This window comes from Ceratotherium simum, chromosome 1 (assembly GCF_057802395.1).
Source record: "Ceratotherium simum simum isolate JZ-2026a chromosome 1, ASM5780239v1, whole genome shotgun sequence".
In the NCBI taxonomy this organism is placed as follows: Eukaryota; Metazoa; Chordata; class Mammalia; order Perissodactyla; family Rhinocerotidae; genus Ceratotherium; species Ceratotherium simum.
In genome coordinates this window covers 110,748,460-110,892,334 of record NC_141900.1, presented here as the reverse complement: position 1 = coordinate 110,892,334, position 143,875 = coordinate 110,748,460, and the positions used below count along the sequence as shown (strand labels likewise).

General features: G+C 48.0%; 1 protein-coding gene across 1 annotated transcript; it reads left to right on the top strand.

The window, feature by feature from the left end:
- Window positions 1-45,465: 45,465 nt before the first annotated feature.
- On the top strand, window positions 45,466-120,517 carry VIPR2 (vasoactive intestinal peptide receptor 2). The gene is made up of 13 exons (XM_087433883.1): window positions 45,466-45,552; window positions 47,909-48,008; window positions 66,246-66,353; window positions 69,186-69,283; window positions 95,663-95,760; window positions 105,276-105,417; window positions 111,367-111,517; window positions 112,211-112,271; window positions 113,729-113,798; window positions 114,282-114,373; window positions 117,637-117,766; window positions 117,836-117,877; window positions 119,364-120,517. The coding sequence occupies exons 1-13, from the start codon at window positions 45,493-45,495 to the stop codon at window positions 119,535-119,537; spliced, it is 1,326 nt and encodes a 441-aa protein (XP_087290009.1). The 5' UTR covers window positions 45,466-45,492; the 3' UTR covers window positions 119,538-120,517.
- Window positions 120,518-143,875: the final 23,358 nt, after the last annotated feature.

Here is a 143,875-nt window from a genome sequence, read left to right as displayed (position 1 = left end):
GGCAAGCGATACCCTCAGTCTCTCATCGGCAGTCAGCACCAACTGTGCATTCTGTAAAATCACAGTCACTTCTCTGTCACAGCTGACAAACCAGTCTAAGGTGCCACCCACTGCAGTGTGGACCTGCTGCACAGGAATAGTGGGCAGTGCCCACACACACACGAGCCCCATACACACACGAGCCCCACACCCCCAAGGCTGGCCTCTGCCTGGCCAACAAGGCACAGCCCAGATCATACCTTGGGGCATGGTGAGGGGCCATATCACTGTCAGGGTGCTGAAGGCTGACTCCCGACTTCCACACTCAGCTATGCACGGGCTACAACCACACCTGTGCTCCTGGAACTCATCTGGAAAGGGCTGGTGGGTCCTCAGCTCTAGCATTTAAAGGGGTTTTGGACAGCACTGACGGGGGAGGGGGGGTTGTGTGCATGTGTGTGCACACATGAGTGCGTGAGGTGTATGTGCGTACACATAAGAGTGTGCAGGGTGTGTGTGTGCACGTGTGTGTACAAGTTACGTGCATGCGTGTTTGAGATTGAGGAGGGACAGAGTAGGTGCTATGTGCTGCCCCCCATGGCTCCCTAATGGGGGACCCCTGAAAGGATCTATTTGAACAGTGGTTTTCACATATACACCCTTTTTTTAAGCAGCAATTTTTTCTTTTTGGTGAGGAAGAGTAGCCCTGAGCTGACATCAAATGCCAATCCTCTTCTTTTTGCTAAGGAAGATTGGCCCTGGGCTAACATCCATACCCACCTTCCTTCACTTTATATGTGGGACGCCTGCCACAGCATGGCTTGATAAGCGGTGCGTTGGTGTGTGCCCGGGATCCAAACCTGTGAACCCCGGGCCGCTGAAGCGGAGCACACGAAGTTAACCACTGCGCCACCTGACTGGCCCCTTAAGCAGCAATGTTCTTGTGTGAAATCACCCACAGAAGTGCACTTCGTAAAACAGACAAGCCGAGCCTCTCAGTTTACAATCATGGAGGGGAGGAGAGACCCACCCTCTTCACTGTGGCAGCCCGTGGCACCTTAACAAAACCCTCACCTCGCTCACTTTGAAAATCCCCCTATCAGAAGGTAAGGAAAGAACCGGAGATCCACACAGGGGGAGAGCACTGAGCTCCTTCCGTCGAGAGCCTACCTGTCTCCCTGCTCAGCGCCCTGTTCTCGGCTCGGGCCACTGACCCCAAGGTCACCATGCTCTGAGCAGAACCTGGAATACACAGCTGCCAGGGGTCCTGCCTTGAGCCTGCAGGTCCTCCTGGGGAGTGATGCTGAACTTTACCCAAGTGACAAATTCATTAGCACTTAGGCCCAGATGACTAATGACAAATGACTTAAAGTTTATGGGCATTTTTAGGGGCCCTAAAGCATTCAGTTCTGAAAGTGGGCGAAGGAGCTGCCCTCTGGCTATATTCAAGGCCAGTGCTCTATCTGCTCCTGGAGGACGGTGACAGCCACCCTCCCTCTCTGGGGCCTGGCTCCTTCTCTGGCATATAGATGACAAGCTCAAAAAAATTGATGAAGAAAGGAGGGGAAAAAAAGGAAGCAAGGAAGGATAGGAGGAAAGGAGAAAGGATGAGAGAAATTCCCCTTGTGCATCAGTGGTTCAGCATCCTCATCTGCAGGTGAAGAAAACATACCCCTGATAGCTTGACTTGTCCAAAAACACAGAAATGCACACAGTCCCGCCCAAATTTCTCACCTGTCCATTCACGTATCCGAGGCCTGAGATTCTACAACATGCCGTACGGGAATGCTATGACAGAACATAGCTGCCGTCCCCACACAGGCCAGTTGGGGGTACAATTAGGCAAACAGGTCATTTAAAGACATGACAGCTGCTCAGATAAGCTCATGGAGGAGCCACTAATCCCCCAGGGGCTTGGGGAAGCTTTTCCTGGGAAGGGTCCTGTGGGCTGAGTCTTAAGGACCAGAAGGAATTAGCCAGACAAATGAGTGAGGACGATTGGGGAAGATTCCTAAGGAGAGAGCACGTAGTTCCGTGTGGCTACATGTGACCCAAGGCAGGGCTGGGAGAGATGGGTGGGCTCCACAGCCTCAAGCCTCAGTTATATGCACTGTCTTCCAAGCAGCAAACAGACCACATCATACTTTATTATCTTAGTAAACACAACAGGGGACGCAGGGCATGGCTGCCTTGATCAAGAGAGTTTGTAAAAGAAATATAAGCACATTTGAGAAAATTTTGAAAATAAACAAAAGGGGAAAAATTCTTGCCTCTAATCTTACCACTGAGCGTGGCTAACATACCATTTGGATAAATTTCCTTATATTCTTTTTTATATGCATGTTTTGTGCAAAAAATGTAATTATAGTGTATGTACAATTTGGTAATTCACTTTGACAGTAACCTTTGCCCTGTAAGCATTTGTTAGTGTTACTACACAGTCATCACTTCTGCGTTTTCAGTCTGAGAGCCACCCGTGGCCTGGTATTCTTAGCCTCAGCCCCCCTCGCTCCTGGATGCAGGGTGGCGGCCGACACATGGATTTAGACTGGGAGGCGGGAGTGTCCTCAGTCTTCACCCAGCTGGCTGAACGCCCACGGCATGCCAGGCAAGTGATAAGAGAGATCCCTATGGCACCGGCATCTCCGCATGGAGATTTACAGATCAGGTTAAACCAACAACAAAAGCTAAACCAGGTGATGACGATGCATGTTATATGAGCACTGTGAGAAAATACCCAGAGGATGAGGCTGAGAGGCCCCGCCTGGGCCAGTGGCTTAAACTCTCTAAATCCAGTGGTTTCGTCAGTAAAAGGGAAATTATTTTTTCAGGCCCTATTTCATAGGAATTTTTCAAATAAGATGATAAAGGTTTTATAAATTTAAAGCCAAGGAGAAAAATTAATATTATGTGACATAGCTCATTTCTAAGATAATTGATAGTATCATGTTTAGACTAAAAATGTCAAATGAAATATTAGTGGAAACTTACATTTATTACAGAAGTGGTGAGAAGGACCAGGCTGGGTGACCTTTCCTACTGATTTATTACCTTATAAAAGTTTCCAGGAAATATATTTTGAAAATACCTTTTCCTGGTCCCTTTAAAGCACATCCCTGGGCAAGTGGCCAAAAGGCAAACACTTAAGCTGTTGGAGGATTTCAAACACATCCTAGCGAGGACGGAGGGAAGAACATACATCCTTACAGACCAGCCTTAGATCCCCAAGAGGAGACAAAGTTGTTTTGGAAAAATTGCTCCTCTGGAATTGGACCCAAGAAGGTGTCCTCGTCAGGGCTGGTCCTCAGCAAAACCGCAGAGCAGGCCACGTTCACACTCACCTCAGACTGTCACTCTTCTTGTGTTTTTCTGTTTTTCACTATTTTCCCACTTTTTGATGAACTTTCCTCTAAACCACTTCAATCACATGGTCATTTCCTGTTTATTTTCTTCTCATTGATACTTCGGTTTCTGACACTCTCATTATTGTTCATGCAAAGCCCGCTTTTTAAAATTAACTTATTTAAATAATTTAACAAACACCTACAAAAGCACTACCCAAAATAAAGAGCAGGACGCTAGAATATTACTACCTCTGCCTAAATAGCACACCCCCACACCTCTCTTCAGATGGCCAATATCCTGTGTCACCTGTCACTTTCTGTACATATATTCCCATCCTGTACGTAGGTTCCTAGAAATCATGTGGCTTCAGTTTAAGTAGTTTTTAATTCTTTGGGGATTTTCATTTAGCACTCAAAATTAAATGGCTGAAATTCATACATCTGGTTGCATGTAGCTGTGGTTCTTAATTTGGGGTGCTATAAAATAATTTATTGTTTGAATATAGGGCAGTTTATCTATTCTCCTGCTGGTTAGTCATTTGGGTTGTTTCCAGATTTTTCCTATCACATGAAGTGTTCTAATTCACGTCTTTTGGTGCACATGTGTAAGGATTTCTCTTGGGTCACAGGAAACGTGAATGTTCATGTTCACAGCATAATGACAAAGTGCTTTCCAAAGCAGCTGTTCCAACTTAACTCTCACCAGCAGCACGGATGGGATCCTGCCGTTCCCCCCGGGTGCCCTGCTCAAATGGAAGTCAAGTGACCTCTCAGTGTGATAGAGATTTGCGTTCTCCTGATCACTAAGGACACTGAGCCCTCTTCATATATCTGCTGGTTACATGTTTCATTTTCTGTGAAGTGTGTACTACTGTCTTTCAGACATTTAAAAATGTTATGAGTCCTTTTCTTATGATTTATAACAGTTCTTTGAATCACAGATACCAATCCTTTGTCAGTTATGTATTGCACATACCTGCTCCCACTTTTGTAACATGTTTTCAAGTTCTTTAGGGTAACTTGATTTTCTGTTATCAATAGCACTTGTGGGCTCATTTAAGAAGTATTTTGCTGTCAAGGCCTGAAAGACATTCACCTGTGTTTTCTACTGGTGTCTACCTGCTTTTCATTCTTTTTAATAAAATTGAGCAGTACCACACAGGCACAATTTCAGCTGGTTCTCAGGTTGTGCGAAACAGCAGTGATGGGCTAGCTTTACCAGGGCCACTTGCCTTTAAAGCTTTTCTCCTAAATGTGGAACGAAAGGTCTGGATCCCCGATCACGTGATTGAAGGTGCTAACATGTGAGTGGAAACGTGTTTTAGCGAGCACCGCCGCCCCCCAGTGTCCCTCTGTCTATGTGGGGAAAGGGACTGATTCCTCAGAAGGGGTATCTGAGGTGCAGGGCACTCTGGGCCCCTACGGTGTGTCTTGGGAACCTTTGGTGCAGACTTTATTTCCTTGCACTAGAAACTTTTCTCTTAGAATTACTAAACATGAATGATTTTTGGATCATCCTGCTCTCACGGCTCATGTTCCAAAAACAGCAAAATTCCTTCTTGCTGTGAAGAGCTTTTTAAAATATTATAAACAAGGCATTATCTTAACTCATCTTAAAAGCAAAATTGCTCTTCAGTGATATATACCCTAACTTTAACAGTAAGCATATTACAAATGCAGGCAACTTGTACTGCGACTTAAAAGAAATAATTTTGGTTTCAGTTGGTTAAAGCCTTCCATTCTAAAAACGACACACACATTGCTTTACTCATTTCAACCAGAAAAATAAATAAAGGAAAGGAGTCCAACTTAGTATCAGAATCTTCCAAACTTGATGTCTGGAAAGTGAAAACAGATGGATTGCACCTGGGTGAAGTATTCCTCAACTCGCAAACCAGGAAATTCCAGGCTGCGTGAAGACCCACAGGAGGTGAGCAGGAGGCCAGACACACCGTGCCTCCCACATCTCAGAAACACTCCTCTTAAGTATAACGCAAATGAGAAAAGTGCACGAAACATAGATGTACAGCCCAGTGAACTGTCACAAAGCAAACGCTTGTGTGACCACCACCCAGATGAAAAATAGGACATTGCCCGTATCCGGGAGGTGCCCACGCCCTCGTGCAACCAACACTTGCCCTGTTCCCCAAAGGGAACAGCTCCCTGATTCCAGCTCAGTGGTGTAGCTTTGCCTGGCTTTGAAGTTTACGGACTAGAACAGTGTGCGTTCTTTTGGGTCTGGCTGCTTTTTTGGCCCGTTTGGTGTCTCCTGTGATGATCAACTCAGATCTCCTTTCCGGATTCTTCCACCTAAAAGAAGTGCTGTCAGCCCACAACCGTCAGCTCCACTCAGGGACTGCTTGGCTGAAACTTACTGCTCTGCCCAACACCACACCCTTCTCCCAGGGCACCCCACATCCATTGGTGGATCCAGGTGGTGGTGAAAGGCCCAAAGTAAGGGCTACTCTGAAGGGTCATCCCAGCTTCAGGGTTTTCTGTAGATCAGCTGAGACCTCTGTTGAGACGACATCCCAGCTCAGATTCTTCCTTCACCCAAGCCTGCTTCCTTCCCTTTCACAGGTGCTGACCCCAGAGAACTCCAGACTACAATTCCAGCATAATCATTTCCCTCTCACTGTCTACCAGGAGCCCAGTATGAACAGTTCACACCAGCAGTGGTACAAGAGGACAGACACTGGGATGCAATTTTGGAGCAAATAACCGCCAGCAACATGTGCTTATTGCGAGGAGAAGCAGAGCATGCACCTGGCACAAGGCAGCTGTGTCATCGTGAAAACTTCAACCAGTGATCAGAGACAGGCATGCTGGCAGGTGTGATGTGACAGACATTTGAAAAATATGGAGAAAGGAATAACTAGGAGGACAGTGGAATCAGATAGCAGTTGCTAACTTCAACAAATGGTTTGAAAAAGACAACAAAAGGGAGTGATTAGGCAGCAAACCAGAGGGCTCCCAGTAGCACAAAAATGGCTCTCATCTCCTGCAGAAGGAAAGCAGGACCAGTCCCAGGACTCATTCGTGATAGTAGTGGGCTCCCAAGAAGGCTAACCCCTCAGCCTCACCAGGTTTGCTATTTCAGAGCTGGTGCTGCGGATAAGGGGGAGTTTATCAGTCTGGAAGCACTCGCATGGAATAAAGGAAAGACGCCAGGAGGTGGTGAAACACCTACGAAGCTGGCTCCCACGAGCGTGGAAAGAGTGAAACCCGTATGAAGTGAGGTGGAAGTGCCCGAATTGCCATGGAGAGCGGTGAAGGAAGGGATCAACAGGCTCAGAGACATGGGCATGCCGGGGGGGAGCACCAGAGGACTGTGCCCCATGGGAAGCCCCAGAGGACACACCACTTACCAAAGCAACCTGGAATGTGCTGGTGATGGGGGCAACAGTGGCTCTCCTCTGCAGGATAGGCTGACAGTAGCAGAGGCCATAACTGAACTGGGCTTTCTGACTGAAATGGGATTATAGGGCCCGAAAAACATAGACCAGGTGGCTACGCTTCACCTTCAGGAGCCAAGTGGAATTATCTTAATCTGTGACAAGGCTGGCAGCCAGGGGGAGCATGACTCAGAGATGGTTGTACAGAGGGTCAACAGAACAATGTCCCCAGGTGCAAAAGAGATGGGCAGTCAACAAAGGTACTAAGCAGCCTTGATTTGATCTGTACAATCAAATCAAGGATGTTCATGAAACTGAGTTTATGATCACCCCAATAAAAACTTATGAACTCTTCCTCAGTTTCCAGATTTAAGCCAGTTTGGGAACCTAAAAACCCGTTATTTGAAGTAGTCACCAGGCCCACAACAGAAAGGAACCTGATACACTATAGAAGTGTCACAGGGGCTGGCCCAGTGGTGCAGCAGTTAAGTGCGTGTGTTCTGTTTAGGCAGCCCAGGGTTTGCAGGTTTGGATCCCAGGCGTGCACGCACCAATGCACCACTTGTCAAGCCATGCTGTGGTGGTGTCCCACATAAAGTAGAGGTAGACGGGCATGGATGTTAGCCCAGGGCCAATCTTCCTCAGCAATAAAAGAGGAGGATTGGCATAGGATGTTAGCTTTGGGCTGATCTTCCTCACAAAAAAAAACAAAAAAGGAGTGTACACAGTACTGATTCCTTCAGTCCTTCCCCCAAAAGATCTATAGCCAATTTTTCAGGTAACTGTACAGTAAGGAAGGGGGGACACTCAAATATTTCAATAACTGTTGAACACAGCAGTGCAAATTGACATTGATACCCAAAGATCTAAAAGATCATCTTGGCCCTCTGTTAAAATGGGAGCACGTGGGGGCCAAGTGATAGAGTCCTGGCTTAGGTCCGGCCCTCGGTGGGCCCATTGGATATAGAGACGCACTTGTTGGTGGTTTCACCAGTCCCCAAATGTGTAACTAGAGTGGACATTCTTGGGAGGTGGCGTAACTTACATATTGGTTCTTTCTCTGCCCAACCCTGTTCCTTTCCCTTCCCTTCCACAGATGTTGATCCAAAGAGTGCTTTCTAATAAACCCCAGCGTGGTCACCTCCAGTTTTTACTTATGGATTAAATTTCTTTAAAACTCTAGAGCTACTCAGGTTTTCTATTTCTTCTTGGGTTGTATTTTCTCGGTTGTATATTCCCAGTAATACCTCCATTCTACCAAAATTAACATATGTTAACCTCACTTATTATTTCTAGTAGCTTCTTTTGTAAATTCCATGAAATTTTCTATTTAGACCATTGTGACTTCTGCAAATAGTGACAGTTTTATTTCTTTCCAAACTGTATGCCTTTTATTTATTTTATTGCTTTATTGTACTTACTAGTACTTCCAATACAGTGTTGAATTGGAGTGGTACAAGTGGGCATTCTTGTCTTTTTTTCAATATTAGGAGGAAAACATTCAGTCTTTCACTATTAGGTATGGTGGTCTTTTGTCCTTTATCAAGGTGAGAGAGTTTCCTTCTATTTCTAGTGTGCCAAGAATTTTTATCATGAATGGATGTTGATTTTCATCAAATGCACGATTGATATGTTAATGTAGTTTTTATTTTTGTCTGTAATGTGATGTGTTACATTGGTGGTGCATTACATTGTTTGGTTTTCTACTATTGAGCAAGCCTTATATTCCTGAGATAAGCCCAACTTGGTCATCACGTATTATCCCTTTTTAAATATGGGTTCGATTTACTGATATTTTGCTGAGGATTTTTGTGTTTCTATTCATGAGGGATGTTGGTCTATGGTTTCATTTTCTTGTATTGTCTTTTTCTGGTTTTGGCATCAAGATAATACAGGCCTCATAAAATGAGTTGGGAAGTTTTTTCTTCTCTTCTATTTTCAGGAAAAAATGTGTAGAGATGGTATTTTTTTTTCTTCAAATGTTTGCTGAAATTTACCAGTAAAACCATCTATGTCTGGAGTTTTCTTTGTTGAAAGTTGTTAACTTCAAATTTCTTTAGTGATATAGAGCTATTCAGATGATCTGTTTCTTCTTGAATGAGATTTGGTAGTTTGTATCTTTTAAGAAATTGGTCTCTTTAATCTAAATTGTCAAATTTAGGGACATAAAGTTGTCCACAGTACTACCTTATTTTCCTTTTAATGTCTTTAGGTTCTTTAGTGATATCCCTTTATTCGGTTCTGACATAATAATTTGTGTCATCTCTCATTATTTATGGAAGAGTCTCGCTAGAGATTTATCAATTTTAGTGAGCTTTTCAAAGTACAAGCTTTTGAGTTCATTGATTTTTCTCTACTGTTTGTCTGTTTTTAATATTATTGATTTCTGCTTTTATATTTACTTTTTCTTTCCTTTGTCTTCCTTCGTGTTTAATTTTTTCCTCTTTCTCTAGATGGAGTTCTTCCTTTTTCTCTAATGTAAACATTTAATTCTAGAAAATTTCCCTTTAACTATTGCTTTAGCTAGATCCCACAAGTTTTTATGTTTCCTTTTCGTTTTCATTTGTTTTCTAATTTCTCTTGATATTTCCTTATTGAGCCATACGTAAGCTAGATCTGTGCTATTTAATATACAAATATTGGGGGATTTTTCAACTATCTCTCCATTATTGATTTCTAGTTAAATAACTTTATAGTCAAATATCACGTATGGTGTGGATTTCAATTATTTTAAATTCATTAATGATTGTTTTATAACCCAGAACGTGGTCTATCTTAATGAATGTTCCATCTGCATTTAAGCATATGCACTTGAGATATATATGCTGCTGTTAGGTCAAGTTGTTTGATAGTGTTGATCAGAGATGTATATCCTTACTGATTTTTAGTATACTTGCTCAATTGATTACTGAGAGAGGAGTATTGAAATCTCCAAATATAATTGTGGATTATATCTAACTTCTGTCAATATTTGCTTCATGTATTTCCCAGCTATATTATTAGGTGCATAAACATTTAGAATTGTTATGTCTTCTTGATGAATTGAACTTTTTATAATTATGTAATGTCCTCTTTACGCCTTTTAGTTTTCTTGTTCTGAAGTCTCCTTTGTCTGTTAATAATATAGCCATTGTAGCTTTTTTAAAATTAGAGTTTGCATGGTATATCATGGGTGTCTTGTAGACAGCATATAGTTGGGTCTTATTTATTTATCCAAACTGACAGTCTTTGTCTTTTAATTGATGTGTTTAGACCACTTACATTTAGTATATGTATTGAGATATTTGACTTATGTCTACCATTTTATATTTTTCTTCTTTGTTCCTCTCTTCTTCCTTTCTTGTCTTCTTTAGGGTTATCTGAGTATTATTAGTATTCCATTTTAATTTATCTAATTTTTTGCTATATCTCTTTGTATTAATTTTTTAGTGGTTGCTCTAGGGATTATTAAATCCCTACACATTATTATATTAGAGTTAATATTGCACCACTTCAGGTAAAACAGAGAAGCATCACACCCTATAGGTCCTTTACCCTCCGCCTTATGTCATACTTTTCAAATGTATTACATCTACATTCATTGACATCCCAAAAATTGTTTAATGTTTTTTGCTTTCAACAATTGAGTATGTTTTAAAGACTTTAAGAGAAGAAAAATATTCATTATATTTACGTTTCTGTTGCTCTTCTTTCATCCTTGAAGTTTCATGTTTCTTTCTGTCACCATTTTTCTGCAGCCTAAAGAACTTCTTTTAGCATTTCTATAGTACAGGTCTGCTGGTTACAAAATCTTTGCTTCTCCTTCATCTTAGAATTTTTTTTATATTATCTTCATTCCTGAAGTATATTTTCACTGGATATAGAATTCTAGATTAGCAGTACTTTTCTTTTCAGCATTTTAAAGGTGTTGTTCCGCTGTCTTCAGTTCCACGGTTTCTGATGAGAAATCCACAGTCATTCGAATTGTTATTCCTCTAAATGTAATATGTCATTTTTCTCAGCTGCTTTCAATTTTTTTCTTTACCTTTGGTTTTTAGCAATTTAATTATGGTGTATCTGAGTGCAATTTATTTGTTTGTTTTCAGTTCATCTTGGTTGAAGTTCACTGAACTTCTTCAGTTGGTAAGTGTATGTCTTTCACCAAATTTGGCAAGTTTTCAGCCATAATATCCTCAAATGATTTTTTGTTCTCTCTGTTCTTCAGGCAGGATAAATTCTATCGCTCTTTCTTCAAATTCACTGTCTCTTTCCTTTGTTATCTCCTTTCTTCTCTTGAGGCTATCCAATAAGGATGTTTGTTACTATTATCATTATCATTTTATTATTACTGTTGTCATTTCAGATATTATATTTTTCAGTTCTAAAATATCCAATTGTTTTTTTCTAATAGTTTCTATTTCTCTGCTGAGAATTTCTATTTTCCATCATTTCAAAAGTGTTCATCTTTACCTCACAGACCATGTTTACAATAGCTGCTTTAAAGTATTTCTCATAATTCCAACATCTGAATCTTCTCAGGGTTGGCATCTGTTGATTAACAATTCCATTGAGAATAAAACATATTTTCTGGTTCCTGGTATGTTGAGTAATTTTGGATGGTATCCTTAGCATTTAGCCTATTATATTGTGAGAGTGTGGGTACTGTTAAAATCCTCTGGAGACCATTAATATCTTGTTTTATCAGGCAATCAACCTAGTTAGGTTCAGACTAAAAATTTGGTCTCACCTTATATAGGTGGTAATTACAATATCAGTTCAGTTTTCAAAGTTTTTGCTATGCTTATTTGGTTATGCATATGACAAGTTTTGATGTTTCGTATTTTCAATTTTTTAAGTTCCAAATGTTTCTAATTTCTCTTTTGATTTGTTTTGACCCATCAATTGTTGAAAATATATTTATTTTACCTGTTTTTATAGATATTTTGAGAAACATACAAAAGAAGAGAAAATAGTAGAGAGCCTCCATATAACTATCACTCATTTCAATAATCATCAACTTAGGGCCACTCTTGTTTTATCTGAACACCCACACATTCTACTGGATGATTTTGAAGCGTATTTTAGTCAGCAAATAATTTCATCCATAATTATTTCAGCATGTCTCGCTAAAAGATAAGAATTCTTTTGAAAATATAACCGCAGTTATATATCACACATTAGAAATTAAAATAATTCATTGAAACCAACAAATATTCAGTTAGTGCAGAAATATATTTTTGATTTCTAAACATAGAAGGATTTTCTAGTTATATTTTTCCTTCTTTTATTCCAACTTAATAGTACTATGATCAGAAAAATATTTTATCTGGTTTCAATCCTTCAAAATCTATTCAGCATGCTTTATGGCTCAATACATGCCAATTTTTGTTCCATGTGTACTTGAAAAAATTGCGTATTTTGATGTTTTGGGGAGTAGTTTTCCACATATGTTAATCAGGCCTAGTTTATTAAACCATATCCTGATATTTTTGTATTGCTTGTTTTATTGGGTACTGGGAGAGGTGCATGAAAATCTCCCATTATTATTGCAGGGTTTTTTTTAGTTTTGTGTACTTTTTTCTTTGTATATTTTGAAGCTTTATTATTTGGAGCATACATATTTAGAATTAATAGAGCTTCCACTGAATTGAACTTTTATTAAGAAGTATATCTCTTTATCTCAAGTAATACATTTTATCTTAAAGTCTACATTATATAGCAACATAGTCTTTCTTTTGGTTTATATTTGTATGGTATATTTTTTTCCATCCTTTTAGTTTCAACTTGTTTTATCTTTCTATTTTATATGTGTCTATTGGAAGCAACCTATAAGTTTTGGGTTTTAATCTTTGTCTTACAATTAAGTATTTATTCCATTTACATGTAATATAATTATTGATATATTTCAGTTGAAATCTGACAATTTATAGGCAGATTTGCTTTCTATTTGTCTCATATGTTCTACATCCTTCTTTTTCTCTATTCACATTCCATTCAATTGATTATTTTTTGTTCTTTCCTTTTTTCCTTTTAACTATTAGTTTGGCAGTTATATATTCTATTACTACTCTCTTTCTGGTTATACTTGAGACTACTACATGCATCTTTTACTTACAAAATTTAAATTAGTATTTTAGCTCTTCTTAAAAATTCAAGGAACTTAGGGGCCGGCCCCATGGCTTAGCGGTTAAGTGCGCGTGCTCCGCTGCTGGCGGCCCGGGTTCGGATCCCGGGCGTGCACCGATGCACCACTTCTCCGGCCATGCTGAGGCCATGTCCCACATACAGCAACTAGAAGGATGTGCAGCTATGACATGCAACTATCTACTGGGGCTTTGGGAGGAAAATAAATAAATAAATAAAATCTTTAAAAAAAAAAAAAAATTCAAGGAACTTAGAACACATTTTACTTCATTTACCACCTCACAAACCATATGTTGTTTATATCATGTATGTATGTGTGTGTGTATATACATATCTCTTCATTCAGATTTACCACACATATTCACTCTTTTAATTGGTCTTTATTCCTCCCTGAATTTCTGAGATTCCATCATCCAGTATCACTGTCTTTCACACTCCTTAAATATTTTTAAGCAGACTTTACCTATTTCCTTTTAGAGAACTAACCCTTCTTGTGACAAAATCTCTCAATTTTGCTTCTCATAAATGTTTTAATTTTTTTATTTTCTTATTATTGAAGAATATTTTCACTGGATATAAAGTTCTAACTTGGCATTTTAATTTCTTTTAGCATTTAGCAATAGCATTCTATTTTCTTCTGAACTCTTTTCTTCCTGATAGGTAAAGTATCTTCTAATTATTATTCCATTTAATAATTGTCTTTTCACTTTGGCTGCTTGAAAAATTTTCTCTTTATCATTAATATTGGCAAATTATACTATGATGTGTCTAAATGTGGTTTTGTTTGGGATTCATGGTGACTCTTGAATCTGAGGTTTAATGTCTGTTATCATATTTTGAAATTCCTCAGCAACATTCCTTCAGATATTGTTTCTGCTTCATTCTCTCGCCACTCCTTCTGCAATTACAATTATCACTATGCTAGACTTTTTTACAATTTCCTCTATGCCTCTTAATCTCTTTCTTCTATATTCCATCTTTTTGTTTCTATAACTTTATAAATTTCTAAATTTATAAAGTTATAGAAATTTATAAATTTATATAAAATTCTCTTCTCAACTATTTTCCAATTCCACTAATTGTCTCTTCAGCTCTGTCTCTATTAATCTCATCCATTAAGTTCTTAGTTTTAGTTATGGTACTTTTTGGTTCTAGAATTTCCATTGAGTTCTTATGTCTTACCTCCATTTCCCTGCCAAAATATCAGTCTTGTCTTTTATTGTCTTCATTTTATTAAGAATAGTTATTTTAAAGTCTTTTCTGATAATTCCATTGAACTTGTGGGTATTTTTATGTTGCCTATTATTTCTTTTATTTTTTCAATCACATTACTTGTCTCCTTGAGACAAGATTAATTTTTTAAATTTAGGTATGTATATTTTATATGAAAAAAATATATAGAATGTTTAAGGCCTCGGATGAAGTTATATTTCTTCAGAGAGAATTTTGATTACTTTTAATGGTTGGCTAGGCTAAGAGCATTAGAAATCCCAGACCACCTTAATCCATTCCTAAGGATCGAGAGGATTTGAACCTGGCTGCAGCCCTTGCGAGGACTGGTGTATTTCTGAATCTCTTTTGCCCTAGGTAAATCCCTGGTCTATTAGGTCCCTCTTCTTGGCAGACCCTAGATTCCAATTTTCATTCCTCTTTCCCTGAAAGTCTCTGTTGAGCTTCTCAGCCTCTCATTTGCCTTTGCCTTTTCAAGAATCAGTAAATGGGGATTTTCTATGGAAAAAGCATCACTGGATTTCCTTCTTTTCCCCAATCTTGGCCCTGTATCCTTGGTAGCTCTCTGAAGCCTTCAAGCAAATGTTTTTATCTTTGTCCAGCTTTTCTAGTTGTCATCATCAGTAGGCTTTTTCTGAATTACCTAGTCTACTGCTAACAGAAGTGGACTCTCCCCAAAGTAATTTTTAAATTTAACTCAGGGAACCTCTAAATGTATTAAATGGTGATTATGATATAAGATTCTGCATTAACCACACTGTGGTGGTGAAAAAATAAAATGGACCTTGCACTTTGTGACAGAGACAGCCAATATCCATTTGTCCCTTCACTTTCAGGAATAGAACATCTGGTTTTTTACTGAGCATATGGCCACCTAAAATACAGCCTAATTTTTCAAGCCCCTCTTATAGCTAGGTATGCTTGAGTAAGTGATTTCCAGGCAGTGTCCTTAAAGAGAAGGACTTTTCTTCATTTCTTCTGCCATACTGCTTTCTAGAACGGAGACACAATGGCTGGAGTTTCTCTCTCTCACCTTTGACGATGAGATGGCCTCGCAATGGAAGCCCTGCAAGACAATTCAACAAAATGGAAGAGCCTGGCTTCCTGCCACTATGGATCATCATGCCAAAATTCAGCTGATCACTTCTGGACTTCTGGAATATTATAGAGAAATAAAGTTCTATCTTGTTTAAGCCTCTATAGTTTTCTGTTACTTGTGGCTAAAATACCCCCAAAGAGCTTATCTACAGCATTAATTAAAAGGACACCTAATATAGGACAGCGCTTGGTGAGTGCCAAATGAGTGATATAAATCATACACACTCTACAAACTCACAGGAGACAATTCGAGTCTTGTAAGTTACTTGAAAGTTTAGTAAGAAAGGAAGAACTTGAGTTTCACTCTGAAAGATGGATAGGATTTACACATGCAAAAAGGAATTAATGCAGGAATAAAGAGATATATAAAAAGATTAAAGATATGTTTATGACCAGGTAGTTGACCAAATTGGCAGAACAAAAAACAGGATTCTAGTTGGGGACAGTGGGGAAATGTGACCAGAAGAGTTGGTTAGTATATGATTGGAGAGGCCCTTGAAACAAGCCAAAATGACTGGACTCTCTTTGTTGAAAACTTACAGACAAAGCATGGACCTGATAAATATTTAATTATTCTGAGAATTGAAGTCCTTCGAGGACTGAGCCAAACCATGAATTACAGCGAAGGTCACCTTGTTCTAGCATGCTCTGTATTAACAGGCTTGTCAAGAGTTTCAGAACCAAGATGAAGGACTTCCAGATCTTGGTAGGGAAAAACTGCTCAGAGGAATCTCTTAGAGCTGAAAACTGATAAGGCAAACTTAGTCAGTGGAGCCTATTGCTTTATGGGTAGTCAAAAACCAAATCAGAAATTTTGATGCCGAGGAAAATTACGATGGTTTAAACATTTTTTCTATCCCTCCAACAGGTTTTATCATTACTTTGTCAGATGGAAAAAGTATTTGCTACAAAACTCTGTTGTGTTTTCTTTTTTAAAAAGGGAATTTCTCAGGGAAAACCTGGCATGAGAGATGCAGGGAGAGAAAGCTCTGCTTCCAAACTTTGCTTTGAAGCATGATCTCCAATTACTGGAAATAACTCTGAAAAATGGGGGCAGAAGAAAGCCAACTCTCCATATAAAATATAGAATTTTCAAAAAGAGTTTCCATGGAAAAATTTCTTGCAGACACTTTAAGAAAATTAAGAATCCATTAGGAAGAAGTGGAAAGTTTGTCATCATAAAAATATGAAAAAGAAAGGCTAGTATGCATGAAAGGACCTATTTTGGAAATCATCACATCAACATAATGTTATCATTTCAGCTAATTAGCTTCTTCTTTTCCTCCTAAATGGCTGCATTACAATTATACACCTAGACCTGTGGGCATTTGTGTGCCGTAGTGTACGTCTGCATGAAGGAATGTAGCAGAGACAGTTATTTTCATGGAATTTTTGACAAATAAATAAAAATATGAAAATGTTCACTTAGGTTGTGAAGGGAATCTGATTTTGAACTTTATTATGAAAAGCACTGCATTTTGAGGCAAACATAAATACCAAAGTTCAGGTGAGAGGTACAAGCCAAGATGCAGATTTCAAAGTCACTGAGCTAGAAATGATCACTAAAATCACCAGGGTGCATGAAATTCATTCTCAGGCCAGCCAACCGGTTCTTAATGACCACCTTCCCCTATATCAGGCCCTGAGCTACCCTGGAGACCCAGAGACATGACACGGTACCTCCCCTCACAACTCCAATCAAATGGTTTAATTCGGGGAAAAATACTCATGTTGTAGTACGATAGTGCTATAATGAAATATGTATATGATTCAAAGAAGCACAGGAAGCAGAAGTGCATGAGGAATGAGTTTAGAACAAGAAGACAGGAGAGGAGAGAACACTGGAAACACTGACACTTTAGGAGATGTCAGTGGGAGAGGAGCCACAAGGTGATTAAGAACTGGTCCAAGATGAAGGGGGAGAATCAGGAGTGAAGGGCAAAAGAAGCTTCTCTAGACAGAATGTTTGTGTCTCCCCAGAGTTTGTATGTTGAACTCTAACCCCCAATGTGATGGTCTTGGAGGTGGGACCTTTAGGAGGTGATTAGGTCATCAGGACGGAGCCCTCATGAATGGGATTAGTGCCCTTATAAAAGGACCCCAGAGAGCTCCTGGATCCTTCTGCCAGGTGAGGACACAGCCAGAAGACAGCTGTCAGGAAGTGTGGCCTCTCCACACACGGAATCTGCCAGCGCCTTGATCTTGGACTTCCCAGCCTCCAGAATTGTGAGAAATAAACATTTGTGGTTTAAGCTGCCCACTCCCTGGTACCGTTGTTACAGCAACCTGAAGGAAATAGACAGAAATCAACAGAGGAGAGCCTCAGGCAGTGCTGGCCCCCATGCCAAACGCCACCAAGAAGCCAAATTGACCAAGACTGACTATTGGGATTGGGCAATTTAGAGGTCCCAGTGGACTGTGCTAGCATAGTTTTAATGGCTTGTTAACTTCAGTGGGCGAGGCTGTAAACTGTAGTGAGGAAGAGAAGACAGTGAGCTTTCATTCCTCTTTAGAAAGCTTTGCTAAGAAGCTAAGGAGAAAGAGCTTGAAAGTGACTTGGTGAGAGTACATTTGAGAATGTTTTACATTCATTTGATTTCTTCTTTCTTCTTCCTGGGATGTAAATGATTTGAGCACATTAGCAGCCTGAGGTAAAGGGCTAACACAGACAGAAATGTTCAAGTCTCAAGAGAGGAGAGTAAAATAGAAGAAAAGAATCTGACTGGCGAGGGAAGGTTGTGGAATAAGTCAAGATTCCCTGATGAACTCTAAGGACTCTCCATCCTCCACAGTCCTTTGAGAGACTCAGCCGCTGTAAATCCTATGAGCTTATAGCCCTTATGAGAATTGTAAAACTGTGAAAATGTGAAAAGAACTATAAAATAGCTGTTCTTTCAAATTTGATATCTGGTGACCTCTTTAATGGTTTCCATTGCTTGTGAGATAGAATAGCAGAGGTAATAAACAGTAATTCATGTCTAAATAAGTTATGCCTGGAAAAGTTCAAAAGAAAATGAGACCTTTATGAAAATCGTCCAATTTCAAAACCAAATCAATACTTGCTCAGTGTGTCCTCTTAGACCCTTTTTTAGGGGGTGGCAACTTGGATGCCCTCTGCCCGCAGGATGTCAGCTAACAAGGAGGATGTTGCTGGAAGATACGGGTGAAGGCAGCACTGAGACGAATATCAGAGTCTGACCTACAGCCTCAGCTAATCTCCTCCTGGACTTGGTTAGCTGAAAGCCCTTGTATTTCACTCAATTTTCCTAACACAAATCTGCCAGGAGTTCTGTTCTCATTTCACTTCAGACCATATGGTTTAAATATAGAGCTCTGTTTTTCTTCTACATTTCCATCTAAATTTAATTCTATTTTTATTCAAGTGAAGTCTTACTGGTGATCAGTGTATGTCTGTTCTAAAGGTGGAGTTCATTGCCAAGGAGGTTCCCTGGGTGGTCTCACCCTTCAAGTGAAGTCTTCAGCAGCTGTCAATGTGAGAGTATGGACATTCTATTGAGGGGCCTCTGGGCTTTCCAGGGCTATTTTTGAGTCAGATTTTATGGATTATTCCTTTCAAACAATTGGAGATCAAGAGGTCCTCAGTTAACAAAACAAAATATTATATTAGGACCACTTGTCTGTTGAATTTATGTTAACAATGTCTCTCTTTTCTTGTTCAACCATACAGTTTTCCTTTCAGTAAAAATGCCTTTCTTTTTTTTTTGCTATGCAACATTGTACCAATAGTCAACAATACTATGTCCTGCACTTGAAAATTTAAGAGTGTAGATCTCATGTTAAGTGTTCTTATCATGATAAAATAAAATTTTTAAAAATGTTATTTTTTTCAAGTCAACAGAAATTTGCCCCCTTCTCTGATGAGTGAAGAGTCATTTTTCTCTTGCTGCTTTCAGGATTTTTGTTTCTTTGGCTGCAACACTTGGGCTATGATGTGTCTAGATGTGGATCTCTTGGCTTTTACCCTGCTTTCATTTCTTTTAATTTCTTGGATGGGTAGATTAATATTTTTCATCATGTTGGAAGTTGTCAGTTATTATTTCTTTGAATATATTTTCATCTCCTTCCTCCTCTTCTCCTTCTGGTACTCCCATTGCACATATGTTGGTTCACCAAACAGAGCCCCAAGCTTCTCTGCAGCTCCCTTTATTTTTCTCATTTTTCCCTCCATTCTGCAGATGTTTAGTCTCTATTGATCTTTCGTCAAATGTGCTGATTCTCTCTTCTGCCAGCTCGGATCTGCTGTTGAGACTCTCTGATGAAGTTTCCATTTTGGGTATTGTAAATTCCATCTCCAGAATTTTTATCCCATTCTTTCAATAATTTCTCTCTTCCTTCACATTCTCTATTTAATGAGACATTGTCATCATGCTTTCTTTGAGTTCTTTAAGCATGGTTTCCTGCACTTCTTTGAACATCTTTATAGTGGCTGCATTGAAATCTCAGGGCAGGTAAGTTTTGACGGGACACCTGGAGAAAGGAGAAGGAAAGCACCAAGCACAGGCTGGGCTTCCCTCAGGGACAACATTTCTTGTGTTGAGGGCCCTCAGCAGCTAAGGGTGCATCAGGGTCCCAGAGAGCTCAGAGAGGAAAAAACAAGGAAGGAAGAGCTAGAAGTCGTAATGACCTACTTGAAAATTGTCCTCATGACTGCCTCTGGAATAAATCAAGATTCCCCTGCATTTTTGGATGAAAAATCTGCAAATGTTAAGAAACTAGAATTTCCTCTGTCTGGAAAATAAAATCGTAAATACTAGCAGTGCACGTCAGTCCACCCACAGGAAATTCAGGAGCATTTTCTTTGGCTTGGTAGGAGCTTCTGGCTTAGATGTGGGTTCCAGGAAGATATTGCTTTTCAGGGACTCCCAATTATTCAAGAAGAGGGAAAACACCAAGGCCCAGGCCCCTTGTTTTATCAACAAGGCCAGAGAGATAAAGTGATCTGCTGGCTCCCCCGGGTGTGAGGGGCCAGCCTGGTTCCGGTCCAGTCTCATTCACCTTCCTCTCCAGTCCCTCCATCTGTAAAATGGGGAGGTGGAGGAGTTGCATCCCCGGGAAGAACATGTGGCCGCAGGCTTGGAAGTTGAGATGTTTGCTGTTCAGCAGAGGCCGAGTCAGACACAGGTGGGCTGGTTAGTTAGAGAGGTTTACCAAGATCAAGGTGAACGTTTTAATGCTTAACACATCAGCAAGGTCAGCCCCTCCTGTCCCAAGCACTTTCCTCCATTAGGGTTAATTTTTGTTGTTGTTTTACTCACTCTTTTGGGTTAAACCCTTGGAAGCTGATATGAGAAGAAGGTTACCTGAGTGGCTTGCACATTAAAGCAGGACCACCCATTAACAGCTTAACATTTAACACTTTGTTGGACTGAAGCTTGCCCAGCAGAGGAACATTTGGGGAGAACAGAGAAAGGGTAATTTCTCTGGAGAGCGCAGTGAGAAAACACCCGGCGCCAGGAAGCCCTGGGCTGGCCAGTCCCCAGGGAAGACCTTGAGCAGGTGGTGAGAGAGCAGGTGGGAATAAGAGCCCTTTCAGGGAGATGGTACGGTGCCATTCACAGAAGAACTGTCACCGCCAGCGACAGTGAACATCTAGGGAGTGCTTACCCAGTGCCACAGCCATTCTAAATTATCAGTGTTTCATCTCGTGATCTGCACAATAGCCCGTGCCAATGACGTTATCATTATCTTCATTTTGCTGCCGAGGACCTCTTCTGTCTTCTAAAGTTTAAGAAACTTGTGCAAGGTGACAAGAGGGACCAGACAGCATTGGGATAAACCCAGTTTCTGCTCTCGGTCACTGTGTTCCACCACCAAAGCAAGGCAAACTCAATGATTTCCCTACTGCCAACTCCACAGATTATTGTCTCCCAGAAAAACCTTTAGAAATCACTCTCGGTGACATCCCCAGCTACAGCCAATGCCATAAGAAGGGCAAGGTGGAGGGGTGTATTTAGCATCATGCAAATACACCTCCACTACTAGAAAAATACACTTAAGTACCAGGCTTAGCATCGGATCCTCCACTTCCTTTTGTAGACGGAAGGTAGCTTTATATGGTCCCTCAAAGTTTATCCAGGATGTGACAATGTCAGTTTGGGAACAGGCAACAGGAAATCACCAGGGCCAAGAACCACTCCCGCACGGTTTCCAGCCACCAAACATCTTCTGGACATTGGCCTGAAAGCTGTCCATTTCAGAGTGGCTGCTTGACCATCTCAGTCTTTTGCCCTTGGCCCCTCTCTTGCCAGACTCACGCAAGGAGGGGCCTGGTCTACAGGTAGTGCATGTCTTGAGTCTGAACTGGGTCTTGGCTGTAAGAGCAAATAGAAAAAAATTTTTTACATTTCAAAATGTCTCTCTATACTGGAAATAAATAAAACTCGAGCTTGGCAGAAGGTCTCCACTGAGTCCTGACAGTTTCACCTCGTGTGAAGGAGCAGGGGCTCTGAGCGGGAAGAAGGCCCTAGAAGGGAGAGGGAGGCTGACAATCCCAGGTAAATGAGACCTTCAGGAAAGGATTTCATTTGGACCAAAATCTCTCACCTTCTTAACATCAGGAGTAGGGAGACATTGGCTGAAATACCTGAGAAATTATCTTCACTTCATTTAGATTTAAACAACAAATTGTGACCAAAGAAAAATGTTGAAGGAAAAAGGAGTCTATTTTGCTTTTCAAATGTAACTTAGAAACAATTCTGATGTTCTGAGCACAAGGTGCGTAGGAAACACTGTTGGTCCGCCACACGTCCTCAGCATCCACTCCCCAGGACATGCCTAGCTCGAGCAAACCCGAGTCTCTACTGCCCCAGGACGCCAAGGGCAGGTGGGAGCTGGAGGGTGAAGGCCTTGGCGCTTGCACCTGCAGGAAGGACAGCTCCAAGGCACATTCTGTGACACCTCACGGATGCCTGGTGGGATGGAGCTCCCGTTGTGCACAGCAATAATCTGCTAATTAATGACTCTTCTCTTCCTTGTCTCTCCTCCCCCCGGCCCTACCAGCACTTCGGGGTCACCTCCCAAATTAGCCCCTTGCTCAGAGTTAGCTGCACAGTTCCTTGTGATGTAGAAAGAAAGCTGTAATTTCCTACTGATGGAGCCAAGAAGGATGTTGTGAAGAAACAGTGCTTGCTGTTTTCTTCAAGGAGTGATTTTGATTGGCTTTCAGTTTTGTAGCATTTTCACTGTCCCTTGAAGCCATGGGAAATGTCTAAAATAGAAAAGAAAATCCATCAATTGGCTGAAAAGAATTCAAAAAGTTAAGTGTTAGAGTTCTCAGTCTTTCTCCAAATGGACTTTAGTGTACATCACGATCCCCTTTTGTGTGACGAGGCCATTTTCCTGTGACAACAAAGACTCACGCCTAAACCTACTGAAAAAAATGACGTACATAAAGTGAATTGAAGTATACAACTCAATGAACTTTACACACACACATCCCACGTAACCACCCCCAGGTCACACAGAACATTTCCCACACCCCAGAAGCGTCCCCCCTTGGCTCTCTCCAGTCCACACCCCCGCCTCCCCCAGGTAATCACTGTTCTGACTTCTCTCACCACGATCAATTTCGGTTCTCAAACTTCGTATAATTGGGCTCGTCCTTTGTGGACATTCATGTCTGATTCCTCCCTGTCACTATGTCTGTGGTGTTCACCACGTTGTGTCAGTGGTTGGTTTTCCCTTTATTTCCACAGAGCCCCCCAGCACAGGTTACCTATTCATCTGCTGTGGGTGGACAGTTGGGTTGTTTCTAATGTGGGGGTACTATTAACAAGACTGCTAAGAGTATCCTTGTACATGTGTCCTGGTGGACACTGGTTTATCTTGAGTTTGTGTCTAGGAGTGGATCCTCCGGCCTCAGCTGCCCGCCAATGCCAAGCGGGTCCGAGACTGGCCCTGTCCTTCCTGCATTCCCAACCCAGAGTCAGGTGCAAAATAAAACGGCTGTTTTAAGCCACTAAGTTTCACTATAGTTTGTTACACAGCAATAACCAACCAACATATGCATTGGTGGCGAGGGGCGGCGCCCACCTACAGGCTCTTCCAAGCGCAGAATGCAGCAGGGCGCAAACACACCAGATGGCTGACTTTGTGGAGCCTGTGTTCTGGAAAGTCAGTGAGATTCCTACGTTCTGTTGTCTGCGCTCCTCTCGTCTCGTCTTAAATGCCGTGAGAGGTGGGTGCAGCGTGGAAGCTGAGTGGGGCCTTGGCCACACAGCCCTGCGACTTCACTCAGCTCCCCCACATGCGACCCTCCTCCCCGCAGAGTGAGGGCAGAGCGTTGCCTTTCTTCACACACTTAGCGCCAAGCTCATGCAGCACTCAATAAATGATACTATGCAAACAATGGTTTTAAATACGGGCGCGTCGTTTCTTCTTAACAGCTTCTGTCTTGAAGTTTCACGATGGCTTCTTTGTGGCCTGCATCTGGGAACAGGGGCTGACCTGAAACCTTCAAGGAAGGCATCAGACCCCACGATCAGAGCTCACCTAGAGGCTCCGCACTTGTGACCTGCCCTGGGCCTGCACTGCACCAGCAGGACCCCTCTGGTGTGACACTCAACTGAGGAGAGGGTGTCATCAGCCACGCCCTCTTTGCAGCTGCGAGATGTTTGACATCACTGGGGACCTGTTTCAGCTACTTTGCTGCATAACAAATTACTTCAAAACTTAGTGGCTTCAAACAAGCATTTTATTTTGCTTATACACAGAATTTGGGGACCAGGAATTTGGCAAGGACTCGGCTGTGCAGCTCTCACTGGGGTCTTTCGTGTGGCTGAGGCTGCGATCATCCGAAGACCCAGGCTGGATGCCCTTGGTGGCTCAGCCCAGGCAGGGAAGTCATTTCTGGGTGCTCGGCTGGGCGGCCAGGCAGAACATCACATCTGGCCTCTCCGCGTGGAGCCCTCAGGATGGACTTCTCACGCTGGCTTCCCCCAGCGAGCATCCCAAGAGAACCAGGTGGAAGCCCGTGACGACCTGGCTTTCAATAAGTGAAAAATTCCAGTTGATTTTTAAGAACAAATTAACAGACTATTTAAAAATACAGCTAATAAAATGAATTTAAAAATCAAAATTATTTCACGAAAATTAACTTCAAAAATAAGATACAATTTCATTGGTTTTTTAAAATTTACTGTGAAATGATTTCTTTTGCACAAGCTGTCCAAGCTCACCCAGACCTGAGTTAGACAGGTCCCTGACTTGGGTTGTAACTTCCTGAGTGTTCAGAGGGTGGGAGGGAGCAGAAGCAACTGGATGGGGTGGGTTTTGTCTGAAGGGGTGACATGGGTCTCACTGAGGAGGGCAGAGCCTGAAGAGGCAGCAAAGAAGGAGTTCCCACATAGGGAACATCTCCAGATGCTACTGTAGGTGGGAGGAGATGTCTGTACAGGATTTGAGCAGAACGTTTAGGTTGGAAGGTAACAAAATGAGTGGTTTAGTGAAGTTAGGAGAAGGAGGGGAGAGGCCTGTTCTTGGCACTGAGAGATGTGGCTTTGGGGAAACATTTCAGAAAGAGCCATGCTGGCGTCTCTCCCTGCAACCCTCGTCCACCGTCACCACCCTGACCTCCCAAGCCCCCCAGCCATGGTCTCTGGCTGGCAACAGAGCACTTTAAGTTTCTATTTTCTTAGGAATTAAATTCTAAGAAGACTGCGCTAAAATTGCATTTCAAAAGAGCACTTCAGGGGGCTGGCCCAGTGGCATAGTGGTTGAGTTCATGTGCTCCGCTTTGGTGGCCCAGGGTTTGCAGGTTCAAATCCCAGGCGCAGACATACTCACTGCTCATCAAGCCATGCTGTGGCAGGCGTCCCGCATATAAAGTAAAGGAAGATGGGCGTGGATGTTAGCTCAGGGCTAATCTTCCTCAGCAAAAAGAGGAGGATTGGCAACAGATGTTAGCTCAGGGCTGATCTTCCTCAGCAAAAAGAGGAGGATTGGCAACAGATGTTAGCTCAGGGCTAATCTTCCTCACAAAAAAAAAAAAGAGCATTTCATAAACAGAACTGTAAGGAAATGGAAACATTGAAAGAAATATTTTCTTATTCAAAGGGAAGAGAATGTCAAGCAGCAAAATGGCATTAATACAGGTCACACTGACCTGTTTTTAACAGACTTCTTCAGTCTCCTTAATCTACCCTTAACTTACTGATTCCCCATCCTGAAATGAAGGGGTTTGCTACAAGCCAGTTCATCCTTTTGGGTTCCTATACACTTTGGTAATGAAATCAATGATTTTTTTAAAAATAGTCCTTTTCTTCCACTAAAGAAAAAAGTAGGAAAACGGCTCCCCAATATTTGTGGCAGTGGCTAGGCTGGGCCTCGTCTCCAAATGCATAAATGACATGCTTTTAAAGTACAATGATGGTCTCTGGCTAACGGAGCTTTTCTTCTTCAGTGAACAGGCAGGGCTTTAAATTTGGAGTCACGGAATCCTCTTCCCCCTGGGACTGATGAGAAGGCGGGGCCGGCAGAGAGGCACCCAGGCTTGGCACTTGCCAGGCAGCTCCCTCCACGGTTAGTCTGCTCCTCGTTTGACTGAATGGGTTGAATTCGCCTGCTGGCTGCAGGGTCAGCTGCTCTCCGGCCCCGGCTTCCCTCCGCCCGTGGGAGGGCAGAGACTCAGCTGGCCCGTCATTGCATTGCCAGTCCTGCCTTCTGAACCCCGGAAGAAGGAGGAGGGAGCATGAGGGGGACAAAGTTGTGGGCCCTAAACTTAGACGACTGGGTTCCTTCTCTGGCTCTACCACCCAGCACCTCAAGTCCTTCTTCTCTCCTCAGGTTCCTTCTCAGTAGAACAAGACCAGTAACACTTACTAGACAGGGTTTGCTGCGGTTGAGCAAAAGTGCCTGACTATACCAGCTGTCAGGTCTCTCCGGCCGGGGCCCGGCTGGGGCCGGGAGGGAGGCGGCCTGGTGGAGGCGGCCACGGCTGAGAAGGACACTCCTCTCTCTGGAGGGGCTGCCCTCACGTCCCGCACCACACAGCCCTAGAACTGAGGAACTGGACTCAAAGGCTGCCCCGATGACAGCCGGGAACCCACACCGCCACGCCCCTCGTCTTGCCAGTCACCGACGGTGATGGCCGGGAGGTGAAGCCTGGGGTGGTTGTGAGGCTCAGTGCATCCTCCCTACTTGGAGAGTCACGACTGGTGACACCAACACTGGCATGTGAGGATGAGCGGTGAGTGCCTGTCAGGAAGCTGTTTAGAAGCCGCCAGCCCACTGTGCCCTCAGCAGGCGTCGCGCCCCGCTGCTCCAAGCCACGTCTGCACGGTGGGGTGAGGTGTTCCCTCAGGCCCTGTGGCAGTGAAAACACTGGCTGCTGAGGAATTCCTAGGGGAAACTTGGGGCAGGTGATGACATCAGGAAGTCCACTAATCTCAGATAATCCAATTATGGCCACCTACACCTTTTTGAAAAACCGCCGGCCTCCTGTAGAAAAATCAGCACAGGGTAATTTAATCATCCTGTCTGCTTTGTGCTTTTTCAGCATTCTTTTCCGGTTTCCCCACATCCTATTTTCAATCCTCACTCAAACGTACTTTACAAACTGGAAGGAGAGTACGTACACGCTGTGTAAAGAAAACTAAGGCAGGATGTGACCTGTTTGAGGAGTGAAAACACTTTAAAGCAATCAGCGAAAGTGCTCTCAATTACAAGAAGGCACATTTTCCAGGAGATATGAGGGTTGATTTGTGGGTTTAAGTATCTTCATTTTCTGCAGCTACAATGTGTCCGGGTTGGTGTGATTAGCTGTTACATTGACTCACAGAGGCATCAGAGTTAAAGCTCAGTATTTATTTCAGTTATCACCTATCTATCCATCTAAACTCTATATAATCGGCTAGATGAGTTTGCCAGAACAGACTGATGCCAACGTGGTTTTCCTGTAATGACTGGACATGTGTCTCCCCTGCAGACTGTAAGCTCGTGAGGCCTGAACAAGTCCCTGGTTCTCGGTGATGTTTTCCTCAATTGTCTGGCTGGCACATGCTGGGTGCTAACTGAACACTTGCTAACTGGTAGACAATCGGTTGGACACTGAGGTTTTATCTGAAACCTGCTTGATCATCTGAAGGCGGGCTGGGTGTGGTGGAATGTTGCAAATTAACACGCAGCAAATACTGCCGTATTGAACTCTACCCTGGCACCACAGAGGATGAAAGAAATGTGGTCACGGCCCATCCTCGACGAGTTTACAACCCAGCTGAGCGGGCAGACACAAAACAAGCAGACAGCTACACAGATCACCATGTGATTAAATGTAAAATGAGCGGCACAGGCTCCAGCCACCGTCTCTGCACTGGGCGGTCAGTTAGACCAGGTCCCACCAGCATTCCCTTCATTGCGATATTGGAGCTTTGACCCAGCTACATCGGGCGGTGAGATGGGACAGTGACAGGAAGGGGGACACGGAGCCCCCGGGTTCTGGAAATGTCTAGTCCTGGTTCCACAGGTGTTCGCATTTGTAAAATGCGTCAGCTGAGCACGTACTCACTGTGTCCTTTGCTGTGTGTACCTTATGCCTCAATTCTAACAAGTAAAGAGGAAGAGGCATTTTAAAAGTGCAGCCATGTGCACACTGGGTTGAATCTGGAAACATGTGTGTTTCTGGCCCACAGAGTCTCACCCGGCTGGAAATATCACCCTGAGCTGCAGAGGACAGGTGGACAAGTAGACTCTTGAAAACGCACCACCAGGTGCCTCTTGCCTGAAAAGCTTGTGTTTGTTTCCTCCCATCCATCTATTTCTACAGGAAATTTCCCATCCGATATTTTTAAACTCAAAACTTGTCACTAAGGGACTGATTAAATATTTGAAAGGTGAGTTTTGCCTCCCGCTGTTTTATTCTTTGACCCTCTGCCAGTGAAAGCATTCAAGCCCTTGTCCTTATGGTTTGAGGCTGAAGAGCATTGTGTCGCCTGGAAGTGGAAAGTCCCAAAGTCTTATAAAAATCTCAGCATAAATATGGAGGATAAAATTGTCCATCTTCTCAATGAGACATGTTGTGTGAACGTGTGTGCGTGCGTGGCTTTTCCTAAGACTCTGCTAAGCCCCAAAGTGCCAGCCCTGACAGGCAGGGAGAGGCCTCTGGTTATCCACACAGATGTACTAACAAGTATATAAATATTTATTAAACTGAAATAAGTAGAAACCACAGGAATAAGTTAAACTGAAGAAAATGTATTTCTACAGGTATATATTGTTCCATTAAAAACTTCAAGGATAACTTTTATTTTTGTTTATAAAGTAATTGTTTAGAAACTTTAGCAAAAATATAGAGAATAGAAGAAAAACGTAAAAGACCCAGATTACAACTCCTGCATTTTAGTGTACAAAATTGGCTATCACAAAATCGGGCTCAGTTGAGCATGAAGATACAGCAAAATTCTGAAGTTGACAGATTTATCCTCAGAACTTCCCCCCAGATCTCCCCCGATGTTCCATGACTCGTTCCCCCTGGTTTTCTCTGCACAGCTCCTCAGTCTCCAACGTGAAGCTCCCCAAGCATCTGCATAAAAACCCTAACCGAAGCCTCGGCCAGAAGCCCAAGCACTGATGATGGACCTCCCAAGACCGAGGGAGACGGTCCTGTGGTCCTTCCCTGCCATGTCACCTGCCAGTTTATGGTTCTGAAATGGCCCATTTGACCGTCTTTCTGGCTAACGATACACAATCAACTAAGCCCAGTTAAGTTGTCAAATGGCTCAAATACCGGGTCTGGTCTGAGGGCCATCAGTATCCACCCCTCCAACACCCATCAGATGCACTTTGGACCCACAGACTCACGCAGACGTGAGTCACAGGCCGCCCGGAACAGGGCTTGCCCAGGGCCTCGAGTTGGCAGTGGGCTTAGAGTGGGGCATCTATCCCCAAACGGAAATGACCTAGTGAGGGACCCTCTAGACTGTGTGAGCTGGCTTCTTACCCCTCTGGAAATTAAGACAATCACTCCAGCCTTCTTTAACCGACACAACAAAACATCGACCTGGCAAGCCTGCAGTGACGTAGGTGGGTCCACGGTGCCCTGAGAGACAGGGCTTGGGCTGCACAGGCCCTAGACATAGCAGTTCAGAAGGTGCTGCAGCCACCTCTAAATTTTTTTGATAGTAATGCACAGACGTGATAAAACATCTCCATACATGTATTTTGATGCCAACACAACAGTGAAATACCAACGTTTTTTGTTTTTTGTTTTTTTTTGTGAGGAAGATCAGCCCTGAGCTAACATCCATGCTAATCCTCCTCTTTTTGCTGAGGAAGACCAGCCCTGAGCTAACATCTATTGCCAATCCTCCTCCTTTTTTTCCCCCAAAGCCCCAGTAGATAGTTGTATGTCATAGTTGCACATCCTTCTAGTTGCTGTATGTGGGACTCTGCCTCAGTATGGCCGGAGAAGCGGTGCATCAGTGCGTGCCTGGGATCCGAACCCGGGCCACCAGTAGCAGAGCACACGCATTTAACCGCTAAGCCACGGGGCCGGCCAATACCAATGTATTTTAAACAACTCTAATAAAGATTTTAAATGCCCCATGCACGCTCACACACTCACCAGCCCAGTGACCCGAGGACCTCGGCTAAGAACCATCTCACTTTCTGCCCTCGTGGGGCCCTGGAGTCCGGAGAGCAGTTTCCTTCCTCACGTTCCTACAACAGGGCTGCTCCGCCTCACGGGCCTGGGCTCACCTCTGAGCAGGTGGCTCCACAGAGATAAACACCGCACCTGCTGAAGCCACACCTGGACCACCAGACCCGGCTTTTGTGGAAAACACTCTCACTGATCAGCTCTCCAAACCTGCCATGCACACGTTTTCTCGTCGTTTGGCCGTGTCTCCATGAACACTGGAGAACGTCGTCTGCTTATGTGCAGTAACACCCCAGCGACACTGTTTTTCAGTTCCTCTGTCTTTTTTTTTAATTTAGTGTCTGCTCCTCTCATTTTTTATGGTTGTCAGTAAACTTGACTCAAAGTTTCTAAACTGCTTTGAACTTGGCTGCCAGAAAATCAGAACACGGAGCTTTACGTGCAGCAGTGACGGCGGAACCACAGAGGGTGAGAACTGGCCGGCCGTGCTGTGCAGGGGCCACCAGCTTCCCCACTCCTGGCGTCTTCCACACGACGACTCTCCTGCGAAAGTCATCTTTGGAGAAGTGAGTGGCCCCGTGCTTCTTTTTTCTTTCAGATGACGAACTAACGCCGGATCGCAGGTTGTCCGTCAAAATTACGCAGTGAGCATGAGACCCAGCCTCGATCACAGGCCGTTTTCCCTGCTTCCAGGTGTAGAAACAGTCCCGAGCTTTTGCCTTCTGAAGATGCATAATAAAAGAAATTATAGTAAAGGAAATTTTTCCCAGCTTTGACAGCATAGCAGGTAAAAGCCTCGTTTTCTTCTTCAAAGAATACAAAAAAATATGAAAATGCAGCAGAATCTAACTTTTAAATATCAGTTTAGTTTGCTTTCAGAGTGTGAGAGGTAGTCAGAATAGCCTATTAGCCTGTCTACTAGCTCCTTTTACAAGTGAGGAGACTCTCAGCCTGAGGGGTAAATGACAATGCCAGGGTCACAGGGTCACATGGCAGGGCTGCCATGAAACCTAGATTCCCAAGGCTCTTTTCCTTGGCTACCATGCGTTAAAAATAAGAGGAGATCGTGTCACTTAATAACTGAGCACCTATGTCAGAGAGGGGAGTTTAATTAGCCCCCCTAGTATTACGTTTCGGGAAAGCGTTCCTAGTAACTGTGGCAACACTGCGGATACTCTGTTCAGTGTGCCACGCTCATAACTCAATGCTCCCCTCTCACCTGTCTCCAAAGTGCATTGGGAATTACGAAAAAGCCCTAACGAGAGATTAGAGAACAGGAAAAAAGACTAAAGAACAGAGAATATACAGCAATTTTTAATGAAAGACCAGGACCACACCTTTTGGTATTTTTATTAATACCTCTGGTTTAGTGTCAAAGGAGTCAGAGACTGAGGGCAGTGAGGCCTGGCAAATCCCCCCTCCATGTGGGGCTTCAGGTGATCCCAGGAGGACACTCTTGATTATTTAAAGGGCCACTTTAATTAGTTATCCTTCCCTGTTCATTTTAGAAGCAAACTTCAAACTTAGTCCCATTCACCAATTTACTACTCAGATTCTCATTTCTGCTGAATACTCGGTTAAAAACAGGAGTTCTTTATTTTGTTTTCCTTTAAATTCCTTCATTTTCTTCTCTTCTACCTAAAAAACAGAAACAAGCCATTTTGAAGGGCAACACAGTCTTTCGGATCCTGACTTTTTCTCAAGATTCATAACTTTTTGCGTGCTGATTTCTCCCCTATCTGTGGTCAGGGCTACCTTTGTAAGCGGACAACGGGTGCAGCCCTTCTCAAAACATTTGACGACCCTGCCTTGCCCCCTGGGGCAGAAAACTCCAATCTCCTCAGTGTGGCAACGAAGTTCGCCTCCAGATCTGCCTCCCAGCCTCAGGCACCTCCACGGCCACCCTGACTGCCCAGGGCCACTCAGGTGGACTCGCCGGCCCCTCCCAGCCACAGCCCAGGTGACCTCTGCTGTCTGCACTCTCGGGACTCTTCCAGGCCCCTATCTCTGGACCTGTCACCCCCTCGGCACTCTCACTGAAGGAAGGACCTTGATCTTGCACAAAGTGGACATGTGACAATGACGACCCAGTGACCTTGAGGCCCAGCTGACCATGGCTGCAGCGAGAAGCACTTTCCATCTCGAATCCCTTCCTCCCACCAGGCTCACCCCAGGGCTGTCTCTGCCCAGGTTTCTCCTCTCAAAAAGCAAAGGTCTGGTTTACCAAATCACACCAAATGTGAGTGATTCAACGCCTTTAGCTTCTCCTGAAAACATCACCCGTTTGAGAGGGAGTCAGAGGAGACAGAATAGTCCAGGAAAACGCGAGCATCCAGGCGGAGGGGAGGTCCTGGAGAGGTGGCCCCGCGCCCCGTGAAGGCACGCTCACTGGCTTCCCACCTGTGATGGGCTTCCAGGAGGCGCGGGGAATGAGAGAGCTCATCGCAAGGCACTGCGTGCCATCCCCCCGCGTCTTTTCCCTGGGTAAAGAAAGAATGCCCTTCTTTTTCCCGTCAGCAACAGAGCGTGCGGCCTCACGCTTCCACTGCGTGGGGTAAGGAATATGTTTTCATGTACCGTCTCACTCAATCCTCCTACCACCTTAGGAAGTAGTCGCAGATCTTACTTTCTTTATTTCCATAAGAAAAGTGAGCTTCAGAGAAGTTCAGGGGCTTACCCAGATCCTGGTGACGGCCAGGGAGAAGGAGAACTCGGATTCCCTAACTCCAGGAGCAGTTCCTTCTCCAAGTTTCTCTGCGTGGCGCTTTTAGTCTGTCAGGAAACGACAGACGGTACCCCACTACCACCCTCAACTGGAAGACGCTGTTAGCATCCCATCCTCAGAGCCAGTGTTTTCTGTTGATCATACAACCTCTAACAGAAAGAAAAGAAGGTAATTGACTTTTCCCGCTCTGTATGCTTTAAATTTTAAAAAACTAAGATTTCTTTCTCAGAGCTCCTTTCTGACACCACCCTATAGTGTGGGACCGATTTTAGGAAATCACTGAAGTTGTGCCCGTGTCTGGAGTGGATGGTCATGAAAGAGGCACACCCTGTTAGGCCACACAGTCACCCCTCCTTGGAAAGTTCTGTGCCTCTCACCGCTCCTGGAGGGAAACCATGCCCAAAATGCTCGGCCAGAGCCCAGTCTGCCCGGTTAGAAGACGAAGTGTGCGTGAGAGGAAGCAACAGGCACGGTGAACACAGTGAAGCTGCTTATTTCTCCCCAAGTCACCACCTGGACTTAATCCACCGTGCCAGTCGGCAGCAAGTCTGTAACGGAGCCTGAGGTGGGCGGCTTCCGAGTCAGGAATCCACCCTTCTCAGGACAAGGTGGCCCACTGGCGAGGCAGGCGCTCTACTGGGGGGATGGAGGGCGGGCGCCACTGAGGTCTCCCAGACAGGCCAGCCCCCAGTCAGCACAACCAGGGTCATTCCACGCATTCACTCCCTTGTTCATTCAGCAAACAGTCAGTGCCTGCTGTATGCCTTGCACTGTGCTGAACCTCCAAACCTTTCAGTAGGGAAGGGAGACGTCAATCAAATCATCTCTCTAAATTAATATAATATAATAACAAATTAAGAATAGTCTACACAAAAGCGATGAACCCTCTTGGTGACGGAGAATTTGCAGAGCTCCGAGCCCTGTTGCAAGACAGCAAACTCAAGGCCCAGAAGAGAACAAGGCACCTGCTTCTTAAAAAACCAGCTGGAATCAGAAGTAAAACATCCTAGTGGTGACACTGGCTGTGTGTGGTCTGGACACAACCATACCATCCAGCCCCAACAGAAGAGACGGCGTGGGTAGTACAGCTCCTAAAAATCACAGATTTGGATTCAGCCATCAGTCCACGCTGAGTTCCACTGTCAACAACCAACCCCGAGCACAAAGCCAGAGCCCTGTTTAGACCGACCAGCTTCTCCTCTAGAGCTGGAGGCCTTGCCTCTATAGGTCCCGCCCTGCCTCGAGTGGGAGAGATGGCCCAGGGGGCTGCCCCCTCCCGTGTACCCACCTGCCACGTGCACGGTCCACACCCAGAGCTCAGACGCTCCCTCTGAGTTATTCTTGGCTGCCATTCTAGGGCCATCGCACGGAGCCTTCCCGTGCTGTTGGGGGACGTGTCCTGCCTGGCCCGGCACTAAACTCTGCTTAGAGAGGTCGAGAGTCTTTGTCTTTCCCACAACAAGGAAAAATAAGATGCTTGAGAGAGGGGTCAGGGCAGGCTTTCCTGAAGCAGGGAGACCTGAGCTAAGATGGAAAGAAGATGAAAGCGTTTACCCCAGGGGTTCAGTGGTACCCGGAGTATTTCAGGAAGAAGGAACATCAAGGCTCGCACATTACGCAGTGAGGGGAGTGGGATGAGAAGGGGTGCAGGAGTTAAGTAGGGGTCAGGTCACTGTGGCCTTAAAATGTAGGGTGACCATAGAAGATGTCCAAACCAGAACACTGCTGAGAACGTGAGGGGACCCTTGCAATCACAGCGCTGGGGCAGTGGGCAAAACCAGGCGACTGACTCAGGCACGTCGTGATGAGTGGCCACCTTGCTGAAAGGCACATCGAGGATTTGGGTCATTATCCTAAGAGCAACGGGCATAGAAGGATGTTGGGCGTGGAGAGCGTCATGATCCATATGCGTTTAGTGGGTGTTCAGCAAAGCCTGTGACTGCAAACATCCCCGCACCTTCCACCCCCGTCACTGCTAGGAGCCCATCACTGGGGGTTCCCTCCAGCTCTGTAGGAACCCCAAGCTGACCCCACTCACCACCTGCTCACAGCCCCCAAGCATGTGCATCTCCTGGTGCCTTTGCAGTGCCTCACTCAGCCCACACCATCACCAACCTGAAAGTGCATCATTATCTCACAGTGGTGTTGGGGAAATCTCCAGGCAACCAGATCTTATCTTTCCACACTGATGGTGAAGTTTGCTCTCAGGCTGTGTTTCTCAGCAGTTTTGTTGGCAAGTTTTGGCAAGGTAGCTCTTTGCAGTGAAGAACCATTTCATGCATCACAGGAGGCTTCCCACCTGGCCTCCCTGGCACTCAGTGTCCAGGAGCCGACAGTCAAAAGTCCCGCTCCCCGTTCCATACGCCCAGGGAGGGACAGCACCTCCAGAGACAGCCACTGGTCTGAGGCGTACTTTGCACCCTCCGATAGCTCATGACTGTGGTGGTCAGCGGGAAGCAGAGCCTGGTGCACAGCGTGGACCCTTGAGGTGGGGGATGAGGAAGTGAGTGTTCGGAGGAGGGAGGCATCTGGCCAGGTTTTACCTGTAAGGATATCACGCATCCTAAAGGCTTGCACTCAACATCCTGGGTAGAAACAGCATTAGATCCTTGCGGGCCACTTTGGTGCCTTAATACAGAAATGCGTGTGACTTGGGCGTCTAAAACACTAAATGCCATTTGTGAGGTTTTTGAAAGAAAAGCCAAAGAAGAGATGAGGCACTGGAGGATTCCAGCTTCATGTGGAAGAAACTGCTTTGTTTGAAGGGACCTGGGAGGGGTAGGAGCAGAAAAGGACGAGACAATGAGGTGTCACCCTTGAGCTCAGGCTCTGCCCTCGTGCTCACTGCTGGAGTCAAAGCAGCACTGGCGGCACCTTGGACAGGAGCCAGCAGCTGCTTTGGAGCAGTAACTGCACCATTTAGGGCTAATTTATATCAAGAGACGAGAAGAATGAAGCACAAGATTGCAGAGCGTGGGTTGCGGAAGCCAAATAGAGTTGAAGTTGTGTTGAAAGGTTCGCTCTGTTTTTACCCTTCTCTTTTGCGGGAAATAATGCACAGTCTGCACTAATCCCAAGGATTCTGGACCAAAAGGAGAGAGTGGAGCAGATGTAAAAGGCATCATGCAGTTGAGGTCACCATGCTCTCCAAGCTGTTAATCTTCAGCCTTTTGGTTTCAATTTATCCACTTTGTTAAATCAGCCTGCCATGTAAAATATTAAAGTTATAACTTCCAAGGCTTTCCTGTCTTTAAAAAAGTACAGAAAATCTCATCAGTGATTTATCAGTTAATCTGCTGATCAGTTAATCAGTTGATCTGTTCTCCCTGAACTTAACCAAATATTGAGTAAATGTTGGAGTCCATCTTATTTATACTCTGGAAAATACTTTGAAAAGTAATCCAGTACATTTACAAAAATATCATGCTACATTCCACCCCACTTCTGGCTTGTATTTTTTAAAAAACTGCTTTCAATATTCAATCTCAATTCCAATTTCTAATTCAGCATGTGAGGAGCTTGGCAGTCATCACTCCTGTCTTCACAACAAGAAAAAGCTGAACAAACAGAAAATCAAAAACTCGTGTTAGATTCATCAGAGAATTGAGGTCAGAGGGCAAACCACTGCCCCCAAAATTCGAGAGACAGACAGGCTGATGCAGAGAATCACAGCTTACAGGAGCAGAAACCTTTGTGGGACTAGTGCTGGTGTATGAAAACCTGAGCTGTAATTGAATAACTGACAGAGGTTTATTGTGGACAAATTTGAGAGTTAAAAACTAGGGGGACCCAGTCCTGGGGGGGCCTCACATTTATGTGACTTTTACCTCCAGGAGTGGACAAGGTTCTCATAGCGAATACCAGAGAAAAATTCCTTTGTGTTTCTAACAAGGGAAGGAGAAATCGAATCATTTTGAAATACTCCAGAACATTCTGTTCTTAACAAGGTCTGCCTCAGGGGAAACCAGTTAACCAGAGCCTAACATGCTGGGATTTTATCAGAGCCTACCCTACCTGGGGGCAGGGAAACTCCAGCCCCCTGTAGCCATCCAGTCCCACTTTCAGGGAAGAAAAAACTGAGAAGCACTAGTGAAGTTCATGGTTCAGAGGCAAAGGCTCACTGCTGGACTGAGAGCTGCTCCTAGGACTGTAAATGCTCCCCCTCCCCACACCTCACCACTGCCACAGCAGCAGGGCTCCTGTAGAACAAACGTGATAACTGAAGGAACAGCTCGTCTCAGGCCTTATTTAAGAAGAAGTCTCTAGGGAAACCCAAAGACAACACAGCAAGAAATAAACAAGGGCAGCAGAAGAAATGTTAGCCTCTGACACCCACAGCCTCAGCCACAGGAAACACAGCCTAACCCCAGCCAGATAAACATAAAAACCAATACTAAAGGCCTGTTTACCTCAGTTCTTTTTACCCAGTATATCATGTCCAACTTTCAACAAAAAAATACAAAGCATGCTAAAAGACAAAAACCACAGTTTGAAGAGGCTAACCAAGCATCAGAAACAGACTCAGACAGGACAGAGATGCTGGAATTATCAGACCTGGAAATTAAAACAAATATGATTAATACGCTAAGGAGAAACATGGGCAACACGCAAGAACATATGGGTAATATGAGCAGAGAGTGGAAATTCTAAGAAAGAAGCAAAAGGAAGTGCTAGGGGGTTAGACACCATTAACAGAAACGAACGCCTTGGATGGACTCATCAGTAGACTGGACACGGCTGAGGAAAGAATCAGTGAGCTCAAAGAAATGTCCATAGCAAATCCTCAAACTGAAATGCAATGAGAAAGAAGAATGAAAAAGATGGAACAGAATACCCAAGAACTGTGGTACAACTCCAGAAAGTGTAACGTATACATAATGGAAATACCAGAAGGAGAAGAAAGGAAAGAGAGAAATGAACAGAAGAAACATTTAAAGCAATAATGACTAAGAATTTTCCAAAATTAATGATGGGCACCAAAGACACAGGAAGCTCTGAGAACACCAAGCAGAATAAGTACCAAAAAAATTCACACCAAGACACATCACATTCACACTTCAGAAAATCAAAAACACAGAGAAAATCTTGAAAGCAGCCAGAAGGAAAAAACACCTTTGTATAGATGAGTAAAGATAAGAATTACACTCGACTTCGCTTCAGAAACCATGCAAGCAAGAAAAGAGTGGAGTGAAATATTTAAAGCGCTGAAAGAAAAAACCCATCAATCTAGAATTCCATATCCAGCAAAATTAACCTTCGAAACCAAAGGAAAAACAAAGCAGTGCTTAGAGGGAAATTTATAGCATTGAATGCATAAATTAGAAAAGAACAAAGATCTAAAATCAGTCATTTAAGCTTCCACTTTAGGAAGCTGGAAAAAGAGAGCAAATGAAATCCAAAGTAAACACAAGAAAATAAATATAAAAACTAGAGCAAAAATTAATGAAATGCAAAAACAAGAAATCAATAGAGACAAATCAATTAAACCAAAAGCTGATGTTTCACAAAAATCAATAAAATTGATAAACTTCTAGGCAAGTTAACTAAGAATAAAAGAGAGAAGACACAAATTACTAATACCAGAAATGACAGAGGGGCCATCACTACTGATCCCATGGACATTAAAAGGATAACAAAAGATTATTATGAACAACTCTATACCCACAAATTTGATAACTTAGATGAGATGAAGCAATTCCTTGAAAGACACAATCTACCAAAACTCACACAAAGAGAAATGGATAATCTGAATAGGCCCATATCTATTAAAGAAATGGAATCAATAACTAATAACCTTGCCAAACAGAAAGCACCAGGCCCAAATGGGTTCACTGGTGAATTCTACCTAACATTTAAGGAAAAAATTATACAAATTCTCTACAATCTTTTCCAGAAAATAGAAGTAGAGGGACTACTCCTAACTCACTCTATGAGGCCAGCATTGCCCCAATTCCAAAACTAGACAAAGACACAGTAAGTAAAGAAAACTACAGGCCAATATCTCTCATGAACATAGATGCAAAAATACTCAACAAAATATTAGAAAATCAAATCCAACAACATATAAAAAGAATTAAACACCACAAACAAGTGGGATTTATTCCAGGTATGCAAAGATGGTTCAACATTTGAAAATACATTAATATAATCTATCCCTTCAACAGGCTAAAAATCATATGATCATATAAAGCAGATGCAGAGAAAGCATTTGACAAAACCCAATACCCATTCATGATAAAAACTCTCAACAAAGTAGGAATTGAGGGGAACTTCTTCAATTTAATAAAGAACATATAGAAAAAAATTTTACAGCTAATATCATACTTAATGGTGGGAAACTAGATGCTTTCCCACTAAGATCAGGAAAAAGACAAAGATGTCCCCTCTCACCACTGCTTTTTAACATCATGCTAGAAGTCCTAGCTAATGCAATAAGACAAGAAACGGAAATAAAAGGTATATCGATTGCAAATAAAGAAATAAAACTGTCTTTGTTCACAAATGACATCATTGTCTATGTAGAAAATCAAAAAGAATCAACAACAACAAAAAATTTCCTGAAACCAGTAAGTGATTACAGCAAAGTTGTGGGATACAAGGTTAATATACAAAAGTCAATTGCTTTCTTACATACCAGTAATGAATAATTGTAATTTGAAATTAAAAATACAAAATACCATTTACCTTAGCACCCAAAAAATGGGAACACTTAGATACATATCAAACAAAATATGTACAAGATCTATATGAGGAATACTACAAAACTCTGATGAATGAAATAAAGGGAGAACTAAATAAATGGAGAGATATTCCATGCTCACAGATAGGAAGACTCAATATTGTCAAGATGTCAGTTCTTCCCCAATTAATCCATAGATACAATGCAATCCCAATCAAAAGCAATTATTTTGTGGATATGGACAAACAGGTTCTAACATTTATATGGAGAGGCAAAAGATCCAGAATAGCCAACACAATATTGAAGGAGAAGAACCACATCAGAGGACTAACACTACCTGACTTCAAGACTCACTGTAAAGCTACAGAAATCAGAACAGTGTGGTATTTGTGAAAGAATAGACAAATAGATCAGTGGAAGAGGACAGAGAGCCCAGAAATAGACGCACACAAATACTAGTCAACTAGTCTTTTAAAAAAGTAATTCATGAAGACAGATAGTCTTTTCAGCAAATGTTGCTGGAACAACTGTACATCCACATGCAAAAAAAGTGAATCTAGACACAGATCTTACACCTTTCACAAAAATTAACTCAAAATGGATCATAGATCTAAATGTAAAATGCAAAACTATAAATCTCCTAGAAGATAACATAGGAGAAAATCTAGGTGACCTTGGGTTTGCTGATGACTTTTTAGATACAAGAACAAAAGCAAAATCCAAGAAAGAAAAAATTGGTAAGTTAGACTTTATTAAAATTAAAAACTTCTGCTCTGTGGAAGGTACTATTAAGAAAATTAGAAGACAAGCTGGGAGAAAAATATTTGTAAACCACCTATCTGATAAAGGACTAGAATCCAAAATATACAAAAAATTTTTCAAACTCAACAATAAGAGGGCCAGCCCCGTGGCTTAGCGGTTAAGTGTGCATGCTCCGCTACTGGCGGCCCGGGTTCGGATCCCGGGCACACACCGACCCACTGCTTCTCCAGCCATACTGAGGCCAAGTCCCACATACAGCAATTAGAAGGATGTGCAACTATGACATACAACTATCTACTGAGGCTTTGGGGGGAAAAAAAAGGAGGATTGGCAATAGATGTTAGCTCAGAGCTGGTCTTCTCAGCAAAAAGAGGATTAGCATGGATGTTAGCTCAGGGCTGATCTTCCTCACACACACACACACACACACACACACACAATAAGAAAACAAACAATATAATTTGCAAAAATTGGCAAAAGTTCTGAACACACACTTAACCAAAGAAGATATGCAAATAGCAAACAAGCATATGAAAAAATGCTCCTCATCATATGTCATCAGGGAAATGCAAATTAAAACAATGAGATACCACTACACATCTACCAGAATGGCCAAAATCTGGAACACTGACAACACCAAATGCTGGTGGGGATGTGGAACAACAGGAACTCTCATTCACTGCTAGTGGGAACGCAAGATGGTGCAGCCACTTTGGAAGAGTTTGGCAGTTTCCTACAAAGCTAAACATACTCTTATAATACACTCCAGCAATTATGCCCCTAGGTATTTACCCAAATGAGTTGAAAACTTATGTCCACACAAAAACCTGCCCATGAATGTTTACAGCAGCTGTATTCATAATTGCCAAAACTTGAAAGCAACCAAAATGTCCTTCAATAAATGAATGAATAAATAAACTGTGGTCCATCCAGACAATGGAATATTATTCAGTGCTAAAAAGAAATGAGCTATCAAGCCTCAAAAAGACATGGCAGAACCTTAAATGCATATTGCTATGTGAAAGAATCCAATATGAAAAGGCTACATACTGTATGATTCCAACTATATGACATTCTGGAAAAGACAGAACAGTGGGGACAGTGCACTACGGATGTTAGTTAATAACACTGGCTCATCAGCTTTAACAAGGTGCCCCAGTAGTGCAAGATGTTAATAACGGGAAAATCGTGTGTGGAGGGTGAGGGGATGCACTCAGTTTCTCTGTGAACATGTAACTGCTCTAAAAACTGAGGTCCGTTTAGAAAACCACAGCGTTCCAGACGTGTCTTACACATCACCACCTGCTTGCCTTCCTCTGGGGAACCCCTGAGGAACAGGTCCCTCCAGGCGTCTCTGCAGCCTCTGGGCCAGGCTCAGCTGAGAGTCACGTTAACAGGAGGTCAGAGGCGACTCAGCCAGTCACATCAGCGTTTAAGCCTAAAGGCCAGCACGGCTACGATCAAGAGCCCCACATTTCAAAGTGAGGTGCTAGACCACCGACAGAGGATTTGCAGGAGAGTGACCCGCAGGGTCTGCAAGTGTCGGCCCAGAACGACCTCCAAGCCAAGTGAGAGGAGGAGGCGGCACGCAGGCAGGACTCAGAGCCTCGTACCCATGTGCGCCACAGCTCCCTTCTCATAGGGGCCAGAGGTGCTTCCCCCTCAGACCACGTGAAGCGGCCTCCAGACCCAACTCGGGAGCTTGGCCTGCATCCTCTGAGGGAGGCAGGAGAGGCTCTGACTCACACCTGGAGTGTCTGAAGGTGAGAGCGCAGCTGGCGGACTGCCCCGACTGCAGATCCTGGAGAGGAAGGCTGCTGACGGCAGCCTGCTTCCCCCACCGGCAAAGCAAGGGTGGGTTTTATTTTCCTTAGCCAGATGTCGATTCCCATGGACCATCTTGAAACTCTGTCTCCCAAGAGGACCATCTGGAGAGGGAAGGTGATCCCAGTAGAAGGGAAGCCTGTGGGAGCTGCAGGCATCCTGAGAAGCATCCTCTGCACGGAGGGGCCTACAGCTGAGGCGTCTCCAGCAATGCTGGGCCAGGGGAGGCCAGAGGAGCTCACAAGAGCAACCCTTGCTGTGCCAGCGGGCAGGGCTGCCTGACCCTGGAGCATGCAGGCTGCGGTGGTGAGGGGACAGGAAGTGCAGCAGAGAGAGAAGAGACTCCCCCCACTGCTGTGCACAGCTCCTAGCCCAGGTTCACGGCCTGACACAGGACTGGGCTGGGGGGAAGAGACGTTTTCAATGCAAGGAAGTTGAGAGGTTTGCTCCCCCCTGGCCCCGGGCTGTTTAATATCTGGAAAAGAGACCATGGCCAGGCTGGACAACCAGGGTCTGGCAGGGCTGCAGCCATAAGGCAGGTTTGCTCTCAAGAATCCATCTCACTGGGTAGGTCGGTTGTGGTTGAAAACAGGAGGGGTTGGAAACCAGCCAGGCAGACGTGCAGCCCAGACATCACTGACTCGTCCTGATGCCAGGGCCCGGGCTGTGTCCACATCCACCCGCAGCACAGAGCCGGCGGTAGGGCAGAGAGGGGCACATCCCCAAGGCTGCACGTCACATCTGTACACTTTAAAAAACGCTCGTGACGGCTTCCCACCGCTGATATTTGAGTCTATCTCCACATTGTCTTGAGAAGTAGGCCAAGCACATATTAGGAATTCACCTCCACAGGGAACGCGTTCTTGTGTGACGAGCACACATTGGGCACCACCTGTATGCCACAACGTACCCCGATTATGGGGACGCCAAGGGACCAGGATGCTGTGTGCCTGTGGGAGCTGGGAACAAGCATAGAAGACATGCTCTAAGTTTGCTTCTAGGAACCCATGAGGCACAAGGCCAGGGTCCAGGCTCAGAAGGGCGCTCCCCTGACTACCTGCTGATCCCCCATCACAGCTGGGAGCACCCCAGCTTAAAAAAGGGGAAGAAGGAAGTAAACTGTTTATTGAAGTCTAGCATCCAGGCTTTTAAGACACAAAAGGAGGGACACAGGCAAATGGTGAGCTTCTTCATAGGTACAAGTTAAAAATGGCCTTGTGGGGGGTAGGGGCGTCTCCTCCACCCAAGCAGGCGTGTCCTCAGAACTACTCACCTGGACTCTGGATGGGGCAGAGGGACCAGAACAACCTGAGAGTCACATGTATTCGAAGCTTCCTTCCTCTTCTGGAAAGTAGAGAGTACCCAGCACAATATTTCACTCTCTTCCAACCACGAAGCCCCAAGGCTTCCTCTTGCCGAATCAACGGGTTTCCCGGCTTCTGATCTGTGGCGACAGCACACGAGTCGCTGCTCTCGAGATCTGATCCTCTCCACTCGGAGCTCAGCCTGGAAAAAATGGGGAAGCCTCAGGTGTGGGAGTGCCAGGAAGCATGTGCTGTGTGGGCCATGGGTGCCAGCAGAAGGGGTGTCCAGGCGGGAGGTGGGGAGAGCAGCTGAAAAGTGCCTCACCGGGCCCGCCCCTCCCCGCTCCGGGGTGCCTCGGAACACAGGCTGGTGCAGGCACCGAGGGTGGGTGTGGCCAGAAGAGGCCTGAGGAGCAGGAGGCAGAGGTGTGGCCCTGGTGACCAGAGCCCAGGAAGGGACCAAGGCTTCCACAGAGCCTCAGCACAGCTCAATCAGGGGGCTGCCACACCTTAGTGGGGCCAGTGTTGTTGCCAGCAACACCACCGCCAGCCCTAGCACATCAGGTGCCCGCAGAGGAGCCCCTGCCCTGAGGACACATAGGCTCCCCTGCAAGGGGAAGTGGAAAAATTCCTGGAGGAGCGGGCATTCACCCGAAAGGGACAGAGTAACCTCTCGTTGACAAATGTAAGTCCCACCCATCCCAACATCAGTGGGATCCTGAACAAGGTAAGGACAGATGGAATATAAAGAATCCTTTCTTGTGCATTCCATTCTATTGTGCAGCCCAACTCCTGTTCAGTTCTGATTTTATCTCCACTGGGTCAAGACTGTCTTCCAGGGTCTCGGGCCGCCCGTGCTGGCCACACGTCTTGATCTCTCTGATGCTCTCAGCACGTTGTTCCTGGGAACCCATCCCGATCTCTCATCCCGACCACCCTTCAGTCACATTCGGACGTTCACTCCTCCAAGCTCCACGCTCCTCCTCCTGTTTGCCTGCATCTTGTTACTGTCACACAGTTTTCTGCGTCATCTACCCCCATCTGCTGGACTGTGGACTCCTGTGTCTGCCCTGCTCCCAGTGCAGCGACGCTTGGAGAGTAGGCCCTCAGCAAGACACTGATGCACGCGGTGACGGTGCATGCTTGATTCCTGCAGCCCCTCTGAGGCGGAAGGGCAGGCACCGCGGTTCTCACTTACAAGTGGACACACAGCTCAGAGAAGTTCACTGGCTTGTCCAGCGTCTAAGAGTGAGTAAAAGAAATGTGGGTCAAGTAGGACACCAAGCCCATTAGCTTCCGGACACCAAACTGCATACCTAGAGCTCTCAGAGCTTGGTCTCTAATACTGACCCCACCAGATGGAAAGAAAGACCACAGATAGATGATAGACAGACAGGTAGATGGACAAATGTTAGACGGATGAAAGAAAGACACTGATGAATATTTTGGGGGAAGGGAGTGGTCAGAGAGGACACAAATGATAAAGCCAGTGAGGTAAACTTTAGTGGCTGAATCTCAGTAAGGGGTAAAAGGGTGTTCTTTGTACTCTTCTTATTCTAACTTTTGTGTAAGTTTGAAATTATTTTCAAATAAGTTAAAACCACAACAAAAATAACGTGTTTCATTTTTCATTTCTGTGCTTTTCCATTGGCCGGGTAACAACAGGCTCTCAGGCCACACTCATCCTTCGGATGTTAAGGTGACAGCCTTCTGGGGGCAGCATGCAGGTCTCAGGCCCCCGCAACCGCACCCATCGCCCCGTGGCTGCCGGTCTGCAGAGAGAACGACTTTCCCGGTTTTACACTTAAGGCACGACCCCGCGGCCACGCTGAGTGCGCCCCCCACCAAAACGCGCTCCAATTTTCTTAATTTTCAGTTGCCCCAACCCAACCCCACTGGCTTCAAAGGCAGCCCACCCACCCACTGGGTTTCCTGCCACCTTTGGGGGGCGTCTTTTGGTTATTATTTAACAAAGACGACACCACCAAGTGCAAACCCACGGGTACACGCCTGGCGCCCCGTCTCCCTGTTCGCAGTGGTCGCTCTCCCCCTGACGGCTCCGCTAGGAGTGGGGCGGGCACCGCGCCCTCCGCGTGCACCTGTGCGCACCCCCTCACCCGCTCCTCCTGCTGAGGAAGGGGCGGGGGTAGCGCGGTGGGAGCGGAGACGTGGGAGAGGCGGGGCGTGGCGAGCAGCGAGAGAGGAGGGGGAACCGGGTCACCGGGAGGACGAGGGAGGAGGGGGTACGGGGTCGAGAGGAGGCGGCGGAGGGGGCGGGGCCGGGCCGCGGGGGGCGGAGCGGCGGCGGCGGCTGCGGGGCGCGCGCGGCGCGGGGACCGGGAACCCGGGAGCGGAGGGCGGGGGGCGGGAGCGTGTCGCTGCGCACAGGCGGGCGGCCGGTCGGTGCGCGGAGCCGGGATGAGGGCGCCCGGGCTGCTGCCGCCCGCGCTGCTGACCTGCTGCTGGCTGCTCGCCCCGGTGAGTGCGCCCCGGACCCCCACTCCCTCACCCCGGACCCGCGTCTCCCCCCAGACAGGAGCGCTCCGTGCCCCGGGCTGCGCTTCCCTCCCGAGTCCGGGCGCGGGGCGGGCGGGGCGCGGGGTCGGAGGCGCAGGACTGGCCAGGGCGCGGGGCTGGGGGCCCAGGGCTGGCCCGGGGTCTTCGGGGAGAGGGAACAGGTCCCCGGGGGCGTGCCGGACCCTCCCTAGCGGAGCCGAAGAACCGACCAGAGTTGACACGCGGGTGGGAAGACGCATGTGCCCTCTCCCCCGGCACCGACCGTCCTGGATTTGCCGCGACGGGATCCGTTTCTTCCCCGACGCTCTTCGGAGAGGAGCTGGATCCGCCGCCTCCTCCCGGGGCGCGTGGCCGGCGAGGCCCGTGGGTCCAGGGGCGCGGGAGCCGGGGACGGGCCGGCCACCTGCGCAGGCTCCGCACTTCGGGGAAATGGGTTTGCTTCGTCATTAGCGACTTCTCCTTCCGCTCCTGGTGCCTGTCACTGGTTTCATATGTTTTAGTGCGTGTCAGAGGCAGATGCGTGCGATGTGGAGAAAGTTTCCTTTTGGAAGTATTCAGCTTTGATTTTTCTGTGATTATTTAAGATCACTGAAGGAAATTATATACTGAATGAAAGTTGGTTAAATGAGAGCATTACTAGATTATTTAATTCTCAAGAATTCTTCCTTTTATTTAAAGACCTCTTAGAAACAAGTTCGAACCTTATTTCTTGCTTCCTCCCTCACGAACTGGAGACTGCTCTGTGTGTACACGTCGTGTTTTGTGTGTGCATATCCAGCCAGGATCGCCGTCTCTGTTGATTCATCTCCCCCTGAAGGTTGTGAAGCCAAGGATGGAGCTATTTGGGGAAAGTAGTAATTGCTGAGGATATTTCAGCATTTGGGAGGGCATGCACCTGCGCCCTCCTAGTCGTATGTGCCTAGCAGGTTCTCCTCCTTCAGAAGGCTGCTGTGACAATAAGAACCTTGCTACTAATTTTAATGCTTTGAAAGCGCTAGTTTGTTAAAAGTACCAGGAATTATTGTGGTTAATGTTGCTTTAATTTCTAAGATATCCCCAAATAAGTCATCGCTCTGCACATTCCAAGAATGTCAGGTATTACAGTGTCCTTTAATACCTTAACAAAAATTTATTTTTCTTCTTAAATCAACATAATTTCCCTAATTCTGAAATTTAAACCATTGACTTGTTTGTATTTGAAAAATACAGCTTGCTTGAAATCAGGAGTTTCTACAGTTGGAGGCTGTCCAGTTATAAGCTAGGGGGAAAAAAAACAAGCTTCGGTTTTTTTTTAAAATGACGGTAAATGTGGCGAAAGTATCCAGCATTAAGTTTCTTCTCTTAGTTCTGTTAGGAAATTTTATTCCTGCTTAGAATTCTAATTGACCTATTTCAATAGTAGGATAATTAAACATAGATGACCATAATATACCCAAGAGTATGATTCTTTTTAGTAAAAAGTAAAATTTTGTTCAGACACAGGAGGGAGCGCAGCTCCAGCCTACCATGTGAGTATTTGTTGGGGGGAGCAAAAAAAAGAGAATGTTGGACCTTTGTAAAAATAGAGATCAGAGAATATTATCTTGTAAGACTGAAACACGTAGTTTTGTCTTTGCCCACATAAATAGACAGTATTAACCACTATTTGTGTCACCTCTTTAGTTCCTGTGGTAGATCCAACATGAACTTGCCCATCCCTCGTTTAGTGGAAGCCACAGTGATGGGCTCTTCCCCCATTCTTCTCTGTATTAACCCCTCGAATCTTTGTGAAAAGCTCCTTCACGCCAGATTCTAAAGCTGGGTTTTGAATGTGACCTGAAGCCTCTAAAATTAAGGCTCTCCTGTTGGGGTCTTTGCACTGAGTGCAGAGGCTCCTTACAGGAGGCGTGCTGGCGTCTGGGGATGGCGTGCAGTCATTAAGAATGGTCTTAGGAGTAAACATGTATTTACTCTAATTAAATCAAAGCCTATGAAATGGAGGACTCGAATATTGAAAGATTATTGGATTAAAGAGCTCTATCGTCGCCAGATTAGTGCTAACAACATACAGTGTATTACGTTAGTAAGTTTGTTTTCCTGTTCAGAAAAAAATATTCTATTTGGTTTCATATTTGTTTTATAATTCCTTTACAAAGTAAATAGTGGAGGGTTTTTTTTTAATAACTGCCAGAAATATGAAGGTGATTGCTTTTAAATGAGTGTTAGTTTGAAAGCAATTTAGAACTGTGAGGTTTTGGGAGATTTTTGTAAAACTTTTGCTTGACTTTCTCTTATGGTGGAATTTTTAGTTATTTCTATTCTTTTAAACCTTGACCAGGTGAACAGTGTTCACCCAGAATGCCGATTTCATCTGGAAATACAGGAGGAAGAAACAAAATGTGCAGAGCTTCTAAGGGCTGAATCAGAGAAATACAAAGGTAAGGTGGAGAGCTGGTGAGTAAGACTGTGCCCGGGGATGCAGAGAGCTCACAGCTCCCTCTGAAACTCGTGTTTCAGGTTGCCTGCATCTTCAGAAAAAAGTAAAAGGTCCATTTCCACTGTTTTTCCATGAACTGCTGATGAAACTCAGAGAACATTGTGGTCTTGGGCTGGGAGAGTCCTTCACATCAATCTTTTAAAAGAAAGCCTTAATCTTTAACAGTAGCAGTTTCCATGGCTTGAGATAATACAACAGTTACTAAAATAATTTCACGGGCATTGTTATGCTTTGCAAAAGCAACTTCATTTCCATCGAATGAGTATTTATCCGACTTGTTGCATTTTAAATTGTCAGTTACATCACAGGTGATTTTGGTCCAGTTAAGAACTGTGGAAACTTATCAGAAATCAAACAGGAAATGAGACTCTTGTTTTCCTGCAGACAGACCTGGGTGGCTACGGTGAGCTTGCTGATTTTATTTCTCCAGGTCAAGAAGGAATGCCGGGACAGTGTGTCCTCAACCTGGGCACATTCACGTGTCTATAACCTAAGAAGATTCTGGGACAACACCCGGATTATCAACAATAGCAAAAACCTTTTGTCCTTCAGCTTTCTTTTTCTCTGTTCTGTGTCATTTTATCCTCTTCAAGAAAAAATTAAAATCTAAGTACGACTACGTGTCAAAACTGTCTAGTGTCCCGCAGAGGACCCCAGACCAGCAGTCACAGACGTGGGCTTTGTTCTGGACCAGCACTGCCCGTAGAAATAGAATTCGAGCCATGTAGGAAATTTCAATTTTCACATTAAAATAAATAAAAAGAAGTATCCAAGATATTTTATTTATCCAAATATATCCGAATCATTATCATTTCAACCTGTAATCAATATAAGATACTGATGAGAAATTTTACTGTTCTTTTTAGTATATTTAGTCTTAGAAACCCAGGGTGTGTTTTGCACTTACACTGCATCATGATTTGGGCCCACCATGTTTCAAGTGCTCACTGGCGGCCAGCAGGTCCCACGCTGTACTGACCCTAAAATTGGCATCCTGTGCCCCTTCCTGTCCCCTCTAGAGCCTCCACTTCCGCAGCTGAGAAGTGAGATTTCTGGCTCCAGGATTCCTTCCAGCCTTAAGGATCTGTGATTCTGTGGTGCACACGTGGTCCTGATGCCCACGTCTTCCACATGGTCTGTCCGGAGAAAGGCAAATGAGGAGGCTCAGGTCCACGACAGACGGCGACGGAGTGTCCGTCCTGTGCACAGCCGCGCACTGGCCGTTAGCCAGCTGCAGAGATAGATGAGGCACTAGTCCTGCCAGCCAGGGCCTTACGACAGAACAATTGTTGTGGCCACTGAGCTCCATTCCCTTCAGTGAAAAGTAAGAGATTTAGGAAAAGTAAATGCTGAGCAGAGACCATCTGAAGCCTTTAGAATCATCTAGTTAGTGGCCAGTGACCCCAGGTCCTGTCGGCACATCCCAGCAGCACCGTCCACGAGGCTGCCTCATGTAGTGGATGGGTGGGAGTGCCACTGCTGCATCCTCAGTAGCTGGCCCTCAGCCTCTGCTGGGAGACTCCCCAGGGTGGGAACTCCCCCTCCTCACGCCATCATTGGACAGTCACATTGCTGACGGGTTCCGAGGCTGCCGGCGAGTGGTGTCTGCTCACTGGCATTGATTTGCCTCCTCGAGCAGCAGTGAACTGGACAGCTTCTTCACAGGAGTGAGTCCTCCAGCATTTAGAGGGCGTCCACAGCTCTACCTTCTCCTCCCAGGCAGAGGACTTCCGGTTCCTGCCGCCATCTGCAGGACGCACGTCCCAGGCCCTCTGCCACAAGCTCTGGACGCAGGGACGCTCCCGGAACAGGGAAGGGAGCAGAATCTTACCGCTGACATTGCTGACGCAAGGTCATAATGGAAAGCAGACCCAATCGTAGTCAGTTTTATCACTGTTGATAAATTCTCAACAGACCACGCACCTCTCCCTTGTGGGCACCTCGCCCCTGCTCCACCCCCCTCGCCCCTGCTACCCCCTCTCCCCTGCTCCCCTCCCCTGCTCCCCTCCCCTCGCCTCTCCCATGACTGGTGTTTCAGGGAGAAGCTCCTGAAGTACTGAATTAGTGTTTCTTTCTCATCACTCTTGATTTCCTAGTTTCATCAGAAACATTTTGTTAACAAATAGAACACTGGCACCGTTCCAGCGGGCGGCAGGGAGCACTTAACTTTTAGAACATGGAATGTGGCTCAGGACTTGCCCTCGGAAGAAGTCCCCTACAGTTGGTCAGGGGTTGGCTGACAGCGATGGCGCATCTGAGTTTGTGCCAGTGACGCACCTTGACAGATGTGTGCGAGGAAAAGCAGGACTAGTGCGGGGAGGTTAGGTTCTCTGCCGTTGTGAAACAGGGTGTTATGATCCTCCATCAGGCTTTTTTTTTATATAAAAGATTCTTTATTACTGGTTGTCTCACAAAGATGGAGTGTGGCATTAATTAGTTCAAAACAGTGTCCTTTCAGTTGTACTCTGTTCCAAAGGCACAGGTTTGACCCCTAGTCCCTGGCCAGCCGTTCAGGAGTGTAAGCTGTTGGCCACGGGGAGCTGATGGCCGTGTGGCTAGGGAGGGATGACACACGGGCGGTGGGGGTGTAAGAACAGAGAAAGGGCAGCTGCTCCTCACAACCCTCGGTTGTCACTTTGAGGAAATGCAGGCATGGAATTGCCTAGCTTCCTATTTTCAGAAAACATCAGAAATGCAAAGTTGACATAAAATATCCCAGTTTCTTGCAAGTTTGCAACTAGCGCTTAAAAAAAAGGTTCTAGGTTGCTCTCAGCGCAGTGGCTGGACCCAAGCCTGCCCCCACCGTTGGGATGAGAGATGTGTGAGGACATTTTAAATGTTCACTAGGGGCTCCTTCGCAGGTTCCTCCTGTCTTGGGTCAGAGTTTCTCAGAGGTGATGTGTGTGTGTGACCCATGTCAGACATGCTGGATGGCAGTACCTGAGGGCAGAGTCCATGAAAATCACTAAGTTCACCTCATCAGCTTGAGCAGGAAGAACATGGTAGCTTTAGAGAAAGGCCATCAAACCTCGCCCTTGTTTGGAGCGGTAGGAGGAGAGGTGGCTCGGTTTTCTTGCAATGACAGGCATCAGTCCTTGGAAGTTTTCTCATATTGAAAGCTCTTATTATTCGTATTAGCTCTGTAGCAAAGACATCTCCATCTGGCTCATTGCACTGTGACCCACAGGAAGAGCTGCTAACAGCCCCTGCCCTCCAGCGGGAAGGTGACGGGAGCGTAGGCCTGGCCGCCCGTCAGCTTTCTGTAAAGAGAGACAACTTGTGTTCTAAATTCCCTTTTTCCCTTTTACTCTTTGAAAAATGCATGGCTCAAATACCAGGGATATAAATAGTAGTAAGTTACCAGAATAAGGATACTGTGGATGAGGCGAACCAGCCCGGTCTGCAGAGTGAAGGCGTTCTAACTGGACGGGGAGAGTGATTCCGGGCACCAATAGTGCACATTTGCCTCATGAAATTAGAAGTGAGGTGAGATATCAAGGGTCTGGAGTAGCTACTTTTAATTCTGTAGGATTAAGGAATTGGTGTCAAAGAGCACCAGAAACAGGACAAACGAGTGTTCGTTTCCAGTGAGGTAATTTGTGTAAGTCTGACGAGGAATTCTTTTTATTCCATGTTGAATCTAAAACAATCACAAACAAACCAGCCAACACATAAATCTACACAGAAACTGATTTCAAGTCTAAACCCCTTTAAAGGATTCGCTTTGTAAGAAAGAAAAGCTCAGGAGATGCGTAGAGCTTTGTGACTTAATATTGATTCATTGCTAAGACTCACTTAATCCTGCCAATATGTATATGAGGCGCTCTGAGGCCACAGATGCCTAAAAATATAGCTAAGACGCAGCACTGTTCCCAGCTTGCGGCCCGTGCTGACCTGTGGGTGGGAGGGAGTGAGTCAGCCACTGCCGGCTTTGCCCAGTCTTCCTGCCTGTGCACAGATTGGGTAGGAACTTTCTTGTGACTTTGTATCATTTATGCCTAGATCTGGAGAGGACGTGGCCCCGTATTTGGGAGGAGCACACGTGGTGCCTGTGTTTTCTTGATGGTTCCACACTCAGCCATACTGTTAAGGTGCATGGCGGAAATGGATGTGATGGCAAATGTTAGCTTAGGACCAGGGCCATGCGAGGTGCTAGACTAAAAAACTTCCTTTTCTTTGGCTTTTCTTAACAAAGGCTTCTAGACCGATTTTGATCTACTTGTCAAGAGCTGTGAAGGTTTTGGGTTTCCCCCACTTGCAAGCTAACAAGTTAGCCTGCCCCAGTTTCAGACGCCTGCAGAAGACACAAGACGCTGGTCAGAGACAGACGCCTTCACTGCTCCAGCACAGCAGGCAGCACAGGTTCATGTCCACATGGTTCCCTTTTCCCAAGTCCCACAGGATGATGTGGAGCAGCCATGTATATGCAGTGCCCACAGTGGGTTTGTGTCGTAGCTGAGGAGCCCCCACGTCACAAGGAGGCTGCTGCTGCTCCTGCTCAGCATTTGCTCCAGAGAAAGATGCTCTCCCAGTTATTGTGGCCAGCCCACAGGGAAGCACATCCCTGTCTGCCAAGGCTGTTTGCTGTATTTACAGACGTGCTCAGAAAGACAGTCTGGAGCAAAGCTGTCAATGCCCCTTCCCAAGACACCCCTGGAGAGTCGTCCCCAGCACCAGGATGGTGGCATCTCAGCAGGGTCGATCATCCTTCTCTCATGCTCCGTGGCATGCTGTGACTTTTGTGATCGTAACTCACTGCGGTGTGTTGGTTCTTCTACCACGTTGTCCTTGAGGGAGAGAGAGCATCTCGTTCCCAAGGCAGCCCCAAGATCTTGCACAGCCCTGGGCATTTAAAAAGATATTCAATAAGATTGTGCTGAACAAATTAATGAAAATTTTTATGTTAAAAATTAAGTGATATATGCACATAGAAACAAATACCATTCAAAAATATATGCAGGGGGCAGGCCTGGTGGCATGGTGGTTAAGTTGGCGCACCCCACTTCGGCGGCCCGGGGTTCACAGGTTCAGATCCCGGGGGTGGACCTACGCACCGCTTATCAAGCCATGCTGTGGCGGCGTCCCACATCCAAAATAGTGGAAGGTGGGCACAGATGTTAGCTCAGGGCCAATCTTCCTCAGCAAAAAAAGTACATTCAATGAAAAGTATTTCCCCCTCCAGACCCCTAGCTCGCCTCCCTCAGGACAGCCACTGCTGCAGGCCTCTCGCTCACCTCCTGGAGACCCACGCACATTCACGTTTGTCTGCATTTCCCTCTTCGTTGCTCTTCTGTACAGTGGAAGTTAGCATCCTGTCCACCCACATGCTCTGGTCTGTGCTTTCTTTTTCTTTTTCACTTTAGCAGTGTATTTGGAGACGGTTCTGCACTGGTTTATCTTTTCCATCTGATAGCTGTGTTGTATTCTAAGGTGTTTCGTTAGTGTCCCGGCTCCTGGGCTTTTGTTTTTTTTTTTGCTGAGGAAGATTGGCCCTGGGCTAACATCCGTGCCCATATTCTTTCACTTTATATGGGACACTGCCACAGCGTGGCTGAATAGCGGTGTAGGCCCACACCCGGAATCCAAACCTCTGAACCCCGGGCCGCTGAAGCGGAGCACATGAACTTAACCACTGCACCACTGGGCCAGTCCCATCAAATGCCTTTTTACAAAACCATGTTTGGTATCTTAGGAGACAGAGAGGCATGCTTTCGAAGAAGGTTTTCTTGCTCTTTAACGTCTGCTTCAAAGGTAAGGGCAACTCCTTTGAACATCACAACGTCCATTCGCTGCGATGGTGTCTCACTCTCTTGCACGTTCACTGTAGTTGTTTTCACGTTCAGTTTGAGTGACCCCTTGAGAGAAGGACTTCCATCAGCTTACTGCAACGTGGTGAAGCCAGTCTTTCCTTCCTCTGGCCTACGGTGATGGCTTTGGAGTTTTCAGGGCGGTAGCTTACCTGGTGACTCTACCCCTGTGGGGCCCGCTGGGTTCTCTACCTTTCTGCGTGTAAACAGGGACCCGTCGGAGGCAGCCGTGCTTTATCTGCAGGTGGTGGCCGAGTAGCACTAGCCCGGAGTGTTCTCAGTCTGCATTCACTGTAAACACGGCAGTTCCTGTGAGCTCCCATAGCCTGAGAATTAACACCTCCAAAGGCTCCTTTCTGACACCGCAGGAAAGCGTTAGTACAGCTTTTCACGGAATCTGTAACTTCTTCACAGCTCCTTCCTTCCCTGCAGGGGGGCACAGAGGCCTGAGTGGACACTGAGGGTGAGGCCAGGCCCCCTGGCTGGGCCCTGCCTACTGGCTCCCCGTGACAAGGATAGCACATGTGTCCTGTGTTACTCCAGTGAGCACCTACACTCTGCTCTCGCGAGGCCCTGTGCTGGGTGCTCTGGACACTGAAGACACCAAAACACGCCATGGGAACTCAGGGGAGGGAGAGGGAGGACTTCCACCTGGGCAGAGCTGCTTTGTTCCGGAGCTGGAGGTGGCAGGATCTGGACGTGTGGCGAAGCGGGAGAAGCACGCGGCAGGCACACGAGGCCACCGGAGCTCAGCCCCGGGAGGAGGAGGGGCAAGGGCAGACGTGGACACAGAACAGAACGAGCAGCGGCTTGAGGAAGGAGGGCAGGGTTCACCCGCAGCCTGGAGAGCTGGGGCCTGAGGAGCCCCATGAGGAGTTCTGAAAAGTGGGTGTTGTGATGTGAGCTGTGTTTCAGGAAGGCTCATGGAGCAGAGAGGAATTAGGGTGACCCTGAAAGTGACAGAACTTGCTAAGCTAGTAGATCCAGGTGGGAGATGATGAAGATGATCCTTGTGGAAGGTGATGGGAAAGAGTCCTTTCAGCGATTGGTGGAGCCAGAGGCTGACCTGCAGGGAGAAGAGGACTGAGAAGGCCCCCGTGGCTGGAGAGTGTTGGTAGGCTACTCCAGAAATGAAGGGAAAGAAGACGGCACAGGAGGAGCTGAGAGCAGGAAAAGTGGAGCAGGACAGGGCTGTTACAGAGACTGAGGGGCCAGCTTGGGAACCGTTCTGGGCACAAGGTCCTGAGGCGGGAGGAGGCGTGACAGGGCGGGCCTGGAGGAAGAGGAGGGGAAGGAGAGAGGCAGGGTGGGGAGGGCTGAGTACCGAGGGGCCCGAGCACCCATGGGAGGTTCTGCTCCTGGGGTAGATGGGGGCTGCGGAGGTCACTAGAACTGTGACCCAGGGCACTGACTTGTGGACGTTCTAGGGCCCCGGACAGCTATGCCACACCAGTCCCCTCATCCTGCAGACCTTGGACACAGCCGTGCCTCCCACCAAGCCTAGGAGGGTGGCCCTGTGGTCTCGCACAGGAGGGAGCTGTGGACGCCGTGGCCTGAGAGCAGGGCAGGCGCTTCTGCACTGGGGTCAGTTCACACACAAGTCACACGCAGCTGTGCGTCTGCTGCTGATTTATCAGGCTCGTCATAACACTGGCAGATATACGTCCTGGGACGATCCCGGGAAGTCACCCAAGTCCCCATCATAAATCTGTAGAAGATTATCCTGGGAATAACATGGCAGGATTCCCCACACTCCACGTCCCAGCGTCTTAGCCTCTGAGTCAGGCCTTCTGCAAAGCATCGCTCAGCTCTGGCTGCCTGGAGTTCATGCAGCACCAACAATGTCCCATGTCGTCACAGACATTGGAGGGAAGATTTTTGAGAATTTTTAATGTGTAAGGAAACAGAGGCTGTTTATAAAAGGTAATAACAGGAGACATCTCGAAGGGTGAAGGGCACAAGCGTTTTGCATGCAATTTCGCACACTCACCAGTTTTCCTAAACTGAGGCTGTTGTGAGCTCACTCAGGTTCCTGTGAGCCCCCTGTCTGTGGGGTGTTTGAGAGGGGAGGTAGGGACGCTGCTCCCATCTGAGCTGTTTCATCAATTCCTGGGCAGCAGGGCTGGCCGGGGGTCCCAACCACAGGCATGGACTCGCTCAGGCGCAATTCGGAGGACATTTTGATGTTCGGGGTTTACTGGATTCAGCGTATTTTTTAAATATATAGGTTCAAACTGGATTCCTATGTTCCCTTGAAAGATCCTTTTGTTCAGTTAACAGTTTTGGTTAATTTTGGGTTTGGAGTCTTGGTTTAATGTTAGTTCAAGTCCCAGAACATGACTCCCACCTATGGAATCTGCCTGAACCGCTGACTCCAGAATAAAACTTTGCTACTTCCAGATTCAAAGCTCTGAAGTGACCCCGTTTCACAGTGCCATCCAGTGGCAGTGTCCCAGCAAGTGGTGTTTCCCAGGCCTGAGTTTGTAGTTCACCTCCAGGCTATTGAGGTGGATTATTCAACATCCTAATTAGACAGAATGTTGGGGCATCCTGGAGTTGTCTGGAAAATGAGTTCCCTGTAAAACATTCCTTGCAGCACGCTAAATGCGTTTGGAGTCCTAGCTCTGCCGTGGGGCTGGGTTTCCTCCTACATCAAATCCAGGTGTCTCATACAGGTGACCTGAGGACGCAACGTGGTCCTGGTGCCTCGGTCCAGGTCTGCTTAGCTGTTTCTCTCAGGGCCCGGAGGACTGACCTGCTGTGTGGGCTCATTTACAAGCCAGAGGATGCTGAGAGCCAGTCCGCAAGTTACGCCCTTGTTGGTGTGGTTAATCTTCTGTTCTGGCGGCAGGAAGAGCTCGTGGTCAGGGCCCTGCTGCTCCAGGTCACTCCATGGGCAGTCCAGCCTCGGGGCAGGTCAATGCTTCAGCGTCCGTTGAAGAGTGAATACTCAGGAGGGCGTGCTTGCAGCGTGTCTGAAAGCTCTGTGAAATCATGGAGAAAGTGCAGTTTATCGCTCGCACAGTGTGCTGTTTCATTTCTGTCTCCATGGCAGTCAGGTTGTTATCGCGCCTGGGCGTGTCCTGTCTCACTGTCTTCCGGGTCGTTCCTCCAGCTTCTGACTGCAGCAGCACTTCGCGGCGTGCTCGTCTTGCAGCTGCGCTGACCGTCTCTGAGGCTCCAGAGCCCAGGCTTTTATCAGTTCTGACGGGGTGGTGTTGTGGATGTTGCCCTCAAAAGGCTCCTTTGCACTCTGTTCCTGCCAAAAGCAATTATCTTCATTCCTGATTGCACCATTTCTAAAACTCCGTTTGGCACCGTACCCAGCTTAGCGAATGCATGGATGTAGCTTTTCTTATCTCACTGGCAAAGATTTTAAGAACAAATGATGTAAATATGCATCCTTAGAACAGCAAGAGGAAAGACGCCTTCATTTAGTAGAATTTGATCACCACTGTTAGTGTTCAGATTATCTGGGCTTCTACAGGCCTTGGAGTAACAGGGTATTTGTAACCGGCCACCTGAATAGGCAGCATCCAAGATGTCAAAGAGGAACCAAAACTGAGGGAAAGGCGACAGAAAAATCCAGGAGTGGGGAGTGTGGGCCGGTGTTTCAGAGTCTCCAGATCCGGTGAGGGGTGTATGAGTGGTGTGCTCGCCGTCCACAGGGCTGGGAACCCAGACCCGCTCGGCGTCACAGCCAGCTTCCCAAAGGGCTTTGTCAGCTTCACCGGGAGCCTTGTTTACAATAAACGCTAACACAGAGAGTCCTGGAATGCAGCTTCTGGAAAGCGGTGTTTTTGTGCCGCTGTTCCTGGCTGCCACTCAGGGTATAATCTCCACGTCTCAGAACTCTGTGCACCCTGAACTCTGGGAACAGAGACCCTGGAGTCCTTCCTGTGCAGTGTGGTCAGTGCAGGCCACTGGAAAATGAGGCCTGAGCGTCCAGGAATGGTAGTTTTTCAGGGGTGGTCTCTGAGCAGAAAGTGAAAGCAAGGTAGTGATAAGAACATTGCTAAATTGCTCCCAGTGAAGATCTGTTCTCCTTATAACAGGATACAGTAGGAAATAATACATTACCAAGGCTTGACTAGAATGTTATATTCAAAGAAGATGTACATAGACTCAGAAGTGACCAGACAGCTTTAAGGAACTGCTGGGAAAAACTGACCTAGTACCTTGCTTAGAAAGTTTCAGCAAAGCAATCTTTAAAAAGAGCTTATATGATCAATCCCTATTTTTGCTGCATTTATATAAATAATCAGGCCAAGTTTAATACAAACAAATTAGTTTTACTATGATTATCTTTAATAAAAATGGGGGAAACTGTGGAGAGAGAAATTATGCTTGCACCTTTGTAGATATTAAATGCTAGTCCTATTGTCTTTAAGGTTTTGTTATACCTGTAAGCTGGACTGGATCCTAAATTCTTCTAACTTCCTTAAATGTCTAGCCACAATACTCCAAACTGACATTTCCAATTTTACTGCCCTTGAAATCTCCGTGGAAGGGACTATACCAGGCCCTCCTCACTACCTAGGTGGCAGCCAAGCTTCAGGGACTCGAGCCTTGGGTGCACATCTCACAGGTGAAGAAGGCTCCACCTGACATCTGGTCCTTTACAAACACTGGAGACTCCAGATCACATTGACCAGGAAGAGAGGCAGCCGACGTCCGAGGCAGACGCTTTCCCAAGATGACGGGACCAGGCCTGTGTACCCTCTTCCCACTGTTGTTTCTTACTTTGTTTTCTCCTTCTCTTTCCCAGAAGGACAATGCCCATGTTCACATTTCCCAATTCCTTTCGAAAGGGGGAAACTTCTCTGATTGCTGGGTTTGCCATCAGAAACTTCAGTTTGTCCTAGACAGTAATGACCCCTTAGTTCACCCCATAAGTAATTTCACTGGGATTCTAGATTCTGTTGTTTGTCTAAGTTGCTCTGCTGGCCCATTTTACCGAGTCAGGGTGCTAGGCCCGCCGAAACTTGTTCCTTGCTTTAATTAACCCATCCTTGGAAGGGAAAAACAAGATCTTTTGAATATTTTTTGAAAAATTTTGTGGGACCATCAGTGTAAGTCCAATCGTTTGTGTACTTCTTTACATGTTCATGTATTTATGCAACCTCTTGGTATGTAACAACATAGTGTCTGAGCCTTGGTTATCCAATGCTAATGCTTCTGCGCTGATGAATAAGTCTGTAGATGATATCACTAATGTAGGAGCATTATATACACCCCCTGGTTATGTCTTCACCTGTGAAGGATTCAGTAATGGCCTTTATGCTTGGGCAACTCATTGCCTTGACAACTGGGGAATACAAGGACAGTGTGCCATTGCTGTATTCACATATGCTATCTCTCTACGTAACCAAACAGAGGCCTCCTACTGGTCCTTTCCATTAAACCACTATAATCGTTTTAACCGAGAATTTCCAGGAGGTGTTCGTGATTCTGGGTTTGCCTCTGTAGGAAGAGCTCTCTTCCCATGGATCAGAGCGAGTGCCAACAAACAAATGATCAGGAATCTTTCCCTGAATCTAGAGGAATTTTCCAATTCCATAGCCAAAGCAATTTCAGCTCAGCAACAGTCACTTAACTCATTGGCCAAGGTAGTTTGGGATAATCATATAGCCCTTGATTATCTACCTACTGAGCAAGGAGGTGTCTGTACTGTGGCAAACACCTCCTGTTGCACATGGATAAATGCCTCTGAGGAAGTAGAAACTCAATTACATAAGATTAGAAAGCAAGCACATTGGCTACAACAAATTTCACCTAACAATCCACTGTCTTTTGATTTGTTCAGCTGGTTACCTTCAGGTCTGGGCTCCCGGTTTAGAACCATCCTGCAAACTGGGCCTAGTATTGATCTTAATCTTACTCTGTGTACTTGTTCTAAAGTTCTGTACATATTACCTGTCGAACCTTTATAAAAATGACGTACCCAATAAGGTGATGTTAGCTCCTCACTTCCAGATAAACTCCAACGCCTACGACTTTGGAGAAATATAGACTTTAGATGAGAAATGCCTGAGAGTTAAATCTTAATCTTCCTTGTCAAATGTGGCCTAAATGGTTTCCAACCCCTGTGTACCTTCCCTCCAACGTGGGACATGACAACCAGGAAAGGTCCTTCCTGGCTCCGAGGGACAAGACCACTACGTGCAGAGAATCTGACTGTTGATCAGTGATGCTTCCTGAGAAAGATCTGGATCAAAAGGGAAAAATGTGGAAATTAATAAAAGAAACCTTAACTAAATTGGAGGCCTATGGGGGAAGGCTTGTAGAGGGAGCTCTCACACCCCATCACACATTGTCAGTTACATCAAACAGGAAGAGAGGGCTTGCATCTTCCACAGGAAGTACAACTACTTTACTACTGGAGGGAGATTTCTCTCTCCACCCAGCAACAGCCCAGCCAATCAGAAACACCACAGCTCAGCCAATGAGAGATGCTGCAGCTCAGCCAATGAGAAGCCATTGCCACCTTGAACTCCCCCAATGGACTTTCCTTTAGAATGGCCCTGCCCACCCCCACTCCACCCCTTTTCTCTGTAAAAGCAGCTTCCCTCCTTTGTTCTCTGGATTTGCCTGTGGTTTGCCACAGCATGCACATCCCAAATTGCAATTCTTTTGGCTATTCCTGAATAAACTTGTTTCAAGGGTAAAATAATTGGCAAATTTGCTTTTTAAGTTGACACACCCTAGTGCCAGAAACAGTTTTATTTCTTGCTTTCTTTTCCTACTCACCTGTTCCTGCACCCTGCCTTCTAGAACAAAATTATCCTGATGATGAAGTCTCCTGATGCTGGTCACCCAGCCCTCTCCTCCGCAGGCGGGGCTGCGATAGCTGAGCCCCCTCCCTCTGTGGTGGCTGCTGACGCTCAGTGCCCACTGTTTCCTGTACATGCTGGGGAAATGCACTTCCATCACAGGGTGCAAGTGAGGACCGTGAAGTCCATCTTCAAGAGTCAGGCCCGCCAGAGTTTCCTGAGCTGTCCCACCGCTGTGCTGCCTCTCTCTGTGAGCTGATATGTGTAGGGGACTGGATTTCTCTCATGGTGAAACTTGGATGGACCAGAGCACAACCAGTGATGGCAGTGCCCCTGGACCCTCACACAGACAGGGCAGAGTGAATGCATCTGTGTATATGGTCGTGGTCACAGCCTCGTCTGAAACATAAGCCCTGGCATTTGCTGTGGGAGTGCTCACAGAATCATCCCCTGGTCCACACGTGTTAAGTGTGGAGGGATTTATTTCCATCACACTTGAGGTTTAAGGAGGAACCTGGACTCAGATACATGCCTTTGGCTTCATGTCCAGTGCCTTTGTCACAAAATATCTTAAACATGAAAGACTGAAGTGATAGGAGCATATCACCACAGGTCCCCAAGCCTGGGATTGATAGCAGGTCCTGGGAGGTCAGAGAGGGCCAATGGGGAACAGTGGCCGTCTAGGGAGAGAGCAGTAACGATGACACCCGGTTCTGGTCCTGCTCTCACTCTTCATCCCAGAGCAAGTGTCTTCACTCTGTGAGCCTCGTTTCCTCGCTGTGGAGTACAGGGGTTGGGGCTGTGAGGATGAAATGCGGTATTTGTAAAAGCTTTTTCCTAAAGTATAGTAGTAAGATTCATGTTGTGATTTTCTTGAAAATTACCTGATGTTTATATCATTGAAATAATGAGAAAATAAATCCAAAACTCAAAACAACACACGCACCATCAGCCGTGAGTCTTATGACTGGCCTGGGGATATTTTGGAGAGAGAATTAGTCCTTCAGGTGCAAGGAGGTTAGGTTCCTTTTAATTGTGGTAGATTCCTCCCCACTCGGTAAGACTCTCCCACTGGCGAGGTGATCTCAGGTAGGTGGGATCACGGCTGTCTCTCTCGGGTCCCATCCTCTGGAGCGTGTTCAAATAGCAGCTCTCCTCAACCCGGTTCGGAGGTATCCTGTTGTGTATGTTTCGTTGAAGGTGCTGTGAAGGTTGAGAAATGTCTGTAGGCTGCACCGTACATAAGACCAGCTTTTCTGAACCGCTGAGTCTAGAATATTGTTTTCAGGAGACTAAACTGCCTTTCAAAGAAGAACTTAGGAAGCCACCACCATCAGTTGACGTTGGGCTCCTGTACTTTTCCCTTGAAACTTGGCAGGTTCACTTGGGGCACCTTGGCCAGGCTCCTGGTGAGGGCTCTCCCTGCCCACCTCATCACCTCCGTGCAGCTTCTGGGAGACTTTGCTGAGTCACAACATAGTGGTGCCTCTGAAATCTGTTCCTACCCAACTACTTAATTAAATAGTATGTAAGTTGATGAAGTACGAAAAAAAGCACTATCTCTAAGAAAACTAATTTGTATGTTTTGGAAAGACTAGAAAAGGTGAGTTGCTAATTAGCTGTAGCATTAGAGATGAGAATAACAACTGGGGTTAGTTTCTGGAAATCGAGCTTTGCAAGAGTCTAATTCAGTCCACTTTACATACTCTGAAATTAGAAATCGTAGGTGGTACATCAGGGGGATGATCTACACAAGAAAAGCAGTGAGAAGCCCAATCAAGAAGCCCATACTCAAAGGAGAGATTTTGGCTCTATGTTCTAAGTTTAAGTAGCACACACACATTTTTGTGTTTTAAATTAATAGACGATAATTGAGGCATTTTTTTTTCTGGTTTTCTACCACGCTTTCAATTCACCAAGACACTAACCATCACTTTGGACAAGAGAGCTTCTTCATCTCCTTGTTGGTAGGTTTTGAAAGACAGAAAATATTTGCGTGATCAGTGAAAAATACATTTTTTACCAAAAAAAATCTAATTTACATTTATTTATAAAATATTTCAGGCAATTTATATGTGCATTTTTAGCTGAAGAGCAGGACGTAAAGAAAGTTTTATCTTTCTGGGCTAGTTTACACTCAGTGTTAGTATATGTACAGTAATGATGGGTTTCATTGTTTTCTTTTTGCTTCAAGCTTCTTGATAATTTTTAAGAGTGGCTCGTTAATTTTATTTTTTGTTTGTTTTAACTATAGCTCTAGGATGGCGCTGTCCAATAGAACTTTCTGTGACAATGGTAATGTTCTGTATCTGAGCTGTGATATGATAGCCACGAGCCATATGTGTCTACTGAGCATTTGAAATGTGGCTACTGCAACTGAGGGACTGAATTTTTAATTGTATTTAATTTTCACTGATTTAGATTTAAATTTAAATGGCCACATGTGGCTAGTGGTTGCTATATTGGAAAGTGCAGTTCTAGGATTTTTTCTCTTCTCTGTACCAATGTACACCACTTGGTTCATTTTCTTTTATCTATTGCTTCAGCTAAAACTTCTGGCATATTGCTGAATACTAGTGGTGACAGCAAGTATTCAGCCAGGTTCCTGATTTTGGTTGTACACTGTGTTTAACCATTTCTAATACTTGCTATTTTTAATGAGTGGTATTTGTTATCTTAAGGCAGTCTCACTATTTATTATTTTATTTAGAGTTTTTAAAAATTAGGAATGGTTGCTGAATTTCCTCAAGTAGCTCTTCAGAGTCTACTGATAGGAACAAGATTTTCCTCTTCTCAGACTGACCTTTGGTTTTATTATCACCATCTCAAATACCTGGGTTGCTACGAACGTGTAACAAAAATAAATTTTCACGCAGGCCCTGATGGCCTCACCCGAGCCACTGTGTCTTAGACAATCTAGACTATTCACTACTTTCCAAACGAGCCTTTTCTCCCAAGTTTAGTGTCTTTGCTCAAGCTGTTCTTCCACTGAGAATGGCCCTGCCGGTCAAACTTCTGTCCCTCCTCCAACTGGCCTTCCAGCAGAGTCGTGTCACAAGTGTTGATTTATATTATTATGACCACAGTTGACCGTATGACAATCAACTTTTCTTTTCTTGTACAACTTTATGCTTTTCCTGGAACAAGAAGTGCCTTGTTTTTCTGTTTAGTTTTCTATACTCTGTCAATAGTTAAGCATCAAGCTTTGTACCAGAATAACAATAACATACTCTCAAGACAATCAGATATATAAGGAAATCACAAAGTGCAATTTTTTTCTTAGAGCCGCCCCTCCTGGACCCTCGATCCTTCCGTCCCACTGGGCCTGGTCTGGGGCCTCCTGTGGTCCTGTTCCACTGAGGTGGCATAAGCCTGGCTTCCGGAAAAGCCTAGCAGAGCAAAAGGAAGGCTGGAGGTCTCGAGGTTCAGAATTCAGACTTGATGTGATTCCATCGAATCTGGTGACCCCGTGCCCAGTGTCTGGAGTCCGGAGCCCCTCCAGTGGGCAAGCATCACCTGCTGCTTGCTTCCTGTCCTCCTGCAGGCTGCGCTGGGGCTCCCTCTGCTCTGCCTAGTTGTTTAACACACACATACGCTCTCTATCTTCAAAGTTTTATTGACGTCTTTTGGTGCTGCCCTTTCAGATTTCTTGGCTGTCATTTTTGTGAGATTTGGGAAGAAGAGAGAAGCTCGTATATTCCTGACTGGCTGTCTCTTGCCCTCAGCCTCACCACATATGTAAAGGCCTCATTACCAGCCTGCCGCCCTCCTCCACACACTCCCCTGGGCCCTGCAGACTGCTCTTCCCCTGGACTGTAGGTAGAAGGTCCATCACTCTCTGCCGCTGTATGGTCAAGCTCCTTGAGTTTGCATGTGTCGTCCACAGCTTCTGCATGTGGAGTTCAGTGAACGAGGAGAGAAAGGGAAGACTTACTAGCGATTGAAGGAATGCTCAGTCAGACTCAAGGAACTTGAATCAAATCCTACTGCCTTGTTAAGGTTGCTGGAAGTGAACCCAGGGATTTAATGTCTCTCTGTTAAGGTGTCATTATTGAAGCAGAAATTTGTCGTTTTTGTAGTGCAGACAGTTGAACCTTCAAAATAATCAACAACCAAACTGTCAGAATTGATCTTTGGTAACTGCGCATCCTCATCAGAGGTGGGGGGGCTTTGCCATCATTTGGTTTTTCTCTGGAGACCTGGACACCCTCCCTTTCCTCCCCTTGTTGACTCTCCGTCGGGAACCGGGCCCCAGGCTGTCTTGTCTGAGCCTCAGTGGCGGTCCCTCTCTCTGGAGCTGGAGTCAGAAGGCGCTCGGCTTACGAGCTTAGCCCTTTAAACAGTGTCACTAGGGTCTCATCACAGCTTTGCTCAGGCCCCTCACTGCCCTGGTCCCTTAGCCTGGACACATACCTGGAGTTTCCAGCGGTGCATTTGTTCTTGTTGACTTGTTCTGAATATTTTTTTTAAAAAGCAACATTTTCTTTAAATATGTAAGAATATTAATATAGTATGAATTTATGTACTTATTTAATCATTAGTATGTAATTCAATTTTTAGAATGAATATATTTTCATTTTTATTTTACAAACCTTTAGAAAGTATTTTCATCCACAAAACTTGGTTTATAGCCAGCTTTTCGGAGGCATCTGTATTCTTGAAACTGAAACACTCCCGTCTTCAATCCAACAATGTACATCCTGTATTGACGTATTCCTGCCACTGTTGTATGGGTCTAGACAGAGTGGCAGAGAGCAGAACTGCTGTCATTTTTACCTGGGCACGTGGCTCCTCCAGTATTGAAGTTTAAATAAATTATAACATTTTAGAGGTCACAAAATGTAGCAGAAATACCATGGACTTGTAGAGCCCCGAGTTCAGATGTGGATTCGGTCACGGTTTGTGTGATGTTGAGGGGTCGTTGTGCTGTTTGAACCTTGTGCCTTCTGTCTGTGAGGTGACTGGTGGAAGATGTGTGTGACTTGCCCTTGTGGGTGGTTATTAAGACCAAGTAAGAGATCTGGAAAATGGTTTAAGCTATAACATTATGCAAATTCAGTGATTTAATAACCCCATGAAGGTAACCTAAGACTTCATCACTAATATGTCATCTTGACTGATATAATCAACTAAATCTTATCAAATATTTAAATTTGCAAATTATCCTTGAGGTTGAATTCCCTAAAAGGACAAATGACATTCATGCAGGGGACTCTAAGCCTCCAAGACTCGCACAAATACCCAGTAGTGCCCATTTTTTCACACTAGGGGATGCACATCAGAGGAAGAAAGTGACGATTCTATTAAATTCAGAGGTTTGCAGTGCACGTTGGATGACTCAGTGCTTTCCACCACAGACCCAGTTATTTCTCCAAAGCTGATTGAAATGAACACAGAGCTAAGAATATTCTCAATAATATCGTTGGTGCAGGTTTGTTTCACAGAAACATAAGTTGCAAGATAACTACCTCATAGGCTTTCCGTTTGTAAATCTTTTAAACAGGTGTGCTCCTGTCCACCTGGGTGTCCCCAGCGGTGACATGCCTTCTCTCCTTGCAGTGGGCTGGCAGTCCCTCTTTCACTCTCTCTCCCTTCCAGACTGCAGTGGAGTCTGGGACAACCTCACGTGCTGGCGCCCTGCAGATGTAGGCGAGACCGTCACAGTGCCCTGTCCAAAAGTGTTCAGCAATTTTTACAGCAAACCAGGTATGTCTGCCGGTGTTGTTTCTGTCATGCGTAGGGTTTGCGTCTGAAGGGGTCACTTCCCCTTCAGGGCCTCAGTTTACTGAGTCATGGAACAGCGGTGCCATCATGTCCGAACTGGATTTAGGAGGCGGGAGGAGGAAAGGCTTCCTGTTACCTTCCTCTCACCTCCGCATCCTCTCTCACCTCCCCGTCCTCTCCCACCTCCCCATCCTTGCTCACCTCCCCATCCTCTCTCTCACCTCCCGTCCTCTCTCTCAGCTCCCCTCCTCTCTCCCACCTCCTCGTCCTCGCTCACCTCCCCGTCCTCTCTTACCTCCCCTCCTCTCACCTCCCCGTCCTCTCTGTCACCTCCCATCCTCTCTCACCTCCCCTCCTCTCTCACCTCCCCATCCTCTCTCACCTCCCGTCTTCTCTCACCTCCCCATCCTATCTCCCACCTCCAGTCCTCTCTCCCACATCCCGTCCTCGCTCTCAACTTCCATCCTCTCTCTCACCTCCCCTCTTCTCTTTCTCCTCCCCATCCTCTCCCACCTCCTGTCCTCTCTCTCACCTCCTCCCTACCTCCCACCTCCAGTCCTCTCTCCCACATGCCGTCCTCGCTCTCACCTTCCATCCTCTCTCTCACCTCCCGTCCTCTCTCTCACCTCCCCATCCTCTCTCACCTCCTTGTCCTCTCTCACCTCCCCATTCTCTCTCTCACCTCCCGGTCCTCTCTCTCACTTCCCGTCCTCTCCCACCTCCCCGTGCTCTCTCTCACCTCCCCATCCTCTCTCACCTCCCCGTCCTCTCTCTCACTTTCTGTCCTCTCTCACCTCCCTGGCCCCCTCTGCACATTGCCACCTAAGGCATTTCCTGGATGCTCACCTTCCACCTCTGCCTTCAGGTGTCTCTGAGGAGTGTGAAGCCAGGCGCTGTGGGGGGAGTCTTGACTTTATAGGATGAAGTTCAATTATGTGTCCTCTTTAGATTAGCATTTGCCTGTAGGAAGTGAGGAATGGCCAGCTCAGCGTCTGCTCATGGCCCCGTCCACAGAGCTCAGGGTGAGGTCCCGGGAGTTGGGCCAGTGCAGACTGGGCAGCAGGCGTGCTGTGCGGATGAGGAGGTCACTATGCGGGATTGAAGTGGGGCCTTTCACTTATTAGCTGTGTGACTTTGGCCGAGGAGTCCAACTCCTTTAAGCCTCAGGTTTCTCATCTAAACGATGGGGTCATCAAAGGGCCTCCTCGTGTGGCTGTCAGGATTAAATGAGTTGATACACACACGGAGTCCTGGCACCCAGCCTGGCACCCAGGAGGAGCTTGGTGCGTGGTACACTGCTGCTGTTCCTGACCCTGACGGGCAGAGCGTTGTCTCCCGTGGGCCTCAGGCTCCCTCTCTGTAAAATGGGGTCCTGGGGCCAGATCTCTCGGGAGCCTCACTGTCCCTGGGCCCAAGCTGCCCCCACCCCCTGGGGCTCCCTCTGGGACCTGGAGCAGGAGGTTTCAGGCCTGGAATCAGAGAAACCGGCGGGTGATGGTGTGGAGAGTGACGGGCAGGGCTGGCCCAGGTGATGTTACCGGGGGCTTTGCTGATGCCTCCCCACCCACTTCCTTTCCCGGGGACCAGGGTCCAGGCTCTCCCGCCTGTCTGCATGCAGAGCACCCAGAATTGCTTATGCCATTTCCACCTCAACGTGAATGCACTCTCCTCTTGATGTCCTGTGATTAATCAGTGAAAGCAAGTGACAGGCAGGCTGCCTTGGTGTTGAGGAAATAAGATTTTTGAGTCAGAAAAACTCTCTCTGCCACTCAGTTGTTACAGGACCTTGGGCATGTCCCGGAACCCTCAGAGCCTCCTCTTCCTGTCTGTAAAGTGGGAACAGTAATGCCTACCAAGTCTGCCTCAAAGTTGCCCTCAAAATAAAGAGATCATGTGAGTGAAACTGCTGCTAAATCCGAAGGCTCTGGCCCCAGAAATCGCGGAAGCTGGAGGGAGCGCGTCCGCTCACGGAGACCCACAGTGCCAATGGCAGGAAACGCCTTCCCGGGTCTGAGCCTCCCAGAGCCACCCAGCAGGCCCCAGACGTGACACAGGCCACCAGTGCTGCCTCATTTTGTCCATCACCCTCAGCACCCGTGGAGACGGTCCCCTCACTTTGTGTGGTCGTCCACTAGACACTCTTCCTAAGTGGAGGGAACATTGCCTTCCTGAGCTTAATATACAAGTTCAGATTAGTTAGGAGCAAACAACGGGACTATAAGGTCAAAATTGCCCTTATTTCATGAGATTTAAATCTTACAACCACAATCTTTTCCTCCAACATCAGTGACCCAGTGGAGCCTGCCCTGTGTGCTCTGGTCACTGTGCCATGGGGCAGAGGAGTGAGGGGCTGGCCCTGGCAATGGGGAGGATGCTGTCAGGAGCTGGGCTAGAGCAGGGTAGAGCAGGACGGCTGCTCCAGAATGATCAGGATCTGGCCGCACACATCTCTCACTCGACAGAACGTGAGGGTCTGCTAATTTTCATTCTGCTCCATAATAATAATGCTCGCCGTGACAGCAGTTCCACCATAACTGCCGTCCTCGTGGCGCCTGTGCTTCATGGCACAGATGCTCTCCCTTGGGCCCCCAAGGCTCCACAAGGCCCAAGGTGGGTCACCGCCTGGGTTTCCTGGATGAGGCGGCTGAGAGGGGTGAATGCACACCCGTGACCTGGCTGAGCTGGGTGCAGACTCGGGCTCCCCGCTGACCCCGAGGGGGCATTTCAGGACCCACAGGGGCAAGCACTGACTAAGCCTTCGCACTAAGGCCACTTTCATGGACTTAGGTCAGACATCTGAACTTTGTCTTCCAGGAAACATAAGCAAAAACTGCACGAGTGATGGATGGTCGGAGATGTTTCCTGATTTCATAGACGCGTGCGGCTATAACGACCCCGAGGACGAGAGCAAGGTAAGGGCTTCCAGCCTGGTTCTCACGCCTCCTCTCCATTTTCCAACGGTGCTCGCTGAGCGGCATCCATTCGCTGCCTTACGACTTAGATCTTTCCTCTGCTGGCCCAAGCCAGCCAGGTCCTGTTTGAGTTCTGCTGCAGGCATTGGGTTATCTGATGGTTCCTTGATCTTGGAGGTGAGAAAGGCTGCTTCTCTCCACCTGCTGTGGGTGCGTCTGGAAGGTGACACCGAGAGTGGGCTCCACCTGCCTGAAACGAGCTTAGTGAGCATCCTTTCTGCCACTGGGGTTTCGTGGTCCCGTTTAAGGTTTTGCCGTGATGTGAGCTGTCGAGAAGCCTAGCAGGAGTTTTCTTAGCCCTGAGCTGGCAGCGGGAGGTGGAACCAAAGTCGGAGCATCTTTGCAAACTCAGAGATTGAGCCTGTCCCCGCCCGGCTGTGCTGGGAGCAGGCTGGCTGCTGGTGATTTCTCTGAGGCTGTGCTGGGGACTCTGCCTGTGGCAGGCAGCCCTCTCCGGGCTGCACGGTTGGCCAGTGTGGTTTAGGAGGTGTGTTCGAGGTGAGCCCTTTCTCCAGGGACGTGATCGTTTACACGATGTGTCGACGTCAGCTCTGCTCGGAGGCCTATCTGCAAACTCCCGCAGCCCCAGCACTGGGTCCTGTTCTTTCCTGCACACTCACCTGCAATGTCGTACGATAGTGGTTTTATTTTGTTTACACCAGAAAACCAGATCACTGTCCTCCCCTTGGGCGACGTTTATTTACCCCGTAGTGCTGTGTGGATGGTGAGTGCCTCATAAACCCGAAGCTGGGGTACATCTCCTGCAAACACCCGGGTGTGGAATGATACGCTTGAGGCCCTTTAAACAGCATTAGGGAATATCTAGCCACGCACAAATAAATATGCTTCTACCCACAAAATACTGGGGGAAAACTCTGTTCTGTGCTGCTGACACCCCACTCCCCGCTCACCTCCCCTTGGGTCACTGCCCCACACGCACGTTGGTTTGGCTCCCGGCACCCCGGGCCCCCGCCATCCTGACACCCAAGGAAATTGTTGGTGACGTTGCTATCAGATCACTTTTCCCAGGCCATTAACATGTCTCCTCGGGCTCCTTTTTATAGAGGAGCTTTCTTTGTTCTCCTCACCAAGATTTACAATTTAAGGCCAATTCTTTTCCCACCAAATTATTAAACCCTAGAAAAGCAAGTACCTTATATTCTAGCCACTATCCCACTAATTGGAAGAGAAGTCTCCTGGCCCCTGGCCAGTAGTCAGTGAGGGCGATGGTGGTGTGGCTGACGTTGCTGGTGGGCCTGAGGCGGATCAATGACCGGTATCATCTCCTGTGGTCTTTCAATTGAGGTGTGATTGACAGATAGACATTGTATGTCTTTAAGGCGTACAGTGTGACGTTTCTGTATATATACATTGTGAAATGAGTCCCTCAATCAAGTTGACTAACCATCACCTCACATATTTACTTTTTTTTTTGGTGAGACACAGAACTTATCACTGGAAGTTTGTGCTCTTTGGCCAACATCCCCCCGTTTCCCCCACCCACCCCTTATCTCATTTGTCCTGATGACAACTCACTTGACGGATGGAGAAACTGAGGTTTAGAGAAATGACGTGAGTGGTCAGAGGCCCAGCTCGCACGCAGAGAGCGTGGCTGAGCCCTTTGACTCCTTCCACTAGATGGGCAGCTCCCTGGCCCCAGCTCTCCCTGCGTGGGTTGAAGCAGCAGCAATGGGTGTGGGACCCACCTGGGCGGGTGGCCAGGCCAGGGGGCTGTGCTGACCCTTCCTAGTCAATACGGAGACACCACCACAACGACCCTTCTACGCGGTCAGGAGAAAACCAGGCTGAGTGTCAGGGCCTGGCTCCAGGCACACAGCACACACCAGGCATCCAGAGCCCCTCGAGGAAGGTGCGATTGACTCGGTTCTGGTCCTTCTCTTGGGAACATATAATCAGACCCTCAGCTCCAGGGAGATGAGAGCGTGTCAGGCTACCCTCATCAGACTTTCAGTTCTGCTGGGCAAAGTCGCAGTGATGACGTGGCATCTACACCAGACTTTTAGGATGGGAGCTTCTTTTTAAGCCTAGGTGATGTGAGTGAGGGAGAGGCTCACTCACTGTCGTTGGATCTGAGCCTGCCTTCGCTCTGCTCTCTGCTGTTTTCTGTTGCACATAATCACTGAAATTAGCTTTTCTGTGTCAAATGTATTTAACATTCCCTCAGCGCTCGTCACCTTTGTGACAAGCGAAGGCCTTGGGTGCCGCCTGCATTCTCTCAGGCCAGTGCGAGAGCCGCTTCGGGGCCTGTGTGCATCTGGACTCGGCGATTCTAGGAGCGGCACGGGAATTTGTGCTGCTAAACTCCACCCCACACGTCCCAAAGGCACAAAGGTATGGTGACCACCCTCTGCCAGGCGTTCCAGCCAGAGAAATGCAGGCCCAGGAGAATAGCTCCTGGGACGTCACTGACACGTGAGGGGGTTTGAACGTCCTGGAGATGCCTCCCCTCCTTGCCCACTCTCCGTCCTTCTTCACGGCCCGTCTGGAGGCTCTGGCTCTCCTGACTTCCCAGCACACCACGTTCTCCTCACGGCCGTCTCACCGCTCAAGTTGCAGAGCAGCGGCGCCGTGTTCCGCACGTTACGCAGGGCTGTCCCACGGGCCGGGACGGAGCTCGGCACCTGATGCCTTGTGCATTTATTGCTCCTGAATTTACTGGGTCCCAGGAGTAAGGCCCAGCCAGTCCCAACTGAAGAGGTGGAGATGTCAGTCCTCCGTGAGTCTCCTGTGGGCGGTAAACACGAGGTGGGCGGAGTCTCTGAGCCCTGGGACCTGTGGCTCTGCAGCTGTTACCTTCCTCCAGCGTTAGTCGTCCCTTCTGGAGAAAGGGGTAATGCTGCTGCCTCACGTGGTTGCTGATAACCCAGCACACAGCCCACAGCAGCGACCTGTCCAGGTCGAATCTGGATTCAGAACATTTTCATGGGAAGATATGAGCGATTCTAGGTTCCAAACTAGTCCCAAATTGCTGTTTAGCTATTTAATGTGTCCAAACCAGGAGACCATCCCGTCAGCTTTCTAAGAGTAAGACTTTAAATAGTAGGGCATTCAACCCCAGTTTCAGGACTGTTTCTGTAGAAAGGAGAGTTCCCAGGCCCTGTTCCAAGGACCCCAAATGCTGACTGGGAGCTGGGACTGCCCCCGCTGCGTGACGACCTGGGCTGCAAGACTGGCTCCGGGGCGACCCTGTCTCATCTCGCCTGCCTCCTGGGTGTCCCTGCTGGACATGGTCAGACCGTCCCAGGGGCAGGGAGACAGGCCCCAGTGACCAGGAGAGTCTTGGTAGTTGGGACGGGGCTCCGACATCCAGGCTGGATCCCCCACATCTCTCATTCCACTGCCTGCAGTCAGCCCGGCAGTTACACCCCGAGGCTTCGGGACACACGTGTGGGGTGAGAAGCAGAGCGTCCCGCGGCTGCACCTACAGCATTTACTCAGAGCCTGTGCTTGCACCTCCTGTGAGAGGAGGGGCCTGGTCCTCATTCATTTATTCCGTGAATACACATTTCTTGGGAACCCCGACGTTGTGAGTCTGTCCTGGGGTTAAGAAGAACCCGATGTGGTTGTAGATGTGGGACGTAGGAGGGTGCTAAGAGCTGACTGCCGTTCATAGCAACATCAGCCACTTCAGAAGTCAAATCCCACCACCCCTCCCCTCAGTTTCCCCAGGGTCACACCGTAGTGGCGTTCCCAGGAAAACTCTTCCAGGTTGACATGGTCCTTGGAAAGGCCTGTAATTAAATCCTGCCTGCGTGAAGCACAGAGCCTCTGTAATTTTCTGATGCTTTTCCGTCCAATTTGAAAAGCTATTTTTCTTCCTAATTAAACATTTCAGAGGTTCTGCAAATATCATGAATGCATATTCCCTGCTGATGGATTGAAAGTCAAAATATTTTAACGTGCAGAAGTGAGGAAAATGATGGCCCAAAACCAAGTGAATGGTTTCTTCCCAATCCCCATTTCTGCCATCGGAATCCTTCGAACGCTTGGTTGTTTAGGGAATTGTTTCAAAGATGAAAACTGCCAGCGCTGTGGACACTGAGGGTCAGGACGGGCTCCCAGGGCCTCTGGGCAGAGGAATGCCCGTCACGGCCCAGGCGGGGCCTCCTCCGGAGCTGAGGGACGGAGCGGCACTGGAGACCAAGCGTTTCTGCTGCCCCTCAGTGAACTCGTGCTTCAGTGTCACTCCTCATCTCGTCAGCGGCCCCTTTCTTCCCAGTTTTATGTTTTTAATTGGATTTCCTACTCTCACACAGTCAAACTCTGCCTTGGGTGTTGTCTGTGCAATCTTTGTTGGTTTCAAAACTAAATTCAAGAAAAAAAAATATTAGCCTCCACAAAAGCCAAAGGCTTGACTACATGGTAAGAGAATCCAAAGATAAAATAAAGTCAGGAATGGGGAATCCATGAAGGAACAGGATCTGAAGACCCCAGAGGACCTCTTGCACCATGGTGGGAGCCTCTGTTGTGAGGCTGCTTCTCATTTTGACCAAGGGAGGCCCATGGAATCATGAGGGGGTTGACAGCGCTCTGGGCCTTTGTTTTCTGGGTCTCACAGCCTCAGTGAGATCCTGAAGCCAGCCAGGCTTGGCTCAGGACTCACTCTGTCCTGTGTCCCCGTTTCCATGTGCCAAGGTCTTCCTAGTCTGTGTCCCTCTCCAGCCGAAACCAAGCTTCAGGCGTCTGCCTTGGCATTAGGAACATTCTTTTAATCATTGAATAAAGGGTTTAATCCCATTAAAAAGATTTAAGGAGCCCCCTCCCCCAGGGACCCACGGGCATCACACCAGCAGCTCCTCTGTCCTCTGTCCCCACGTCCCAGCCTGCTGGATGCTGCGAGGAAAGCAGGTCAGATGGAGACCACGAGACCCTCCCCGCTGCCCCCCATCCTTGTTATGGGAGCTGAGGGTCTCCTGCTCTGTGGAGGCTGTCCCAGCGTCATGTTCTCAGCCTCGGGCGGCACCAGCCGGTACCGGTCATCTCACCTGCTGTCATCTGGCATCTGCCCCTCCAGGGCCCCCAGACCCTGGAGCTCTCCTGACCCAGCGGCTCCCTGCCACAGCTCCTCAGTGGACCTTGGGCTCCTGAGCCTCTTTCTGCACCGAAGGCCTTGAAGCTCCAGGTGAGGGTGCGCCCCCAGCCAGGCTCTCTGCCTTGGTTTCCCACCTGTGGCCCAATGACCCCACCTCTCCAATCCCACAGGGACTCTGAGAGCTGGAGAAATGTGGAAACACCTGCAATTTAGCAATACGATAAATCTCTGTGGGCCTGGGGGTAATCTTTCTCCTGAGTACCAGTCTTCCAGAAGAATCTAGAAGGCCTCCAGGGCTGTACCCACCCTCTTGGCTACATCTCAGTCACCACACGTGACTCTGCCCTCACAGCTGCCCCGGCTGGCTGCCCGGCCCCACTCGAGGAAGAACAGCAGCCCCAGGGACACGCTGGCGTCCTGCGAGGCAGACACACAAGGCAGTGCACTCCATATGTCTCCTGTATTGCATATTTGCTAACATATTTCTTAAATACAGAGCACTTCTGCTAAATTTAGCCAAGAAAGCTGTTTGGCATGTCCACCGTCCCATGCATCAAGTGGACGCATTTCTTCCATATTATGCCATATTCCTAAAAATATTTTTGCGCTCTGCTCGCAGCTTTCAGACCACGCGGTAACTCCTTCCCACTAACTGCTAAGGTCCCCTCCCCAGGGTTCCCATCCCTGACAGCAAAGACCACGACCACCCTGCATTCTTGGTGCTTCTGTGTCAGGCTCTCGTTGGCATCCCACTTGCTCCTCACAGGCCCTGGAGGGACCGGTGCCATCCCAGTGCCCAGAGGTGGGTCCCACAGGCGAGCTGAGCAGCCCGCCCGCGGGAGGTGGAGCTGGGATTGGAGCCCTGGAGATGGCGAAGCATTGCTTCAAGGTAGCAGACTCAAGTGTGCCAGCCAACCCAAGAGATCCAGGGCTCCTGCACCCCACAGTTTGCTCCTGCTGTGGCTGCTGATTTAATTCAGCTTCTGGACACCCTCCAAGGGCAGCGTCTTTGCTTCATTGACGTCGAAAGGCAGGAGGAAGCTTCCCATCCTGGTTTTCAGGGGCACGTTAAGTGCCGTGCTCACTGCAGCCCATGGAGGTGGATGGCTCATCAAGCAAGGGGGACACCGGGAGCAGGGACAGGGAGGCAGGCACGCACAAGACCAGGCTCCGAGACTGGGACAGGACGTGGAGGAGCAGTGTCAGCAGGAGGACTGGGTGCCCGTACCTGGAGCGCTGATCCCACACTGCCTGTGGCAGCGGAGCCCGAACCCCCCTGAAACAGGCAGAAATCTGACCACGAGCAGAAACGTGACTCAGAAGATTCACGGGCACACACAATTATTAGGTATTTTTATCGTAGTTTTAACTGAGCCTGTAGTGATGATGCTTAATACTTGTCCAATAAAGTAATGAGTCTTTCTAAGGCCAAAGGAGAAAGGGGGTGAGGGAGAGGAGGTTATGAAGGAAATCCCACAGAAACGCTCAAGTCCCAGAGATGGGTGATTGGGTCCAGGAGATTCTCCCACAAGGATGAAGGTACAGAAATTAGAGGTTGGTCGTCAAGAAGCGAGAGCACAGGAGCGCAGACTAGGGTGACATCTGGCCAAGAGACAACACAGGTGGGTCAAAGGAAATACAAAGAAAAAGCTGTCGTCTGGGAAGGAGGCCCGGGGTGCTGGGGAGGCTGGAGACAGCAGCCTCACAGGGGTGGGAGGCGCAGCCAGGAGGCCGCCCGCTGCGGATGCCCAGGGACCTGCACTGATGGATGCGGCCTCCGTTTCTCCTAAGAGGATGGTGGGGACAAAGTGTGTCCACAGGGCTGGGCATGTTGAGCAGGACTCAGGGCTGCAGCCTGGTCTCAGCCCGGAACCACGCTCTGGGGGAGGGTGTGATCTCCCTGAAGCCCCCCTTTGCATTGGGCTTGTACGTGAGCAGCCAGGCTGAGGGAAACGGACATGTGGGGCTTAGGGGCAGGCAGGCTGTGATGCAGGGAGCACTGGGCCAGCCCTCGAGGCGAGGACAGGAGGGAGGGCACTATTCTGGGGCAGGTTGGGGAGCACCCAGGCCATTCACTGGGTAATCCTACTAGTTTCTCCACCTGATGTGTAAATTTCAGGACCACAACTTTATGGTCCTAAGAAAAAACTGGAAAAAGTATGGCAACTAACATACTAGAGGCCCTTTGTTATATTTTCTACTTTCTCAAAAATAAGCACGCATTACCTTTGTGTTCAAATAAAGTCAAATTTTAAGTCTATAAAAAACCACTTAAATTTATGCCAAGTTTGTGAAATCCTTTCTCGGTTACATTGACCTTTAACCCTGGACTTCGTCAGGGCAAGAGGACACTTAGTCATCACACGCTCTTGTTGCGCCTTCATAAAACCTGTTCTGGAGTAATTTACTTGCACGAATAGTTCGGGGAGCCCCTCGTAGTCGTGAGCCCTATTCGCCAGCTGTTAACGATTTGCCACGTTTGGTTTCCTTCTCTCGCACAAGCTGTGGGCATGTGTGAGCAGCTTCATGATTGCTGAGTGGGGGGCACACGTGCCTTTTTACATCCTAAAATGAAAGGGCACGTTCCCTAAAAGCAAGAATATTCTCTGATGTCACCTCAGCACTGCTGTCAACTTTAGGAAACGGAACGTTTTTACGATGCGATGATCTAATCTGCCGTCCGTGTTCCAGCTTCATCGGGTGGCCCGAGCAGTTCTCACGGCGTTTTTACCAGCACGAGGTCATGTGTCGCGTTTAGTAGTCGTGACTCTTCGTCTCCTTCAATCTGGAACATTCCTCTGTCTTGGTCTTCTGTGACATTGTGTGTTTGAGGGGCAGAGGCGTGGGTTCATGGCGAGGCTCTCTGCTGGGGTTTGTCTGGCGTTTCTCTTGATCAGATTTGGGTTCTCTGCCAGCCACACTTCTTAAGAATGTTTGGAAGCAAAGCGACGGCTCCTAATCCCTCGGGCAGTTGCCTTTTCTTTGTCATAAACCCTGTGCTCAAAATAGGTCTCAGTGGGATAAAATGTCCCCAAAGTATCGATGGCTGTTTCTTTATCTCATTGGATTTTAACAGAAAATTAGTTTTCTCTAAGTACTCTACACCAACAAAGGGACGCTCTGTGTAGTTACTTGGAATAAGGTGCGGCCTCGAGAGCCAGTCGTGCGTCGTGGTGACTGTGCCGGGGGTGCAACGGTCCCGGAGGACGCGCCCCTCCCAGAGCCCTCTCTGTAGAATGTCGCCACCAGAGCTGCACTGGAGAAGCTGCAAATCCATGGGCTCCGAGCTCAACGACGTGCAGGGTTTCCACGGGAGGTCAGCCCTCACTCAAAGAAGGAGAGTGGCCAGGATCTTAAACGGCACCCACTCCTTCGTGAGGCGTCTTCCTTGGGACAGCCAGTGACCTCGAAGGTGAGGGTGCACGACGCTGCCCAGGCCTACCCCGGACTTGCTGTGACAGACACCTGCCCATCACGTCCCACCCAGGCAGCTCCCGGCTCATTAGTGCTGAGCTCAGGCCGAGAGACACACTCTCCCCCTGTCCCTGTGTGCCCTCTGACCCCTGTCTAGTTAGCTTCCCGGGGAGCCCAGCCCCCACCTGTCTTCAGCACCAGTCCCGGGTCCTCAGATGTCACCAACGGCTGCAGGCAGGAGCCGTGCCCACCACCCCCTTGACTCTGGGGGTGAGGCATCAGAGACTGGAGAGGTCCTGAGTCACAGCTCAGGGTGTGCACTGTCCCGTCAGGCGTCGCACCACCCACGGACAAACCGGGACCACTCCATGGAACTGAGGGAGGAGCCAAGGCCGTTCCAGGCACTCAGGATGTGGCCCCTGTCCCGAGGGTCCCCTCACCCTCTGCTGCGATGCTGGTGGGTCAGGGGCTGAACTGGGAAGCAAGAAACCGGCTTCAGCATGTGGAGTGCGGGGGTTTGCCCTGAGCTCCTCTGTGAAGCAGATCGTGTACAAAGGACGCTTGAGAAGTAATTCTTAACCTGGGCAAGGAGGACTTGGGTCGTTGGATTAATAACCTTTAAAATCTCTTTCATTATAAAAATGGTTTTCATTATAAAAGCAAGCCAAGTAACCTAAATCACCTATTGAGCATTTGCTAAGAGCAGTTACTAAGCTCTTTACATGGATTATCTCATTTAATCCCCCAGCAAGCCCAGGAGATAAAGCACTGTCATTATCATCACTTTATAGTCCAGGAAACAGACGCAGAAAGTGAAACTAACCCACAGTCTCATCAGTTGGTGATTTAGACTCATGAGCCTGAGGTAGTCCCCACTGTCTTGTACGCTGCAGCTCTTAATCTTAGCTGTCCGTCCAGCTCAACGTACCACGTGCCCCGGTGTGGAGCATCTGTTCCTGTGCTTATCTGCCATCTGTGTATCTTCTTTGGTGAGGTGTCTGTTAAGGTCTTTGACCTATTTGTTTATTATTGTTGAGTTTTAAGAGTTCATTGTATATTTTGAATAACAGTCCTTTATCAGATGTGTTTTTTGCAAAGATTTCCTCCTGTCTGTGGCTTGTCTTCTCGTTCTCTGACATTGTCTTTCCTACAACGGAAGTTTTTAATTTTACTGAAGTCCAGCTGATTGATTATTTCTTTCATGGGTGGTGCCTTTGTTGTTGTGTCTAAAAAGTCATTGCCAAACCCGAGGTCCCCTAGATTTTCTCCTATGTTATCTTCTAGCAGTTTTATAGTTTTGCATTTTACCTTTAGGTCTATGATCCGGTTTGAGTTTATTTCTGTGGCGAGTTAAGAGCCGTGTTTAGATTCATTTTTGTGTGTGGACGTCCACTTTCTCCAGCACGAGCTGTTGAAGTGCCTGTCTTTGCTCCACTCTGTTGCCTTTGCTCCACTCTGTTGCCTTTGCTCCTGCGTCAAAGATCCGTGACTATATTCATGTGGGTCTATTTCTGGGCGTTCCGTTCTGTTCCACTGACGTCTTTGTCTGTCCGTGCACCAGTACCACACTGTCTTCATTCCTACAGCTTTGTAGTCCTTCTCACGACTCTGTCTCTCTAGTCGTAGGGGCAGCGGCTTGCCTGTCTCCTCCCCTCTCTTGCAGATCCAAGAAGAGCTGTTGATTGTTCAGTCTGTTCAGATTTTACTGATTGTTGGGATGGCATGGCGACTTCCAAGCTCCTTAGATGCGAAAAGAAAGAAAAACAAAGTGAAACAAAACTGTGGCTTCTCGTTGAGGGAAGCCCCCTAGAGTGAGGTGACATCGTGGTTCAGGTTGGAGTCCCCGCCGTGCAGCCCTGTGTCCTTAAACTCCCCTCTCGCCTCCCTGGGGCTTGGGTTCCTCATCCATGTAACGGGAACGTGGCAGTAACACTCCATCTGCGTCCTTCACCAGGTTGTTGGGAGAGAAGTGAATACGTTGATTTTTGCGTTGTGTTTTGTAAACTGCAAAACGCTTCTCCGCTATTGTGATCATTGTTACAGTCTCCCAGCAGAATAAGTGGACCTTAAAAGATATTTGCCAATAACTTGCAGGAGGAAAAATTCAACTTGCTAACATTTTTATGACATGTCGTAGTGAGCTTCGTCCTGGATCTTGAGACGGCGCATAAGTCAGGAAGGGGCTCTGATGGCCCGCTGTGCACTCGGGAGATAAACGGGACCTGGACCACGTTTCCCATGAAAATAGGTCATGGTTTCTGATGGTCTCTGAAACATCTGTCTCAAAACAAAGCAAGCCTCAGCCTTCCGCCTTTTAAGGTGAGGACAGGCACCTCTTGTATCTGAGACACAGGCCATGCAGCAGCTTCTGGCGAGGGCTGCTGGTCCAAGGGCTCCCAAAATCCAGCCCCAGCCCTGCTCGGAAGCCACCACCAGCCAAGGCCCTGGACTGGCCGACACACTCCAGGGTGTTGCGAAGCAAACACTGCCAGGCTGGGCCCTCCGCCTGCTGCTGCACGGGGAAATGGAGTGTGTGAGCCCCTTGCCCAGCACCTTCTCCGAGGAAGACCTGGCAGAGGAAATGGGACTGTGACTCTGCGCCGGGAGGACGTGGAGCCAGGGAGAAACACGATGAGGGTCACTCAGTGTTAACGTGGCTCCATGGAGCCCAGACGTCCCTGCCCCGCCTGACCAGCATTGCCCCAGGCCTCCCCGGCCTGTCGCCTCCCAGCCACCCGCCGTCACTGTTCTCGTTCACCCACTAAGTGCTCCCGCGGTTCCGCCACCTGCCTCTGCCTGCCCAGCTTATGCCTCTGCCGTTCAGTCTGAATTCTGAGTCAGAAACACAGGTGAGCACCTACTCGTTCATTCTCGGTGTGTGTTGGTCTCGTTCACCTCACAGGACTCTGTGCGCCCCGAGGACAGGGGCCGTGCCTTCTCCTTCAAGTGGGACCCGTCCTGAGACACAGGCCATCTGAGTGTCGATGGTGTTTTCCTCTTGTCCCCACAGCACCCGCTGCGAAGTGGGGTCGGTCGATTGGAGGGTTAACCAATACTAGGTGGCCTCTGGGGAGATCTTTGTTTCCCAGACAGTGAGGCCCATGATGAAGGCAGCACAGGATCAGAGGGGCGTACATAGGAACGTCCTCTCGAAAACTGGCACATCCACTCGAGTTGAGGTGAGAAGGTGGACAAGGCCTTTACCAAAGCTCCTGACACGGCGCTGGGCTGTGTCAGGGATCTCTGCCAGCCAGGGGGGCTTCAAGTTTTTGATTATCAGTTAGAAATACATTTCACACCATGACCCAACACAAACATTTCACAAATCCACATTTTCTGTGCTATCCTTCTTTAAATGTTGGTTGTTACCACTAAATTGATTGCATAACCCACTAAGGGGTTATAAATAGGTGACTATATACTCTTGCAGCTCAACCTGGCCTCTCAAGAGAGAAACAGGGAGCTATTAATAATTTCTGCAGGACAACAGACATAAACCAGGCCTGGCCTGGGCAAATCGGAGGGTTTGTCACCCTAGTTATGACTCACTGTTTGGAAAATACTGGCCAGCCACAGCGTCCCGTGGGGAGGGCGCTCTGCCGTCGTCACTCCAGGGCAGACGTATACCCGTGGGAAGTCATGCTGGAGAGGACTCAGACGTCTCTTTGAACAACACACTTGTGCAGATCAGGAGCAGCCCGAGTGACAAGCTGGCAAGGCAGGGCCAGCGGCCTCCTCCTGGGACGCCCATCGCCAATCAGGCAGGACTCCCACTGAAGGCCAGCGTGGAGTCTGCCCACCAGGCTGAGAAGTGACTCAGGAGTGACTCAGACTGACCAGCACATGCCCCCCTCAGCTCAGGATGCCTGGCTTCTCGGAAGCGTTCCTGGGCTGTTGGCCTAACTCCTGGTTTTGTGATGATGACAACGTATTCTGAAGTGCTTTTACCAGTAGATCAGAGTCCCACACTTGTGATCATAACGTCTTTGATGAGCATCTTGCCTGGTCAAACCATACAGTGACAAGAATCCTGCTACACTTGCATCTGCAGGGCCCTGGGGTCACCATGGGGAGTCATGCCCAGGTGTGTGGAAGTGTGGCCATGCGGTCACTCTGCCTGCAGGGCCGGCTCTATCCCTGCCCCGTGGGGCATCCCCTGCTGGGACACTCAGTGCCGTCAGTATTTACAGCCTTGCTGAGTGAGAAGCCTCTCTGACTTCATTATCTTCACAGCCTCGGGCTGCTTGGGAGCAGAGGCCTCCACCGCCAGCCTTCCCTTCCAGACTTGCGCTCTGCTCCCACATGAAGCTATGCCGCCCAGGAATCATCCTGTGGGGCCTGAAGCTTATACAGTTTGAGGACTTGCTTTAAGAAAAAGAATACAACATTAAAAATAGAAAATTAAATATAAAAGCGAATGTTTATTCAGGATAAAGAAGGAAATCACAGGTTACTGGAGCATTGGACATCAAGGTACTCCTCCTTCTGAGATCTCTTGGCATAGAAATGCCTCCTCGTCGCAAACCTCACAGCTCCCACAGGGGCAAGAGCAAGGGCCCCTGAGTCCTAACCTTCATCACCTTCATGGTGCATCCAGCCTGGACTCAGTTGTGTCGCTGGTGGGGAGACCGAGGCCTGGCCAAGACGAGTCCCCTCCTTCTGCCCTTGTTCTGCATCAGGGTAGGTGGGCTGCTGTGTTACAGGATTGCACCTGCAGCCAGAATTCACGCCTGCGGTGGAGTCATGCAGTTTGGGAGCAAGAAATCCACTACATCCGTGCACTGGAGAGAAAGTCTGAGACGCCGTCTGACAGATGCACGGCGGCTTGGTCAGCTACCCAGCTGGGGTTAGCTCTTCAGCTTGGTTGGGACGACAGGGCTGTAATAATTTAGAGGCGGTTTACTCGGAGCAGTGGGGTTTCATCCACACGCTGAAGTCCGTGCGCACCTCCTCCCTTCCCGTCGGGGACCAGCGAATGGATGTCTCCAGAGACCTGGCCTGACCCCTCATTAGTCCTCAGAAAATCCGGAAAATGTGCAAGAATCAGCATCTGAGAGATGTGCAGAGCCCTCAGACAGTGATCGACGTTTAAATGTGTTCTGGAAGAGCTCTGTCCCGAGGCCAGGAGACAGCAGCTGCATCAGAGAACCAGCGGGCTCTTGGCTCCTGTAGCTAAAGGTCGGCAGGTTTACTCGCTTCAACTTATCTGCTGTTTTTAATGAGTTTTCTCTGCTCCTGACATAATGCCAGACGCTCCTCTGAGAAATATCAGTGGAAGCCCCAGAGGTCCGGGCCTTCTACTGTCAAGCGTCCTGGTCAGGTTTGAAGAAGAAAGTTATTAAGAAAAGGGCACCCTGCTGTTGTCACTCCCGTTTTACACATAAGGACTGAGACTGGCCCGGCCATGGGCCCCAACCCGGACCTTCCTGACGTGGTGCTGTGCTCTCCCGTTTATTAACTGCCCTTAAACCTGGGTTCCCCTTCTGCTGGGTGGACACATGCGTGCCAGCCCTCTTGTGTCATCTGTTTGAACATCACACGACATGGGCCTGAGAGATCTGAAAGCTGTGTAGCTCTGCCATCTTGGTTCCCAGGGGCCCCCATGGGCCCAGGGCTATGCTGGGCGCAGGGCCAGGAAGGGGACAAGTGCCCGTCCTCATGGAGCTTCAGTCCCCTCAGCATAGCCTAGCGTTTGTAGGATAGACCTGGAGAGGGGCCTTCCTCGGGGAGGGACCCCTGATAGTAACTGCTCAGGGCTGGGTAGGAGATTAAGACAGAAATGCGAAGGCTCCAAGTGTCAATAGAGATGAGGGAGTGAGGAGGTGCCGGCAGCTTGCTGTGGGGACTAGAGTGAGGCGGAGGGCAGGAGGGGAGGCTGGGGGAGCGGGTAGGTGCCTTATTATCGAGTGAGTGAGGGGCCGCCGTGGAAGGCTTCAGGCCAGGATAGGAAAGGTCACAGCTACGTTGCATCCTTGTCTGCGGTGTGGACCAGCGGTTCTGGAACTTGAGCTGCCTCAGACTCACCTGCAGGGCTCCTTAAAACGCAGCTGCGGCCCCACCCCCACACGGGTCTGTGAGGGGCCTGGGAGTTTGCGTTTCTAGCCAGTTTCCACACGATGTGTTCCTGCTGGTCCGGGGACCAGACTGGGAGAACCACTGATGACAACATCACGGTTCCCAAACCTGACACACATGAAAGTCACCTGGGAACGAGCCCAAGCCCGGGCCCCCAGAGGCCAGAAGGTCAGTCTCTGCAGGTGGCGTCCAGCACCGGGCAGCTGTGACCTGCAGCCGAGCTTGAAAACCGCGGCTCAGAGGCCGCTCTGCGGGCAACGGGACTGGAGCCACAGGGTCGCCAGAGCGAAGGTGGTGTGCTCCATGGATGGGGAGGAAGACTGTCCCTCCCCAGCCTGGTAGGGTCTGCGGCTGCATGAAGGCGTGTGAGAGAGAGCACTCGGAGATGACCCGAGATTTCTGTGTAGTGACATTTGGTGCACGAGGGTGTATAGGAGGGTCAGATTTCAGGGCCAAGTGCTCAGAGAAAGGGGCGGCTTTATACGTTAGGTTTCAAGCGTGCTGAGTTTGAGGTGCCTAGAAATTCATAGGTAGAGAGTTCTAGAAGGCCAGAGGACTGAATGCCAGGAGATGCCAGAGAAGTCAGGACTGCAGATTCAGGTTCCTAATCAGCAATGTTTGCGACAGCTACAACCCTGAGGCCGGCTCAGATCCTGCAGGGAGGGCATGAGAGGGAGAAGAGCAAGGCCAAGACGGAAACCGGACTTTCTGGGAGGAAGAAGACACCAGGAGAGAATGATGCTGGGGAGCCAGAGGGGGCTGGTGGACAGAGGTCCCACCAGACTCATGGACCTCACAGTCACTGCGAGTGGGGGCAAACGCCCCCGAGAGGGCAGGGCAGTGAGCGAAAGGGGAGAAAGTTGAGACCTGGAGTGCGAGTCTGTTCTATATCCTCGGCTGAGAGGATGGGAAGACAGGCAGAGCAGGAGGGGCTGGCACCCCCAGGGAGATTCCTCGAAAGGAGAGCTCCTTGAGCTGATCTCAGATGGAGCTGGGAGGTGCGCCCAGAGCCAGGGGAGGGAACAGGGAAAGAAAGAGGTCTGGGGTACAGGAATTGAGGAACTCTCTACTTGGTGGTCCCAATTACCGGGGTGAAGTAGGAAATGAGGTTCTTTGCTCAGAGTGAAGGTGAGAGGGAGGGGGCTCTCAAGAACAATGGAGAAGGTCTGAATCCATGCTGAGTGAGTGGCAAAGCTGATCCAGGACAGATAATGAAATATAATGTGGAGACAGGTAGGGAGAGGTAGGGGTAGGTGGGACAGGTGGGTGCAGGTGGAGAGAGATGAGGACAGGTAGAGATGGCTGAGGTCAGATGGGGGCAGGTGGGGGCAGGTGGGGGTAGATGAGGGCATGTGGGGAGAGATGGGACAGGTGGGGGCAGATGGGGGTCGATGAGGACACGTGGGGAGAGGGGGCAAGTGGTACAGGCGCTCCATGCAGACTTGGGAGGAGACCGTCACAGTCCAGTCTGCAATACTGAAGCTCTTGCCTTTCTGTTCTGTTCCTGAAGCCACCACAATAGAAATAATCATAAAACAACACCTGTTGTTACATGAGGGCCAAAGGTTACTGCTCATTCATGACTAGCTGATCCCCCAGCTGGGAATGGCCCACTCCACACTCCAGGATAGCACATCTGTCTGTTTCTAGCACAACCTGTTCTATTGCCTTAGAAACACAGAGGAAATGGGTGAATAAATCAGGTGATTAATTTAAGATCAATTCAGAATGCTTTTCTCTCGTTAAAAAAAAAGTGCTTAAAAGGGTGTCTGCATCAGAAAAGCAGCATGCACTGGTTTTCATTTATATTCCTTAATCCTGGATTGTTTTATTATTTCTTAAAATCCATATCCAAAAAGGATAGGAGACAATCATACCAGGTGAGGTGTCCCTGCTTCCTCACAGAGGCAGGTGAGCTGGAAACCCAATTATATATAAACTCGAGCACAGTAGAATTCAGGGGTATAATCGAGATTTTCTGTCAGATGAGAGTGCAAAACTTCTTTGGACTGCAGAGAAAAAGTGAAATGTGCATCCTGTAACAGATGCCCCCCATTATTTTAGCCCCGTGGCACCACGCCAGGCTCCAAATGCATGCAATAAGTGGGTTAGGGGGAGTGGGGAATCGGGCACGTTTCTAATGGCTCTGCAAAGGCCACGTGTGGAAAGAATCTGACAGAGACAAAGTGGCCTGCGGGCGGTGTGGCCGGACACAGCCTGTCTGACTCCAGCACCCAGGCTGTCAAAAACCAGCCGAATCTCGTGTGTCCTGAGTTAAGTTTTCACAGCACAGAGACTAGTTCAGTCGCTGCTCCACAGTGCCCCAAGCCCAGGGGCACCCAAAGTATTCACAAAACACAAGGGTGAGAATCACAGTCTGCCCAGCGGGTTCTTTGACCTCTTTGTCGGCTTAAGGAAACCAGTTCTTAAGGATATCTGGTCATAGGAATGAGTTTGGGGAGGATTTCTTATCCTGTTATCCTGATTGGGACAAAGGAGAATGTTAATTCAGGCAGACATTTGGACTAATTTTGTGTGTGTGTCGAAAGTTATTAAAATGAACATTTAAATAACCCCTCCCCGTGAAGGGGAGCAGTGCATCCTAATTTCAGAGAAGTTAGGAGGGGAAGGGATGAGCGGAAAATCCTTTGCCTTTTCACTCAAAATTCATTGAGTTCACACCGGTGCGGTTTATGAAGACACATTGTGGATGTTACTCCTGATGTATGAAATAGACTGGTGTTCTCTCCCTTAAGAACGTGATGGTGATTTTCTGGGAGCTGAAGACTGAAGCCCTGTTGCAGCCTCTGAGCCGCACTATTCACTTCTGTGGAACATAGCTTTTCCAGGCTCTGATTACATATTAATATGTGTAAACAAAGAGATGGGAGGGGCGTTCAGAAAGGTACCAGAAGGGAAGATTTCCTGCAGCCAGACCTGCCAGCTGACACGTACATGGTACTGCCTCCCTGTCTTTCCTCGTGCTTATGTTTTCATTTCAAAATTACTATTGTATTTAGTGTAGTTTGCTTGTTTCGTCTTGTAAAATACTATGTATCATGAACATTTTCCTAAATCAGTCAATATCCTTTGAAAATGAGATTTTTAATGGCAGCATGATGTTCTATTTTATGACTGTGCCAAATTTACTCAATGATTCACAGTTTAGGTTGTTTCTAGTATCTTATTTTAGTTAATAAACATGCACAAATCTCAAATTCCTGGTCAAAGGATGTGAGTGTTTTTAATGTTCTTGATTATACTGCCAAGTGACTTTCCCAAAAAGACATGCCAGTGCACACTTTACCATTTGTGGGGGCTTCGTGAGACCTGACCAGGCTTTTGTGGGAATTGCATCGATTCTGCCCATTGCCTTCCCTTCCTCGGGTTTGCCAGCCCCACGCACCCGTGACAGTTCTGCTGCTGCTTTTCCAGCGTGGAGACACTCCTCTTTCCCATGTTGTTTCATTGCTTATACTTGAGAGGCGCTTGGTGCTGGAAGCAGCAGTGGGCGTTGCGACGATGGAGAAGCTTCTAGTAAAGCTCTCCATGTGGGCTTCCAAGTCCTTCCGCCCCTGAAGTTACATGCAGAATTGTCTCTCGTGCGCACATGGATACACAGGTATTTTTTTCTGAAGAAAGATTCTACAGCTTTCCTTAAATGGTCGAACATTCCTTAAATGCTCCACAACCTTAGAATATGGCCTGGTGTTTCATCGTTACACACGTTGCCACCTAAGCCTGGAATTGTCCTAACTAGTGAGTCCTAAGAATTTGTCTTTCTATTTAATTAAAAATAGCAAGGATAAATGAATGTCCATTGATAAGTATTTTTTAATTGACATATGGATGTAGCAGATTAATCATCATTATATATTATCTTGGCATACCTGGGAAAATCTACTTGGTCAAGATGTGTGGGGTTTTTTAACATACTTCTAAATTAATTTTATTTTATCCTAAATATTTTGAGATTTTTCCTTCTGTATTTATAAGTGAAATTAGTCTTTAATGTTTATTTTTATTGTTTGTTTAGTATATTGTCTGGTTTTGATATCAGACTTATGATCGTTTCATAAGTAAAATGCTGTGCTTTTCCTTTATTGGATATTACATTCTGGAACAGTTTTTATATTCCAGGAATAATTTGTTCCTTAGAAGATGAAAAGACTCACCTGTTAAAACAGCTTGATCCCAGTGCCGTTTTTACAGATTATACTTCACCAACTTTTAAAAAATTTTTTCCCTGGTTATTGGTATTTTTAGCTTTTCCTTGAATCTGTTGTGGTAATTTTTACACTCTCAGAATGTCATCCATTTCCTCAAAGTTTGACTGTTAGCACGGAGCTGTGCAGAGTACTTTCTCTAAGAAAACATGAGTGTGTGTAACACAGTTCAGACGTTTGTTTCTCATTGTTTTCCCTCTTTTGGTATTTCATGTATCTGTTATCTGGCCTGTGGATTTACGGTGAATCTGAGCACCGTCTCACTCTCCTGACAGCTCCTAGTTGAGCAGACGCTGCACTGTTCTGGGCGTTTCGTATTTACATCAATCAATACAAATTGAAAGCCTGGGTCTTGTGGAGCGTGTCTGCCAGGAAGCCTTACCTTCTGATTCCTTCTTTTCTGTGCTTTTATCATTATTATTTCCTTCTTGCTTTACTTGGCTTGTTTTATTACTTTCCTGCTCTATTTTCTTATGTATTAACAAAGGCATTTAAGGCTATAATTATGCCTTTGATTATAATTTGGTTTGAAATGTTCTCATTTTTTAAATTTTTCAAATTTACTGGTTTTCTAGTTTTAATTTTATTCTTTAAGAATTTATTTAGGAAATAAGTTGGATATTCATTACTTTCATTGCTCTTTTCAATTTTACAATGTGTATCATATTCCATGAGCTTTAAAGACACAGGGCGTTGTTATCTCTTTGATTATTTGTGTCTGTCCTGTTTACATGTGTTTTCTTGCTGCCAGCAAAATCATTCATTCATCCAACAGATATTTAATGATCCCTGCTATGTGCATATACAGTGAATTCCCATTTACCAAAGATCTGGGGGCTCATAGGACTCTCTTCATTTGCCTTATCTGGATCTGAAGTTAAAGGGAAAACCCTTTCCCTCTATTCTCTTGTGAACAGTCTTCCTAATATTTAAGGTTTGCTTCTCACGGGCTGAACTGCCCTTTTGGACAAGGAGGAGGCCTGGGCCTCGGGTCTGAGTCATGCGAGTGTGGTTCTGACCTCTAAGAGCAGCTGGAATCACAGAGAATAAGATGCAGTTCTCACGGCAAAGATCAGGCCGAGGACCTCGGAGACCCTCAGAACCAAGCATAGACTCTGAAGGCCCCAAGTGCAACGGGCACGCTCCGAGCGGTCTGAGGCCGTGGGTCTAACTGGGGACCCCAGGGAAGGAGGCCAGGGTGGAGCCGGAGCCTGGGAAGACTCTGCCGTCTACAGACAAGGGCGCCTTCGTGGGCCCTCTGTACAGTTCTTGAGGCCGCTTAGCTGGTTTAGCCAGCCCTGCTGAAAATAAATTTAGCTTTGCATCCAAGATGGGAAACTATGCACAGCTCTCCAGGGACCAGGTTCTAAACATTAATTCTTATTCTGTAGTTCTGTCCATGGAGGGGCTAGTACAGGGACTGGATGCAGCCCAGAAAAGCCCTAAAAGACATTCATCCTACCTCCTTCTGCAGAGAGCCTGATTGTTCTGTTGTGATTTGCCTCATTCTCTTAAAAGATGGCTTTGAGAGAAGTTTCCTGTCGGTTAAGCACTGCACGTGGACATGGGCCGTGAACTGGTCTCACTCGCCTCTTTCCGGCGTTGCTCGTGGCGGTTTTACGTTCTGTTCTGATAAGACCTTCCCAACGCTGCCTTGGACTCGAGGTTTCTGACTTGCTCAGGACTCTGCTCTGCTTCGCCGAGGCCCTAACAAGGCAATTTGCGAGTAACCAGATTAAGGCTTCTTAAATGATTGAAAACAAGGGTTGTGTAAAACCTAAACCAGCTGTAAGTAAACTAATATAAGTTGAAATGCAGATAGTCTTTGTTCGTAGTGAACACAGAAACAAAGGATTTAAATTCATACCTGTCTCAATTTCTAGCTCATGTATTGCCTCCTGGGACAATCTGTCCCCAAACAGACATTCCTGTGGTGAAAACACGTCTGAGTCCCTCGTGGGTGGACTCTGTTCTCAGTCTCCCTGTTTCCCGAGACGCCGCACTGTGTCTGGGTCCAATTAAGTGCTCAGTGAATGTGTTGAACAGAAGGAATTGAATTAACCAGTGATAACAAACATGCTCAGCAAGAAATGAAATTCTTATATAAGAAATTGGGGTAAAAAATTCCTTCTACAAATCACCCAAAAATGCTAAATGAGGTATAACAATGATGCTTTAAAATGCATAGCTGAGATTTAAAGAAAAAAAGAAAAATCTCAAAAAAGAGCTGAGAACCAGGGGCCAGGCAGTGGGGGCATCTGGTTCCCGGGGCTTCTGCTGGCTCGTTAATGAAGAGCTGGGATGAGCAGCCTCGCAGAGCAGATGAGGGCGGCTGGAGGAGAGAGCTAGACCGAAAATCTGACCATGGAGGTGAAAGGGAAAGTTTTCTTTATCCACCTGTGTGTTCCATGAAGACACTTTTAGATCTTTCCTGAGAATCTCTCACCACGAGGCCTGCCTGCGAGTTGGGTTTTTCTGTTTATGTCACCTGCCTGGTACAGGAACTCTGAGCTCAGACCTTCACGCAAAGCGTTCCTGAATTGGTAGCCTTGGGGGCACCTGGCAAAAGCAAACACAGGTTCTTCTGGAGGGAAACTTCTCACAAATTCCCACCGATCAACTCCATGTTCCAAGTGGACAAACTACACGAAGAAAGAAGCCACAGTGAACCAAAGTCAGCAGGTGACAAACAGTGAAATCGCATCCTCGAAACCTCAGATAATGGAGTCATCAGGCACAGAATACAAATACATTAGTTTAAAATGTTTAAATAAAAAAGAGGACATTGAAAATATGAACCAGAAACAAGATACTCTTAAAAAGGACCTTATCGGGGGAAAAAAACGCAAATCGAGTAGATACATCCAACAGCCAATCAGACACACATGAAAAGAGAGTTCTGGGACGGGCGAGGAACCTACCGAGTGCATACAGAGAAGGAGAGGGCAGAAAGCAGAAAGGGTGTGGGAGGATCAGGATGTCGGGCCCCGCACAAGTCTGATCGAAGTCTCAGCAGAACACAAGGGTGGTGGCTGATCCTCAGGTGCGGAGAGCCTGACCATCCCAATACGGTGAATAAAAAGAGATCCACAGCCAGGCAATTGTGGTGAAACTGGAAAATGCCAGAGAGCTGGAGGTCCTCGACACTCGGAGTGAAGGGCAGAGGCCGCGCAGGAGCAGGAGCGGCAGGGCGGGCGGCGGTGCCCTCCAGAGCCCAGAGCAAGTTCCCATCCACTGGGAGGGGTGTGCCCGCTGGACTTCCACTCAGAAATGAAAGGAGACGTTTTCAGAAAAACAAAAGCAGCTGGAATCCACATCCAGCAGACCCTCGTTAAAAATGCCTCAAGAATGTGCTTCAGGAAAAAATAAACCAGAAGGAGGAACTGAGAAGCACAAAAGAATGTCAGCAAAAAAAAAGGTAAAACACGGGAAAACCTAGCAGACTGTTTAAAGCAATAATGAAATGGGGGGGAGGGGAGACTGAAAAACAAGGGGCAGCAAACACAGGGCGGCAGACAGCCCCGCTGATGGGTGATGGGAGTGATACCAAGTCCCGTGCAGAATAAACCACCCGATGAGAATAAGCGACCGTACCACGTCCTACGTGGAAGCATGTGGGCGCCCGTGATCCAGTGACTCCGGGAGGGGTGACCTGGCGCCTTCCCCGAAGTTTGTTCAGTGTGGTTTTGGCGTCTGTTAGCAGGTATGTGTTGTCCTTATGTTGTTTTCTGTGCTTCTGGTAGGTTTGACATTTCATTTTCCAACTGTTTAACCTGGACTCTCATCACAAGATGAAATGATTTAAAGCTGCTCAGAATCCCCCATCCTGTTTATTAATCCCTCAACCAGAAAAGAAAACAGAAAACAGACAAAAGCTAAAAGCAGAGTTTTCAAGGACATTTTCGGAACCCTAGCGCGTCATCTACTTTCTTCCTGAAGCCAAGCTGTAGGGCGCTGCAGTCGTGAAGCTAAAAGCTTGACAAAATTCCACACGGACCCGACATGTGAAGCCTTGGCAGGAAGTCGCCTGGTAGAAGGAAGCGGCAGGACTGGCTGCTGCTTTCACAATCAGTTCGGCTGTGTCCCCTTCAGAGCTTCTGCCGTCTGCACTGATTGAAGACCCAAATCACCCCAAGAATTCATGGAGAGAAGGAGGGACCACACACACACACACACCGTGGACGCAGAAGTCGGTGTGGAAACACTTTCCTCCTAGACTGAAACATCATTGTTTCCAATTGGAAATTGGTCATTTCTGTCGACAGGATGGTCTCAAGAAGAACATAGGTCCTGGGTCCAGCCTCCACCTCGCTCTTGAAAGTTAAGACAAGCTGGGCGATTTCACACAGCTGTGGGGAAGGGACAGTGGTCCTGGTGTCAGGTGTCAGGTGCTAAGACAGCTCAGTGTTTTCAGTAAACAACTGATCATTCCACGTTTTTGTCTTTGTGCTCACTCCAGGCACGTAGGCGCCAGCCCCTTGGAGGTTAGCCTGAGGTGCCCTCCTCTGGGCTCTTCAAAGGGAGGGTCTGCAGTGAGGATGGGCAGCTCCTGGAGGGTCTGCTGACGTGAACGCTGACCACTGCTCTGCGTGGCCGTGAACACCACTCGGTGATGTCGGCGACGCACTTGCCTCTTTTTGGCAAGCCGAACGTGAGCGTTGAATTTATGAAATTGTCTTTTGCCCTCCTCCTGGGCCTTGATGGGCTCTGGGACCTATGGACAAAACTTCGAGTTCTTGCCAAAGTTTCTTTCCCAAACCAGCGCTGACATTGCCCTGCCGGGGCTGAGGCTTCCCGGGTCACCAAGTGTCCTCGCACACTCTCCCTCCAAGCTTGCGTTTCCTGCTAGATTAGGCTCCTTTTCTCTGCTGGGAGTCATGGTATTTTCAGAATCCCGTGATGATCTGAGCGCTGTACACCCTTGAGATTTAAAATATCCCTACTGAACTGAGCGTTTTCTACTGAAGGAAAGGTCGAAACGGCCGGTGCTGAGATGAGCGAGGCTCCACGTGGGATGGCGTTGTCCGCCCACAGACGGAGCTCTGCCGTCAGGGGAAGCTCAGTGTCGTTTTGAACAGGTGACTCCACAGACCCTCTCCAGGCCCTCGAGCTTCCGGCGGTGGCTCCCCGTCTCGCTTCTCTGTGCCCTTCCACACACCACCACTCACGCCGTACCCAGAGGCTCACGTGAGGAGTAACTCCTGGAGGCAGCGGCTTCCAGGTGGACCAGAGCGTCCACTTGGTCTTCCGTGAAGCAGGATTACAGTGGAAACACCTGTGCACACGTCAGTTCCATGCTGATGGTCGCGGTTGGTCTCCACTGCTAATAGAACTTCCTGCCGAGATGGAAAATGTCCTCCCTCTGCTTTGTCCAGTGTGGCAGCCGCTGGCCACATGGGGCTTTGAGCATCTGAAATGTGACCAGTGCAACTGGGTAACTGGAGTTTAAATTTTAATTAATTTTAATAAACTTAAATAGCCACATTTGGCAAGAGGCATATTGGGCAGCCCAGGTACAGACTCCTTGAAATTTATAATGGGGCCTCGGTTTGCCTGTTGAGGTTTAACACGGAAAAAAGTCTCTTCTAAAATTGTATCAATGCATTAGTTTGCCAGGTCAGACTTCATCTAACCTTGATTACCTGAACTATTCGAGGGGCTGCACTAATTAATTTAATTTTGTCATTAAATATTAACTAGAAACTCATTTTTTTCCAGACTTTATGGTTTATATCTAAAATATATTATTAGGGGGCCAGCCAGTGGTGTAGTGGTTAAGTTCACACTCGGCTTCAGTGGCCCAGGGTTTACCGGTTTGGATCTCGGGCATGGACCTACACACCACTCATCAAGCCAAGCCGTGGCGGCATCCCACATACAAAATAGAGGAAGATTGGCACAGATGTTAGCTCAGGGACAGTCTTCCTCACACAAAAAAATACATATATATATTATTATTATTAGCCCACTATCGAGCCTTCAATACGAAGTGGTAATAAGTGGAGAGAAAACTTTCCTTGAAATGTGACACTTTGACTGGAAAGAACAAGGCGGGGGCCACACCCCACTGCACGGCCTCCCAGAACCCTGTGGAGCCGCAGGAGCCGGGGCCTGAGAGGACGGCCTGCCAGCACCCCCATCCTCAGTGGGGCTGCCTCTCCCACCACAGCCTGGACCCTGCATTTTGCCCCCTCTCTCCTGCCCTGTGGTCACATCGGGCGCCCACACTCAGCCCCACCCCTTCTCTGGAGGAGTTTGGACCAGGCTCCGGAGAGAAACCAGGAGAGGTGAGGCCCCCGCCCCCATACCCCTCCTCCTGGTGTCCAGTGCCGGGGAAAACCCAGCGAGATCACCACGTGTTTGCAAAATCAACCAGTCCCTGAGGTGTCTGGGGCTCTCTCATGGGAAGCACCCCCCTGGTTTCAGCATCAGGACAGTGATCAGACAGAGAAGCTGGGGACACCTTCGGGTCATCCCTCTCTCCGCTCCACTTTCATCAGGAAAGATGCAAACCAGGAAGCAGCCTGGAGGACTTACAACTAATGATGCATCTGTACGGGTGTCGCTGGGTTGCCATGACTAACACTGAAGTTACCCCTGGAGGCCCGTTCTGTTTGTGTGGGATTCCTTGTTATAATGGGCTCCCAGCGGTAATGTCACAATGATTATCACTAATCCCCTCCTGCTCCCGATGATTTCATGGAGTTCGGAAGTATCAAGCCGTGAAGCCTGCTGAACCAGGAAATGGTTTATTGCAGCACAACTGCTGGTTCTGGATTAGGAGAGCCCCTTCATCAAGTGTCTGCCCTGCGCCTGTCAAGTCATGTGGCTTTTTGCTGTACTCAGACGCCGTGTCCCGTGAGCCTGTCCAAAAACCCCCACCCTGGAGGGCTGAGTGCACTCCGACCCCACTGCTTTGGGACCCAGACTGGAGCCTGCTTTGAATGGGGACCAGCCTTTTCTTCCCTCCCTCCCTCCTTCATTCCTTTCCTCCCTCCTTACTTACCATCTTCCTTCCTTCCTTCCCTCCTCCTTCCTTCCCTCCCTCCCCTCCCTCCTTCCCCCTTCCCTCCTTCCTTCCCTCCCTCCTTCCTTCCCTTCCTCCCTCCTTCCCCCTCCTTCTCTCCTTCCTTCCCTCCTTCCTTCCCTCCCTTCCTTCCTTCCCTCCCTCCTTCCTTCCCTTCCTCCCTCCTTCTCCCCTCCTTCCCTCCTTCCTTCCCTCCCTCATTCCCTCCTTCCTTCCTTCCCTCCTTTCTTCCTTCACTTTCCCTGAGGGTGGCAGGTCCTGTTTCTTCCAGACAGATTTGCTTTACAGAAACCATCCAAAGTCATTCACAATGAATTATAAGGAAAAAGGTGGTGTTTAAAGAGGCAAATATAACTTTCGGTTCAGAAGGGAGGAGGAACTGTAAGCGACACTGTCTCGTGTGTTCCAGGCAATCAGGGCCGAGACCCCTTTGTGAAGGGAAAGGCGTCATCAGATCTGGGAACCGGCCCTTTGTCCAATGCGGGCCACCAGTAGCTCACAGACGCGTTTTTCTTTCTTGACAGATCACATTCTATGTTCTGGTGAAGGCCATTTATACGCTCGGCTACAGTGTCTCTCTGACTTCCCTTACAACCGGAAGCATAATCCTTTGCCTCTTCAGGTAAGTATTGGAGATGAGCAGTCCTGCAGAGTATGAGATGGGAAGTTATCCGCGTAAGCCGTGAGGCCCATCAGAGGAGGAGGGAGACTCACTGCCCCCGAGCCCTCACCGTGTGCTAAGCCGGTCACACTCTCTGGAGAATGCCAGTGTGAAGTATGATGCTGACATGTACGTCTTTGTTTAAATACTCTGCGTTTCTTATGTAAAGAGGTAATACCGACCTTGGATAAGAGTTCAGTCCAACTATTATCTACTAAGTGCTTAGCCATCTTGCAAATGCTTTGAGAGCACAGAGGTGACGTGTTGTTGACGCTGCCATTCAGAAGTGCCTACGTTTGGCCGTCGGTGTCTATTTAGAGACACTGTACTGTGTCCAAGAATATGAAGGCAGGAGTCTGGCTACCTGGGTTCAGTTCCTGGGTCAGTCTCTTAGGAGCTGTGTGACCTTGGACAAATTACTCAGTTTCTCTGTGCATCTGTAAAATGTGGATACTAATGGAACCTACGTGGCATGTGGTAAGCGCTCTTTAAATTTTGCTTGTTTTTCCCCTGGTAATGAGGTTCGAGTCCCCCCACCTGAACCCCTGGGTGGGTCTCTTGGGTGACTAATGACATACATCCTACAGGTGGTTGGTTAGAGGATAGAGGCTTTGGTTCCAGAACAGAAGCTTCTGTCTAGGACAAGCTAATAAGTGTTTTCAGTATTAAATTGTGTCTTAAGCATCACTAGCACTAAATAAAATGGGTGATATCTGGCTTATTTTAACAGGGTTTTGCTCACCACCTATCTTATTTCTCTTTGCTAAAATATAGTTCAAATTTTGGCCAGTATTCAGATAAAATCAATGATATTACAAATGGAATATTTTTAAAACCTAACAACTCATTAAGGGATCCATACTTGGGAGTAAAATAAATGAGTAAAAACTGATGAAGAATATAGCTGAGAAATCCAGCAAATGTAATTGTTATGCTTTCCATTTTTCAGGCATCTCAACTATATCAGGTGGTTGGTAATTCTCAGAAAGAATAAGTCAGTACCTTTAATCCAGAACTGTGCTTTGAAAAATGTCATATTCTAGTTCATTAAAAAAACGCTGGTACAATATTAGTATTTGTTCTTCTATCTTCTGTATTTTACTATATATTTTTAAAACCTCCAAATTGTTAAAGATAAAAAAGGAAGGAAGCGTTCAGGGAGGCAAGCTGGCACAGGGTAGCTTGAACTAGAAAAGCTTCAGCTTCTGTTTACCGAGCTCCTCTGTGGAACCATCCACGTTCTTGATGTCAGCAGTTTCCCTCAGATTTGTGCAGGTGACATATTTAATTAGCCAACCTAATAACATTTTAGAACTATCGTAAATATGGACATGATCCTTTAAGGGAATCTCAAATGGTTTTGTGAGTGTCAAACACAATCTTCTATACATGGACATTGTTAGTCACCTGCTGGTGACACTTCATTTAAAAAGGATGTGTCTGCATTCGGTGTCATCCTGCCGCTGATTCAGTGTGTAACAATTGCTGGAAAAAGCCCAGAGCCCAGAGCTGGCGTACAGTTCTCTGCTCTGCCTTCATCTTGGGCCACCGAAATGCTGTCCGCTTCCCGCCTCCATCTGTCAGATGTGCTTATTTATCCGATGCCAGTTCCCTGGAGAGCTGTGAGAGAGAGTTGATTCTAACATCCATATTATAAAAATAACACGCTCCATTGTCCCAGTGATTACACCCAGGAAACAGAATTGTTTGCAGTCACTGAACATTTATTCCCCATAATAGCCCCATAAGCTAAGAGAGCAGTAAGTGACCGTGTTCTTATTTTAACACCACTTATTTCTTAGACCGGGTCCCAAAGTGCAGGGCCAACTTAGCTGCCGCACACGCCACCTAGTTCTGTGTGGGAGCCGCTGGGCGGTCACCGCGGCCCATCCTCAAGTGCTGATGTGACCCGGGGACCTAACAAAGCAGCTCTAGTCCCCACAAGCCCAGGAAAAACAGCGGTAACTGCTAACACGCTGTGCCCCGCACTTGGTAGGTTTCTGAATTAGTCCCACAGCCTCTCCACCAGGTGAGCGCTGCTGCTGTCCCAGTCTTGCCAGTGAGAGAAAGGGGCCCTGGGAGGGGCCGCCTATGAGCTGGGGAGTGCAGAGCCTGACTCATGACTGCCCGCATGCCGCCGCCTCACCTTGGGAGTTGCTGTGTTCTGACAAGTCCATTTCCAACCATCATTAAGTGGCAGATTCCAGCCTGACTTATCTGGAAACCACACTCTCAGTTCCATCCATCATCCATTAGTACATCCATACTTGGAAGTGCAGTTTTAAAATGAGCAATGGGTGTTGAAGAACACAGCTAAGAAACTCAGCAAACATGTGTTTGGATGGTCCCTAACTGGAATGCACATGTGCTCATCTCTGAGTGGTGGGGATGAGTCCCAAACCCTGCTCCCTGGAAAGACATGGGCGAGAGGGAGGGAGGAGGACGAAGAAAAGAAGGAAAAGCTGGTGTGGAGAGATGCACGCAGCCCACAGGAGCAGCAGCGGGACCACAGCAGCGTGGGCGTGGGGACCTGTGTCCTGAGAGCGGCCAGGACACGGAGAGCGGGCGGGCACAGCTCCCACCTGGGGTGGGCATGCCTCAGCTCCAGACTGCTCCTGAGGCACCGAGAAAATTCACTTTATATTTAGGATCTTCATCCACTGAGGCTCTGCAGTGGGGTTAAATACAGAAAAGTAAACCTTTCTTAGTGAGGTACGCGTTCTGTGAAGTGGGTGAGTCTTGTATGTTCGAATGACACAACGCCCGGGTCAGGACGCAGGACACTGTTAGCACCAGAAGCCGCCCTCATGGAGCTCTGTGTCCACGGCTGCCCACTTCCCAGGAAGGAACCATCATCCAGATTCTGTCACCATAGACGGCTTCGCCTCTGTCTCTGCATGCTCATTCAGCCTTAGGCGGGAAGATCATCAATGTTCTTGTGTGTAGTTATCCTGTTCTCTTTTACTGCCATATGAATGTAGTACAATTGATTTATCCAGTCAACTGTTCACGTATACGGGTGACTCTCAGTTTGGAACCATAACAAGTAATGCTGCCATGAATATTCTCATGGGTTATCTCTTGCACCTATGTACACACTTCTTTAGATATATATGTGTGTGTGTGTTTACACATGTACACATTTATATTTATGTTTATTTCATATTTATATTACATTCACTGGTCATAGGCTATGCGTAGGTTTAGTCTTTCTAGGTAATACCAACTAATTTTCCAAAATATTTGTACCATTGCACATGCCCACCAGCAGTGAATGACATTGCTATTTGCTCTGCATTCTTGCTACCATTTGTTATTGTCAGTTTTTTAAATTTAGCCATCCAGTTGGTCTATAATAATATAGAATTGTGATTTTCGTTTGCATTTCCTTGCTGGATAATGAGGTCATATGTTTGGAAATTATTTTTTTGAAGTAACAGTTCAACTTTGTGCTCATTTTTCTGTTCTGTTGCCTCTCTTTCTTTTTTTTTTTTTTTTTTGGTGAGGAAGACTCGCTCTGAGCTAACATAACATCCGTTGCCAATCTTCCTGTTTTTTTTTTTTTGCTTGAGGAAGATTGGCCCTGAGGTAACATCTGTGCCCATCTTCCTCTATTTTGTATGTGGGATGCCTCCACAGCATGGCTGAGGAGTGGTGTAGGTCCGCGCCTGGGATCCGAACCTGCAGACCTGGGCCGCCGAAGCAGAGCGCAAGGAAATTTAACCCCTTGGCCATGGGGCCAGACCCCTGTCTATTTTTCTTTAAAATGATTTTTAGGAGTCATATAGTGGAGTCTTTTGTCAGATATGGGTATTACCAGTTTTATCTCCAGTTCTGTGGTTTGACTTCATTCTCTTAATGAGTCTTTTGATCAAGAAAAGTTCTTAATTTTAATGACGTCTGTTTATCATTTGTTTTTTATGGTTAGTGCTTCCTGAGTCCTGCTTAAGAACTCTTTGGCATGTTCTTCTTTGTTATCGCCTAGAAATTTTATTACTTTAACTTTTCATGTTTAGGTTTATGATCCACCTGCAATTTAATTTTGTGTGTGGTGTGAGGTAGGGGTTAAGTTCATTGGTTTGTTTCAGTATGTGTATCCAGTTTACCCAGCGCCACTTACTGAGAAGACCGTCCTTCACCACGGCTTTGCAGAGGCATCTGTGTGACAGTGTCTCCTGGGACTGGACCCTCTGCTCGGTTCTCTTGGCCTCTTGGTCTATGACTGGGCATTTTCATGTTGTTGTAGTTGCCATACCTTTATAATAAGTCTTGATTTCCAGCAGCCTATGTCTGTCAGCTCTTCTTCTTTGTTAGGAAGAGTTTGGCCATTTGTACTTACATGTGAATTTTTTAAAATCAGCTTATCTGTTGCCATTAAATAAAATTCTGCTGGGATTTCATTTTCAGTTGCACTGAATCGATATATCAGCTTGGATGGACTGGATATCTTTATGATTTTGAATCATCCAACCTGTGATCATAGTATATACTTGCATTTGTTTAGTCTTTTTTTCTTTTAATAATTATTTGTGGTTTTCTGAGTAAAAGTCTTGCACATCTTTTGATAGTCATTCCTAGGTATTTGTTTATGCTATTGTATATATTTTGTAAAATTCCATTTCTACTTGTTTCTAGAAAGAGAAATTATTTCTGTGTTAATCTTGCTGCAGCAACCTTGCTAAATTTATTTATGAATTCTATAATTATTCTCTAAATTCATTTGGATTCTTCTATATGCAACTCATGTTTTTGTGAAGCACAGTGTTGAATAGAAGTGGTGACTGGGGACACTTTTTCTCATTTCTGAGCTCAAGGTGAATGCATTCAGTACTTCACTGTAAGTGTGATATTCGCTGTAGATATTTTGAAGATACCCGTTACCAGATTAAGAACATTCCTTTCAATTCCCAGTTTTCTGAGTTTTTAATCACGAATAGGTATTGAATTTTATCATGATTTTTCTGCATATATTGAAATGAGCAGATGGTTTTTACCATTTGTTCATTTAGTATAAAAAATTGCATACATCAGTTTTCTAATATTAAATCTACCTTTCATTCCTAAAATTAACCCTACTTGGTGGTGACATATTATTCTTTTACTATGTAGCTGAGTTTAATTTGCTAATATTTTGTTGAGGATTTTTGCATCTACATCCATGAATTTAATCTATAATTTTCCTTTCTTGTAAAATTAGGCTTTGATATGACAGTTATGCTGGCCCATATGTGAATAAGAAAATGTTCCCTCTTTTCTGTTCTTTGGAATAGTTTGGGTTAGATAAGGCGCTATTTCTTCCTTAATGTTCATACAATTCACCAGTGAAGTCATCTGGGCTGAGAGTTGTCATGGGGAAGATTTATTTTTAGGTTCAAGTTTTTAAAAACAGACGTGATGATACAGATTCTCTGTTTCTTTTTATGTTAATTATAAGTTGTGTTTTTCAAGGAGTCTGTCCATTTCATCTACATTTTCTATATTCTCTTATTATATTTTTAATGTAGGTAAGAGCTATACTGATATCTCCTGTTTCATTCCTGGTATTGGTAATTAGTTTTTCCTTCTTTTTATCTTGATAAATCTTACTGAATAAAGTTTTATCAATTTTATCAGTGTTTTCCTAGAACCAACTTTTGACTTTGTTAGTTTTCTCCCTTGTATGTTTTTTTATTAATTTACTGACTTACCCTCTAATCTTTATTATTTCTTTCTTGCTGCTTTCTCTGGTTTTAATTTGGAGTTCTTTTTCTAGCTTCTGAAGATAGATGTTTACAACATTCATGTTCAGTGTTTTTTTGTTTACAGTGCGTTTATTTATATCTACAAATTTCCCTCTCAGTCCTGCGTTAGTTCCATCTTTCAAGTTTTAAGATGTGTGCGTGTTTCCCATTATCATTTAGTTCTGATTTTTCTAAGCTCTTCTTGTGATTCTTTTTAACTCATCGGCTATAGAAGTCTGTAGCTTAATTTCCAATTAGTTAATTTCCTATTCAGCTCTTTGTCAATGATTTCTAGCTTAACACGTGGTGATCGGAGAGCATTCTACGTGAATTCAATCCTCTGAAATTTGTTGAGACTTGCTTTATGATCCAGAATGTGGTCTGTTTTGGTAAACTTTTCCTTTTCACTTGAAAACAATGTAAATTCTGCAGTTATTGTTTTTTGTGCTATATGTCATTTGCATCGTTTGTCAATCATGTTATTTAAATATTCCAAATCTTTACTGATTGTTTTAACTATTTGTTCTATCAGTTACTGAGAGACATATATTAAAACCTCCAACTGTAGTTGTGGACTTGTCTATTTCTCCTTTTATTTCTTTCACTGTTTACTTTATATATTTTAAGCTTATGTTATTAGGGACATACCAGTTTAATGTTTCATCTTCCTGTTAAAATGTCCATGTTTAGTAATGCCTCTTGTCTTAAAAGTCTACTTTGATATTAATATAGTTCTGTTAGCTTTCTTTTCTTTGATATTTGCAAAGTATGTTGTTTCCTATGCTTTCGCTTTGAACTTCCATGTTTTATACTTAATTTGGGTGTCTTATAAGCTCCACTTAATTGGGATTTGCTTTTTATTTCCACTGTCGTTTTATTTTTACACGCAGTGTTTTTACACTCACAGTTAGACTGCTGACTCACAGCTTGGAGTTTTATTCCGCCTTCTGTCTCTGCTTTCTGTTGTCTCAGCTCTGCTTTATCGCTTCTGCACTCGTTTTGTGTTTATTTTTAATGGATCAAGTATTTTTATTATTCCCCTTTTCCCCTTCTGGATCGTTGGTGATACATTCTGTTGTTCTTCTCCTGGTTGTCACCCCAGATTTACAGTGTGCATGCTTGTGTTACAGAAGTTAACCTCCAGTGACTGTTTTTCCACTTCCAGTCAATGCAAGGACCTGACCGCATTTTAATTCCGTTTACCCCCTCATGCCTTTTGTGTTATTGTTATGTATTTTAATTCTACATATAAATTACACAAGACATAATTATTATTGTTGTTGTTTTAAAAGTCAGCATTTATTTAGAGTGACGGGTATATTTATCTTTCCTGGTGCTCATCATTCTGCCTGTGTTTTCGTGTTTCCACCTAGGATCATTTTCTTACTGCCTGAAGATCAGCCTTTGGTGTTTGTTTCAGCACAGGCCTACTGGCAGTGCGTTGTCCTGGTTTTTGATTGCCTGAAATCATCTTAATTTTGCCTTCATTGTTGAGGACATTTTTGGGAGTATTGAATTCTTTGTTGGCAGGTTTTTTCTTCCATCGCACTAAAGATGGGCATCTTCACTTCCTTCAGGAAGTCAGCTGCCAGTCTCACCATTGTTCCATTGAAGGAATGCACTTTTTCTCTGGGGGAGTGGAAGATTTTGTTTTCCTTTCTCTTCAATTTTCTGCAATTACACTGTCATGGGAATTAATGTGGTTTTCTCTATTTCTTCTTCTTGGTGTTAATGGAGTTTCTTTAATCTGTTATTGCATTTTATCAGTTTCAAAAAATCCTTGGCCAGTATCTCCTCAAACATCTCTTTTACCTTAATTCTCTCTCCTCTGAAATTCCTTTTTCATAGATGGTCAAAGTTCTCACCATTTCCCATATATTTCCTACTATTTTTATATCTTTTCCACTATTTTCTCTCTACTTTAATCGAGACATATTCTACTGATCAGTTTTCCAATTCATAATACTCTCATTCACTGTGTCTAATCTAATGTTAGACCCAGCTATTTAATTCTTAATTTCAGGATTCTTTCTAAGTTTTCAAATTTTCATTTGATTTTTATAATAAATTCCATTCTCTAATAAAATTCTCCATCTCTTCATCCATTTTCTTATTTTCTTGAACATATTAATCAGAGTAATTTTACAGTGTATGTCTTAGAATGCCAGTATCTGGGATCTCTTTCTGTTGTTTTTTTTTTTTTTTTTTTTTCCTTTTTAGCTGCATTTGGTCATTTGGTCTTATTTCTGGCATACCTAGTAAGTTTTTACTGAAATTACAAATAATTAAATTGTAGAGGCTTTGGGTGATATCTTACTCCAGAAAGGATTTAATTTTTTCTAGCATGATGGGCAGAATACCCTGAGCCATCGGGGGTTGAATTGATTGGAGGCTGCGCTTCAGGCTTGGTGGAGGCTGGCTTGTTTCTGGTTCCTCATTATTCCTGGGTCATAGCTCTTTAGGGGTTTTGAATGAAAGCCTGGGACTCGCTGTACTCTTGCAGACCCTGAATTTCAATTTTTGTCACTCAATATGTGAGGTTGCTAAAATTTCTTCCAAGCATTTTACTTTCTTAGCCATTGCTTTTTGCTTCACTTCCAGCCTCTCACCCAGCACATGAACACCTTGGGAATGAAAAAAAAAGGAAAGCCTGAGTAGGTAATTCTTGCTGAATTTTAGACTCTTTTCCCTGTGTTTTCCTTTTCTCCAGAATCATTGCTCCTCACGTCTGTTACCTTGAAAGCCCTTAACTTCGTTTGTTTCCATTCCGTCCAGTGACACTGTTACAGGCTGTAGGCTTCTGCTTTCTAAATGGCCGCTATGCCCTGAGACACGAGTCAGCCAACAGCCCGAGGAGACAAGAGGAGGCGCGGTGGACGGAGGACGCATCTTCCTGCTTTTCCCTTCTCGCCAGGGTCTTGGTCCTTCAAGTCTTAGCTGCTTTGGCTGCTCTCAAAGCCCTTAGACGACTTTTTACACTTCGTTGGCCCCTTAGTGGGAGGGTTGTCAGATAGGCTTCTCCTCCGTAGCCACCAGTAGAAGTCCACTTTAGTGTATATTTTTTAATGATTTTCAGAATTTTTAAACTTTATATAAACCTAAAAAGTTAATGTTTGATGATCTCAGAAGTGCATTTATGTGGAACAGCTTGTTTCCTGATGACTCTAAACAACTAAAAGTCACATCAAATATGCAATTAAGTCTTCTCCAAAGCAGAATTTAAGTGTTAAAAGAGAATTAGAAACAAAATGTTCTGAGCATTTTTTAGAGAAGCAGGACGTCACATAAAGTAGGTTCACAGACAGGTCATTTGATGTGGGTCTTGCAGAGACAGCTCGGTCTTCCCGTCCAGGGTGGGCCCGTGCCACTGCAGGCTCAGGGCCTAGCGCAGCTTTGCCTTATGTGTTTATCCCGAAATCCTGTTTCTGGGACTCCAGCCTAAGGAGATAGTCAGAAATAGGGGAAAGACTCAGAAACAAAATGTTTATCATAATGCAAAACTGAAAACATCCTAAACGTACAATCAGCAATAAATGACTAACTCCATAAAAAAGAAGAAAGCTTTAAGATTAAAGCCACATAGGCAGTTATTAAAGTGTCCACAAAATCCATGTTTATCTCTCCCCCCACCACCCCTCCTCCATCACCCTCTCCCCCTTCTTCCCCTCCCCTCCCCACCCTCCCCTTTCATCCCCCTCCCCCACCCTCTCCCTCCCATCCCCCTCCCCACCCCCTCCCATCCCCACCCTCCCACAGGAAGCTGCACTGCACCCGGAACTACATCCACCTGAATCTGTTCCTCTCCTTCATCCTGCGAGCCATCTCGGTGCTGGTCAAGGATGACGTCCTGTACTCCAGCTCTGGCACACTGCACTGCCCCGACCAGCCGTCCTCCTGGGTAAGGCTGACCCCGCGCAGGTCCTCTCACTGTGGGCAGGGTGGCCTGTGTGATCTGCAGCCCCGGCTGACCCCTCCTCCCCGCCCATCTCTCGTCTCTGTCTCTACTTCTCAGCGTGATGATGTCCCACAGCCAGTCCCAGTCCTGGTCACGGTGAGGGGTCAGGCCTGAGGAGCAGAGGGCCTGGCCAAGAGGCCCGGGCTCAGAGCAGGCCAGGTCGGCAGATGAGTGAGCAGAGTCCCAGGCACAGCCAGGGGCTGAGAGGTCAGGGGCTGGGAGGTCAGGGGCCCAGAGCGCTGCCCCAGGAAGAGCCAGACCTCCAAGAGGGCACTGCCAGGAGCCCACAGCCACAGCTCTGGGCTGGAAAATCCTAACATAGATGGACATGCACAAAGCGACTCTTTTCTCCCCAAATCTCCCAGATTCTGAGCAGTAGGAGCTTGCATCCGATTGCTGGGAGGAGCCACGTGTGCAGTGCGTGCATTCCCTGCAGCGCCTGCCGGGAGCCGGTTACTTGTCTATGAACACACTTGGGCCCAGCTCTTTGATACGAGGATAAACCTTCTCAGTTACTAGTTTCTACAAGTGCAGTCTGGGCTGTTCCACATTACCCGTGCTGTCCCACATTACCCGTGCTGTCCCTCATCCCTGGCTGGTTTGTGGTGGATGTTAGTGGGTCTTGAATACCGAGTTCAACTTAGTACAACATTGGTTGAGCTCCTCCAACATGCAAGTCATTCTGCTGAGTTGTTCTCCACCACCACATCACGCCACAGTGTCCTCAGGGTCTTTGGCAGGCCTTTGGGTTCTGGTTCCTCACTCTTAATTTGATGGTAGCTTCTGAGGTTGGCTCCTCTCATCTGTAAGGAGCCAGGATGTTGGCTCTCCTCTCAGATTCCAAATGGATGGAGTCATCTGCTGGCACCATTGCTCTGGACTGAACAGATTTGAATTAATTTAGTTTTAAGATAGTAAAGCCCTTTGTAATACCACAGAACATCAGCTGTGTCATAGGCCTGCAGGTAAATATAATCCTGGGGATAATCAGCCCATGATGCATGTGGATTAAATTAATAACAGGAGCCTGCTGTGATGAAATTAACAACAAGATCCTTCACTTGGCAAATCCCCACCCCCAAGCGGACATTGGGGCCACTGGGGCAGGAGTCCTCCGTGCGCACAAGGGTGACCCCCCACGCCATGAACCAGGGGCATGCCGGGCTCTCCATCACTTCTCTGGGTCTCCAAGCTCTAAGCCCTCCTTCCTTAGCTCTTTATTAAAGGACCTAGTGACCCTGCTGGGCCCACAAACACCAGGCATTTGACCGGAGCAGTGCTCTCAACTCTCCTGAGGGGCTCCTCACTGAGGGTCGAGGAGCAGTGGAAACCTGGGGCAGCAGGTGTAGTGACCCTGCCCTGCCATCATCCCAGCCCTACCCCACCGCCCTACACTGGGAATCACTGACTCCCCAACCATGTGTGAGTCTCTTCCAAGAGCCAGGCTGTTTGCGGGGACACTGTTGGTGAGTGCCTAGTGACCTAAGAGAGCAATTCGCCCGTTTTGCAAATGAGGACTCTGGGCTCAGGGGACCCAGCAACCTGCCAGTCTCACAGCTCACAGCACGATGGGCTGATGGTGCTGCGTCAGGGCTCAAACCGTGGACGCCCTGCAAAGAGGGCCAGTGTTGCATTTCCAGCAAGTTCTGAGGACTGCAGTTGGGGAAGGAGGGAGCAGACACAGGAGCCCTCTGGTCCCCAGAGCTGTGAGAGTGGAGGGGAGGGTCCCAGATGCACCCCGTGGCACCAGATGTCACCGAGAGTCCTGTACCAACAGAGGAAAGAAGGACCCAGGACGGGAGAAAGATGGGGACAGAAAACAGGAGGGAGGAAAGGACGCATGAGGCAGGGGAGAGTGGGGGTGGCAGAGGAGAACAGTCTTCCCTTTACTGTCCCCTAGAGCATGCCGAGGTTTGTGTCAATTAGCCAGAAACAAACCTCAGCGAGAGGAACACGAGAGAACCTCCTTCCCTTCAGCTGCATCTCTTGGATGTTTTTGTTCCCGCTTTAGACAAACCCGCGTTATTCTCCCAAGCAGAACACCTGGGGCAGCTCCCCAAAGAGATACAGGGGTCTTTTTCTCAAGACCCTTGGAGGAGCCAAGAACGTGACAGAGTCTGTCTCCTTTCAAGAGAAGGGTTCCCCCTGCCATGCCTCTTCCCATGTGGCCTGGCCGGGCATTTCTCCTGGGCTCAGTATGTCTTCTCGTCTGAGGGTTCCCCGGGCTACCCGAGGGGAGGGGGACACACAGGCAGTTTATTCTCACAGAGGCCAGAGCAGATGGCATGTAGGGTCTACGAGGATGCTCAAACCCCAGCCACGGGCTTTCCAAGGCACTCCCTGAGAGCCTGAGTCCCGCCTGCCAGGGGGGCTGGGGATGTACACGGCAGCCGTGAGCTCTGCGGTGAGGCCGAAACCTCTAAACAGGGATGCGCCCAGTCCAAAGCTAAACTCTGACCTGGCCACTGCCTGCTGCCCCAGGGGGCCGGGGGCAGGATGGGAGCCAGAGATACAGGCTGGAGGTCAGGCTGAGGGTCCACACATCCCAGAGGGTCCTGGGTGCACTGAGCTGCCGTATCAGCCCACAGCCCAGGTCAGAACGGCAGAGGGTCTGGAGGAAAGTGAGCAGAGCACAGTGAGGGAGAGCCCATCCACGTGCACACATGCACGCACATGCAAAAACAGGTGTACGTGTGCAGACACACAGAGGCACCCGTGTACACACACGGACGCACAAGCATACACGTGCACACAGGTTCACGTGTGCACGCACGTGCACAAACAGGCGTACGTGTGCAGACACACAGAGGCACCCGCGTACACACATGGATGCACAAGCACACACGTGCACACAGGTTCACGTGTGCATGGACATGCACAAACAGGCGTACGTGTGCAGACACACACAGGCACCCGCATACACACTCAGGGACGCACAAGCACGCACACATGCGCACACAGGTTCACAAGTTCATGCACGTGCACAAACAGGCATACGTGTGCAGACAGAGGCACCCACGTACACACACAGGGACGCACAAGCACACACGTGCACACACGTACACGTGCACACACAAACACGCCTTCAGACTCTGTTCCGTCCCATGTTTGGATCCATCCCCGCAGGGACAGCTGGTTTGGGGCTTGGCGAGGTGCTGTGGGAGCCCCGTGTCCTCAAGTGCACTGCAGCTGTAGACACAGGACACACATGCAACCACACAAGTGGGCATTGCCGTGGACATGCGACGGCCGTTCACTGCACTCAGCAAGGGCTCACTCACTGTCCCCAGCCCCATGGCTGTCTGCTTCATGGTATTTTCACACATTTAAATAAAACATCTTGTGTTTCTTGCTCTTAACCAGTGACTACAGATGCCGTAAGTCTTCCAGGGACTAGGGGAATGCCCTACACTCCTGCGGGGCCTGGGGTGGACAGGCATTTCCAGGGTGTTACTAAGTGTGCCTTTGACAACCCTGGAGGTGGGTGTGACTTTCCCGAGGAGCTGGGCCTCGAAGGAGCCAGATGTCTTGTGTGAGGTCGTAAAGCTGAACAGGAGACAGAGCCCCTATCTCCCCGTCCCACCGGCCCCCGGCCCCCGCGCACATGTGGCTTCCTCCCTCTTTCTGCTGTTTTGTTTGGTTTTTATCTCACTCCCGTGGAAAAGCATACTCTAGTCTAGAGAAAACGAACAACCAGATGACCACCTAGAAATCGGCCTTCAGCAGGAGCCCCCGCCGAAAGCAAGGCTCATTCCCCTCAGCGCCCAGCTCTGTGCGGTGGTAGGAGGCTCCCAGACCAGGGGACACGTCTGGGTGGGGACCTGCTGCTAACAGCCCCCTGGCCTTGGCGGGTCTCCTCCCTGGCTGTCCTTGTGGTGTGCTGTCTGGGCAGCTGCAGGCCCTGGGGCCCCCGAGTGGCCCGCCCACCCTCTCACCCTGAGGGACGCGGATTGAAACCACCGCTGAAAGACTAGGTCAGCAGAGAATGTCACTCCCCAGACCTCCTGTCCTCACAGAGCGTGTTGGTGTGAATGAGCAACAGAAAGAAATGCAGCGTTTTCACCGTTTTACCAAGAAAAAGGAATCGTCTTAGACACACGTTTTCTGCGTCTTTTCTCCTCATTCAGCAGGACATCGTGGAAATCCTCCAGGTCAACGGTGTGTCAGTATTTCCTTTGAGGTGGCACAGTAGCGTGTGGTGTGACATGGTTTATTTAACGGTTCCACCAATAGCGGCACACCTAGGTTTTACCACCACAAACATCACTGCACATGCGTCTTCATAGTCTGTGTTCTCATTTCTGTCTGTGGAACTCAGGCGTGAAACTGTTGGATCAAAGCGCTTGTGTGTTTTACATTATAAGTATTGCTGGATTGCTTTCAGAAGGCCGAAACAACTGACACCTCTGTGTGCAGGATGTCCCTCCTGCTCCGTCAGGCAGGACATGGATTTTCACAGCTTTGCCCACCCAGTGGGCACAGAGTGCGTCCTCCTCCACACCCTACATGATTTCTGTGACTGTCCAGACAAGCGGTGATAAGTCGAAAGTCTACTGAAGTTAGTTCTCCTGTTTCACAGTTATGTCATTATCTGCATCTTTCCACTGACGGTGGCCCATGTCACAGTGTTCACTGGGTGGCTTCCACGAGCCAGACCCCACTCCCGGCACTGGGGATCTGCACTCACATCAATAAACAGTAACCAGTGTCTGTGCAGCACCTCGGGAAGATAAACTGAACCTCTCGTCTTAGGAAAGGGAACAAGAGCAGGGCCGGGGTAGGAGAGCGGAGAGGCGGAGAGGCAGGTTCTAGGTTATGTGGGCTGCCATGTTGAAGCTCCTCACAGCCCGGGGCCGGCTTCAAGGGCTGCCATGAGTTTGCCGTTAGCACGTCCACCCCAAATATGTATATGTACATATATCCACCCCGTATATGTAAGTATATCTACACATGTATATTTGTGTATCCACCCCAAATGTAGATATAAGTATCCACACACATAAAAGTATGTCCACATATAAATATATCCACATGCTTATGTATATAGAAGTATGTCTATGTATATATCTGTATATGCACCCCACATATACAAGTGTATCCACATATGTGTAAGTATATCCACCCCACGTATATCTATCCATATATATAAATATAGCCACATATATATAAAAGTATATCTATCCATATGTATGAATATATAAGTATATCCACCTATATATTTTTTTTGAGGGAAGGCTGCAAAGATACAGAAGGAGAATAGAATGAAGTGCGTTCTTTTCCAGCACACTGTGTAAACTTAGTGATTAAAACCAGCAATTTCATGTTTGCTCATGAACTTGAAATACCTGGTACTTTTAGTTATATGAAAGTCTGAGAGATTAAAATACTATTATTTGTTTTATTAATACGTAATTTTTTTCCCTCTGAAACCCTTTTCAGAATTCCAGGGGGTATTGTTGATTTGCTAGGTTTCTCTTGTTTTCCCCTTTATTTTCTCATCTCTTGTTGAGAGAGGACAGCAAGGAAGAACAGAGAGAAGGAAAGGGGAGTGAGCGGGGACGAGGATGCAGGACGATGAGAAGAGGTGGAGAGGACCGGAGGGGAGGTCAGGCAAGCCTCCTGAAACCTCATGGTCCAGCACGTGACACTCGGGGACAGCTGGGTGCTTCTGCCTCGTCCCCCGTTTGTCTTCCAGCAAGTTCAGAGTCGGGGTGTGGCGGAGGACAAGGGCCTCGCTCTGACGCAGCACATGTCTGCAGCCAACACCTCGGTGTCAGGGTGTCCTAGGTTCTTACAGGAATATGAGTGCATTGGGTGCTGCAGCAGCTCTGCCTGCCTGAACCATTTTCATCTTCAGGGGCCACGTTCTCTTGCTCTTCTCTGACGTTCCAGGTGGGCTGCAAGCTGAGCCTGGTGCTCTTCCAGTACTGCATCATGGCCAACTTCTACTGGCTCCTGGTGGAAGGGCTGTACCTCCACACCCTCCTGGTGGCCATATTCTCCCCCAGCCGACGCTTCGTGGCCTATCTCCTGATTGGATGGGGTAAGGACTCACCTCCCTGCCAACCTCCCGTGCATGCCCGATGCCCCGTCTGCCACCCCACAAACCCCTCTGACCTATAAATGTAGGCTTTCTCAGCTCAGAAAAACGTTTTGCTGCTCCTGTTGGGTGCACTTCAAGTCAGATTAGGAAGAGCTTTGCCAGGACAACTGGAGGTTCCTACTGCCAACACTTGACTACTTCTGGGAACCAGGAGCCTAGTTTAAAACTGATCTAAACTCCCATTCCTTGACTATCCCCCAATGGTGGGAAAGTCAGAAAGAAAGGCCTAAGAGGAGAAGGAGCAGGAATCCTTCCCTCGTGAGGTCCTGATCACGCGCCAGTTAGCAGGAGCCTTGCAGGAGCCAGCGTTGGACAGGGGTGTCAAGCTGAGGGACGGCTGTTGCCACGTCAGTGAACACCCCCTCCTGACTTCAGCAACAGCACTTGCCACGCACAAGGACGAGCTTCAGGCCCTGAAGGTTCAGCTTAATTTCAAACAAATATTTAATTACCTTCACTGCTTAATAAGGCCCGAGCATAAACCTGTATATTATGAAGAGTTTCCGCCTAATCTTTTCATCAGAAAGCCCTCGTCCTTGACGACGCTGGCTCATCAAGGTGCACACTGTGTCCCTGCAGAGCTGTACAGGTTAGTGCACTCGGGGCCATGGGTAACCAGGTGTCTCTCCGCAGGCATCCCCACAGTCTGCATCGGGGCATGGACTGCGGCCAGGCTCTCCCTGGAAGACACGGGGTGAGTGCTGTGTCCGTCCCTCTCCTCTCTATGGGCTAGAGCTCCTGCATCTGTGTCTTTGGGAAGCTTCCTGCCTGGTTAGAAGGCGGCATTTGCAGCCAAGTGAGAGTGACACAGACAGCACTTGACCACCCCATAGACGGGAAGCGTCAAACTCCCTTGGGGTTGGAGCATGTGGGAAGACCCGAGTGAGAGACGGGAACTGAACCAGGTCTTGTGGTGGGCTGAGACGGGGATAAACCAGGCAGAAACGGGAGCAGCTTCTTAGGACGAGGAGAAGTGTCACAAAAGGGAACCAAGCAGGGGCTTGTGTTGTCTGCTGAGCTGAGTGTGGAGAGGGGACCCGGTGGAGATCAGGTTGAAGAGGCTGCAGGACAGCCCTCTGAGGGAGTGTTCTCTCCCGCGAACTCATCCTGAGCAGAGAGAGCAGCGTGAGCAGCCCTGGGAGCCCCTCTGCTCTGTGTGGACCATGAGCCAGACCATGGCCACAGACCTGGGCACCAGAGTTCCCAGCACGAGTGCTGCGCCTCACACAGGGTTCTCGGGGCCTGCAGGTTACACACGACTAGTCACACACCATCCGAAACTCGGTGGCTTAAATCATCCCTTGGTTGGGTGTGCTTCTGTGCGCTGACTCACGTGGTGGTTCTTCTGGCCTCAGCCCGGCTGGCTCACACCCCCAGGCACCTGTGGGGTGGCCGGGGGCTGAGATAGCATCGGCCAGAAGGCTCCTCAGGGCCCTGCGGGTTCCAAAGGCTCCACATCCTGTTGCAGAAACTTCGAGGATCCAGGGACAGGGTAGGGAGCTGTAGAGCCCCCCTTGGGGTGTGGGGGCCGAGGGAGTGACGGCGGCATTGTACAGCATCCTGTCCCAGCTGCCTGCTGGGGTCCGCCCTTACACTGAAAATCAGAGATGAAAACAGCACTAGACAAACATTCCTAGCTGCACCTGCCTCAGTTAGTCTGAAGACATTTTAATCCTTTATTCAAGATACAAATACAAGCCATTTGGGAGGTGAGGGGAAACTAATTTTCCAGAGAAAACTTCCCGTTTTTGATGTTTGCTGGAACAAGTGTGAGCTGCACCAACTCCCAAGTTATGGGGTTTTCGTGAGATTTGACCTGCCCCTTCTCCCAGCTTCTGGGGTGATGCCTTCATTTCACCTCCATCCGCAGACTATCATGTCAAGAAGATAAAATGAAACAGAATCACTCGATAGAGACGGGCTCATCAAGATTTCTAAGTGCAGAGCGATGGTGCTGTTGAGTGGAGCAACGCGCTCAGGAGGGACCCTGGAACAAGCCGAGTGAAATGGCTTGGGGGTGGGAGGGAGAGGGGCCGGTGTTGTGCGAGCCGGTTCGGGCGAGTCCACAGGCAGCACGCTCATCCTCGTGCCCCTGGTTTGTAGATGGACCGGGAGTGACCTGATTTCTGATTTTCCCTCTCTTCTCCATAGTTGCTGGGACACCAACGACCACAGTGTTCCCTGGTGGGTCATCCGAACACCAATCCTAATTTCTATCATAGTGAGTAATCTCTGTGAAACTGGAGTTCCCCGGGGGTTGCACACTTGGGCGGAGAGCGAGCCCCTTGTCCGGGGTTAAATATAAGTGGCCACATCCTGCTCAGTCCTCCTTCGCAGACAAGAACCTCGCACCCTCCACCGTGGACTCAGCCCGCCTTCCGGGTGAAGTCTCAGTGAAGAGGGCAGCATGTTCTCTGCAGAGGAATCAGTCGGGCTGAGCAAGCGATGTCAGGGCTGGGCCGGATTTCACCTCTCAAAATCAATTTACTCATGCTGCCGCAGCCGGGGTCATAAAACACATGAAGCAGCCAAGGGACGATGCCCGGCTCTGATGTGGGGGCAGACCCAGGCCGGGCAGGGCTCGCGAACTTCTGTAACTGCAGTGCCTGGAGCCCTGTCCTGGCTGGGCGGAGCCACAGATACCTGGCCACACCCGCCTCCCTTGCAGGGAAGTCACGCACAAACATGTTGTCTCTCTGTGCAGGTCAATTTTGTCCTTTTCGTGAGTATTATACGAATTCTCCTGCAGAAGTTGACAACCCCAGATGTCGGCGGCAATGACCAGTCACAGTATAAGTGAGTATGAGTTTAGATCCCGTGCTGAGCAGCCTCAGACCTCACACGGCCTGGAGCCGAGAGTGAGGGGGCGAGGGCATGGTGGAGAGCGAGGGTCTGGTGCCCGGCACGTGGCCGAGTGTTCCTCCTGTCCTCGCAGGAGTGTGCTCCTGGCTGATTGCAGGGACCTGCGTGTGTCGGGTGAGAGCTGGAGAGTCTTGTCCAAGGGAGGGCACTGGCGGCGACTGTCCCCGCGAGACCCTCCTTCCTCGAGGCTGGATTTCCTGCAGTGAGCATGCGCCGGAGTGTTCTGTCCGCTTTCCTATCTTGTAATCTTACTTTTTCTCCTTGACCACACATTATTTGTATTTTATGTTTAATTCTTTCTTCCCCATCAGACCACATGGTGCATGCTGGCACCTAATGCCGGGCCTCGTACTTAATAGTAGTTCATGTTTATTGACTGAAGGATTACATGACAATGGTTGTCCTCCTCCCCATTCAGTGGAAAAGAGAACGCAGCTTCAGTAAGTCACCCATAGTCATCCAGCTAAGTAATGAGGCCCTGAGGACTCTCTAAAGGAACTTAAAGAGTCTATACAAATGTATAAAGAACAAATAAAGTCCACAACTTGAGTATAAAATAAACACTAGTTTAGTGTGGAGTGGCTGATCCAGCCGGTGGGAGCCTTGGGCTCAGACAGACAGGGTTGGAATCACAGCCGCAGAGAGCTGTATGACCCTGGGCAGGTCACCTGACGGGTGGGGGGTGTGGGGGGAACCCACTCAGGGTGTGCTTCCCTTCCCTCCTTTAGACAGCAGGGGGACCTGGGGAGATGGACAGGCAGCATCCCTCGTGGTCAGGAGCCTGATGCTGGGTGTACATGCCAGCTGGAGGCCTGGGGGAGGTGACCACATGCTCTGTGCCCCAGTGTCCTTACCTGTAAAGTGGAAATAATAATACTTTCTGTAAGGTTATGAGGATTCTTTGAGTTAATATTTGAAAAACATTCAGCACCTGGCACCAGTAAGTATTGTGTGAGTTTGGTGAACAGATATGTCTAATTGTGGCCTGGAGTGTATAAAGTCCAAGGAATTGGTTTCTCTGCCCGACGCACATTAGAGGAGGCTGCACACAAGGCCAGACCTAGAGGTGGGATTCCACTCAGACCACAAAGGATAGAGCGGTCTGGGCCGCACCATCTGAGCAGGTTTTTACTGCTCAGGTGAGGAGCCGGCTCCTGGGACCCACCCGCGCCTGAGGCTCAGGGGCAGGACGTTCTCGGTCGCCTTTCAGACTGAACTTTAGATTTTCTGCAGGTCTGTTTAGCTTCTATGCTGACCTTTTCCCTGGGTTCTTTGGGAGTGTTCGCTAGGGAGATCTCAGAGACAGACGCTTCTATTTTGGAAACAAAATTAAGTGGGGATAATAGAATCTGCTCTTTTTCCAGGACAACAAGAAGGCAGAGCGTCTGACGCTCCCTGCGGTTATATCTTGACGTCTTTTCTGTGAACTGTCTCATGACAGTGGCAGCAAATCTCCCTGGACAGGGTCCCAGGGTCTAGCCTCACCGAAACCCTTTCCTGGAGACGAGCACAATAGCAGCCTCCAGATGTATTAATAATGGGAGTCCGGGCAGGTTCTCACTCCAACATTTAACTAAAGGGCACAGGTCCCTGCAGGATCCCAGCTTCTACTCACAGGCTCATTGTGAACCGAGATGTTAAATGGGACAGGTGCACCACAGCGTCCCAAGTTCCGTGTGCCCGTCTGCAAGTGGGCAGTGCAGTGTCGGTGACGGCCTTCCCCACAGACCGGGTGCAGGCGCTGCTCACATCTGCTGCAGAATGAGCTCAGCTTCTGGGGTTTGTGCTGTGCAGATCACCGGGAAACAGGGGAAACTCTGCTTGGTTGTAAACCCCACAGGATGTGGTGTTCTCTTGTGAGGGAAATTGGGAGAAATGAACACTCTTCTAGAATTTCTACATTTCTATGTTCGAGGCTCTGACTGCTAGGTTTGAGGCAGGTGCTTCAAAAACATGTAAAGAAATTGAAGACTTCTTACTAAGTGTTAGGTGGGGTCAACTGACAAGAGAAGGTGGGAGAGGAGCAAAGTGGGGCCTCATCCCTCAGCTCCCTCCATGCAGAGTTTCCAGGACAAGGCTGCGGTTGGAGAGACCGCTGGATGTTCCTTGTCGTGCACACACGTCACCGGGGGCCTGACTGTGCCTGGGGGTGCCAAGATCCTGCACCCTGACGAGCCCCCAGCAACCGCAGGGCTCCTGATCCACAGACCATGCTGGAGTTGCAAGGGTTGGATATGGCCACACTGGAATCACTTGGGAAGATGGTACACCTCCTGATGCCGGGTCCCACCTGCAGCGACCTGATTCAGTGGGATGAAGAGAAAATCTGCACTTGAGGAGTTGTAAAAGCTCCCCAGGTGATTCTGACGTGCAGCAATGAGAGTTCTCAAAGTGGGGTTCCCAGACAGCAGCCACCACATCTCTGGGAACCTGGTAGAAATGCAGATTCTCAGGCCAACCCCAGACTTGCAGAGCTGGGAGCTGAGGGTGAGGCCAGCAGTCTGCGTTTTAACATGACCTCTACGCAGTTCTGGCACAGCTGAGGCTGGAGAAGCGCTGACTTAGAGAACCATGACGTGCCTTTGCTCGGAGGGGAGGGGACTCGGGATAACTCATGCAGCCTTGGGGAGGGTAGAATTGAATTCAGGTCCTTCATTTGCCACATAAATGCAATGAGCAGAAAATCTGCTTTTTAGTGAGGGAGGGTGATGACTCTTTGATGGACAGAGAAATTACATCATTCCCTGATTCCACAGAATCTGTGGGATGTAGAGCACGGATCATCGGCCGGGACCTATCAACAGCCGGCTGCAGGGACTCTGTCGTGCTGGTGTCGGGGGCCTCACCCCTGCTGAGCCTGCTCCTGTCATCTCAAGTAGAATTTGCCTCTGTCCTTCAGACACCAGTGCCGGTCCTGACTGTCCGCCAGGGACAGGGGCCGTAGGACCCCTCAGACCACTGTCATGATTGGCCAACTCCTCAAGATTTCTCGACAGAGCTATGCCGCTTCATGAGGAAAAGTGGTTTTCATCACTACATTTGCACATTCTGCCATAACGGGGTGGGGTGTATTACTTAAACTTAGGAGAAACAAGGCTCAGCCCGGTGAGGCCCTGGGCCCGCGTGCGAGACCGGCGGTCACTGGTGCCTGATGGCATGGGCGTGCGGGCGCACTCAGTCTCCTCTCTCCGGTGCAGGCGGCTGACCAAGTCCACCCTGCTGCTCATCCCGCTGTTCGGAGTCCACTACATGGTGTTCGCCGTCTTTCCCATTGGCATCTCCTCCAAATACCAGATACTGTTCGAACTGTGCCTCGGATCGTTCCAGGTGCGTGCAGGAGGGCTGGGCCTGCCCCCAGGGCTGGCGGCGGCCTCTGACGGCCTTTCTCACCCGCAGGGCCTGGTGGTGGCCGTCCTCTACTGCTTTCTCAACAGTGAAGTAAGTGCTTCGTCAGCCTCAGAGCCACGTGCAGATGTTGCATGTGTGGGGGTTTCCTAAAGCGCTCCCCAACCTGGAACGAGAGCCTGGGTCTCCTGTCGGTCAGCCCCGCTGTCCCGTGTCCGCAGCTCTCTTGGCCCAGCAGCCAGGGCCATGCTGACTCCTCCCGCACCATCTTGGCCCAGCCTCCTGCCGACCCGCCAGCGCCGTGCACGGGCCTCCTCTCCACACCCAGCAGCGGGATTGCCCAGTCTGTGCGGGTCCCACTCAGGAAAGCTCCCCATCGGGTAGTGAGAGGGACCCCGCCACTCTGCATGGACCTTGTCTCGCTCCTTGACCCTTGTGTGTCCCAGACACGACACAGGGGCCGTGCAGACCAAGAGGGGGAGGAGGGAAGGGGGAGACGCACCTGCTTCTGAAGCTGCTGCCAGAGGCTCCTCAGGAAGTACGGGCGTGAGTCCCTCATGCGCCATGCCCTCTGCCCGTCGCTCATTTCCTGTGCGCCATCACTTCATCCCGTGTGGTTGCCTTTCCAGCTGTGCATGGCCGACGCCTCTCTGTTCCTTTCATGCACCTCTTCACGCTCTCCAGGTTCCTCTCCCCTCCGCCAGCGTGAATGCTTTTCCCCAGTCGGCTTCCTTCCGCCTCTGTTAGCGGTTCCCCCACAACAGCAGCTGTAGGAGTAACAGGAAACTTCAAGCTCGGGAACATCATCATCACCCCCGCTGTTTAATTATCTCTTCTGCCCAAGCTTGCTGCTGTGCCCGGCGGCACCTCTGCCTTCAGGGGTTCCTCAGACAGGAGACCCCTCAGCGCCTGACTGGGGAGGCCTGAGACCGTTCTGGGCACAGGGAGGTGGCTGTGAGGTGGTGGGGGACACACACCTGGCGCTCTCCCACCACTACCTGACGCCCTGACTGCAGGCTCCCAGCTGGCCCGGCTCTTCCCTCTCCCAGGCCCTCCCCGCTGTCTCTGGCTTTCTCTCTGCTCCGTTGGGATATCCCCCTGCACGTCTTCCATTAGCTGAGCCATCTCTTCCTTGCTCTGTTCTCCGTCCTCATGTTTGTGCGAGCGACCCCTCCACCTGCCTCTCCTCACTCTTTCCAACCTTTCCTGAAACACCCTCGCGGGAGGGAGAGAGTGGAACCAAGACTGTCCGTGCAAAGGGCTGCCAGCTCCTGTGGAAGCTCTTTTCTGAAAACACAAGTTAACCTCTCGGGTTTGGGTAGATCAGCCTCTGTCTCATGGAGTGGAGATTTCAGAGCCTCGGGCTCCGCAGTCTGAGCACTTTTCTCTCGGCCTCCAGTCCCTCCTCCCTCTTTCCCAAGCCCATCTGATCCGATGTAGAGGGATGGCCACAGCCTGACACCCAGGAAAGGGTGGAGGGAAGTGGTCACTCCCGGGGTGTTTTCTCTAGAGGGCACCTGAGCTCCTGTCCCAGGCTGACCCGTTCACTGACCACACCACCCGTGTTGCCCCCCACCAGGTGCAGAGCGAGCTGAGAAGAAAATGGAGAAGCCTGTGCCCCAGCCAGCCCTCTGGCAGGGACTACAGGCTCCATAGCTCCTCCCTCTCGAGGAATGGCTCGGAGAGCGCCCTGCAGTTCCACCGAGGTTCCTGTGCCCCATCTGCCCTGCAGACGGAGACCTCGGTCATCTAGTGTGCAGACCGACACCCCCAGAGCCCGCGGGGTGCGGGGCGAGGTGCCCTGGTCGGTGAATCGGCAGCAACTCAATCAGCTGGTCTTTGCTTATCCCGTCCGTGGAACTGGGGTCACACCGTAACTGACTGGGATTTAATCTAATTATTGTTACACTCCAGCATTTAGGTAATTTTGTTTATAATGCTGTTTGGCCGTGTAGGTGGACCCATTTTCGAAGAGAATGGGGAGACCGAGGTGGTCCCTGAAACTAGCTGCAGTGGCCCAGATTGTGGGTCCAGCGGCTGCAGAAGGAAAACAAGGGCGTTTCCCAGTCTCAGGGCCTGTCCTCGGCAGGGCGCTGGGCCCTGCCCCGCATGACCCGCAGCACTGGCCTCCCTGCCCCGGGACCCACAGGTAGCCCTCCGTCTGCAGGATGTGTAGAAGCCAGATTAGGACCTCCATGAAACCACTCCTGGAAGCCAAGGTGGATCCCCCTCCCGGGTGCCTCACCAGTCCCCACATGCCCGGGTCCTGTCCACACCACCGTCCAGGGCTCTCTTCTCCCTGCTTCTGCACCACCCTGGCTGGCCCAGCCCAGGGACAGTGCGGAGAGGAGCGTCGGGTAGTGACTGCGGGTGGTGGCATGTCAGCCTCTGCACTTCGTGGGGGCCCCTCCACCGCTCGACGGACGCCTCCAGGGCCACTTCAGGCCCCTTCACCCCGCGGGGGCGAGAGGGGCGCTCAGCAAGGGCCACTGGGTGACCTGTGGCCACGCTTCAGGCTCCTGGGTGTCAGGGTGACACCAGGCATTTTATCTGATGGGAGTGGAAACCTATTCTCTTTTTCATGAAAATAATCTTAAAGGCATTTCTATTTAAGTGGAGAATTATTTTAACAAAGTATCAAAGTGAGTCAAGCACTCCTGTCCAATGTTGGCAAACTGCAGTCCTGGCTTCTAGTTCCTTTGATGTTTGCGGACCTGAGGAGTGGTCTGAGAGGGGGCGGCTGAGAGGCTGTTGGGGGGGGCGGGCAGAAGGAGAGCAAACCCACACCGGTCCAGGGCGCTCCGTGCAGCCCAGACCCCGTGCAGATTCCTCACCCCGTTTATGATACTGGGCCCCTTAGAGATGAGGCCGTGAAGTCTTTCTGAGGCATCATCTACCCTAGTCGCGGTGTCAATGATTGAGATGGCCCTCGGAGGGGAGCAGGGCCTGGCAGGCAGGGAGGGGCTGAGGGAGGGGCTGGACCGTCCAGTGGAAAGCTGCAAGGCTCACCCTTTGGCGTGTGAACCCATGTCCCTGGTGAGAGAAACCCAGACAAAAACAGCGTTGTCGGGATAGCAGAGCGGGATATCCAGAGACCACCTAGAGCCCCTGGTAGCCAGGTCCTGACTCAGAGGATCTGCTGTAACCAGACCCGCATGACTAACTGGAGAGCAGAGGCGCGTTCATCTGGGGCCATCAACGTGACAGGACGCTAACAGGGTCTCAGTATGTTCCCCTCAGCTGGCACGTACCAAGGCCCAGCGGACCAGTCACTGGTCTGTCTGGCCTGGTAAAGAGGAAGGGGGCTGGAAAGTGAATATTTACTGATAGTTCACAGGAGCGGGCGAACAGAGTCAACATGTGTTGCTTTAAAATGTGCGTGTGGATGGAGTGTCCACAAGCCGCTGTGTAAACACTTCAATAAAACCTGATTTCATATCTGTCCACTGAGTAAGAAGCCACCGACCAGCAAACCCTGAGGCCCGAGGCTCTCAAACGGAGGGTGGACTCACGTTTTCCACCGAGTGCCCTCACACTGGGAGGCAATCTCCCCACATAAAGTGGAGCCTGGATGGAGGAGGGAGAGAGGAGGGCACACGGCACCTTCCCTCCCCCAGGCACTGATGCCCCATCAGGACATCCTTATAGAGCAGCTGGGCAGTGGTGGCAATGACCCCACGGGGGCTCCCAGCAGCCCTAGGGGTGGGGCCCTGCAGCTCCTGAAACCCCGCCCCCAGCTCCACAGAACCTGAGACCAGGCTGAGCACAGATGTGCACGCGTGTGTGTGCCTGCGTGTGTCTTTGTATGTGTGTGTGTGTGCACATGTGTATTTGCATGTGTGCGTCTTTGTGTGCACGTGTGTATGTGTGCGTGTCTTTGAGCTACCACTGACCTCATTTATGCACAGGCAGATAAAATCTATTTCTAATGAACTCCACGCCCCACCAAACTGCTTCCTTTCAAGAGAAATATAGCGCACCACTAAAATCAGATTCTCAAGAGGCCGAACTTGGAAATGAGCCAGACCAACCAGCCACTGGTGAACTTCCCAAGAGCAAAGCAGGGGGGAAGGATGAAGAGGAGGTCCGGTCTGCAAGGCCTCATCCCTGCCTCCCGGTCACCAGCGTGCTGTCAGCTATTTGCTGGCAGAAGGGCTTATGAGGACTTGTCTACGGAGGAGCATGCTCCCGACGGGAGGAAGGGGGTGAACACTTGATGGAGAGGGAGGTGTGAGTGCTCAGGAGCTGCTCTGAGGAAGCTGTCTCCTCTCTAGCAATGGAAATAACGTGCACATTCCTTTCTTACCAAGAAGGGCAGTTTTGGGGGGCCAGCCTGGTGGTGGTGTGGTTAAGTTCGCCCACTCCGCTTAGACAGCCTGGGGTTCGTGGGTTTGGATCCTGGGTGTGGCCCTACACACCACTCATCAAGCCAAGCTGTGGAGGTGACCCACATACAAAATAGAGGAAGATGGGCACAGATGTTAGCTCAGGAACAATCTCCCTCACCAAAAAAAAAAAAAAAAAAGTTTTTTAAATGGCTGTTTTTTTCAGGTTTTCAAGTGACAGAAATTATAGAGGAGTTATAAAACCTCAAATATTATAGGTAAATATTACCTAGAAAGTGAAAAAGCTCTGAATTCCATCCTCCTTCTGCCCCCTCACCTCTAGAGGTATTATGAGTGACCGATACTACTCCCAATGTTCTCCTCTATGACTAAGCAAACCTCTCTCTCCTTCCCTCACTCTCTTTCTTCTTTTTCTTCATGGAAATTAGGTCATATTGTATAGAAAGTTCTGCAACTTGCTTTTTTTAGTTAAGACAGATTGTGGGGATCTTGCCTGTCTATGTACAATCTGCTTTATTTTTAACAGCTGCATAATAATCCACGGCATGGACATACTTAGTCTACTCCACCCATCTCCTAACAATGAACGTTTGCGTTATTTTTATGAGTGCTTATGTGTTTGCCCGGGTTTTCCCACAGAATAAATTCTGAAGTGAAGATGCTGGCTTCTGGGCAGGTGCCAACCCAGCGAAGAGGGGCAGCATCTCAGCTCTTGCCAAGGCTGCGGTAGCCCCTCACCGGTAAACACCAGCCCCACCAGACTTTCCTCGCCTCCTCTCCCCAGTCTGCCCATCTTTAGTCATGAGGTTTACAGAAGGCTTTTTCTTCAGTTGTGACTTACTTAAAGGTGAGCCTCAGCCTGGCCCACTGACATCGCGGTCAGAGAGCCGGCCCTGCTCCTCCAGGCAGCCGCCCGGACTGAACACAGGCCCTGCTGCAAGTTTACAAACTGACCCCTTTATTCCGGGAAACGGGGACAGGACGCAGCAGAGGCCACGGGCGATTTGGGGGGGCGTCCGCCAGGCACTTTCAGAGGCACGGCCTCTCGTGTGGATGTGACAAAGGATTTAGGGCATCTTTTATACAGAAAGTGTTGTTTGGAAGATGGAAAGAAAAGGGACTCTCACTTGCTTTATCTTCTCCAAAGGTTTAATGAGGGAAGTGGAGCTGGCAGAGGTGGCCGTGGGCGGTCTCGTTGCTCATGAAAATGGTCCCACCTGCGCCTGCCGGGGCGTCCCCGACGGAGCCAGAACAGCAGGCCTCGGCGTGAACGCTGCCCCCAGAAGCCGCTTCTCTTCAACACCTGGAGCTGAAGAAACAACGGGGAAAATAAACGGTTAGAATTTAATTACGCAATAATGAGACCAAACAGGACCAGTCCCCCTCTTTGCGATTTAGGATTTTCCTCGTCCTCGTCCGCTGAAGGTTGTAAGTGGTCAAGTCTATCAAAGCAGTGTGTAAACTCAAGACACCTTATAAACACAGGCTTTCATGTTTGAATAATTGCAATTACAATCTAGAACATGCAAAACTTGTGATTTTCAAATCTTAAATAATTGTAATCTTTGAGATTTGGAAACACACACTGAATCCCATTGTACGGCGACTCATAGTTCTCACGCGGATGGATAATGTTCTCCTGAATCTACCAACCTGCAGTGGAAACCCGAGTCTTCATCTGCTCTGAGCTCCATGGGAGCTGGAGATGGGTGAGGCAACACCTCGTGAGTTTCGTTCCGGTTCCTGTGCACGACACATGCACGCACGCACACACACGCACACACACACACACACGCACACTTGGACAGGAGCATTTACTGGGAGCGCCCGGCCACCTCCCCGCTGCCCTCTGAGATGGATGCGGGCTGGCCTCCCCGAGCCTGTCTCCTCCCTCCCTCCAGACAGAGTCCCCCTTTAGACACTCCAGGGCTTTGTGGTGGAGAACTTGCAGGAAGAGACAGGGACAGGAGAGGGTTTCCTCCTGGCCGGGTGATGGAGCAATTTAATAGAACAGCACAGGAGGCAGCAGAGGAGCAGCCACGGGGGAGAGTGTTACCAAAACCCAGAGTTTCCTCCGTGATGTACAGAAAACACAAGCACAGGACTTGGGTTATTTACCGTTACTGTTGGACTTTGCTTTTTTTTTTTTTTTTTTTGTGAGGAGATCAGCCCTGTGCTAACATCCGCCAATCCTCCTCTTTTTTTGCTGAGGAAGACGGCCCTGGGCTAACATCTGTGCCCATCTTCCTCCACTTTATATGGGACGCCGCCACAGCATGGCTTGCCAAGCAGTGCGTCGGTGCACGCCCGGGACCCGGGCCAGCAAACCCCGGGCCACCGCAGCGGAGCGCGCGCACTTAACCGCTTGCGCCACCGGGCCGACCTCTGGACTTTGCTCTTTTGATCTCACCAACTGAGGATGAAACCGTGGGTCGTGGATCGATAAGCACATGTTGTTGTCAACCACATGGTTCGCACTGTGTCTCACTGTCCACCCATCCATCTGTCCGTCCATCTAATCACGCGGCTGCACATGGCTTTGCAGAGACAACGCCAAAGGTTCAGCAAGAGAAAGAAGGGCTTCAAGGAAAAGACAGGCCTTGAATTGGGCTTGAGGGGAGGAGTGGAATTTATAAAAGGGAGTGACTCAAAAATGAGTTTAAATGTGGGACAGAGGTGGTTGGTGCACACAGCTCTGCAGAGAAATAACAGAGGTGAGGTCAGACGGGCAGAGCTGCGTGGCAGGTGGAATGTGGTTTCCCTGGAAAACTGGGTGCTTTGCAAGGCCTTTGAGCTGGGGAATGGCACACCGAGGCAGCGTCTTAGGAGGGAATTGAGGCTGGAGGGAAAAGGAGGAGGCTTGGGCGGCGGCGTGGGCCGTGTTCTGGGCGGGTTGGAGAGGAAGGGGAGACAGAGAGAAGGGAAACCACAGGCTTGGTGAGACAGTGTAGCAAAGAGGCGACGTCAGGACAGCAGAGTTCCCGAGACGCCTGTGATGACGCGCATGGTGGATGCAACTGCTGCGTTCACGTCGATGGTGTAAACGCGGGAGCAACACCACGTGTGCTTCAAGACACCAATCACTCTGACACTTTTAGAATAAAATGAATACATTGCCTTTGAAAATATTAGTCCGGCTTATGGGACTTTTTTCAAGAGCAGACAGCCTTCGGTTTTTCCTGTCCAGTGACATTCTCCCAAGCGGGGTGGGGGCGGTCCGAGGGCCCCTCTCGACCTCTGTTTTGCCATCTTGGCATAACTGCACCTCAGCCTGCACTGATCGCATAAGAGACCGGTTGGAACAGACACGGTAGCTCGTGAGTCTGTGGAACCCCAAACCAAACTGATTCCAGAAGCTCTTTCCACTGACCTGTGGAAGAAAGGGATCTATGCGTGAAATCTGCTCAGGTGGATCCTGGCCAGCACCGGGAAAGAACACCTGGAATGAACACCACGCAGTCTGGTGTCTGCTGTAAGGGAGCCGTGGCCGTGTGCCCTCCACCACGAGAGACTGTCCTCAGAGCCAGGACAGACACGACTGCCCTCCCCACCCCACCCTCAGTTTTCAACCTGGACAAACAATACGGTACCGTGAACAACGTCGAGGTGTGTTTTTATGTGAGTCAAACCCCAGAACCCTATTTGGGGCATTTCAGGGATGTGCAGGCTGTGAGGGGAGGGGTCTGTCAGTGAGAATTACCTTCCAGGGTTGGTACATAGGGTTAAGGCTGGGTTTCCAGGCCGAGGTCCGAGTCCCAGACAGAGGCAGTAAGGGGAGGCTCAAGGCCCAAAGGAAATGGAAGCAGGGAGTGGGGCAGTCATGCCCCAAACCCAAGGCAGGCTGGGCCCGGGGCCATCTCAGAGCAGCACTGGAAGGATGGAGTGGGGGCGCAGCAGTTTGATCCCCTACACAGAACCAGCTGCTCTTGAGAAAACCTCGAGGCTGGTCCAGGCCCCTGGCTCGAGAACCTTGCGCTCAAGGACTCCGCTGCAGCTTGCAGGGGGCGATCCAGAAGAAGGGAAGTGGAGAGCGTGTCCGGGCTGCATCTGCTCAGCGCGTTGGCCCAGCTGCCTGTGTACCTGCAGTGGTTGGTCCAGGGGCTGAAGCAGAGAATTGGGGGCAACAACGAAAATCTCTCCACACCCGCTGTGGGGCCCCTGGACTTGGCTGGCCAGCCTCACCGGTTGGGTCTCATCCTGATGACAGCCTTGCAGCAGAGGGACAGCTTCTACCCTCAGTCGGCACAGACCAGGGGAGTGCCCTCCACTCAGGCCACGAAGTGAACGTGACCCGGGAGCTGGTACAGAACCGCCCTGCCATCAGCGGCCCATGGACCACTGCGTGCTTGTTATCACAAACTGTCTTGAATTGGGTGTTGGTGGGTTATCAATAAAGCAGTAAATAAAAACCCCAGTCCTGCTGTGGTCACCCAGCTGGTCTCGCCCTGGCCAATCCCCACGAGTTCTCTTGGGCGTCCGTGCTGTTCCCTCCTGTTGCTGGGCCTGGCCAGGATGAATTCTCTCTGTGCACACGATGGTTTCTGGACGTGAGCACTCAGCAGGGGGAATCAGAGAGGAAGATGACAGGGGCTTCAGCGTCTTCAGTCTGTGCTCAGGCCCCTCTGAGCTGACCTGACCTCCTGCTGCCGGAGCGTCGCAGCTGCTCTGGAGAGACGCCAGTGTCAGAAGGCAGGATGTCGTCCTCCTCTGTGTGGTTTCGGGCAATTTTCTCAGATAACCTGGGCCTCAGCCATCTTCCCTGCAAAACAGTACAGGGGGCGTGGGTGCTGGAGCAGGTTCTCCCTACATCCCCACTCGTGCCCCACCCTCAGCTGTCTAGAGACAGCCCCCTTCACCGCGTTCCCACCTGCTTCAAGGACCCTCACGCTCCCGCTTATGCGGCCACAGCCCCTCCACTATCCCCTTGTCCCCCCATTGAGGAACCTCCCTGTGAACACCAGTGAGTGGGCCTGTCTACCAGAGAAAGGTTGAGAAGCTACCATCGCACGTTGTTCCTGAGCTCCTGGCCTATCCTGTGGGCGGCCAGGGAGGGAGAGGCCACCTGGTAATCTGCGTCTGGGTCAACAGTGATGCCTCAGAATAGGTCTTGTGCTGCGGAGGGGCATCGTGTGCCCACCTGCTGCTCCTGAAAGCACGCTGGTCGAGGAAGGGCGGCTGGGGGACGTGCAGGAGAACCTGCTGGAGGCGCCTGGGAGAAGGGAGCAAGGTGGCCCCACAGCGCCTTCAGCTCCAGGAAACTGTGACGCTCAGTCCCGGATTGGGAGACATGTTTACCCCATGGAAAGCTCGGGAGAGAGGAAGCCTTAGCCTGCTTCACAGCACAGAGGTGACCCTGAGCAGGACACCCCCCGGGACAGAGGCTTTGGGCAGAGAGAGGAGCTGAAAGAGAAAATGTCCTCCAAATGCCTCCATCTGCCCCCTAGGCCCGGGGGACACAGGGAAGCATCTCCAAGAAATTCTTTGAATAATATATAAGAGCAAGTTGAAAGAATGCTTGTTTGCAAAATAAACCAGACAAGTAAATGGCGTCTGGGTGGTGTTTGACCATCAGTTCATCTGATCACAGTTCCCGATGGGCCGAGATGTCACCAGGCCTCACCCCCCTCTACTTCCCCTTTGGATGGGACAGGGTCCAGGCTGTGATGGGGTCAGGTCGGTGTTTGCCCCGTCCCCATTCTGGCGTGTAGCCCCTGCCGGGCTGGCTGGACTCCGTGCCCTCGACAGTGAACTGCTGGCGCTCGCCCCAAAGACAGAGCAGAGGAGGCATCCTCCTGGGGGCTGGCCAAACGGGCCCTGCGCAGGCCCGGCCCTGCAGCTCCCTCCATCCTCCGTGTCCTTCCAGAAAGCCCTTGGGCTGGTGTTAGCCAAGGCTGTTGCAACCGATGAACGCTGGGATGCTCCAGAGAACAAGAGTCATCCAGAGGCCAAAAGGAAAGTTTGACTGTGAGTTCTGGAATTTTCTCATGCAGGCTCTGGGCATTGCTTGGCCCTCAAGTGAGCTGGGATCTAACAGGTAGCCCAGAGCCCACTCACTCACCTGCTGTCAGAGAAGTGACCAGCAGCCTCCTGGCTCTCAGCCTCCCCAGGGCCCCCCTCCCTCCAGGGGCAGCTGATCCTCATGGGGTTTAGGAACACCTGTTTATTTAAGGAGCACTTTCCAGCAGACACGATGTGCGGGCATGTCCTAGCAGTTCCCACAAGGGACAAGGGTGGCCTGCACCGCACGCAGTGGGCCTATGAGTGCACTGATGGGGCCCTGTGAGCAGCGTAGCCTGGGTATTAACGAGCAGACTCTGGGTCCGGAACGCCCAGGCATGAACCCTGAACCCACTCCCAACTGTGGGACCTGTGACGGGCCCCCTGACTTCTGTGAGGATGGAATGTGCTCACTGGAAAGCACTAGAACCAACCTGACACCTAGTAAGAGCTGAATAGTGTTAGCCACTTCTTACTTCTTCTGAATGGGAGAAACTTTAACCTCCCCATAAGGAGCTTAAAAGTAAATAAGAAAAATATCAACACTCAGAAACAAATAGATAATCAATGAACCAAAAATTGTGAAAGACAAAAGGAATAAGGAAAAAGTCACATCCCCCAAAAGTAAAGTAAACTGGACACCAGGATGGCCTGCAAAATGGCACTGTTCAGTGACAGGGAGGTGGGTTACGTGACATGGTATGACGTGATGAACTTTATATTTGGTGGTTACATTACATCATACTGTTATCACAATGCAATATCACTATTACATCATATAGCATATTATCCCATATTTCTTTACTCTTTAACTTTAAACACATTATAACTTTACAATCTTCATTCCATTTAGCCCAGTAATTTCATTTCTGGGAATTTTCCCTAATTAAATATTAAGAGTTGTGCACAATGATTTATGTGCAAAAATGGTCATCATGATTTTATATATAGATGTAAAAAAATTGGAAACAATAAAAATGTTGACTTCTTAAAGAATGGTTATATAACTTCCAACTGAGACTATAGGGTGGAGACCCTGGCGTGGAAGGCCCACGCAGGGAGAGGTTGCTGCAGAACACGTGCCATGTGTGAATCCCTCTTTCACAAAGTGCAGTAAGTTAGCCAAATACAGGCTGAGCATTCTTAAAACAAGGTCAAAACTATGGGAAAGAGTTACCCATAGCTGGAAAACAGTTAACTACCCTGTATAATCTGAGAGACATTTACTGCCTGGGGATGGCTCTCTTGGATGGTGCGACCTGAAATTCCCACCATTGTGCATCCCTGTAGTAATTAACTCTGCCAAGCAAACCATTCATAATATAGCACGAATTACAATCACACACTGCATAACGACGTTTCCGTCGCTGTGGTCCCATAAGATTAGTACCATATCGCCTAGTTGTGTAGTAGGCTGTACCATCAAGGTTTGTGTAAGTGTACTTTATGATGTTCGCACAACAATGAAATCACCTAACAACGCATTTCTCAGAACGTTTTCCCATCATTAAGTGATGCATGACTGTACATGATCCCATTACTCACCTAGCAAGGATATGAAGTAATGAATTTTAAGATAGCCACTTTTTGATCAAAGGAACTGGGAAAAGGAAAAGACCCCAACACAGATGGTCTCCATTGCAATGCAGATGACCAGCACATCTTCACTTACAGCTTAGTGTCTCTTCCTGAGGTCCAAACTCATTTCCTCTTATATATCAGGCATCTTCCCCTGATAGCCCATCCCATATTTGGCATATTCTTGCCCTTTCATAATGATACAGGGTCGATTCATCAGGAAGACATAACTGTCCTAAATGTGTGGGCACCTAGTGACAGAGCTTCAAGATGCATGAAGCAAAATGGACAGAACTAAAAGAAGAAATGGACAAACCCACAGTCATAGTTGGAGATTTTAACACAGAGTTCTATAAAAAATCAATGAAGATATAGAAAATTTGAGCAAGAATATTAGCCAAAAATATCAACCAATTTGGCCTAATTGACATAGACAGAACACTTCACCAAAACTGCAGAATGTATATTTGTCCAAGTGCACATGGAACATTCACCGAAATGGACATATGCTAAGCCATAAAGCAAGTCTTGATAAATCTCAAAGGAATAAAACCAGGCAGCAGCTTCTCTGACCATAATGGAATTAAACCAGAAATCAATAACAAAAAGATAACTAGAAAATACTAAATATTAAAAGTTAGGGGACCAGCCCGGTGGCATAGTGGTTAACTTTGCAGGCTCTGCTTCAGCAGCCCAGGGTTCACAGGTTCAGATCCCAGGTGCGCACCTACACACCACCCATCAAGCCATGCTGTGGCAGCATCCCACATACAAAATAGAGGAGGATGGGCATGGATGTTAGCTCAGGGCTAATCTTCCTCAGCAAAGAGAGGAAGAGTGGCAAGGGATGTCAGCTCAGGGCCGATTTTCCTCACCAAAAAAAAAAAAAAAAGTTAAACAACACATGTCTGAATACATCAAAGAAGAAATCACCAGGGAAATTTTAAAATATTTTGAACCAAATCATAACAAAACCACACTGCATCAAAATTTGCGGGATGCAACTAAAGCAATCCTTGGAGGAAAATTTTTAACTTAATACAGATATTAGGAAAGAAAATTAGAAAAATCAGTAATCTTAGCTTCCACTTCATTAAAAAAAAAAATCAATCTCTTCTTCCCCAATCTGTTTTCCTCTTATACTTTCAAGCTGGAAGCCTTGGAATCATCCTAGAGTCTTCCTCACCCAGTCCCTCACGGCCCATCTCACCAATTCCACCCCATCGTCTTCCGTGTGTTGGCTCCGTTCTGCCACTACCTCTGTTTTATCCTCATTATTTTGTGAGTGGTTAAACCAACAACTTCTTTACTCGTCTCTTACCCAATCTTCTTCCCTCTAATTATTCCCAAAGCCAGCCACAGAGTGACCTTTCTAAAACGCAATTTGGATTATGCTGCTACTCCGCCTGAACACATTTCAGAGCCTCCACCATCATGGGCCCACGCCTAGCCTTGCAGATTCCTCACACACGTCCTCTGCTCCAACCGCACCGACTCACCTACACTGCCCACCCGTCATAGCAGGTCTCGCCTGCGCCGGAATGCCCTTCTCCGCCTGGTCCACATGGACAACTCTATTTACTCTCTAAGTCAAGAATCAGCCTCCCGGAAGCCTTCCTTCACGGTTCCCAGTTTGTCGATGCCCCTATTCTGTGCTCCTCTTCCTCCTCTCGTCCTCTATGCACCTCCTCTATAATTGATAACTTTCATTATGAATGGTCTAGGCTCCCTTTTCCACTAGACTCTAAGTTTCCTGAGACAAGAAGGATGTCCTGGTCACCTCTCATTCTCAGCATAAAGAAAAGTCACTGTGGAAAGCAGGTCCCTATTGACTTGCTCCGTATTAATTTGCTGATGACCATCGAGGATGGCATGTTCCTACAGAGGCATGTAGGGATCTGGCCCAGGCTGGAGGCTGTCCCTCTCTGACAAACTTCATCAGGACTTGTAAACTTGTGAGGAGGATATTTCAGGAGACAAAGAGACAAACTGGCCAAGGTCTCCTGCCCCTTTTATTTCCAGTGATGTGCAAAGTGCAGAGGATGCTTGAGGTGACCCTCCTAGCTTTCCTCTCTGCTCGGAGGTAGAAAACCTAAGCATAGTGACAGGCCTCCTGGAGACCATCCCCATCAGATATTTCCAGGGAATAAAGATCCAGATGAATCTTAAACCAGTTCTCTACGAATGTCTCAAGCCATGGCACACGTGGATACGGCGTGTTCTGCACGTGGTGGTGAACAGGTAAGGCAGCTGTAACGGAGGACAAGTGGCCCGGGAGCCCCCACACCATGACTTAGCGGGCGGGGCAGCCGTGCTGAGGTGAAAGGACAGCCCTCCACTTGGGGAGATGGAGGCATGCAGGAGAAGCCAGCAGGCCCTGCACCAGCACCTGGGGGCTTGCATAAGTTACTCATCCTTCCTCAAGTCAAAGGGGCCAACCAGCTGCAGAGAAAGGGCGTGGAGTACATTGCTTAGGACTAACGACCACATATTTATCAACATTCATTATGCCCTTCAGAAAGAAAAAATGGGGCTCTGAGGGGTTCAAGAGTTTCACTAAAATTTTCCATCACAATAGGCTAGACGCAGAAAGGCACCCACTGTGGGCTTGGCCCCAGGAGGAAGAAGGCGGGACCAGTACTCGGCTGACTCACCTGGCCTGCAGGTGGGCAGCCTGTGCTCCATCAGGCCAAGACTGTATGAACCTCAGGTTTATTTTCTTGGAAATACATTTGAAAATATTTAATTCTGTGAGAAAAAGACAAAACCTAATTTAAATAAAGTGACTCACTTTCTCAAGCAGGGCCCTTCGGCTCCTTCTGTCTATCTTAGCAGAAGATACTTATTGCTAATCGAGCAACTGGAATGAAAAATATCAGTGCAGAAAGTCCAGAGTTCTTCCTCAGAGGAAGATCTGGTTTCGTTTTGATGAGATCTTTTCATTAGGATCATCCTGTTCTCAAATGGAGACAGATCTGGGTTGGTGCCAACGTCAAATGAGGCACATATTTCTCAGCCACACTCTGCCCACGTTTCCCCTCCTGCAATCCAACCACCCCGGTGGTAAGATCAGGGTTTGCTGCTCTCCAGGAGTCAGGAACGCTGCCTGGACTGGGGATCCTGGGGCCCTATCACCTGGGCTGGAGTCTGCTGCCTGGTCCCACCAGATGTCTCCTCATTTGGTGGCTCGGGACCATAAAGTGCAACTCCAGGCCCCACCAGCCACCTCAAGAAGTGCGAGTCTGAGCCACAAATGTGGGGAGGAAACCACACTTCTCCCTAGAGCCTGGAGGCCCGCTGGGTTCGTGTGGCCCCTCACCAGCCCACACAAGGCCCCACCCGGCATTTCCAGGAGCTAATGATGCCGCACGTAACCAGGGGGCTCTTGAGGTTCCTTTTCAGGAAAAAAAGAATCAAAGGTTATTTTTAAAACAAAAAAAGAAAAAAGAAACATATATTAGTACTTTACATTACAGATAAATATAAACCTCAGATGGAGTAAAGAGTTAATAATATGTTAAGAGTCAAAACCAAAAAATATTACAAAAATATATTTTTTTATCATCAGTTGAGAAAGGTCTTTCTAAGCTCAAAGAAAAATGCTCCATTTTACCACACCAACATTTTAAAGTTCTGCATATCAAAAAAAAAAGACCATAAGTAAATTAAAAGGCAAATAATAATATAGAAAAATATTTGCAAGAACTATGAAAAGGAGTTAGTATTCCCAAGGTTCAATCAATAAGAAAACTGCCAAGACTTCAAGGATAAGTAGGCAGATTACATAAAAATGCCTAATAAAATAAGAAAATTGTTCAACCTCACAAGTAAGTAACATGATGCATTTTAATCTTATTTCCCCATACTTACAATAATTTGTAACAATAAATAAGTAATATTCCACTCTGGCCATGTGTTGCAGGACATGGAGTATTACTAACAGGATTTAATTGGCCCAAAATTTCAAGAAAGCAATTTGGCAAATACAGCAATACTTTAAAATGTTCATGAACTTTGACCTGATAGTTTCATTTCTTAACAATCTAGCCTAAGAAAAATGAACCCAGTTTTAAGCAAATATTTATGTACAAGGATGCACACATGGCAGAATTCGGAACACCAGACAGGACTGGATCACAGGATACCCATTCACTGGGATATAATCTGACCAAAGGACGTTCATGAATTTTTAATGATAAAAGATAATGCTTAGGTTAAGGAAAAAAGCACTTAAATTATATATGGAATCCTTTATTCATATAAAATGCATTAAAAAACTAAAAACAAATATACAAAATATTGAAGTGGTTGTTCCTAGGGACATTCTTCATTCACTCTCATAGCTTCATTCTTCATTACTTCCAGCTAATTATGGTCAGTGCCTTCTCTTTTCCAGGCAGTGTCCTTAGGGCACTGGGAACCCAGAAGTGGGCTTGCATTCCGGAAGACAGACCGGAAACGATGACGCAGCACGTCCTGCAGTAAGCACTGTCCACATTGGCTGTACAGATCAGGGGCTCGGGAACATCTCCAGCAGGAAGGTAGTGGTCCCCTCATACTGCTATTATGATCAGAAGGAAAAAACACAGTGAACACAATGGAAATAAAAATTCCAAAAAGCCTGGCTTACAGGCAGTTCCTCACATGTCAGTACAGTCTGCTCACAAGCAATGTCCTTGCCATTTGCCATGGAGTCACGTGGCTGACTCCCAGCTCTTCTAGAACCAGTACCACCTGTCCTGAGGGGTGGCTTTAACAATTAGAGACAATGAATATAAAACGGGACCATTTATTAATCAAGATGTGCACTTGATAAGTTACAGCCATCGTCATACTTTTAAGTGGAAACAAAATCTTATCATTTTGATCAAAATAAATTATTTCTCATGAAGTTACCCCCAACCAAGAGCTTAATTTCAGGCGTTGGCTTTATTAATACAACTGTATGTTCCACTCCTGTGACAATTCGTCCTCATCCCCCCTCGGAACAAGCGTCCATCAGGAACTGGCCGTGCACGCACGATTCCACTTAGCTTCTGGACGCTCCTTTTCCTCTGGTCATAGAATGTGAGGTTTTCTCTTTTGCATAAAGGGAACTGTACACAGTGAAGGACTGATGGGGAAGGAAGGGGTGGGCTCTCGACTTACTTCAGCAAATAAATAAAGTGTGTATTTTATTAGCTCTTTATTTACGCTAAATTTCACGTAACATTTTATGCACATCACTTTAAATAAAGAGAAAAGCTTCTTGTTCTTTTAACTAAATAAGCATGGATACAATATATTAATTTTTTTAAAAAACCAAGTGCCAAATAAACCACTTATGTATTTTCTTATGATTAAATTTCCTTAATATAATTCAGATTTCCATCAATTGAATTTTGTGATAACTCAGATCAAAAGTATATGAAAAATGTGTCTGGCGGTAGTCATTAAACTTCTAATTACTCCTCTAAGTTATATCTTGACCTTTTTTTGTAATTAAAAAAAAAATCTACAAGCATTGAAACAAATTACATGTAAAGGCTAAAAATCAAGCCACCCTCAAACTTCTCTGCAAAACGACGTGCCAGATTTATACCCGGACAAGTTCTTTTCATGTGTGAAGGCAAGAAAAGATATAAATATTCAGAAATATAAAACTCAGACACGACCCAAGGACTCTCATTTACTTTTTAAAAATGAAGATATATGCCATTTGACAAATGAAAAAAACTGAAAATTTCAAAAATGGGAAAGTGATGGTATAAAAAAACTATCAGCACCAAATCAGTTGAAATAGAGATAATCTAAATAATTACACTGTGCTTTTAGAATTAAATGCAAACAAAAATTCTCAATATTGAATTACGTAAGATTATACACAGTAACAATAATATTCATGTAAAGCAGCAGATACTGCTACAGATCCTGAGCAGTAGAGAGCACGCCCATGAAGATGAGAGAGTGTGTTCTAAAGTCATGTTTTCAGCAGAAGGGAGTCAAGAGATACAACTTCGTATTGACTATGCCATCGAGGGAAATAAGGGGTAAAGAATGCCTTTAAGAGCTAAAGGTAATCACTAGTTAGCACGGAAAATAGTAAATACTGCTTGTAAAACATAGAGAACAGTAAAGGAAAGAAAATGTAGCTCACACGCTAAAGGAAAGAGCAGCATGCAAGCCTAAATTAAAATGATGGAACAATATTTAAATCAGATGTTGTTTTAAATCACTAATACGTTAATTTCTCTCATGAAGGATAAATCTCAGATTGCATCTAAAAACAAAATCCAACTATGTGCTATTTTTAAAAGTCAAACCTAAAATAAACGACACTAAAACATGTCTCTGTTTACATATTGGCAAAGTATACAGGCAAACACAGTGAAAAGTAATCAAGGGTAGAAGTAAGAGGGTGGCGGGCGGAGCAGGATGGTGGAGTTGATTATTCATCAAGTTTCTTTCTTACAAGAACTACTAGCCCCCTTCCCCATGTATTTCTGGAGGACCAGGAAAAAGCTCCCGTGTCCCAGAGACTTCACCCGTTTTTTGCCCTTGTCTCCCCACCTGTTGTCTTGGCACCATGGCAGCTCTGGTCCCTCCCCTGGTGGCTTCTTGTCAGGGTCAGTGCTCTGAGCAGCCACTGCTCTGCCAGGTTGGGTCACAGGTCAAATCTGCTCCATACAACTGAGAAGAGGCTATTCTGTTTAGCAAGATTGCGGGGGAGTCAGAGATGATGGAGGAAGACTACTTGTCAAATGGCAGCTCCTGAAAATACCACCAAAATCACCTGCTATACGACAATTATAATATTAGACAAATGTTAGACAAATATATGTCTATGGATTTCAGAGTGGGGGCACCACCTTGACGGAATACCAGCAACGTATGTCTCAGGGAGGGAGGGCTACAGGGGGTATTTTCAAGGTTTGGGGGTGTGGTTCAAGGCGGGGTCTGCGTGGGGTTGGGAGAGTTGTCACCAAAATCTGCAGGGTGAGAGGCCACAGCAGGCAAGGAAGTGAGGTGTGGGCGTCTTCTGGACCTGGCTGTTGTTCTGAGGAGTGTGTGCTTACTTTAATGAGGGAACTTGAGCAAACATTGTTCAGGTAAAGGGGTTTTCAGAAAGTTCTTGAAACAAACAATACAGTTATTTGCAATTTCGTCTTCCTAGGCAAGCGCTTCTTGAAGAGTGAAGTCAAGCTGAGGTGGCTGCTACCTGCCGAGGTCGGTTTCTCACGTCGCAGGAATCGGTTAGAGACCAGTCTCTGACCTCGTTGGTCTTGGTTTGGGTTCCCCCAAAGCACATCCCCGACAAAGACTCGGTGCAGGAAGTTTATTCAGAGCCAAGGTGGGGAAGCCCACGGAGGGCAGGGCCAGTCAGCTGAAGAATAGGAAAGCAGCATCCAGTGAGTGACCACTCGCCAGTGCAGCACTCGAAGCCCCAAAGGGGCGCTGGCTTGGCTGAGGGCTGGTGTCCTGGTGGGTGATTGGATCAGCTCACCTGGTTCATTTTTGTGTTTATCAAGCAACTTTCTGATTGCCTAGCAGCTTGACTGAGGAGACTCCAGTGTGACAGAACAAAAGTTACTAACGTAGAAGCATGTGCGATGCCCAAGCCCAGCCCGGGAGAATCCTGTCCCCTCCTGCCTAGGGCAGGCCCAGCCTTCAGTGAGCAGAAGGGAGGAAGTCAGAGGACAGAGTTCGAGAGAGGAAGGGGATCCACTAACAGGAATCTGAGAGGGGGAAGGAGGCTGTGAAGGAGGAGTCACACTCAGGGTCGGGGGGCTCTGGGAGGGCGGGACGTGAGTAACTGGGGGTACAGACAGCACAAGCATTGTTGCTGGGGCTTATGACTTGCAAGGAAGTCATCTTTGAGAAACAAGAGTTTTGTCACAGTTTCTGTGTGCCCAACTTCTCAGACATGGACCCACCTGGCTCTGGATACGCAGGGCTTCCCCCACAGGCTTCCAGATCCACACCGAAGTCTGTCAGCGGCATTGAGGCTCATACTAGGGTTGGTTTTTCTGTCAAGGCCAGAGAGTAACAGTCTTCGGCTTTGGAAGCACCAGAGACAGAGCATGGACAAGAGTCCCGACTTATTTACAGGAGCAGGCAGCGCGAGTTTGCCCTCAGGCCACAGATTTCCGACCCTGCAGTAGACTGCTCTATTTCTGACGTAAAGTCATGAAAAGCATTCACCCCAGGGAGACTGATAGCCCAAATCTCTCTCTTTGGGGAGTCAATGGACACTCCATGTGTGCAAGCCACGGGGAAGAGTGCTATGCTGTGCGGCCCTTCACGGTGACCCACCACCACCCCATCCACCCCCGGTATTGTCCTTATCATGCACACAAATACTCAAACTGCACCATGGGGCCTGTGGTCCGAGCTGGGGCCCACCAGAGGCACAGGGCCCTGGAGTCGGGCTGTCCTGGGACCTGGCACTGGTGGACGACACACGCTGGCTGAAGGAGCTCTGGGCCCTGAGCCTCCGAGCGACGTTTCCCACGGTGGATGCCCTCGGGTCTCATTTCCTGCAGGTGCAAACAGGGTTTCGGGGAGACCACCTCCTGCATCCTCCCCAGGTCCAGCATCCACGAGGCTTCTAAGAGGGGGACGTCTGTGCGGGGCCCCCTCCTGTCCAGAGGGCACGCAGACCTCATCATCTTTCACTGGGCAGGCTCCCTCCCATTTCCTTGTAAAGCTAACCCTGGCCTGGAACAGCAATGACAGCCATGTAGTTAGACTGCCCGCCGCGTCCAGTGCTGGGGTCCCAGATGCCGGCGGTACCAGAACTCGGTGGATTTTCTGCAGCGTCTGACCTACTTAATCTGACAGTAAGAGAACAAGCCAATTTCTCCCTGATGGGAAAAGCTGGGGACACGTTTCTGAGTGGAAACTTAATTAATTGGTGCTTTATTTCTCCATTTAAGCATCTGATTATTAACCTTTGTTGAAAAAATGTAAATTCCAGCTTCTCAGACATTGGCTTTCCAAGCACAAGGAAGGAGGATTTTAGCTCTGTGGCCTCGTCACCAAGAGCAGAGAACAGTATCAGAGGAGAGCGAGAACATTCCAGGAGTCTGAGGGCTCTGACAAGAGGACAAACTCTGAGGTTAAGTGCTGTGGACGAGAGTTTCTCTGAGGTGTTGCCAAGGAAAAGTGGCAACACTTCTCTTCTGTGTGTGAAGACAGAGAGGAGGGAGAGAAGCGTTCAGTCCAGACCGGGAGCTGGGACGGAATCACTGTGAAGAACACAGGCTTTGCGACAACAGTACGTGGTGGGAAAGGTGCCACAGAGGGAATGAGTTGTGGGGGGTTCACTTCTGCCTCAGGGAAAAGGCGGACAGGTCTCCACACATCTGTAAATTGAAAAGTCTGCTGCTCCCGGGAGGCAGAGCCCTGCCGGGGTGTCTCTACTGCAGGGCTGGTCTTCCTTGGCTTGTGTTTTCCTCAAAGACCCTCATAACCAAACACAAGCAGATCTTCAGGATGTGGTTCCCTCCGGATTATTCTGGAAGGGAGTGTCGCCCACGAGTCGGGGGGGCACCACCAAGGCCACCCGGACCCCAGGGCCTTCTCCCCTGGCCTGTTCCTCCCCCTGGAGATAAACGATCCTCCCAGGACTGGAATCCCTGCCAGCAAGTCACGAGTGAGGCTCTGGAAAACTTTTCGAGGATTCACAAATCCCACAAATTGGGTGGAAAAATAGAGCTAGGCAATGCTGTTTCAGGCTCCTTTATAGATTTAAAGGAAGAGTCTCTCCCACAGTTCAGTTTGTAGGTTTAAAGCCAACTTAAAGAAAAAGAAAAGAGAAAAAAGGGAATGAAGAAAGAAACGCAAGACGGAAAGAAGAGAGGGAGGAGAGAGGGGAGAGAAGGAAAAGTCGGTCACCTTCGTCAAGAAAATCTCTCATTCATTACTGGGTTTACTCACAAAATAACTGTGTTTTGCCATAAACCCACCAAAACGTGAGTTCTGTGAGAGCAGGGACTTTGATCTTTACCCAAATTCGAAAGAGCTCCTGACACCTGGTAGAGGCTCCAATAACATTTGTTGAGTTAATTACACATCTAAAGATTTGAAGCACAGAGGAAAAAAGAAGCATTTGAAGATTTGGGTGGAAACAAATTTTTCCCTAAGTTTGGAGGAAAAAAGAAAATGTTTAAGTCCTGAGGAGAAGGGAGAGAATTCTTCTGAAGTTTCTCGTGTTGTTCTTAAGCGTTTGTATCTCTGCTTCTCCTGTTCCCTCACTCACCTCTGCCCCAACTCAGGAAGGACCAGCATAGGCCATCTGGACTCTGTGTGGGGTTAACTCTACAATGCCCTTTCTAAGGTCAAGGGCAAGGACATTTCCAACAGGATCTGACATTGAAAGAACCCAAAATCCCTGATAAAAGTAAGCCAGCCATAACCCATACATGGCATCCCAGAAAACATATGTGTGTGTGGGGTTTGGGAGCACAGCTTAAGACAGATTGTGAAGCCCTACCAACCCTGAAGACCCTCTGTAGAAACAAGGGCAGGAACCCACACTCCAGTAGACTCTGAAAATAAATGGTAACTTCCAGCTTGGCCTCTTGGGCCCTTCGACACTGGACCAGGGCGACCCCCTGACAAGGCTGCACGCCCAGCGTTCTCAGGCTCCCTCCCCATGCAGCCTGCTGAGCCGTCAGAATTGGCAGGCCAGCAGAAGGACGTCCTCAGCAACAGAGTGAGAAGGATTTCTGTGGCAAATAAGGGAGAAGGCACCAAAGTCTTTTAGAGAGAGACTTGAACAATCCCACCCCAGGAAAGAATGGGAGTTACAGCGAAGACTCGGGGCTGGTTCTGCCCAACCGGCCTTGCTGAACTCACCTGCTAACAAACATGACTTTCTAAGCAGAACTTTAATGACCTATTTCAGAGGACAAGTCGAGGAACAAGGCTCAGATTCTATCACCTATAAGTAAATGTCTTTGTCTAATTTAGTTTTTCATTTTTAATTATTATGTTCACAGTCCAAGAACTATCTGTTAACTTACCTCTATGGATTTTGGCACAATGATATCCACAACGACATCATTAAGGGTGTAATAGCAAGAAACCTATCTTCCAAGAGTAGAAAGGAATTTGTGTTGATTCCACGATGAAGGGTCCTAAGGGATCATCAGATTCAACCCTCACTCACCACGGAGGAAATCTAGCACCAGAGAGGCTTGTCCACCAGCCTGAGGACTCACAGCAGAGCATGGCTCCCCTCTTGTGCTCTTAATCGTGTTACTATTCCACTAGACACAGGGGAGCCCCTGAATCAGAGGCAACCCACAGAGACAGGTACATTTTTAAGGACGTCTATATCCCTATCATAATAAGAACACACTCCCTCCTTTCCATAAGAGAAGACAGCTCAGACCTAACCCTCACCAAACACTCCTCCCAGGTGGAGTCATGCGTCCCCTCAGTCACGGCTGAGCATGGCACCAGGCAGACAGACAACCTCAGCCACTTGACACACCAAGTACAGCTGTGGGGCGAGGCAGTGACCCTAGGAAAGTTCCCATTTGGTGAAGGGCGAGTGGAGACAAGAGGCAAGTCTGTGACATTAGCACGTTCTGCCTGTCAGGACGGTGGGGACTGTTGGGCAGTGAGGGGGTCCCTCAGTCCGGTCTGGACGCTCCAGTGCTGGTCTCTGAGACGGTTCCCCTCCACACTGGGACAGGGAGGGACTGCAGAGGATTTCCATTTAGGGGCTAGAGCACTTGATCAGCCTGCTTCCTACAGAGCCCCCACTTTGCTAGACTTGGGATTTCTCTCGCAGTGTGCGTGGGGCACAGTGGCTTAGCTGGGACCTTCTGTGTATGGGAAGATGAGTGTGTGCAAAGAGGTGCTGGCAGCCAAGGGGTGGAGCACAAGGTGAGCAGCATCCCTTCTTGGGGCAACAGCCCCCAGGACACAGCAGTGGGCACCTGGCCAGCCATGGCACTGCATGGCGGATGGTCCTCCAGAACGGGGTTCTCACCCTGTGGGGCTCCACAACGTGAGCCCTCACGCTGTGAAGGGCTCCTTCACTCATTCTCATTTATTTGGACTGGGGTCCAGCCTGGGCATCAGACTCTTTAAAAGCCCTCCAGGGAATTCTAACATGAGCCCAGGATTGGTTACCACGGTAAGGAGAGTTGGCTCTGCACCTGACCTGTTAGAATCACCTTCCAGCTTCTTCCATCCCCCGTTCACCTCCACCTCGAATATGCAGACTGTCACCCCAGAGGGCGACGTAAGCAGATGTTCTGGGAACCAAAGTCCAAGGAACAAGGGGCTCACTCTGCTCCTGACCCGGGGAGGGAGGGGTCTACCCAACCACCCCTGATCTCTTGTCACTTCATTCAAACCCATTTTCTTCGTATCTTAGGAAAGTTTGGCCCTAGAGGTAAATAATGTCTGTTCTGTTCAAATATTATTCTAGTACTTTCCTAGAATTTTGTGATGTTGATTTTCGGGTTAGTGTGCCCTATTCTGAAGATTATAAATCATTTTTTGATCATACAGAATTAATGAATTATAAAATAATTTGCTAAAGTGGGGTTTGGCCTGCACTGCTGGCTATGAGACCACTCAACACAGACACTGCAGAACACTTTCTGGAACAATCCATTTCATAAGATAGACTTCAGAAGCTTAGCTCAGGAAATGCGGCTCTTTCTCCCACAGATCTGACTTCTCTGGTCCACAGAGGTAACGTTTAACAGAAATGATGGCAATGTCTTGCTTCTGCAGAGCAGTGGCTGTTTCTGGGGCACATTCACGTGTGTAATTTCACTCAAGGGCCAGATCAATTGCCACTTTCACAAGTGAAGATGAAGCCCGAAGGCGGAAGGCTGACTCCAGGTCAGGCAAGGGAGAAGCGGCCCCAGCCCGAAGCTCAGCCTTCAGATTTCCAGTAAGTGGTCATTCCTCTTTGCAGACGTATCGCAGTGGACGTCTGGCTTTTGGCTGCTTGACTCAAAGCAAAACAGTCAAAAAATGTGTGAATCCTTTGGTTATAGCCACAAAATACAAATCAAAAAATATAATCCTTGTAGTTTACTTACCTGCTGTGTATTTTCACAGATGTTTGCTATCTATTGGAGGGGGATTATTTCAAGGAATTGGCTGTGATTATGGGGGCCAAGTCCAAAATCTGTAGGGTGGGCTGGCAGGCTGGACACTAAGTTACAGTCCTGACGCAGAATCTCTTCTTCTTTAGGGAAACTTTAGTGTCTGCTTTTCAGGTCTTTCTGTTGAGTGGAGGAGGCCCACCCACACCATCGAGGATCATGTTGACTTAACATCAGCTGCTGGGAGATGCTGACCAAGTCTACAAAATACCCCTTCAACCTTTTCTCTTCCTGTCTCGGATATGGATGTGAAGACTGGAGTAGTCATCTTGTGATTATGAGGGGAAAAGAATGAAAAACAAGAGAATTTAGCTGTGGTATCATCAAATTACAGAGCCAAAGTCAGCGTCACTTTCTCCTGGACTTCTTTCCACGTGAGATAAATAAACTTCTCCTTGTCTAAACTATGAAAAGGTGAGTGTTCTGTTATTTGCAGCCAAAAGCATTCCCAACTGATACACTGGCCTTATGGGGAAGATCCAGTCTATTTCTGAGTTAGGCGCTACCTTATTGGCAAGGAATAGAGACCCACTTAGGCTGTAATGAAGGGGTTTATTGAAAGGATGAGGTGAGGGCAGAAGCAGCCTCAGCAGCCACCAGCCAGGTCTGACAGGAGCTCAAATGTGGCTCGTGGGCCATCCAGCACACAAGGAGTGCTCAGGATTCCCCACAGTTGTGGGACAAACAACACTAGAACTCGGCCACACTGTGACTGGCTCCATCATCTCTGTGACTCAGCTCTATCATCTCTGTGACTCAGCTCCATCATCCCTGTGACTCAGCTCCATCGTCTCTGTGATTCTGCTCCATCATCTCCACTTCTCTTTCTACCGGTTTGCTTTTCCTGCTCTGCTACCTGACAAGACCTCCCACCTCATCACTTCTGTCTGCCACCATCTACCTCTGTGTATCTTAGTTCCTGTGACTCCTCTGTCTGCAGTGGCCTCTGAGTGTATCCTGTACACACTCCTCAGAGAGAAGCTCTGTTTGGGTTGGCCATTCAACACTGAACATCTTAGTATTTCTCAAAGATCAGAGTCACCTGCAGGATT

Bases quoted from the DNA above. Each gene is read 5' to 3' on its own strand.
- VIPR2 (XM_087433883.1), top strand. From the start codon at position 45,493: ATGAGGGCGCCCGGGCTGCTGCCGCCCGCGCTGCTGACCTGCTGCTGG. The intron at 48,009-66,245 runs GTAAGGTGGAGA...TCTCCCTTCCAG, and splicing joins TGAATCAGAGAAATACAAAG to ACTGCAGTGGAGTCTGGGAC. The intron at 114,374-117,636 runs GTGAGTATGAGT...TCTCCGGTGCAG, and splicing joins AATGACCAGTCACAGTATAA to GCGGCTGACCAAGTCCACCC.